At 42.2% G+C, this 144,179-nt stretch overlaps 1 protein-coding gene across 1 annotated transcript; it reads right to left on the bottom strand.

The window, feature by feature from the left end:
- Positions 1–44,210: 44,210 nt before the first annotated feature.
- Positions 44,211–109,960, bottom strand: CFAP58 (cilia and flagella associated protein 58). The gene is made up of 18 exons (XM_063435043.1): positions 109,886–109,960; positions 103,162–103,443; positions 97,091–97,239; positions 95,600–95,756; positions 95,239–95,433; positions 93,625–93,762; positions 92,323–92,482; positions 89,451–89,533; positions 84,106–84,297; positions 81,998–82,159; positions 81,380–81,526; positions 78,467–78,607; positions 77,588–77,811; positions 72,377–72,488; positions 71,568–71,672; positions 51,135–51,254; positions 46,572–46,705; positions 44,211–44,634 (listed from the first exon to the last, which is right to left on the bottom strand). The coding sequence occupies exons 1-18, from the start codon at positions 109,892–109,894 to the stop codon at positions 44,514–44,516; spliced, it is 2,631 nt and encodes an 876-aa protein (XP_063291113.1). The 5' UTR covers positions 109,895–109,960; the 3' UTR covers positions 44,211–44,513.
- Between the last annotated feature and the right edge of the window lie 34,219 nt (positions 109,961–144,179).

Below are 144,179 nucleotides of genomic sequence, written 5' to 3'. Positions count from 1 at the left end.
TATTGTTAATGTTTGTGTTCCTCTAACAAAAGGGATACTTTGTGATTTAAAAAAATAATCTTCTAAATTTATGTATGAAATTATATTCTTTTAAAATAGGGTTTCAGGGTTACCATAAAACCATTTCCTGAAGCACAGCGCCGTTTTTAAGGTGTGGTAGCACATATGAGAAGAGCAGAGTGAGAGTTTTTAACAATAAGAAACCAACACATTTTTGAAGTGTTTTTCTGAGGACATTGTGCGGTCGACAGGAAATGCAAGGTTAAATCCTCTCCCGGTACAAATTGACCTTTTGTAAGTCTGGTTCTTCAGCATTTCCCAGCTCTCCTGAATTAGAATGTCAGGACATCACTGGATTCTAAGATGCTGTGCTTCCGAGCTATCAACATTGATAAACTAGTCGATGTACTGAGCTACATATTTACTCCTACAGCTTAATTCCTGTCCTCCACCCTCATTCCTTGTCCTTGTATCCTCGTATAATAATAATAAGCATGTGTGAACCCCATGTTTAATTCATTTTATAAATAATGCATTATAAAATACAAATATACGTACTGGTCACCAGTCTGCATCTAGTGCTGATCCCCAGGAATTTCAGATTCTGCATGAAGCTTGCCCCGGGCTAGGCAGTGGCTCAGTTTCTTTATTTAATTCTAACCCACCTAGTGAGTTCAAAACAAGTGCTGTATGTATATAACCCTGGTCCAGCAGAGGTTTATAGAGTTAAAGGAATACTCTAAGTACCTGCTGTGTGTATATACAAACTTAGTTCAGCAGAGGTGTATAAGGTCAAAAGAATACCCCAAGCACCTGCTGTTGTGGTAACAGGAGTCAAACTGTTTTGAAAGGTATGACGTCTTGCCTGGGGTCGATCAGACTCTGCTCTCTGCCTCCACTTCTAACCTGGGGTCAGATTCTGCCCCCCCCATCCCTGCATTGCAAGGTTTACTTAGCTTAGAAGAGCTAATGCAGGTTACTGCTTAGAAAACGTTAGTGGAGGTGGAGATTGGCACCTGGCAGACTCTAAGTAAGAAGTCAAACAGTTCATAAACATTGTAATGCCTTACTGAAGTGGTTATGGTGCTTGGAGTGTTCCTTTAAGCACTGGGTTTTAATTTTGCAGTATTTATAAAAAGGAATGAACACATGTAGCATGGCTTCATTTACCTTGCCTAAATGCTCTTTTAATTTTTTTGTTTTTCTGTAAATGGCTTTAGAGAAATCCACAGCACAGGCTCTCCCATAGAAATCTATAAGGGAGACTGTCATTGGAGAGTCTTCCTTTACAATACTGTATGTATTGTAATCCTATGTACGATATCAGGGAAAATGTCATTTAATCTTCAAACACACAATTTCCTCATACATTATAACAGAAATAGTAAGGCAGTACACAGTCCCTGAAATGCTTGGATTTCCCGCTGGGCATACTCTGCAGGCACCTCTGCGGATTAAATTCGGATTTCTTGCGGCGTTGGACACAATTGTTTGAGTTTGATATTATTACCATCGGTTAGAAAATTCCCCCATGCAAGTGAGGAAATAAATTCCATAATTTTTTTAACCATTTCTGTACATATGACATACAAAGAATGTATAGCTTGACTATGGTGATCTGAGATTGGTTCATGGAGAATCTTTGAAGAGGTCTATACCTCCGTGCTGGAGTATGGTAAAAGGAATACATACACCTTATCAGAGTCACTACCTATGGAGGTACAACGTCGAGAAATGAAGAAATACATGGACCATCCAGATATTTTAAAATTGAAAATAGTAATTTATATTGCTATTATCAGGGCAGAAAACACAGGAGGAAAGCCTGGCTTGGTGGTTGGATGTTAGGCAGAAGAAAATTACAATCAGCAGTAGACTTGTGCATTAGGTTGCAGCTACATTGCGATTGGTCCGTATTTAGGCCAATCGATGGCTCAGCCGAATTCCAGATCGCCATAAGAACTTATAGCTGAGCAAATGACTAGTACGATGCACGAGCATGTTTATTTGCTTCGGGATTTGGAGTTCCACCCAAAGCACCCAAAAAAAAGAGATTGATAGGGAAAAAAAGATTATAAATGTTGATTTAATCCAAATATCAAATGAGAAGGGACCAATGAAGGGAGAAAAGGAGGACCAGTAGAAAATATATGATATATATATATATATATATATACACATATATATAGTATTGTGCTGTTTTAATTTGTTTCTGATTTTCTTGTTTTGTTATTATTTTTTTTGCTTGTCTTTTAATTTCTCTGACACGTGCTGCCTTGTTCACATGTCCACCCCCACATTTTATAATTTATTAGGGACATCACCTGCCACACAAAGGTGGAGGCCTCTTGGGGACCCCAGGTCAAACACCCCTTTAATTATTAATATTAGAGCCCCACCTGCCACCCCTTCTTAATTAAAAAAATATAACAACCCCAAAAGATTGGCAAACTAGGTCCTCCCCCATGAATATTTGAAATAGCCCCCTTCCAACTATCTCTACCACCCCATTAATTCACAGGCCCAATTACCATGGGATGGGGTCTTCTCTAGTAAATAAGAAGCCATTGGGCAGCTATTTTTAAACATTGATTATATATGTCCCCACTTGGTGCATGGAGGTGTAATATATCCATTATCGAAATATTGGGGTCTTATTGAAATTTTTTCTTGTTTAATGTTTGTTTTTACTTTTTTTTTAAATCTAATTAACCCACATACGCTGCAGAGGTTTGTTTTTTTACCTATTTGTCCGCTGATTGCTAGCGCTGGCATTGAGCAAACAGTTTTTTGTTTTGTTTTTAAACCTGGACTATATTCATTCGGTCTGGATTTCGGCCATTTAGGTGTGTTCGGTGCAGATCAAAAAAACTTTATTGAAAAGCATGAATTTTGCAGTCCGAATAGACCGGTACAGCAGCAAATGGTTGTGCCCCATTCATTACAGGTCATTCGGGCTTCAGTGAATAACACTGATAAAGACCTCACAGCAAAATGGTTGCATAACAAGAGAGAGAGAGCAGTCGTTAAGAAAGACAAAACAACCATTGTTGTTCCAATAAGAAGTGATAAAGAGTTTGCAGTGCAAAATATAGGACATTCACCACCTTGGGTTTTTTAAAGGACCACTAAAGTCACCCAGTGTACTTCATCTCAATGTGGCCCTGTCCTTTTAATTCTGCAATGTAAAACATTGCAGGTTTTAATAGACTACAATGTTTACCTTGCAGGGTTAAATTCTCCTCCAGACTAGTGGCTGTTATACTGACAACCACTAGGGGCGCTACCATGGCACTGACTAAAGTAAAACTTGCCTTGACTGAGTAAAACTCACCACGCATGCACGTCAAGTCCCCAGTGCTCCTCACTGGGATCGGTGAAGATGGCCATGTGTCCCCCGTGACATTGAGAGGTAAGCAACGCTGAGGGAGCCATTCGGTGATGGAAAACGTAAAAAAAAAAACTTTCATTGTATTAATTTTTTACTGCATATCGGGGGACGGGAATGGAAAATGCATAGGAACCGAGACACTAAGGCATTAGGAATACAGGTCTGTGACCCTAATACTTCAGTGTTCCTTTAAGACTATTATTTTGACCAGAACTGCTGGCAGTTTACGCAATTCACTGCTTAGTGAATTTTCCCCTAGTCATTCTAACTGCTCTCTGTGCTGTCACTTCCCACATACTTCTCTATCTCACAGGGCAATCAGCACCAATTGTATCTTGTTTTCACAGTGTCTACAGCAAGCTGTGTAAAATCAGAACATCCCCGCATTCCAAAATCTAGGAGGCACATGGAATGCATTTAAATGGGAAATTTCAACTTTATTTTCACACAATTTACGTTCTTGGCATTACTTGTTTCCGTTCCCCTTTTTATTGCATTTATTGCTGCGACATTTTTAATGCGAACTGTACATAATACGTATAAAATGTATCTGATATTGTTGGGTTTAAAGGCATTTTTTGTTTTTTAGTGAAACAAAATTGTTAAGCACAGTATTGGAATAAGGTTTAGTGGACACTGGACAGTTCACTAAACAGTTAACTGTATAAATTGAAACACAATTGCAAAACTAAGGTAAAAATAGCTGTTTTGGAAATGGGCACCAAACTAGCTTTAATTGGGACTGACTCATTAAAGGGACACTATTGGCACCTAGACCACTTCATCTCATTGAAGAGGTCTGGGTGTAGTGCCCCTTTCCCCTTAATCCCGCAAAGTAAAACACAGCAGTTTTAGAGGTTAGAGAAACTGCAGTATTTTTATTGCAGGGTTAAGCCTGCCTCTAGTTGCTGTCTACCAGGAAGGCAATACAGGCACTTCCTGCTTTTTAAATGAGCCTGACTTGCTTTGCCTCAGGATATCCAGAATCTTCAAGTCCCTATTGGAAAGAATTGGCTCCCATTGGCTCTAACGTGGAAGGAGGCGGAGACAGAGCTGGCACCAAGGGATCTCAGTGCTGGAAAAGGTTGAGTGTAAAAAGTGTTTTTAACCCTTTATTTGCTGGCGGTGGAGGGCGCGAGGGAGGGGGTGGCAGAGGATCACTTAAGCGCTAGGAATACAACTTTATATTTTTAACACTAAAGTGTTCCTTTAAGCCTAAATTTTGGAACTGGGTTTTCAATTCACCAGGTGAGACTGTTTCTTTTTGAATTGCTGAAAATTGACAGGGGGAATAGCACATTTATAGTCACCCCGAGAGTGGGGACTATGGTCTTTGTTTTAATGTGAGCAAGTCTTGTTTTTGTAGTCCAATAATTACCGTAATTTTATTTTATTACTGGCAGCACAACATTGGGTAGCTCTTCCCCATCCCCAATTGGACAGGAACCTAATTTTAAAAAAAAAAATATATATATATATTAGAAACTCCTCCTCAGTCTTTTTGTTCTTATTCCCTCTAGCACAGATTTTTTTGGTCTTTTGTCTTTTTTTATTTGTCTATTTTTATTTGTGGCTTACCTTAGGGGTTTGACCCCTTACCCTAAGGGTATTAAGCCTCTCTCCTTTGCGAAGTTTCAGCACACAGCCCTGTGCTAACGTGCCCTCATGAAGATACCGTTTTGTGAAAGGAACAGTGATCTATAATCATTGCATCATGACCTGTGATTGATGTGTATTGGGCAACAAACTACATCTACTTACTACATACGCTTATGATTTTTAGTCTATGCCACGGTTCGGTAACCTTTGGCACTCTAAATGTTGTGGACTGCACCTCCCATAATGCTCTAAAAGCCATAATATTGGCAAAGCATTAATAGGGCTGTAGTCCGCAACATCTGTAGTGCCGAAGGTTGCCTACCCCTTTTCTGTGCTATGTGTAGATCTGCTTCCTAGAAAATCTTTTACAAAAACAGCCTTTTATAAACAGATTTTATTTATTTACTAATTTTGTTACACACCAATGGACTCTAGCTAAGTATTTGATTAATTAAGACAGCTGTTCAGAGCATTGCTTATTAGGGGCATCACCGCTAAGGAGTGAATGATTAAGAATTATGTTTATTAAAGGTTTTAAGCCGTTTTGTTTGCAGAAAAAAAAAACATTTGTATACTTTGTTTATGATGTCTTCAAGGACACAACTTCAGAACTAAAAGGGAATCATGACGGAATATTTCCATCATGTGTCCTTAATGGGTTAATGTTATTGAATTGCACAATAATATGTGGATACATCTAAGTAAGATGTGCACTATGCGAAATGTAATCTAGAACCATCTGGAGTGGCACATTAGCCACCAGTAGTTTAACCCCTTAAGGACACATGACGTGTCTGACATGTCACAATTCCCTTTTATTCCAGAAGTTTGGTCCTTAAGGGGTTAAAGGAACACTATAGCGTTAGATATACAAACATGTATTCCTAATCCTATGGTGTTCCCCTACCTATGTAGGTGTCCCAGGTCTCCAAAGGTGTGGGAGGAAAACATTTATTTTACCTAATATCCCACGGTCTGCAGATCTCCTTGCTGTCTCTTAGCATCCTGGTCTAATCTTAGCTAATCCAATGCTTCCTCAATAGGGGAGCATTGGGTGGTTAGCGCGCATGCGCTGCGCCAATCAAATGCTCTCTAGGAGAGTCATGTGATCTGTAACTGAGTTTAACATGTTTATAGCTGCGGATGTGCCTCTTGTGACTGTCAGAAAGACACTCACTACAGGTAGGTTAACCCTGAGAAAACGACACTGTTTTACATTGCAGGGTTAAAAAACAGGGGCACTGCACCCAGACCACGTCATTGACATGAAGTGTTTTGGGTGCGTATAGAGTCCCTTTAAGAGATCGATAAGTATGTGAGGTGCTGTATCTGGTAATTTAAAGGTGCTGAGTGCTGCAAGAGGCAGCTGCCTCATTACCCTTGTAACTCTGCCTCAACCTCTCTGTTTTTAATGACCATAGGGCACGTAGCGAACATGATTCTCAGTAATGTAATATAGTAAGACTGAGCAGCAATCTAATAGATCAATTATGCCAATGTAATGGAGACCATCTTTCTTATTTAACAGAAATGTAATAATGTGTTGGGAATGTAAATGTAGTGAATGGAGCTTGCAGACAGAGCAGGAACAAAATCATCAATTAATTATAAATATCATGTGGCAGCAATAATATCTTGTGCAGTGCCTGCTTTTTTACACTAGAGGGGGCTCCTTGCTCTCCTCCTTCTTACCGAATACTATATAGTGTCAGAATCACTGTCTCGTTTGCCTAAGGATGTCAACCTGGTAAATACGAGAAAGTCAGGTGGTGAATACACACTCATTAAAATACAATCAATTCAGGAAATATTATCCACATTATTATTATTGGTATTTATATTATTATTATTATTATTGGCATTTAAATAGCGCCAACCTATTCCGCAGCACTTTACAGTATTATAAAGTGGGGAATTTAACAATAAATGAAAAAATTACAAAATGTTACAGAAACAACAGGTTGATGAGGACTCTGGTCAAATGAAATTACAATCTAGAGAAGGTAGGTCATTAAAACAAAACAAGAAGGACAACCAGGTGACAAGGTGGGAAGGTATCAGAACTGGAGGTAAGTGTGGAGTGTGGCCCTTTAGAAGAGAACAAGAGTCAAATTTGTAAAATGGAAGCTACTCTAGAAGGCTATAGGATTTTTCTAAAGAGATGGGTTTTAAGGAACTTCTTAAAGGATTGAAGACTAGGGGAGAGCCTGATGGGGGTAGGCAGGATGTTTCAAAGGAAATGAGCCGCCCTTGAAAAGTCCTGCAAGTGTGAATTAGAAGTTTGGGTGCGAGCAGCAGACAGGAGAAGGTCACCGGCAGAGCGGAGAGGCCATATAGCGCCAACTTATTGCGTAAAGCTTTACAATGTTACAAAGGGGGAAATTAACAACAAACGAAACAACCAATCACAAATATTGCAGGTTGATGAAGATCTTGCCTGAAAAATCTGACAATTCACATGGCAAATACTATCCTCTCCAAAAAACTAACCATGAAACAGAAACTATAAAGGCAACATGTACTTTTCTCTCAGCACTATATACCTAACTCCCTGCATTTTACTTTTGGGGAACTTGTCCATCCTCGCTTTTATGAAACTTAACCCATTAAGGACACATGACGGAAATATTCCGTCATGATTCCCTTTTATTCCAGAAGTTGTGTCCTTAAGGGGTTAAAGGATGCTGATTTGCCAGAACTGTGCTTGGCCCAGCCCCGCCTATGTGCCTGAGATCATCAGAATTGGAAATCTCAGCCTATAGGAAAGCATTGGATTGGCTGAGGTCATCAATTCTGATATCAGCCAAGGAGACGGACTTTAGCGGCGCTGGAATAAAGTTAAGTTTGTAACTTATTTAAGGCAGGTTTTTCACACTATAGGGTCAGCAATACACATTTATCTTTCTGACCGTATGGTGTTCCTTTTAATTTTCAGATTCTTGGCAGCATTGCCAGTATGACTGTTTTCCAAGCCTACAGGATGATCAGGCGAGAACAGGATGATCAGGCGAGAACAGGATGATCAGGCGAGAACAGGATGATCAGGCGAGAACAGGATGATCAGATGAGAACAGGATGATCAGGCGAGAACAGGATGATCAGGCGAGAACAGGATGATCAGGCGAGAACAGGATGATCAGGCGAGAACAGGATGATCAGGCGAGAACAGGATGATCAGGCGAGAACAGGATGATCAGGTGAGAACAAATTTGAAACAAAAAATAATAAAGTAAATCTCGCAAGTGTTCTCCATACCCAGTGTGAGACATAAACTATGTACTACGCTATTTCCATAGAAGAAAATCACAAAGCAAAGTATTTTAATGAATGCAAGAAGCATTGGTGTCTGCAGATACCAAACTGTTTTCCCATTGACTCATTAGCTGCTGAAATTGATACATTGCTACTTTAAGAATGTGCGTATTGCCATGGCAACATATCTGGTTTTCACATATACTGCTGACATGATTGCGATATATCTTCATGTTCTAAAGGTTAACCAGCAACATACACCTTGTTTGACTTGGCGCATGTTACCTGAGTGCCCTCGCAACATGTATTTAAATATTGAAACCTTGTATGAGTTTAACTGAATCAGGCGGAATATGGGGCACAGCGAACATTAGTATTTACTATCGCGTTGCTTTCTCGTGTGCTTTAGACATTTAGTAAATGTTTTATATCTCAAACCGGTAATGCTAGAGTGTTGTCGGATTAATAGCACATACATATTTTAAAACAACCATTAACATAAACAAATGGTTTTCTCATTTTATTATGTGTTTGATAATACAACTAAATCCACATTTTTTTTTTGTGTATACACTTTATCATATTGGATACCAACAAGTCTATTTTTGTGTGGAGAAATTCTTTGCAATGTTGTTGAAGTAGTGTGTGCGTGTGTGTGCGTGTGTGTGTTTGTCACAAACCAAGTAAGAAGAAGAAATCACTAGAGGGATAAAGAGGGGCAGTATAGAATCTATATTAAGTACATAATTTATAAATATAGATTTATTTATTTTAATTGCTGCTCCTATTTTTTGCCTCTGTTGGTCACTTTTTACCCAATCTGTGAATCATCTTTATATCCATCAATCGTCTTCTTTTTTGGGGGGTGTTATTGGCAGAACTCTGAATCACGAAACAAACCAAATGGCTACTCCTTTAACCGTGTAATTTGTTTGGTGATTCGTCCATACAGTGTTTTGGAGTTCGGGATTTAAAAAAAAAAAAACACCAATCGCCCAAAATTATGGCATATTTATTTCAAACTGAATGCACAAGTTTAATATGTATACGTACATACAGACATACACATATTAAACCAGAAAGGCTACATTCACTTAAAGGGATCCTGTTCAACCCCCTTCAACCACTTACCTGAATCCAGCACCGATGTCCCTCGACTCTGGGTCAGGCTCCACCATGCTCCTCCACCGCCGACATCAGCCGGCGGGGGAGATCTAATACGCATGTGCGCGCAATGGCCACGCTCCCTTTAGACCTCCTAATAGGAAAGCATTATTCAATGCTTTCCTATGAAGAAAATCTGACGCTGGAGATCCGTGAGGACGTCCAGCGTCAGAGAAGGGACCAAATTTCTGTTTAGATTCCGGAAGCGCCCCCAGTTGCTGTCTGTTAGACAGCCATAGAGGGCAGACTTAGATCTGCGATATTTAACATTGCAGCACTAGGAGCAAAAGGGTCACCGCACCCAAACCACCTCAATTAACTGAAGTGGTCTGGGTGCCTACAGTGTCCCTTAAAACATGCATATATTATAAGGGTGATGCTTGGAACAATTAATACAACATAGAATATCCAATGCACTCACCCACTAAACACCAACTCCAATAGTCTAAAAAAACATACAAAAAGTAAAATGACTTAGGGGATTATCATGGGGGTTTAGTTACAGTATATGATCTTACATTGCATAAGCCTGCCACAAAGCCAATGTACCCCATTATTGGCAGGTCCTCCAGGATTCTATATACACTGCTCAAAAAAATAAAGGGAACACTTAAACAACACAATGTAACTCCAAGTCAATCACACTTCTGTGAAATCAAACTGTCCACTTAGGAAGCAACACTGAGTGACAATCAATTGCACATGCTGTTGTGCAAATGGGATAGACAACAGGTGGAAATTATAGGCAATTAGCAAGACACCACCAATAAAGGAGTGGTTCTGCAGGTGGTGACCACAGACCACTTCTCAGTTCCTATGCTTCCTGGCTGATGTTTTGGTTACTTTTGAATGCTGGCGGTGCTTTCACTCTAGTGGTAGCATGAGACGGAGTCTACAACCCACGCAAGTGGCTCAGGTAGTGCAGCTCATCCAGGATGGCACATCAATGCGAGCTGTGGCAAGAAGGTTTGCTGTGTCTGTCAGCGTAGTGTCCAGAGCATGGAGGCGCTACCAGGAGACAGGTCAGTACATCAGGAGACGTGGAGGAGGCCGTAGGAGGGCAACAACCCAGCAGTAGGACTGCTACCTCACCTTTGTGCAAGGAGGAACAGGAGGAGCACTGCCAGAGCCCTGCAAAATGACCTCCAGCAGGCCACAAATGTGCATGTGTCTGCTCAAACGGTCAGAAACAGACTCCATGAGGGCCCAACGTCCACAGGTGGAGGTTGTGCTTACAGCCCAACACCGTGCAGGACGTTTGGCATTTGCCAGAGAACACCAAGCTTGGCAAATTCGCCACTGGCGCCCTGTGCTCTTCACAGATGAAAGCAGGTTCACACTGAGCACATGTGACAGACGTGACAGAGTCTGGAGACGCCGTGGAGAACGTTCTGCTGCCTGCAACATCCTCAAGCATGACCGGTTTGGCAGTGGGTCGGTTATGGTGGCATTTCTTTGGGGGGCCACACAGCCCTCCATGTGCTCGCCAGAGGTAGCCTGACTGCCATTAGGTACCGAGATGAGATCCTCAGACTCCTTGTGAGACCATATGCTGGTGCGGTTGGCCCTGGGTTCCTCCTAATGCAAGGCAATGTTAGACCTCATGTGGCTGGAGTGTGTCAGCAGTTCCTGCAAGACGAAGGCATTGATGCTATGGACTGGCCCGCCCATTCCCCAGACCTGAATCCAATTGAGCACATCTGGGACATCATGTCTCGCTCCATCCACCAATGTCACGTTGCACCACAGACTGTCCAGGAGTTGGCAGATGCTTTAGTCCAGGTCTGGGAGGAGATCCCTCAGGAGATCATCCGCCACCTCATCAGGAGCATGCACAGGTGTTGTAGGGAGGTCATACAGGCACATGGCGGCCACACACACTACTGAGCCTCATTTTGACTTGTTTTAAGGACATTACATCAAAGTTGGATCAGCCTGTAGTGTGTTTTTCCACTTTAATTTTGAGTGTGACTCCAAATCCAGACCATTTTTTACTTTTTGTGTGATTTTGTTGTCAGCACATTCAACTATGTAAAGAACAAAGAATTTCAGAAGAATATTTAATTCATTCAGATCTAGGATGTGTTATTTTTGTGTTCCCTTTATTTTTTTGAGCAGTTTATATATTATATCCTATACTGGGGCCACACAAATGTAACCATTTCCCTTTAGAATAGGTGATAATTCTGTTTGGGCTCAGACATATTATACTCAGTAAAGGAACCCACATCAGTAACAGAATGTGAATAAGCCCTGGTTTCCTGAGAAGGGAGGGGGGACGTCTTTGAGCTCCAGAGAGCATATGGGGTCGAGCTGGTCGCAGGTATTTTGGATCCTTCAGACGGTAGAGTTTATGTGAGGTCAGCGAATCAGAGTCGATCTAATCGCAGGTGTTTTTGATGGCTGTGCAATGAATACAAATGAAGACACAAATGCTTCAGAGCATCCCTGGTATTTTCAAAAGAAACTTTTCTGTCAGCCTTTGACAAGAATATATGAAACCATTCCAGCTGCATTAGTTTCATGTCACCCAAAATGGAACAAATTCCTAGGTCACAGTCAAGTGGTTCAAGTTAAACTTTTTTCTCTTCACATAGATGATGACTTTTATAGATCGCTCTGAGGACAAACCGAATATCCCCCGTAAGGATGCATTTTGATGCCGCAATCAATTCAATGGAGGCATTATTTTTCCGTTGATATGATTCAGACGTTCACTGTACAATTTGTTACCAAACCCTTTTCTTGCTGGTGTGAGATAAACCAAATACAGCTCAAACTTAAGGTTTGTTTTTTTCTGGAATTAACTAATTTGTGTCTTTTAAGGTCCATCGGAACAGACAAATATTATATCAAACTGAAATCTGGAAGGGAGAAGGGATTTTGTTAAAATGTATCGTGCCGAAATTCCTTTATGTGTAGAGTGAAGAAGAGAGAGGGGGGATATAATAAAACATGTCAGACTGATAACCCTTAATTGGCACAGCTCAAATGGGAGAAGAGAGATATTGTTTTCCTGGCACCATTACTCCCTATCGCGCCCACCTCCCTCCACCCTTCCCCACCCGGCTCGGGTCCTCCTCCACAGCCGACGGGGGAGACCTAATGTGCATGCGCGGTAACGGAATCCCCATAGTAGACATTGTTTGATACTTTCCTATGGGGATTCCAGTGACGCTGGATGTCTTCATATATAGCGTGAGGGCATACAGTGTCAATTAGGTGACCAAAAGTTGGCTAGCAGCCCGGAAGTCCCTCTAGTGGCTGTCTGATAGATAGCCACTAAAGTTTGGGTTAACCCATAAAGGTAATTATTGCAGTTTATAAAAGGGTGCTGGGACACTGAACCCAAGCCACGTCATTGAGCTGAAGTTTTCTGGGTGTCCCTTTAATATGCATAGCTTGGTGGAGAGATGAGAGGGGAAGATACAACATTATACATCAGGTTGAAAGCTCTAGTTATGTAAAGCTTGTAGGAAAAAAGGGAGAGTGACATATAATACAAAGTTTCATACTGATAACCCTTAATATGTATAGCTCAGATGGGAGACAGGAAAGGACTGGTAGCCCGTACTATGTATGGCTTGGAGCAGGGCCGGACTGGGAACTAAAATCAGCCCTGGAAAAAAATTCTATACCAGCCCAATAATGCGTCGCGCCAGAATAGTGTGCTGATATAGAGGGTGAAAAAATTACTTGAAATTGAAAACTCTTACTCCAACGAAGGAACGCATATAGGGCTTCAAAATAAACAAAAGAGCGCCTTTATTTTAAGTAGACGTACATTTGCATATAATCAATGTTTCAGTACAACTACTTTGGCCTATTAAGGACATTTTAGTAATGGTACTGAAATGCTGAATGTCTGCAGTTGCACAACTAAAAAGATGAAGTGATCTGGTTAATTTTGAAGTTCTATGGGTGCGCTCTTCACTTTGAATATGTTATTGTGCATGAGTATGCAACTAGCAACAAGACAGGGCCAATACATGCTCATTACATTTATATATATATATATATATATATATATATATATATATATATATTAATGACATTTATGTGTGTATTATGCATATATAAATGTATATTACTATATGTGTAAATATTATAGGCATAATTATATGTTACTAATACACACATCAATATACATGCATATATATATATATATATATATATATATATGTGTGTGTGTGTGTGTGTGTGTGTGTGTGTATTACTGTCGGGATCAGATACATTTACGACTATTACCTTTACCTCGTTTAATGTATCTTGTCTCCAATTGTCTCCTTTTTTTCCTCTTACAGCGACCCATCTTTTAATTCATCCCAGTCCCTGGGTGTTTCTTTTTACCGTTCTCCAGCCTCTGTATTTCTCTTTCCCCCAGCTCCTTTTGTGTTGTTCTCCCCTTCCAAATCTCATCTGTGTGTCTCTTTCTAACTCCAGACTCTGTGTGCCTCTTTCTCTTCTCCCAGCCACTCTCTGTCTCTTTTCCCCCAGCCCAGCGTTGCCTCCCACAAATCTTGTGTCACTTTGTTCCCCTTCCCTACTGTATGTCTCTTTGTCCCCCAAAAAAACCTTCTGTGTGTCTCTCTTCCCCATCTCCTCCCTGTGTCTCTCTCTTACCCCTCTGTCTCTTTGTACCCCCATCCCCCGTTTCTCTCTATAACCCCATCTGTCTATGTGTCCCCCCTTCTCCTGTGTCTCTCTATTACCCCTCTCTTTGTCCCACCTTCCCTGGTGTCTCTCTATTACCCCTCTCTTTGTCCCCCCCCATCCCCTGTCTCTATATTACCCAATCTGTCTATGTGTCCCCCCTTGCCCTATGTCTCTCTATTACCCCTCTGCCTCTTTGTCCCCCCCAACCTGATGTCTTTCTATTACCCCTCAGTCTCTGTGTCCCCCCTTCCCCTGTGTTTCTATTACCCCTCTATTTGTCTCCCCCCTTCCCCTCTATTTGTCTCCCCCTTCCCCTCTATTTGTTTCCCCCTTCCCCTCTATTTGTCCCCCCTCCCCCTCTATTTGTCCCCCCTCCCCTCTATTTGTCTCCCCCCTCCCCCTCTATTTGTCTCCCCCCTCCCCCTCTATTTGTCTTCCCCCTTCCCCTCTATTTGCCCCCCTTTCCCCTCTATTTGCCTCCCCCTTTCCCCTCTATTTGTCTCCCCCCTTCCCCTCTATTTGACCCTCCTTCCCCTCTATTTGTCTCCCCCCTTCCCCTCTATTTGACCCTCCTTCCCCTCTATTTGTCTCCCCCTTCCCCTCTATTTGACCCTCCTTCCCCTCTATTTGTCTCCCCCTTCCCCTCTATTTGTCTCCCCTTCCCCTCTATTTGTCCCCCCTCCCCCTCTATTTGTCCCCCCTCCCCCTCTATTTGTCTCCCCCCTCCCCCTCTATTTGTCTTCCCCCTTCCCCTCTATTTGCCCCCCCTTTCCCCTCTATTTGCCTCCCCCTTTCCCCTCTATTTGTCTCCCCCTTCCCCTCTATTTGTCTCCCCCCTTCCCCTATATTTGTCTCCCCCCTTCCCCTCTATTTGACCCTCCTTCCCCTCTATTTGTCTCCCCCTTCCCCTCTATTTGTCTCCCCCTCCCCCTCTATTTGTCCCCCTCCTTCCCCTCTATTTGTCTCCCCCCTTCCCCTCTATTTGTCCCCCTCCTTCCCCTCTATTTGTCCCCCTCCTTCCCCTCTATTTGTCCCCCTCCTTCCCCTCTATTTGTCCCCCTCCTTCCCCTCTATTTGCCCCCCTCCTTCCCCTCTATTTGCCCCCCTCCTTCCCCTCTATTTGTCTCCCTCCCTTCCCCTTCTGTGTGCCTGCTGACCTTGTTACAGGAGGACTGAGGAAGGGGGCGGAGCTAACTACCAAGCTCCCTCGCGGTTCCCATAATTCCCAGCATGGACACATCATAGAGTAGTGATTACTCTATGATGTGGCTGAGCTGGGAATTATCGGAACCGCGAAGGAGCTTGGTAGTTAGCTCCGCCCCCTCCCTCAGTCCTCCTGTGCTGACAGCTATGCTGCTGTCAGTATCAGTGAGTGTGCTGCTGGATCGCTTAGGCGGCCGCCCGGCACACTCACTGATACTGACAGCAGCATAGCTGTCAGCAGAGGAGATGGGGCCGCCGGCCGCAAGGTGAGTAATCACCTCAGAGTGTGCCGCCGGACCGGCCACCCGGCGGCACCGACATGCGGCCGGCGGCCGCGATTTTATTAAAATATAGGGAGCAGGGCTCCCTCTCCATCTCCAGCCCCCAGGTGCCGCGGCCCACCGGGAAATTTCCCGGTATCCCGGTGGGCCAGTCCGGCCCTGGCTTGGAGTATAGAAGGTGATATGGTAAAAATGCATCAGGCTGAAATCCCTTAACATGTATAACTCGGAGAGGAGAAGGGAGAGGGGAATTTGGTAAAATATACAGCTAGCCCAGAGGCCAGGATGTGCTGCATTTTCAGCCATTGGCTCGGTGCTACATGTTGTCGTTATCCACCTCGGGAAATCGTTGAGTTACTCTCAGAGTTAGTCACTAAAGTGAGAATTCGAAGTGAATTCGAAGAGAATTTAACATTTCAAACCAAAGCGGAACTGGAAACATAGCTGACTTCCTTGTAATACCACTTATAGCCACTGGAGGTGCATGCAATTAGGTATAGCAAGGTGTCCTGGATCTACCTGCACTGAGGCTTGTAGCCTGATGATTGACAGACTCCCACATATCTTGCTTGGCTTGTGAAGGAAATTATTTGAAGAACATCGAACTAAACCATGCTGTACTATGGGTTCAGAAAGAACACTATCAGCTGCATGGAGCTACAATCTCCCTTTATTATTAACCCTTTAAACTGCTGCTGGGAGCTATGAGAACAGACTGGAGAGGTCTTTTTCCAGATGCCAAAAGCTCATGTTATAACAGAAGATTCCCTTGATGGAGACACAGGAGGCTTTAAATCCGATTTTGTGCTTGGAACTCAGCTGTAATTGGACGGAGCGAGAAATTTGCCTGTGAAATATTTTTTCCCATTTTTTTTTCTCTGGGCATTAGATGTCAGTGAGTGTACAATTCTTAATTCCTCCTACTAACGGCAGCACAACGCACCTTCCAGTTTAAAGGGTTCCGATTTAAAGTGGGCATGGTGCTTATAGTCTGTATGTTCAGCACATATTGAGTTTAACCCCTCTGCTTTTAGACATGTAACTCCATCAACGGCATCGTCATCGGGGCATCATCAGCCAGCCTGGTACAGGAGCTTAATGCTGGCTAATGTCAATTCTGTGCAATCTTTTTTTTTTTTTGCACATTGTGCCACTCATTGGTTGAGAGAGGTCAGCTGATGCTTTCAGTCAATGAATAGTGGCTGGACCACCTTCTGACTTCTGTAGCTCTGCAGAAGATGAAAAGCAAGAAGTCTGGCAGGGACCCAGATAGAGGGCAAACTATTACTACACGGGTTACCCCATTACTGGGGCACCGAGCCAGGATACTCCTGACATCATAATCATAGGGCAAATAGTAAGTCCTCCAAACATACAGATTAGACACTCGCTATTATTACTAATGCCTATGACGTGACAAAAAAAAATATTTCTTCTTCTATGACATTATTGCAGACACTGAGTAACATAATGGATACTGGATGCTGTATAATCTATAAAACACCTTGTCTTCCTATAATTTGTTAACTAAATGGTGAATAAATAAAAAACAATTAAAAATAGACTGTTTCAAATTTGTATAATGTTATTTTGTTGTATCTCTGAACTATAATCCAATCATAGAATTTTGTGTGTATTTTTAGCTACATTTATAATATTTCAAAGAAATGTAACGCTTTTAACGCCTTAAGGACCAAACTTCTGGAATAAAAGGGAATCATGACATGTCACACATGTCATGTGTCCTTAAGAGGTTAAAAACAAAAATGTAAATAAATCTGTTTTGACAACTTACCAGGGTCACCCGGGGGCGCCCCTACACCATCCAGTCTTCCAGCAGGCACCGCCAGTACAGGAACACGCACATTGGCCGAAAGCCCTCAGTTTATAATCCCAGCCAACGAGCGCAGCCTGCTTTGCCTTGCCTAACCCATTGGGGCTGCCGTATTCTCCTTTAAGGAGAATGCAGAACGAGTGACTGCAGAAAAGGCGATACACAGGTAAGTTGTCAAACTGTTCTACAACAGATTTTCAAATTACACTGGGAGGCTGTCAGGGCACTTCTGGCACCAAAACCACTACAGTAGGCTGTATGATACTTGGAGCATTATTATAAAGATTCTGCAAGATTCCACAATGGAATAGTCCACAAACTGCAGATATGGAGAGAGCTACCATTGCTAAAAAGCAGAGCATTCCACGCTGGCATGAGATATATTTAAGGGAGTTTAACTTTTCATAGAAATAGACCTTAATAGGTTATTAAAGTTCTGGAACGTCACCTATGCAATATCTTTAATTCTTCCAGGAAGCTGGCTGCCTCTTTTTTTTATGCCTGGTGTATTGAATTAAGATTTCAGTGTTTGGAAAGGCTACACAGAGATCCATCTCTCTTTATGAAGGTGTTTAAATTAGATTAAATCGAACATCTCACATCGCTAGTTCCTCTCCCCCAGGACAATGCTTAAAGAAGAAGGTAGAGGAATGGCAAACCTTTCCCGCATTATATTTTTTATATATAATATGTAATTATCATTTATCACGGGGGGGGGGGGGACACATCATCAAAAAAGCGACAAGAATATAAGATAAAAGGCTGAGAAATATTGAAGGTTGATGGTATCTATTCCTTGTAAACCAAAGAGAAGGCTCCCAGTCTTCAAGGGTTTAACTGATGCCATAAACAGGCTAATAGTTGTTCCCTTAACCCCTTAAGGACACATGACATGTGTGACATGTCATGATTCCCTTTTATTTCAGAAGTTTGGTCCTTAAGGGGTTAAATCTCCAAATTAAACTTAGAGGCGAGTCCGCTTTTCTCACGAGTGGAACATGGTAAAATCTATTAGCAGATGTGTTAGGGGACGTCTTTAGAAATGACACAATTGAAGCTCTCCTGTAATTTGTGTTAACCCTTTATACATGGAATGACCCACCATCTTTTCTATTTATAGTAGAGATGTAGCGAATGACTTCACAGTTTTGGATAATTGCCCTCCTTTCAGTGTGAGCTGCTGCGTTCCCCGAGTGTTCTGCAGACCGCCGTCAGTCTGTATATCTGTACGAAACACTGGCAGCAGAGAAGGCCACTGACTACAGAGAGCCTGGAGAAGGGAATCAAATCCCCAGAGCTGTTCATCTAAGTGGGGTTCATCTAAACTCTGTGAAACCTGCAGATATTAAGTGTTTCTGGGTATGGAGACAGCAGGAGCTCTAAGCTGTCACTGACGGATCTTAGTGCTACTTAGTATTTTTTTAAGTTTAACTCAGCAGCTCATTCCATCAAAAGCGAATATTTCTGGATCACAAGACAGTCACCAGCTGATGTTTGAGGGCTGTAATACTTGTGTGAAAAGCACAGACCTCTGATTGTCATCGATACCTGGGCTCTCGCTGGGATATCATCAGGCCTAGCTGATTGTGTCTAGAATCTCTTTTTTCCTTCCTACGAGAGATATTGTTCTATCGCTCAGTGTGTCTGCTGCTTAATATCAGCCAAGCTTTTCTCTAACACTTAGTCTCAGGGGGTAAATTAGACCTGGAAAGGTTGTTGCTAAAAATGGGCTATATTCACTAAACTGTGCACTGACTTCGGATGTGATGAGCTGTTAGTAATTAATTCCTATTTCTGAATAATCTGTTATTATTTTGATCATGATAGATTTATTAATCACAAGGGCATGGTATGGTCCATGTCGGCATTCCAAATTCCACCATGTTTTCACAACAACATATCAGTTGGACGTGCTGTTGGGCAGTACACACCAAGAGCTGCCTTGTAGTATGTATCATTCACACGCTGCAAAAAGGAAATCAGTTCATTAATCAAGGCCGAATCCCAGAAGAGATTTGACTAGTTCCTGGATTTAACTCATCCAGCACACATACCTTCCAAGTGTCCCGATTTAGGAGGGACAATCCCTATTTAGGTCCCAAATCCCCCTGTTCCTGTTTTCTATCCTAATGTCTCTCTTTTCTAAGTGCTCTATATTTTTGATGTGTTTTAGTGTACAACAGAGCAATGTGTCTTTACACTGCAATAAATGTTTCGAAATCAGTACATGTAAATAAGATACATTGTTCTTCTTTTAAATTAGACTTTAGTTGCATAAATTGTTATACATAAATGACCTAAAATGTATCAAATCAGTCATACCCCGCTTACCGTCTTAAATTGAAAATGTCCCTCTGTTTGAAATGTTGGGAGTTATGAGTATATGATTGCTGTATATTGCACGTTAGCACTTTTCATGCAATGCCCAACAACATCTGTAATGTATGCTGAAGAAGGCACAGTGAATCTGGCAACCATAAAAACGTTCGCTGTCAAGATTCTGAAAGTTCTTTTAACACTCCACTCAGAACCCTGCAAAATAATTTAATGAAATCTGATAAATACATAGAATTTAATCAGATGGATAGAGGGTTGTTTTATAACGTGAAACTAGATGAATGCTTGGGATTCATCTTCATCAATAATTGCATTGATTTGATATTTTTTAATATGTTTTTCAAAGTATTTAATATTTTGAGAATATATATATATATATATATATATATATATTGATATATATATATATATATATATAATTTCTTCTTATATTGATAAACAATAATTTTAATAAGTTTACCAAAAACTGTTAAATTGTTTGAAAAGCTTATCCAAAAATATTAAATTAAAAGGGGAAAAAAAATTAGATGAAGTCAAAAGACTAAAACTCATAGGTAGAAACATGTAAAAAAAAAAAAATATATATATTGTTAATATCAGTCGAATTTAATGACTGCAATGGGTTAATCTTGCAAGACATTTTCATGGTATAAAATATACATAAGAAGAGCCCAGAAAATCAACCAGGCGTGAAGTTACTAAGTGAGCGCTAGTAGGGATGGGGGGGCAAGGCCCGGCCCCCATATTCTATGGATCAAAGATAATATTTCTATTGAAGTCAGAGGATCCTTTTCTTTGATATTTCTGAATCACGTTCCCCTGTATTTCCTCCCTGGAGGCTTAACTCTCATTTTGTGATGTTTTCTTATTGGTGTCTTCAAGTCGAAGGGTTAAAAGCAAGGATTATTAAGGTTAAAAGAGAAATACAATGACATAACAAGGTGATCCGTCTGATCTGTCGTAGCCCCGACGAGAATTGAGCAGTTTCTTTTACCAGCTGGAAAACCAGCACTTGGAAGAGAATTCGTAATATTTAATCTCAGCGGGTTCGAGAAATTAGACACTCAGGTGGAAGAGGAGATATATTTAGAAAGTCTCCAGAACTACTCTCGACAATTCAAAAACTTGACATTTTCCTTATTTATTTCACATTTAAATAGTTCATTAATTCTTCCCTGTTTAGGCAAAGGCAGAAAGTAATTAGACGTTCTTCTCCTTCCAAACAGTACAGACGCATGTGTTAGCTGAACACAAAGTATTTGCCAAGGAAATAACTGGCCTTATCTTTCAAAATATTAATCTTTAGCAAAACAATCCCTAGAAGGTTATTACCTATTCATGTATGTTAGCCGTGCCGTCTCTGTTTTTTTCGAATTGATAGCATACTCAAAGGGACAATCCACTGCCCAAATATAATCAATTTAAAAAATATATGTTTAGTAGATATACCCTGAATGAAGACATGTATGAATTTAATTATGCATTTTTTTTCATTGGGGGTGTATCAAAGAACAGCTTGCACAACTTGCAGATCTCTATTCCTTGCAAGCCCTCCCCTTCTAACCCCACCCAGACTTTCTGTGTCTGTCCAATCACCGGCTTCCCAATGCAGCTCAATGAGAAGTCTTTGCAAGGCAGGTGTCCTGGGCAATTGCTGCTTCTTGAGTTTAGCTTCACTGAGCTAACCAAACCAGGAAGTAACAGGACCAGTGGTCTGATTCATAGCCATGGGGGTGTAACAAGTTTTATTTATGAAAGTGCCAATTTCTACTGGAAAAAATATAAAGGGTTCAGACACACTCTTCACACATAAAGTACTTCAGCAAGCTTTAGGCGTTTGGAGTGTCCCTTTGAAAAATCTGGTAACTTTTGTGATCCTAATGCAGTCTAAAATAGAATGCAGGCTTCTTGGAAAAGAAGAATCATGTAAGGTATAGGGCAATCATATATCTTAACGTGTACCTGTCATGGTACATACACCTTTAATTTAGTTGTATTACTGTTGTTATTATTATTATTGGTATTATGTATATAGCGCAAACATATTCTGCAGCACTTTACAAAAATATAGAGAGGGGAATTTAACAACAAATGAGACAAGGACTAGTAGGGTGATGTGGACCCTTCTCGAACAGACTTACAATCTAGAGTATTCCTTACAAGGAAAGGTTAAAGGAACTTAACATGTATAGCTTGGAGGAAAGACGAGACAGGGGGGATATGATAGAAACATTTAAATACATAAAGGGAATCAACACAATAAAGGAGGAGACTATGTTTAAAAGAAAAAAAACTACCACAACAAGAGAACATAGTCTTAAATTAGAGGGACAAAGGTTTAAAAATAATATCAGGAAGTATTACTTTACTGAGAGGGTAGTGGATGCATGGAATAGCCTTCCAGCTGAAGTGGTAGAGGTTAACACAGTGAGGGAGTTTAAGCATGTGTGGGATAGGCATAAGGCTATCCTAACTATAAGCTAAGGCCAGGGACTAATGAAAGTATTTAGAAAATTGGGCAGACTAGATGGGCCGAATGGTTCTTATCTGCCGTCACATTCTATGTTTCTATGACAACAAGGACTAAAACCAGAGCATTTACAATCCTCAACTTGCCTTGATAGTGTTGTACTCCAAAAACACTAAAACCAGGGTTTGGCAACCTTCGGCACTCCAGATGTTGTCGACTATATCTCCCCCTAATTCTCTTACAGCCATGATGCAGGCAAAGCATCAAGGGAGATGTAGTCCACATTATCTGGAGTGTCAAAGGTTGCCGAACCCTGCAGTGGTGGTATCTTCATAACCCAACTGCAAAACAAATGTATGGCAAAATTTGTTCAGCCGTCACAATTCCCATTTAGTGAATAGAGGGTGTCAGGTTTCTAAGTTTGCCTTTCTGCTAGCCTACAAATAGCCAGGTCGATCAGCTGCATACTGTGTGCTCAAGCTAAAATAACAGTCTTGACTTAAAATCTTTTCCATTCAGTCTTGTTTTTTTTTTTTACAGAAATTGTTTTTCATCTGTCGGCAATTCCCTGCTACTTATCTAGCTCTTATGTCAAGCCTGAAATCTATTTCTCTTGTCATTGGAGTTAATATAGTCAGAAAGAAAAATGAGAGAGAGCTTTTCAGCAGACAGCAGTTTTCGATGATAGTATTGAGCCTCATTACCTCTCGTAAGAGCGAAGTTTATGATGGTAGCTGGAGTTATACCTGAAGATGATGCTCTTTCTGTCCCTGCAGATGTTTTCATCAAACTTTCCACCTTGTCAGCCTGGTGCTGGGCAAGCCGTGTCACCGAGGAGAGCGATGGAATGAGTTCAGAAAATAAGACAAATGCAGACACGAAAAAATTTATTCTTGAAAAAAACCTTCAAAGTCATAAAATTCAAATCCATTTCACGTTTCTATATCAAGGTTTTATTTTGAGACAGTGATGAATTTTGATTTGCTCAGAATGAGACTTACAGGGGTTATTCGATCTGTGTTTTCCAGAATCACATGGCATTGTCTTGGTTGTATGGTGTTCATAGAGAGGGATTTGTGGGAGTTTGTCTGCACAATGAGGCCCAACAGGACACAGTATATTGTTGTCAACTTTGACCGTTGTGGAGCCAGGGCAAGAGGGGAGTGGGTGAAGTAGAATAGGCACGAGGGCTCGCGAATCTTGCAACTTGTGTCAGTGCAGAAGCACATGGTGGAAACTCCCAAAAAGACCCCGTGACTGAAACTCCCAGAAAGTCTCCATAGATCAAAACAAGAACAACCCATTAACTGGAGTTCCTCTAAATATACAAAATGGCTTACACTGCTTTTGTATTAAATGTTAAGGCTCGTTTTGGTTGTTTAATGGTGCTGGAGTCTTAGGACCATACAATCATTATTGCTTTGATATACTCATCAGGGATTATTCAAAGTCAGTCTTTTCAAGTTAAGAAATTTTAAGTGACTCAGTGTGGACTACCTTATAATCTTTTATATTTAATAATAATCATCATCATTAAATATAATATAAATATGCAAAACATGCAAAATCCAGCGCACTCACTTATCCACTATCCAGCAATTTCAAGTCTCACAGAATGTAATAGTTTTATTTGGGGTTTAGTTACAGTATATGATCATATAATTGCATAAGCCTGCCACAACGTCAATGTACCCCATTTTACATTGTACATAGTATTCGCAAGTGAAATCTGAGGTCGACCGCATCGTCTTGTGAAGTGAAGTAAAAAATTCTATACTCTGTATATAGCAATATATAATAACGTGTGTTTAGATGTAAACGTTTCAATGTGTGGTCTATGTATCCTGATGTTCATCTACGCTTCTGCATCATGACGTGTGATTCTCTTCAATCTAGAGGCCGATGGTAGGCTGGGAGCGCTCTGCGCTAATTCCAGTAACACCGTAACCACTACTCTGAGCTGTAGCGTGTAGTACACCACTTTAACTCACCCATAAGGCACAAAGCTCTTTAAAGCACCTGTGTAGGGCACAATGCTTCCAAGTCTACCTTTGTGAAGCACCCTGCATCATTATTTAGTGCAAGAAGAGAGTAATTGTTATAGCATTTCGTACGACAATATTTGTTAAAAACGCAAACAGCATGGGATAAGGTAGGATTTACTGTGCCTTTAACAATCAATGAAATAATTCCGGTCATGTATTTCTGAGCAGATTACTAAACATTATCCTGACACCCAAGCAGGATTGCTGCTCGCCTCGGTGATAGAGATAGTAAATGATACCTTTACAGGCTGGGTCAGTGAATTCAATAAATGGATTATTTCCATAAACTGATGTCACAGCACTGTCATTACGTGATAAATGGCTTTCCTAATTTATAGCGTGATCTCCGCAGTCCTGTAAGGTCACATTAACTCTCAGTGAAAGGATGAATTGGGAGGTATATATTATCCTCTGTGCAGTATCTGAAGGGTTAATCTGCAGTAGGGACTGATCTATAAAAAGGTGAACAATGAGAGATAGCTTCATAGGTCAGGTGTCAGTTCATGACAGTAATCAATAGCTCTTGGTATTCTGATAGATTGTGTCCACTGCATCCTTTCCCTTCCCTTGTTAATAATTGTGATTGGTTTGATATGAGACGCAGTTTGAAGGTATGTAGGGGTAGTCTGGACGTAGGTGAATCTAGTGCAGTGGTCCTCAAACTCCGGCCCCCCAGATGTTGCTGAACTACAACTCCCATTATTCTCTGGCTATCTATGTAATTCAAATAATCATGGGAGTTGTAGTTCAGCAACATTTGGGGGTCCGGAGTTTGAGGATCCCTGATCTAGTGCATTTTCATGAAATAATTCTAAGGTAATGGAATACATATTGTGATGCATCTCCCCCTATTTAACCACCACCCTGCCAATGGCCTAATCTACAGTAAAAGGCTTCTTTGAAAAAAGAAAGCTGGTTTGATATCTGATGGACACCAGGTACAGGGTGATAAAAGAGTTACCGTAAATTGTTGTGTCGCGTATTTATAGCAGTTGACATAATTTATTATTTTGCACATTATAGCTGATTTAAAAGAAATAAATCCGGGATAATTAGACAGAATTAGACATAGAATGTGATTAAAAGATATATTATTGGGTGGCCCAAAAGTAGGTATACAGTTTATCCAATGAAATTCATCACAACAGATTATACGGGTACACATACACACTGACACACAACAAAGTGGCATTTCAATATTAGCGTGGCCAGTGTGGAAAGGATAGTGGAATGTTGCAAGATTGATGGAAGATATATGCAAATAAACTATTCTTTATACCTACTTTTGGGCCACTTTGTATTTATAGACATACATGGAGCCATGGTGATAAAGATCTACATAGAGAGATTCTGAAATAGACAAACAGGGGAGGACTAAAAGTCAGACAGGGGCCTCAGTGGTCCCTGGGCTGCAGTCAAGAGGCACTTTTCTTCCTCTAACAAAAAGCAGTGGGAGGTGCATTGTATTATGGTTTTTAGGGATAACTTAGGGCAGATCGCAAGTCTTTGCTAGCCCAGCACTGTATGGACTTGTACTTTCAAAAAGTGGCCCGCTATGTAAATGCTATTCAGACCAGGCCTGGTCCACTGGACATTTTAAGGGATCTGTGAATTTTGCACGCAAAAAAAAAAAGATAATTTGCTTGCACTTGACCCCCATGCCAACAGCTGCCTCTTCCCCCCACTAGGCAAACATGGAAAGTCAGATAGTCAGATGTGTGTTGTGTTCACACAGGTACAGCATCTACAATTTAGCAGACAGGCAACGAGAATAGGTAGAGTGTGGTCATGATGATTAGAGAGAAAGCAACATCTAGATTGAAAGATAGATCCAGATTCAGAGACATACTAACAGATTCAGAGTTATATTCTTATTGGGGAATCCACTATTACCAAGTTACACAGGTCCACTGCCTACAATAAAAACACTGTTAGCCCCTTAAGGACAGAGCTTCGGAAGCTTGTCTTTCACTTTGTGACAACGGCATTTTTTGCATTTTTTGCTGTTTGCGTTCAAGTGCAATTTGCATTTGACTAATTTATTGCACCGACGCATATTATATACCGTTTTTTAAAGGACAGAAAGGGCTTTCATTTGATGTAACATATATATATACATGCTTATTTATTATAAAAAAATACAGAAAAATGCAAAAAAAATGAAAAAATTTGATTTTTTTTTACAGTTTTTGCAATAATAATGTGTGCCTAATTAGTGCAGGTTAAGGAAAGTAATTAAAAATAAATTCATTTAGTTGTTCTGATTTACAGAATATATAATGTGTCTGTGATTTTCAGTTTTTTTTTGGTAGTTACAGGTCACAAAGCACAAGGAGTAAAATAAACTTTTAATATGGAGCGATTTTAGAATTTGGTATGTTTGTCTTGTAAGCTTTATAGCCATAAAAGAAAACAAAATTGCCACACAAAAGTATATATTTATATAAAGTAGACACCACAGGCTATTTACCTAAGGTTGTTTTGACACTTTCTACGTAGCCATTTTACCGCCAACCTCTGCTAAATATTGGAGTAAAATTGTGTTTTTGGGGGGTTTTCGCACACAAACTTATAACAAAGAACTTCTCATGTGTATTTTGTAAAGTTGGTGTGTGCGCTATTCCTGTACAAAGTTTTATTATGTGTTCAGTTACTTCTGCTGAGTACAACGGTACCCCCATTGTATGTCTTTGGCACTATTTCGTGAAGCTACAGTGCCATATAGGAGACCTGTCCTTTTCAGTATTCACAGTAGAATTTTGAGAGACGGATTTAATGAGCCTATGCTTCCATTTGGGTTATTATAACAGTTTGACTGTTCAAAAAAAAACCACAAAGGCCTACCATTTGTAAAAGTAGACACCCAGGGTATCTCATAAGGTGCATATTGTGCCTTAACATGCCCCCATTTTTTTACCATTACATGACAAAGTATGTGGTAAAAAATAATTTTGTGCATTTTTTGACATACGGATTGCATTTTTGCTGGGCATTTTGTATATTTCATATGTGCCACTAAGTTCAAACCCCCCAAATTATGCTCAGCTAAGTCTTCTGAGTAAAAGGACACCCCCATTGTATGTCTATGGCACTATTTCGTGAAGCTACAGTGCCATATAGGAGACCAAGCCATATCAGTTTTTACCGAACTTTGAACTTTGACGCCGGGCCTAAGTGCAATTTCCAAGCATCTTCGCAGGTTTTAAATTCAAACTACCCCACAAAGGCCTACCATTTCTTAAAGTAGACACCCCAGGGTATTTCAAAAGGCATATTTTGAACCTTAGCGTGGGATCATTTTTCCGCTAGCGTGTACCAGGTGTAGTGGTAATAAGCGTTTTTTTCTGCCTTTTTGACACACAAAGTGAGTTTGCACAGTATATTTTGCAAACCATATGTGTACTACCACTGTATAATACTTCATATGTTGCTCAGCTATGTCTGCCGAGTACAAAAATACCCCCGTATGTACCTTTGCCAGGTATATGTGGACATCGGAGGGGCACATTTGGGACACAGCCATTCCATTTTTTTTTCCCAACTTTCAATTTTTACGCTGTGCCCATGTCCCATTTTAGAGTATTTTACCAGGCTATATAATCCAAATACCCCATAAAGCCATATCATTTCTTAAAGAAGACATCCCAGGGTATTTCAAAAGGCATATTTTGAACCTTAGCGTGGGATCATTTTTCCGCTAGCTTGTACCAGGTGTAGTGGTAATAAGCGTTTTTTCTGCCTTTTTGACACACAAAGTGAGTTTGCACAGTATATTTTGCAAACCTTATGTGTACTACCACTGTATAATACTTCATATGTTGCTCAGCTATGTCTGCTGAGTACAAAAATACCCCCGTATGTACCTTTGCCAGGTATATGTGGACATCGGAGGGGCACATTTGGGACACAGCCATTCCATTTTTTTCTCCAAACTTTGCATTTTTACGCTGTGCCCATGTCCCATTTTAGAGTATTTTACCAGGCTATATAAACCAAATACCCCATAAAGCCATACCATTTCTTAAAGAAGACATCCCAGGGTATTTTAAAAGGCATATTTTGAACCTTAGCGTGGGATCATTTTTCCGCTAGCTTGTACCAGGTGTAGTGGTATTAAATGTATTTTTTTACTTTTTAAAACTTTTTAAAACTATTTTTTAAACTTTTGTTTTGCTTATTAATTTTTTTAAAGTTTCCTAAACTTTCGTAAAAAACTTTTTTTTACAGATTTAACATTTTTCTAAGCTTTTTTTTACGTTAACCCCTAACTAGCAGTAAGCAGCACTAACAGTAAATTCCCCATTTTCCCATAACTCCCACCCACCCCAGCTAGCAAAATATTTAATTATACAATATTTAAATTAGTTAATTAAATAAATTTAACCCCTGAGGGTTAAAAAATAAATAAAAGTTAATCGTCAGGGGTTAAAAAAAAATTGATCACAGTATAATACTGTGATCTGTATTTTGATCACTGTAGGCAGTGATCGACTGGCAGGGAAGGGGTTAATTTTTATTTGGACTGGGTAAAGGGTTTATTTTTTTACATTTTTTACTTAAACGTTATTAAAACTTTTTTTAACTTAATTTTTTAACTTTTTAAAGCTTATTTTTAATTTTTTTTTAACGTTAACCCCTAGTTAGCCTAATACTAAATCCCCCAATTCCCCACTAACTTCCACCCTCCCCAGCTAGCTAAATTTATAACTTTAAAATTTTTTAATTAATTAATAAAATAAATGTAACTCCTGAGGGTTAAAAAAATAATAATTAACCCTCAGGGGTTAAAAAAAAAAAATCAGATCATAGTAAAATTTAATCCCTGCCAATTGATCACTGTAGTCAGTGATCAATTGGCAGGGAAGGGGTTAATTTTATATTAAAATGGGTAAAGGGGGGGTAAAGGGGGGTGGGATTTTAATTTAACTTTATTGTTTTGTCACCAGGGGGCCGGATCACTGAAGATCCGGCTCCCTGCACTTCACACAGAACCAGGAAGTGCAGGGAGGCGGAGGTGAGTATAGAGAGCACATGTGCCCACTCTGGCATGCTGTCAGAGCGGGCACATGTACTCTGACAGCCCGATCCGGTGCTCCCGGTCTGCCTCTAATGCAGAGGCAGACCGGAGCACCATTAACCCCACGATCGCCGCGATTGCGGCGATCTGGGGTTAATTTTAACGGGTGACGGACGAGGTCCGTCACTCGTCGTTAAGGCAATCCCCTGAGTGACGGACCTCGTCCGTCACTCGTTGTTAAGGGGTTAACATCTTCCTGTTAGAACTTTCTTTTAAATTTTGTGGCAGGATGGCCAGGCTCTTCACAATAAACTTCAAGTGCAACAGTCAGGATAAAATAGTACTGCAGTTTATTGTCACTTTCCACAATATATACAAGGTTGTGCTCTCCCACAAAATAAAACGAAAAGAAAATAAATCCTACTCCAACTTGGAGACTTACTAAACAACAGTATTACTAACTATCCAACTGGCCAGCTAATCTGGTTCCCAGTTTTAAACAAAATGAAATACAGCACTTTTAGCAGGTTTCACACAGTACCTTTTTCTCAGAGTCTCAGGCTTAACTGCCTCCTCTCTCCCAGCTGTTAGACTCCCTGATGTCTTCAGAGGCTAACCTTTTAAAACCCTAGGGCTGGTTAATTACATTCACCTGGTTGATAACATTCAAGGGGTGACTCCCCCCAATTAACCCAATCATGCTGGGAATAGAGATCGCTCCAATCTATTACTCACATAGAAAGCCTCTCTGACCTTGCCACAATTTCTATTGCCTTTCGATAATTCAGGGATCAGTTATATCAGAAGAGTTGCTGTAAACGCATGTTTGGTGTGACAAAGTTAGTAACCAGTATAATTCTATGATTGTCCAGGACTGTGTTACTTGCCAAACCCTCTTCCTGTGATTTAATACTATCATTTGGGTTGGTTTTTTTTATCTCCGTCACCAAATCATGTTTTAGATGCATTGTTAGTGAGGTGATCATTCTGTGACCCTCCTTGAAAAATGACACTAAACATCTCACACTGTTAGAACATAGAATATCACGAGTTCCTACTCCAAGCTAAATTCTCTACAGGTGGCAAATACAAAAGACAACAGAGTGTGCATTAGAGCTTAATCATAGTCTTGAGTCACACTGAGAATACAATGCATTGAGTGTGGGTGATGTTTACCTATCAGTGCAGCTGGTGTACATTGTTTCTTTTAGCTAACAGCCTCAAAGAGGGTATTAAGGCAACCTTTGATGAAGTGACAAAATGGCCTAAAACATGTTTGTCCTTTGATCTAGTTTGTCTGTTTGTTCCAGCCACAGTATGTTTTTTTTATTTTAAAGAGATAACGGTTTTCTATATTTTTACTCACTATCCATGCGGATTGAGACATTTTCTTAGAGTCAAGTTCGGCTTCAAAATTTCCACTGTTTCAAGTTGCTACAGGACCTGCTAATGCCCATCCCAGGATAAGAGGTATATCTCACCATACATGCTTTGAAAAATTGAGTGTTTTGTGTTATCTGAGCTCTGATTTGTTTCTGCACTTTTAAACAACCCCCACTATATGTATGATTTATCCAATCTACTACCATACACTGTCTGCACCTTATATTATCTTGCCCACAAGCTAAAAGTTTCTAAAATTTCAACTTTGTTTATCACTATTCGACAATCTTTAACATTTTATCAGTTCTCAAAATACTTCGATTTCATATAAATAACCTGATATTCGTCAACCTTGTACTTTGCCACAGGAATAGGAACTACTGATTTGTATTGTCTCGTAAATGTATTGAACCTTTGGTTTTACACTTGTACTAATTGTACCCATGGACAAAGCTGTACAAAGTGTTTGTGCTTTATAAATAAATATAATTATTACTAATTTACTTTTTTTGATAAAATGCCAAAACATCCCACAGTGTTGCTCATAGGTACAATTAGTACAAGTAAGAATATAAAGGCACCATACATGAAAAAGTTGGGTTCCATTGAAAAATAAAATCATCCCATAGGGATCTAGTGGTATATGTTGGGCTGGTTAAAAAAGTACCATAACCAGCGCCTGATGGAAGTTATAGAGAGAGAAAAGAGTCTCCCAATAAAATCTACTTCCCCGGAGAGTTCTGGACGCCCAACACTCCAAACTCAGAATGCTCTCAGCAGTGAATATTGCTAAGATATTCTGTAAATTGATGCTACAAAATTCTTACTCTCTAAGCAAATGGACAATAGTCTGAACATTGTAAAGGATTGTCCCATCAAACGACAAATCAAACCATTGAACTGTATGTGAACTTTTCCTTAATCAAATGAAACCAGAGCAGGAAAGAACAATTATAATGGGGAGCGTTTTCTTATTGCTTTGACGGATTGAGTAACATAAATGAAGGCGATGATAGCGCCAGAGAGCACCGGGATGTTTATTATTAGGAGAAGCAATAGCTTTCCATTAGCTTGTGTCATTTTATCCACAAATCAGATGTTTATTACAGAAAAGGGATTAATTCTATTCTTCATTCCCTTAGGGGAAAAAAAACATATCACTTCTTCCAGTGCGTAGAATGGTCAGTAATGCTTCTCTGGAACATTTTAACAACTCAGCATTTTACTGCAAGGGCTCTTAGTTTGGTTGTTATGTGTGACAAGAATTAAGCAAATGTGTGAGTCTGTCAGGATTACTAGTTGATCCAGCACTCAGAACTGTATCACACCTAAGACTAAAGGTAACGTCTTACCAGGCCTCAGAATGGCTGGACTTAATGTACCAGAAAATAGTCAGGATACTTGCCGAGGTAGGGGACACAGAATGAGATAAAACGATGGGGTAGAGCCAAAAGTCAGGGATACCAGAATACAGGGAAGTCAAAACAAAGCCAAAGTCAATAGCCAGAAATAAACGCTCAGAAACAAACTCTCGGACAACCACTAAGGGAAACAATTACTGCAGATACCGCAAGGTGATGGTGAATATGTTACAGAGTCATAACAAAAAATATAAAACAATCTAGCACTGGTACTTTTGTAAGGTGTGTAGCATGATGCCTGGTAAACTTACAATATGAATCTGTAGGATTTGGCATACATAATAACCCTTGCTCCTGTGAATTGTGTTCGTTTTGCAGTTATACCGACTCAAAGAGTAACCAATCAGATTCTGTAATTGGGACTTTTTAATTATCTACCAGAGATATACTGGCTACTACGACGAATGGATTCCAGAGCTGAAAAAAAAGTAAGTTAGTAATTGTACTACAATTACTACACCGGAGAGCATCAGAGTCCGGCGGGTGCCTTATTACTGGGGATCCAGGCCAGGGTGCTCCTAGCATAATAACCACTAGCGGGCTTTAGTAGTTATAATGCTTGGAGTAACCCTTTAAATTTCTGAACACTTTAGGGCCAGAAAAGTATTGGTCTAATTTCTCTCCTTGTACCCTAAATGACTTGACTTGGGCAGACAAAATGTATTTTCAGAAAGCCATAACCTGCCTACTGTGTGAAATCAGCACTTTTATAAACTGTCATTATTATGGGATACTCCTTACCCAGAAAGAACGTCAGCTTTATGGGTGTGGAGTGGCCCTTTAACTCTGAGAAATTGTTTTATAGAGCCGTTTTTAGAGATTGGAAGTAGATACGTAACTAAAATAGCACCTGGATTCACTATGATTAAAAATCATTTATACTAAACTACTCGGCCATGTATGCTGTGGCTCAATTATTATTGGCTTGTCTACTAATCTATTATTAAAGCTATTTTCTCCGGCAATACAGGCTTTTTTTTTCTTCTTATAAATAACTATAAAATAGCCCATACTAATTAATTAGGATTTACAAATTGTGTACATGTCATGAACCATGACTTTGTACAGTCAGGGGCCAGATATGCACAGCAGAGGAGCTTTTTTTGTTGTTTTGTAAATTGCTGCAACTTTAGCAAGCATACTGAAATCGAAGTGTTGTGTTCGAAAACATGACGCAAAAATGTAATATGGGATGGAGTCACCAATTCAATGTTCTTGCTGGTTCCACTGGTTTTCACAGTATTTGCCACATTAGACAGGTTGTGGTAGTAGAGAACTCTATCGTTAAGAGAGTAGATAAGTTAATTTACCACTCTGATCGTCTCAGCCGGATAGTTTGCTGTCTCCCGGGTGTTCAGGTCTGGCATTTTGCGGACAAAGTGGCTCGAGTATTGGTAGGGGCTGGGGATGACCCAGCTGTCATGGTCAATTTTGGTACCAATTAATAAGTCAGAGGAAAAATGGAAGGCCCTAAAGAAAGAGTTCAGGGAATTAGGAAATAAACTAAAGAAAAGGACCCCCAAATAGTATTTTCAGAAATATTACCTGTGCCCCACGCTGCAGTAGGAAAGGCAGCAGTAGATTAGTGAGGCTAATGAGTGGCCAAAGTCATGTTGTTGGAAGGATGGTTTTGTTTTTTAGAGCACAAGCCCAATTTTGCTCGTGGGTACAATCTTTATAGCCGTGCTGGCTTGCACCTAAACGGAAGAGGGTCTGCTGTGCAGGGGGACATGATGGCTAGATGGTTGGAGGAGATTTTAAACTAGTGGTAGGGGGGCTGAGACATATAAATCTACAATATGGAGATAGAACAGAAAGGAGGAGGGCTTTAGCAATGCACAAGGGGGGTAAAGACGGGAAGAGGGGCAAGATCAGAACAGAAGATGTATGTAAAAGTAATACAAATTTGCATAAATTAGAAGTGACCGATAATAATATTAAATGTATGCTTACTTATACAAGGAGCTTAAATAACAAAATAGGGGATCTATAGGCAAAAGCATACACTAAGCAATATGACATTTTTATAGGTAGAGATCAGCTTGGGGCAAAAAAAATGGGAAATCAGTTATTGGTTAGGATATGTTTTAAAACACTAAGTGGTAATATTAATGAGGAAGAACAGCTGTTAGAGCCAATTGGGAAAGCTGCACATCTGGGTAACACGTTCATTATTGGAGATTTAAGTACCATAAATTGGGATAGAGGGACGAGTAGTTCAGCAGGGAATTAGGTTTTTGACCGTGTTAAATTACATCTTCATCAAGAGAAAGGATAAGGGCACTCCAAAGGTTCAATTTTAGGCAATTTATTGATAAAGACCACACTGATCGAAATGTTGTTTTGCACTTTCTGGTGACAATAAATTGCCTGAAATTGAACCTTTGGAGTGTCGTTATCCTTTCTTTTGAAGTATTACATTTGGCATTTGGTGCTGAACCCGGATCTGGTTGCACCCTGGTTCTAAGGTTGGAAGATTGAGTGCAGTTCCTGTGTTACATTGAAAATTACATCTTCATGTCACAACTGGTGCAAGCACCAACTAGAAAGGATCCGTGTCTGGATCTGGTTATAACAAACAACATAGAATATTTTGCCAACATTCAAGTAAGGGAGTACTTGGGAAATAGTTATCATAATATGGTGTCTTTTGAAATAATCTCAAAATAAACAAAAGCACATTGGGTATACGAAAACATGTCATTTTAAAAAGGCCAATTTCAAAAAGATATGGGCAGCTTTACAACATATTGCCTGGCATAAACTCTTTAATGAAAAAAACGATAAAGATAAATGGAATATCTTCAAACATATTAGAAAGGTAGTAATAAATATAAAAGAAACAAATTGAAAGCAATGTAGCTTTGTGGGAAAGTAGACCAAGAAAATTAAAAAATAAGAAAAGGGCGTTTAAATCTGACAAGTGAGAGGCATCCTATAAACGATATAAGGAAGCCAATAATGCATGCAAAAAGGCAACTAGAGTGGCTAAACTAGAAAACAAAAAGTGATAGCCAAGAAGAGAAAAACCAATCCCATCATTTTTTTAAATACACTGAAAAAAAAGATGTGTGTGTGTTAATGAAGACCAGGAAAAAGCAGAAATTTTCAATAAATATTTCTTATCAGTGTATATTAAAGGGACACTATAGTCACCTAAACAACTTTAGCTTAATGAAGCAGTTTTAGTATGTAGATCACGCCTCTCCGGGTTCACTGCTCAATTCACTGTCATTTAGGAGTTAAATCACTATGTTTCTGTTTATGCAGCCCTTGTCACACCTCTCCTGTCTTTGATTGACACAGCCTGCATGAAAAAAAACTGGTTTCACTTTTAATCAAATGTAATTAACCTTAAACATTTTTATCTCTTGCTCTGTAAATTGAACTTTAATCACATACAAGAGGCTCTTGCAGGGCCTAGCAAGCTTTTAACATAGCAGGGGATAAGAAAATCTAAATTAAACAGAACTTGCAATAAAGGAAGGATAAACATTATATGACTCTTTACAGGAAGTGTGTATGAAGGCTGTGCAAGTCACATACAGGGAGGTGTGACTAGGGTTCATAAACAAAGTAATTTAACTCATAAATGGCAGAGAATTGAGCAGTGAGACTGCAGGTGCATGATCTATACACCAAAACTGTTTCATTAAGCTAAAGATGTTTTGGTGACTATAGTGCCCCTTTAAGGAGGGTCCTATGGCAAGAGATGTGTAAATTATTGCTGCACAAAACTTGCAGAAATATTCTGATTGGATCACTCAAGACAAGGTGCTACAGCAGCTAAAGAAAGTTAATGTAAACAACGTTCCGGGGCCTAAAAGTATTCGCCCATAAGTACTTAAGGAGCTAAGTGTGGAAATATGTAAATCTCTGTATTTAACCTTTCAAGATTCTTTTCTTTAAGGAATTGTACAGGAGGATTGGAGGAAGGTAGATGTGGTTCCCATATTCAAAAAGGGTTCAAAATATTTGCCTGGATATTATAGATCTGTGAGCTTAACCCCTTGAGGACACATGACATATTTGACATGTCATGATTGTCTTTTATTCCAGAAGTTTGGTCCTTAAGGGGTTAACTACTGTGGCTGGAAAGTATTTAAAGGGTTGTTAAGGGATAACATTCAGGAACACTGTCATTAGCAATAATCAGCATAGTTTCATGAAACATAAGTCATGTCAAACAAACCTAATTGCATTCTATGAAGAAGTAAGTAGAAGTATAGATCAGGAATTTGCAGTGGATGTAATCTACCTGGATTTTGCCAAGAAGTTTGACACAGTTCCTCACAATAGGTTAGTGTTCAAGCTAATTGAAATTAAGAAATTGGTCTAAATTAAAAATTCTTGTTTTCGGGTAGAACATGGAAGATAGAGTACAGAGAGTTGTCATTAATGGTAAATTTTCAAGATGGTTAAAGGTGATAATTGGTGTCCATCAGGGTTCTGATGTATTCAACATATTTATAAATGATCTTGAAATAGGCATTGGAAGCCATGTTTCAATATTTGCAGATGACACAAAACTCTGTAAAGTAACATTGTGAGCAGGATATTGCTTTGCTGCAGAGGGATTTAGATAGATTGGGGGACTGGGCACTCAAATGGCAGATGAAATTTAATGTAGGAAAATGCAATTAGTTAGGCACTTCGGAGTAAATAATGCACAAGCAACTTACACCCTAAATGGTAGTGAATTAGGGAAAAAAAAAAAAGGATTTGCGAATTGTTATAGACAAAACAAATAAAAAAAAACAGGCAACAATGTGTAATGTCAATTAACAGTTGCAAATAATGTATTGTCATGTATAAATAGGGGCATGAATTCTAGGGATGAAAATATCATTTTGCCTCTTTATAAATCATTGATAAGACCACTTCTTGAATATGCTATGCAATTTTGGGAACCTGTTCTAAAGAAGGATATTATGGCACTAGAAAAAATGCAGAAGCAGGCTACAAAACTGATAAAAGCAACAGAGCATTTTATTTATGAAGAAAGGTTAACACATTTAAATCTCTTTAGTTTGGAAAACAGCACCTCAGAATGGATATGATAGCCTTATACATATATAACCAGGGCCAATACAAGCCACTGTCTGGAAATGTATTCATAAACAGGACTATACACTGGACAAAATGTCACATATTTAAATACAAAGAAAGGAGATTAAGTCTAAGGCAAAGGAAAGATTTTGTTTTTTTACAGTAAGGATGTGGAACTTTCTGCCTGAATAGGTAGTTTTATGGGAGTCTATATAGATGTTTAAACATTAGAGATGTCCCGAATAGTTCGCTGGCGAATAGTTCCTGGCGAACATAGCTTGTTCGCGTTCGCCACGGACGGCAAACATGTGCGATGTTCGGTCCGCCCCTATTCGTCATCATTGAGTAAACTTTGACCCTGTACCTCACAGTCAGCAGACACATTCCAGCCAATCAGCAGCAGACCCTCCCAGACCCTTCCACCTCCTGGAGAGCATCTATTTTAGATTCATTCGGAAGCTGCATTCTTTTTTTTTTTTTAGACAGAAGTGTGTTATATTTGAGCATGCTAGGCTGAACGTGCGTATATCATGGCTAGTTGCACTGAGGGTATGAGTATATAGCAGTACATTACTGTAAAAGATGGCTGTCATGTTTAGGGTGTAGCTTGCACGTTATCAACTGTGTATTTATGAACGGTTAAGGTAAAGGCATGTAAGGAACTACGACAATAAACTCTTTAGGAGGTAAAATAACGACATGGTTAAACGCTTGCTACTTTACGATTAGTTAATGTGCACAGAGCAGTTCATGTGATCAAAGGCATGGTGTGGAGGATCGGCTATAGTGGGACATGCTTGGCAGGCTGCTGTTTACTGCTTGTGCTCATCCGATCCCTTCTGGGCGCCAGGTGCAGACCCTGGGAGTCCCTGATACCTGGAACAACAAAGGCAAGTCTCTGGCTGAGTGCCGGGTTCGCGGCTTGAGGTGGTGGAAGCTTGTTTTGTCGGGTGGTCGGATCTGTCCCGGTGGTGCTTCACGTCCGGTGCGGGATTGTGGTGGCTTAAGGTGGAGGCGAGTGCTTGACGTGGGGCAGGCTCTGCATTTCTGTTAGTGCCTCCAGTCCCGTCTTCAACGCCTTTTGCGTTGGTGGATTTTAATGGGGACTGCTTCACTTAGCTGTGGTGGAGCTTGTTGGGGCTGTGGTGGAGTTTGTTGGGGCTTCCTGCTTGTTATTTGCTTCCAAAATGGATTAAAGAGTCTGTCCAGCTTAGACTCAATATCCTGCCATGCTTTGCTGGTACCAGGAGGACACGCGGCTGCCGCCATATTGGGAGAGTCGCAGATGAGTATGTCAGCCTGGGCGGCTGTGCTCTGTGCATCCATTAGCTCCAGACAGCCTCTCAGGGGTGGACCGGGATAACTCCCACTAGTCCGAGGGGGTGGGTAACGGAGCACCTGCCGGGAAGTAGCTGCTCCTGGGCATCCCAGGATCGGGAGATCGGCCTCCTCTCCCGCCCGGTGAGCACCAGGCCACACTTGCCACGCGGAGGTAAGTAAGACTCTGTCGAGTTGCTGACCGCTATTAAGCATGTCGGGTCGGTCAGGTAGGAGCAACACTGCTGGGTCATCCCCTTTCTGGGGTGAATTTTGCTTGTTGATAGCTGCTTAAAGTGAGATATTGAGGGAGCTCACACGAAGTGCGTCTTTCCTCCATGACAGCTAGGCCCCACCCCCCGGAAGCTGCATTCTTAGTGAGAGGATGGACAGTGTAGCTTGCGCTGATTTAATAGGAAAATCGATAGCTAGGCTAGTGTATTCAGTGTCCACTACAGTCCTGAAGGACTCATCTGATCTCTGCTGTAAGGACAGCTCCCCAAAAAGCCATTTTTAGGGCTAGAACATCAGTCTTTTTTTTTTTTTCTGTGTAATCTAATTGCAGTTGCCTGCCTGCTAGCGTGTGTGTCAGGCTCACAGCGTATACTGTGCCCACTTGCCCAGTGCCACCACTCATATCTGGTGTCACAATAGCTTGCATTTAAAAAAAAACAAAAAACTTTTTTGACTGTAATATAATAGCAGTCAGTTTCCTTCACACATGTGCGTTTCAGGGCCTGCCAGGGCACAGTGTCACACCAGTGCAACTCATATCTGGTGTAACAGTAGTGTACATTTAAAAAAAAATTTTTTTTGACTGTAATAGATTGAATAGCAGTTAGTTGTCTGCAAGCGTGTGTGTCAGGCCTACAGCGTCTACTCTGCCAACTTCTGCCAGTGCACAGTGCCACTCATATCTGTTGTCACAGTAGCTTGCACGCATAGTACCACTAATCGAAAAAAAAATGACAGGCAGAGGCAGGCCACCCCGCAGGGGCCGTCCAGTAACGTGGAAGCAGGGGGAGGTCGTCGCAAGGAGCTAGTGGCACAGACAGCATGCATCGGCACCTGGGGTCAGCCAGACAGCACGCCAATCAACGCATGCTGTTGCCACCACCAGAATGCCGTCATTGCAGACCTCAGCAGTGTGGCATTTTTTTGGTGTGTCTGCCTCTGACAACAGCGATGCCATTTGCAACCTGTGCCAAAAGAAGCTGAGTCATGGGAAGTTCAACACCCACCTAGGTACAACTGCTTTGCGAAGGCACATGATCGCACATCACAAACACCTATGGGATCAACACATGAGTACATGTGATTCCCTTTGGCCCTAGAATAATGCCCAGTGTTCAGAGGCCACGTACCCTGAACTCAAAATGTTCTGAGGACATAGTTGACTGGCTAACACATGACACCCAATCTTCTACAGCTTCCGCTCGGAACCATACAGCACCATCCTCCTCCAGCTTAGCTTCGGGCACCTCCAGGGCCGGTGCAAGGATTTTTGCCGCCCTAGGCAAAAGAAAACTTTGCCGCCCCCCCATGTGTCATCACAATGCCCCACCCATATGATCTGCCATGTTAACTAACGCCAGTGCTGCCATGTTTACATTAAAAGGCCTGCAGGGACAGGCTATAGACACCAGAAACACTACATTAAGCTGGAATGGTTCTGGGGACTATAGTGTTTCTTTAATGTGAGGTAAATTAGAGATTAGTGCCACGGATAATATACTAGATTGTCTACTTACAACCAGATGAGGATGATGATGGGTTCTAACTGCAGTCTGGCTCCACTGGTCTGGTGTAGAACAGGCTCTCTGGAGGCTGTTTGTAACTGTGGTCACAAAAATCAATGTTCTGGGAGAACGGGAAGCAGCTCCATTTTTTGGGGGGCCTTTACACAGCTCAAGGTCTGGGTCCCAGGGTCCACCTTCATGTTCCACCAATGAGTTTGTTCACAGGGGGTGGAGTGTGTAGGGGATGTCCTGATATGTGTGTAAGAATGCATTGTGTGAATCTGTGTTTGTATGTGTAAGGGCTGCAAGGTATGTTTCTGTGTATGTACGGGATGCAGTGTGTGCGTCTGTAAGGCGTGCATTGAGTGTGTGTAAGGAATTCATTGTGTGTTTCTGTGTGTGCAAGGGATGCATTGTGTGTAAGGGTTGCATTGATTGTGTGTGTGTCTGTGTGTGTAATGCATTGTGTGTTTTTCTGTGTGTAAGGGGTGCATTGTGTGTGTGTGTGATGGGTGTTAATCTCTCCCCCCTCCCTTGTCACTCTCTTCTCCCCCCTCTCCCTCCATTGTCCCTCTCTTCTCCCACCCTCCTTTGTCACTATCTTCTCCCCCCTTGTCCCTCTCTTCTCCCACCCTCCTTTGTCACTATCTTCTCCCCCCTTGTCCCTCTCTTCTCCCACCCTCCTTTGTCACTATCTTTTCCCCCCTCCCTACTCTCATCCCCCCTCCTTCCCCCATCAATTCCCCTCCCTGTCAATTTCTCCCCCCCTCCCCTTTCAATTTATCCTCCCATCCTCCCACCCTCCCTGTCAATTTATTCACCCCTTTAAATTCCCCCCTCCCTTTCAATTTATCCCCCCACCCTCCCTGTCAATTTATGCCCCCCCTTCAATTCACCCCCTCTCCCTTTCAATTCTTCCCCCCCTTTAATTTATCCCTCCACTCCCCTTTCAATTCCCCCCCCTCCCTTTCAATTCCCCCCTTTTTCAATTCTTCCCCCCCTTTCAATTTATCCCTCCCCTTTCAATTTATCCCCCCCCCCCCCCTATTTACACATCAGTTGGAAGAAATGAATGATGCGCAACCATTATTGCCAGAGGATGTAGATAACAGGGATATGTCTCAGTCAGGCAGTATTACACACATGGACATACGGTGTGAGGATGATGATGTTGAACCCGCTGCTGCTTCCTTTGCTGAGTTGTCAGATACAAGTGAAGCGGTTGATGATGACGATGCGTCCGTGGATGTCACGTGGGTGCCCGCTAGAAGACAAGAAGAACAGGGGGAAAGTTCAGATGGGGAGAGAGGAGGAGGAGACGAGTTGGAAGCAGGGGGAGGTCGTCGCAAGGAGCTAGTGGCACAGTCAGACAGCATGCATCGGCACCCGGGGTCAGCCAGACAGCACGCCAATCAACGCATGCTGTTGCCACCACCAGAATGCCGTCATTGCAGAGCTCAGCAGTGTGGCATTTTTTTGGTGTGTCTGCCTCTGACAACAGCGATGCCATTTGCAACCTGTGCCAAAAGAAGCTGAGTCATGGGAAGTTCAACACCCACCTAGGTACAACTGCTTTGCGAAGGCATATGATCGCACATCACAAACACCTATGGGATCAACACATGAGTACAAGCAGCACACAAACTCAAAGCCGCCATCCTCCTCCTGGTCCAGCATCTTCAGCCACGTCAACCACTGCTGTCCTCCTTGCCCCCTCTCAACCGTCCGCCACTCCGTCTCTCGCCTTGAGCAGTTCCTGCTCATCTGCCCACAGTCAGGTGTCTGTCAAGGACATGTTTGAACGTAAGAAGCCAATTTCACAAAGTCAGCCCCTTGCCCGGCATCTGACAGCTGGCTTGTCTGAACTCTTAGCCCGCCAGCTTTTACCATACAAGCTGGTGGAGTCTGAGGCGTTCCAAAAATTTTTAGCTATTGGGACACCGCAGTGGAAGGTACCCGGACGAAATTTCTTTGCACAAAAGGCAATCCCCAACCTGTACTCGATTGTGCAAAAGGAAGTAATGGCATGTCTGGCACACAGTGTTGGGGCAAGGGTCCATCTGACCACTGATACCTGGTCTGCAAAGCATGGTCAGGGCAGGTATATCACCTACACTGCGCATTGGGTAAACCTGCTGACGGCTGCCAAGCATGAAATGCGTGGCTCTGCAGAGGAGTTGGTGACACCGCCACGACTTGCAGGCAGGCCTGCTGCCACCTCCTCTACTCCTCCTACTCCATCCTCTTCCATAACCTCCTCGGCTGAGTCCTCTTCTGCTGCTGCGTCTTGCTCCACATCAATGGCACCCCCCCAGCTTCCCAGGTACTATTTCACATCCCGGATACGGCAGTGTCACGCCGTGTTGGGGTTGACTTGCCTGAAAGCAGAGAGTCACACTGGACCAGCACTCCTGTCCGCCCTGAACGCACAGGTGGATCAGTGGCTGACTCTGCACCAACAGGAGATCGGCAAAGTGGTTTGTGACAACGGAAGAAATTTGTTGGCGGCATTGAATTTGGGCAAGTTGACACATGTGCCGTGCATCACTTCATCTGCCTCTCTTCTTACCCAAATGCACCCATCACTCTGGAACAGGGTAAATCTGGACTCATCAGACCACAAGACCTTCTTCCATTTCTCCAGAGTCCAATCTTTATGCTTCCTAGCAAATTGAAGCCTCTTTTTCTGATTAACCTCATTGATTAGTGGTTTTCTTAAGGCTACACAGATGTTGAGTCCCAATCCCTTGAGTTCCTTTTGCATTGTGCGTGTGGAAATGCTCTTATTTTCACTATTAACCCCTTAAGTACACATGACATGTGTGACATGTCATGATTCCCTTTTATTCCAGAAGTTTGGTCCTTAAGGGGTTAAACATAGCTCTGTTGTTTTTCTACGATTTGATTTCACCAAACGTTAAGTGATCGCCGATCACGATCAATCAGGATTTTTTTCCGACCACATTTCTTCCTCGAAGACGATGGTTCCCCACTATCCTTCCAATTTTTAATAATGCATTCTTATCCCAATTTTAGTAGTTTCTGCAATCTCCTTAGATGTTTTCTCTGCTCTATGCATGCCAATGATTTGACCCTTCTCAAACAGACTAACATCTTTTCCACGACCACGGGATGTGTCTTTCGACATGGTTGTTTAAGAAATGAGAAGCTACACATTGCATCAGTTAGGGTTAAATACCTTGTTGCCAGCTGAAAGATAATCGCCCATGCAGTAACTATCCAATAGGAGGCTCTTACCTATTTGCTTAGTTAAATACAGGTGGCGACTTTTTTTTTGGCCAGGCAGTGTATATAGAGATATAATTTTTAATTAGTGGGGTAATAGCTTCTTGATCCAAGAAGATATCTGACTGCCATTCTGGGGTCAAGAATGAATTTTTCCCTAGTTTGTTGCAAAATTAGAAGCACTTCAGATTGTTTTTTCCCCTTCTTTTTGATCAAAAGCAAAAACAGATGTGAGAAAAGTTGAACTTGATGGACCCATGTCTCTTTTAAACTTTTTGTACTTTAGACCACTTTTTACAGCAGAATGCTTTGATAACTCCCACCAATGAATGGATACAGGCACCTACGTATGTTATGGCCTATGCAAAGAGGGAGTGCTTAACGATTCCTTTTAAGTTAAATATTCAGGGAATTTTACATCCTAATCATTTTGAAATCAGTAGCATTGGCATAGTAGTTACATGGAAGATTCTGCTCCATTATCACCTCTTCCCCTGCTATACTGCAGGACTCCTCTTGTGCGGCACCAAGTTTCAGGACATGGACAGCGCAGTGGAATGTGTTGCCACTTTATCAATAATGTATAATAATAATGGTTTACAATAGTTTTATAGAGCTTGTTATTTTGCAAGCTTACTTAGGAGACGTGAAATACAATTAACTTTCATTATAGATAATGAGGCATGCCTGTGAAAGGTTTTTGAAGCCCTACAGCAATTAACTTATTTAGAGAGGTGGTGGACATTTAGACATATGCAATGTCAAATTCAGTATGTGACTTTATATAGTAATAATGGCATTTAAAGTGACAGCAACCACCACCATGAATATAATGAAGGGTGACACAGGAAGCAGTATGCAAACATTATACACAGAATTCTTACAATGCACATATGAAAACATATAGGCAGCCATAACATCTTATGGCTGGAATAAAAACCCTGTACATTTACAAGAAAGATCTGGAGGCCCATTGTGCTGCAGGTGAACTCATGTGAACTTTACAATTACACAAACACATTTCTGATGGAGTTGGCTCTGGGAACTGACACTTTATTAACAGCCTCAAAATAATATTAAAAATGATACAAATCAGCACAATGTGAGATTTAGCTTGTGGTCTTTGTCATATGAGTGAGAGGGAACCCCCCTCCGGCAAAACGAGGGGCATCGATTCTCTGCAGTTGAAACACGGGTACATCAGACTCTGCCATGTTCCTCTGTTTCTCCCTAAAAAGAAAAAAAATTGTGCTAACATCAGTGCTCTAAGTTAGACATGGCTTTTGAACACAGTGACTACAGCTGATCTCTTACTCTGAGTTCTCCAACTCGAGAAGTGAACTATGACTCCCAAGATTCTTTGAATGAAATAGATAGGCAGAGAATCATGGGAGTTGTAGTTCAGCCACATCTGGTGGGCTAGAGTTTGGTGAACCCTGTGACTTAACTAATGCCAAACTAGCTATTTTGAATAAATAACCAAGATGGGTATTTTCACACAAAAAATTCCCAAAAAGGGTAAAACGTCAGAGCCTTTAAGGACTAATAAATCCTTTAGAGACTAGTTGGTTAATAGTTGTGACTGTAGAATCTGAGCTAATTCAGAAAAAGCAACATGTATTGGTTCTGTGGCAAAGCCTATTGTTTTTCCTTTGCAATTACTGTTTTTGTTCTCACATAGTGATCTGTCTGCTCCACAAGGATCATTAATTTCTGCTAATTATCCATCAACTGTTTATTGTAAGTAGATATTTTATTGCCTCAGCTGCTAAAAATTTGCCAATGTAATCATTATTTTAGGTTTTAGTTAAGCTCGATGCTGCCAGCATGACTCTTGTAGTTAGTACTGCCAATCCCAGTCCCAGAGTATAATACAGCTTGTGTACTCACTGTCACTAATCACAGCTTGTGTCTGCAGAACTGCTGATGTACTCAGTGCTAGCAATGTGCAGTTGGTGTACACGGCAGAGCTTATATACTCATTGCACCAATCACAGTGACACAGCTTCTACAATTCAACCAGGTACCGGGCAGCACTTCATTTCAATTTTCAGATCCTTCTCAGCCTAACACATCTGAGCTCCACCCTTACCCCCCTGCTTCTTGCTAGTGTAACCCACATCCATTTCTTTTCCCCAATTGTTATGCTTTCCATTCTGGTTGCATTTAATTACAGAAGGTTTACATGTTTTATTATATTGACCCAATCTGACTGTAACTGATTCTTAGTGAATGGTTAAGTGGTATACTGATCCTTTGTCTTACATCCTCTGTACTTGAATCATAAATGTACTCATTGATGACTGTATGTTACTAAAATGGATAAGAATGCTACAAAGGAAATGTTTGATAGATAAATAAATGAGACAAGTGCTCATCTTGCTCTTTAACTGTCATTGATAAAATGCTATAAGAGTGTATCTAATAAACGGATTTATATGAAAATATAGCAGTATTTTGTCAACCATTGGGATCTCAACAGAGAGAATATGAAAGCTTTGGATTGTTCTTATCCTTTTATAATGATAGTTTTAAGAGATGTTTCTATCCTTTTGTTCCCACACATGAAATAACCTGCCATAAAATATCAAATCTGCCACCGTCTGCATCTATTCACCTTCAATCAAGAAACAATTGCACATTGTTAATTTAGAATTGTGCGTGTAACAATGTATTGATAATTGCATTGTATATGTCTACTATTATCATTGCATAGGGCAATTATGTTTGTCTCATCCATTTCGAAATCCACTAACTTTACTTTACGCCATATTCTTGGGCCTTACTGTACAGATCTGCAGAATATGAGAAATATTTAAAAAATATTGGGGACTATGTTAAGAAAATGGTCAGATAGCGGACATAGATTGAAAGGTTCTTTAGTTTCAATTTATGCATGACAGATTTAGATTGGTGGATTTCATACTGGTGTCTTACATTCTTGAAGGTGGTTCTGTTCCCCCTGGAAATGTGGGGAACCAACAAAGCAGTTCGCTTTTTTAAGCCAAAAATAACTGATCTGGAAAAAGAGCTGCGTTTTGGAATATTTTTGCAACTACCTAGCAACACAAATAAAGTTTTATGGGTTTGAACATGAGAGAAGGGACACTGAATCATTAATTTCACAAGTCACATGTGCCTTGCATGTGACATTACGGGGAACATACTTGGACAGTTGTTCTTTGCGCTTCTGGTTCAGATATTTTTTCTTTATGTCCTGCAGCTCGTTGGCCAATCTCTCGATCTCATGCCTGTATTCCTCTGTCTGGGACTCATACATATGAATTTCTGATGAAAGAGCCTGTAAAGTAGCAATAATATTCAGTAAGGATTTAAAAGGAGGTTTTTACATCTTTGGCGTTAATATGCCCCTTTGAAAAGTAGCCATCGATACATCCATACAACATACCTCTATCAATGTATATGATCAATGTATATGATCCCTGCAGTGGCTCTTCCCTGTAATCCTCAATCAGTCCATCCATCTATCTGTCTACCTGTCTCTCTTGTTTTCTTGAAGAGCCACCTGACTGGTGAAATGTTCGTCAGGGCTCTGTTTTGCCAGTCTCATGCGTTTTTGACAGAGACATTGAAACCCATTTTGATACTAAGCTGGCCGGCTCGTGCTTTTTGACCAGCAGTTAGTATTTCCTTCCTGTTCTTTGTCTCTCTTCTATGAGATCAGTTACTTTGCACAATGTAGGGTGAGTGTATTCAGGATAGAGGAGTTGTCTCCTTGAGGTATATAAAACTAGGTGCCCTCAAAGACAAATATAGGGACACATATAGGGGACAAGCAGTGGTAGAGGGAATATTTTATTAATTATTCTTTGTATTCCTTTTTTCTTTTCTCTGACTGCATTGTTCTGCAATGTGTAAAGTGATCCTGTAGGCACCAAAACAACTTTAGCTTAATTAATCAGTTTTGGTGTATAGATGATGCTACTGCTGTATCACTGCTCAATTCTCTGCCATATAGGAGTTAAATCACTTTGTTTATACAGCCCTAGTCACACCTCCATGCATGTGGCATACAAAGCCTTCCTTAACACTTCCTGTAAAGTAATAGCTAATATTTAAACTTACTTTATTACACAGTCTGTTTAATTTCGAATTTCCTATCTACTGCTCTGTTAATAGCCTGCTAGATCTTGCAGGAGCCTCGTTTGTGTGATTCAAGTACAATCTACACAGCACAAGATAAAAACTTCTAAAGTGAGTTAACATGAAATTGCAACAGGGGTGATGTGGATTAGGCAGGGTAAGCGGAAATAAAAGTGATTTAACTCCAAAATGGCAGAGAATTGTGCAGTGAGACTGCAAAGGCATTATTTAAACACCAAAACTGCTTCATTAAGCGCAAGTTGTTTTGTGCCTATTGTATCCCTTTAACCTCCCTCCTACTCTCATCCTCTCCTATAAGACAATTTTGAGAGTTGTTGTCTTTCTCTATAAATATGTTAGGGTGACCCTTCTGAGTCTTTGATTTTCTCTTGAATAAGCATATATGTTTGCTTTGGAAAGAAAGAATAATGATGGATTTATGATTTACACAGAAGATCAGAACATTCAGGCCAGAAATATGTTTATGTTTCTTCCTATTCAACTCAGTGCGTGTGCTGGTTGTGCCTAGACTGAACTGGTTTGTAATGTCAATTGCTAAATATAATTTAAAAATAAATGGAACATTACATGAAAAAAACAGGTTAAAACAAGTTATAGGTGATTGAGGGACATGGATCTTTTATCTTTTTTTTGCAGAAGGGAAAGAATTATATCTAAAATGAAAGCTAAATACTATTAAAATATATATTTTTTGGGGTTTCTGTTAAACATAGCACTATTGAAAAAATATACATATAAAAGAACCAAAAAAAGGCAAAGGGCAGAGTGTGCAAGTATTAAGTGCTCTTGTATTCAAACCATGTACAAATTATAGGATTTGGAAGATTCACAAAGCTCCTATTTGAACAAATGAATGCATCCGCAAATTATCCTTTACTTGCTTTTTGTAGGTGAATGATAATTTGAATTATTATTTGCCCTCTAGCAGCGTAGGGTTAAAGGACCACTAAAGGCACCCAGACCACTTCAGCTCAATGAATTGGTCTGGGTGCCAGGTCCATCTAGTGTTAACACTGCAGCTGAAAACATAGCAGTTTCAGAGAAACTGCTATGGTTCACTGAGGGTTAATCAAGCCTCTAGTGGCTGACTCATTGAGGCTGCTTCCGCGATTCTCACTGTGAAAATCACAGTGAAAAGATGCTGGACGTCCATAGGAAAGCATTGAGTAATGCTTTCATATGGGCTGTTTTGTCTTGCCATGCATGCGCATTCGGATCTGACGTCGGCAGGGGGTGGAGAGTTCCCCAGCACAGAGGGAGCCCGGCACTGTAGAAAGGTAAGTGGCTGAAGAGGTTTTAATCCTTCAGCCCAGCGGGAGGGGGACCTAATGACCCCTTAGTTCCAGGAAAATAAGTTTGTTTTCCTGGCACTATAGTGCTCCTTTAACTCGGATATGCATAGGTAAACTATGTGGCAGCTGTCAGCGCTTGCTAAATAAAAAAGAATACATAAGACCCTTATATTACTATAATGGAGGTTTTAAACTAGATCTTTTAAACTAGCAACTGAGCAGCCATTGGGTGGGGGCAGGCTGTGGACAGTAATCAGGTGGGGGCATTGGGAAGTTTAAAACTTTCAATATAGCTATATGGGCGCTTCATTAGAGAAGTCTAGCACTTAACTCCTCATTCCCTACAACCTTCCGCTGCAGTCTCCCACGTACTCTGCTCCCTCCTCCCCTCCTATCCTCGGCAGTGCCATCTTAACAACATTATAGGCCCCCGGGCAAAGCAGTGCACTGGGGCCCTGCCTACCCACAACGCACAGGAATAAAAATTTTAATTATAGATAAAATTAACCTTATATTTATTAGTAACTCCAACAAATGCAATACATACATACAATACACACACAGACTGCTGAATATAGTCACAGACTGCTAAACACTTTCACACACCGACTGCTGAATACATACACACAGTCTGCTGAATACATACACACACACACACACACACACACACAGACTGCTGAATACACACACAGTCTGCTGAATACATACAGACTGTTGAATACACACACACTGCATTGAGGCGTGCAGTGTATGGGTTTGTGTGTACGGAGCTGATTGTGTGTGTGAGGGGTGCTGTGTTTGTGTGTGAGGAGAGCTGTGTGTGGGGGGAGGGGTGCTGTGTGTGAGTGTGTGGGGAGGGTGCTGTGTGTAAGGAGTGCTGTGTGTGTGTGTGTGTGTGTGTGTGTGCGCGAGGAGTGCTGTGTTTGTATGTTGCAGAGTTTGAGGGGTGAAGGAAGCAAATGTTTTTTTTTAATAATCCTATACATTAATAAAGTCTTCATCCCCCCCATCCCTTCTTCTTACCTTTGGTGAAGGAGTATAGGACACAGTCAGACCTGGTGGTCCGGTGGTGGTATATTCTATGTAGCCTGCAGCTCGTCTGACTGCATGCCCTCCTGCGCGCGGAATGCTGTGTGGAGCGTTGCCATGGTAACGAGCGGCAGCGGTCCACGCAGCCTGCTTGCGGGAAGAGCCATCTGCTTCCCAGATCCCTTCCCCTGCCTCCGTGTCCTCCCATCCTCTCTCCCCGACTGAAGGGCCTTTGGGCCAGTGAGGGAGAACGTTGATTTCCTCACCAGCCAGAGGCCATAAAACAGGGCCCGCACTCCATGGGCCAGCAGGGGATTTCAAAGGATCTCCCCAGTCGTCCGGGCCCGCTGGGCAGCGCAGTGGGGCCCCCGGGTAACTGCCCAGTGTGCCCATGGGGAAAGACGCCCCTGATCCTCGGGTACATTCTAATCACTGAAATCCCCTACTTTCTTTTCTGTATTTGTCCCTCATCCCTTTAGATTATGAGTTCATTTGGGCAGGACCGTCTTCACCTACTAAGTTTTGTTATAATGAAATGTTTGTATGGTTTCCTTTCGTACAGCGCTGCTCAATATCTAGGCTCAATATAAATAATTATAATTTTGGGTTATTGAGTTGCTTTTTATAATGTGGCAGCTGGATAGCAAGTGCCTGATTAGCCCTCGTAGCTGAGGGTTTTTTACCTATTTGCTCACTGTCTGCTAGTTCTACCTGAGAGCAAACAGTTTAGATTATTTTTTTTAAATCCAGAGCTAGATTCGAAGCATCTGGGGACAGATTTGAAGCATTCAGTTACAGATTTAGCTATCTGGGGATGTTTTGTCCTCCAGACCTAATTTAGGCTCAATTGCAAAATCAAGACATTGTTCGATAGCATGAATTTTGTCTGGATTTTGCAGTCCGAATGAGTCTGTATGCAACTGGATGGTTTTAGAGAATAACCCTGTATGTGTTAGATTCTATTATAAGCAAATTCCAGAGTTACTGGTCCCATATATTTTATGATTTTTCATAAACAAGTCATATTCTTTATCAGGGTTGGCCAAAAGGTAAATCCCCGGCTGCTGAGGAACTACAACTCCCATGAAGCTGTGTTGAGAGCTTCAAGGCTGGCAAAGCATCATGGTAGTCATAATTTTAAAACTGCCAGGGATTCACCTCTTGGCTTCCCCTCCTCTTTATGTATCCCTTATAGTACTGAGAGAGCATGCCGTCTCTTAGAGACAGCTGGCACACACTCCGCAGATCATATAATATCTCGTCATGGCCCTAGAAATCACTCACCTTTAGCTGCTTTGTCTTCTTACGCAAGGTCTGCTGATAGATCTGCAGCTGTTCTGCAGCTTCTGGGCCCGGCTGCCGAGCAAGAATATGCTTCAACTCCACATATAACTTCTCTTTCTCCTGCCAAACAGGGAGCACACAGATCAGGAAGCGGCACAGAACTTGGGAGGGATTTAGTGAGAGAAGGAAATACTCAAAGGACTACCGTAATTTATTCCCCTCTAAGCTGCGTGATGTTAAAAAGAAATGTTTTTAATGACTAAATACCATAAAATAGATACGAGAAACAGCTTTGTAAACGCTCCAGTTCCCTGAATCACTGTCAGATTTAAGGATTTCATTAATTGTGATGTCTTGACTCTAGCCTATTAGGCTTTAGACCCCAGATTAATCTAAATGGGAATGAATCCTGTCTAGTGATGCCACTGAATGTCCAGATCTATATGTGAATTACAAGCATTTTGCATTACTTCTGTCACCTTGGATTAACTGCAGAGAAAATCAGCGATATGGAAGCTGTATTTATTGAATACAAGTCATTCTCATTCTTTATTTTATTTATGATCTCCGCAATGTGAAAGCGGTTTTAATGAACCTTCCAGAGACACATCTAGAGTGAGCCCATGTGAAATAGCTAACACAATAAACATATTATTTCAAATTATGCATTTTCACAGGGAAGCCTAAAATGCTTGGATAGTTCTGTACGATTATCAAGTAAAATCACAGTAAAGGTTTAATACCTTAAGCAATTGCTGAGATTTGAAAAGAGAACTGAACTTTTTAAACACTCTAATTATTTTTTTTATTTTTTTTTTAAAGGTATATTTTAGATGTTTCTTTTTGCATTTTGAGAACAGTCCCACACCCCTTTGAAAAAAAAAAGATCTTAATTCCAAAGCTGGTACAGACTACTCATAGCATGCCAATCTTACAACGGTGAGATCATTAAGACTGATCATCTGTGTCCAATTAAAAGCACTATATATATACAGCACACATTCTAAATCCAATGCATCTCTATCAAAAGCATTGGATGCAAACTAGTTTGGGCCCTTGGGTCTGTATATTTTGCAACTTTAGCTTAATGAAGCAGCTTAGTTGTATAGGTCATGCCTATGAGGTTTCACTGCTCAATTCTCTACCATTTAGGAGTTAAATCACTTTTGTTTCTGTTTATGCACCCATAGCCACACCTCCCCTGGCTGTGACTAACTTTAATTGTTTGTTCTCCTGCTCTGTAAATTGATCTTTAATTACATACGGGAGGCTCCTGCAGGGCCTAGCAAGCTATTAGCAGAGCAGGAGATAATAAATTCTAAATTAAACAGAATTTGCAATAAAGGAAGTGTAAACAATAAATGATGTTTTACAGGAAGTGTTTAGGAAGTCTGTGAAAGTCACACGCAGGGAGGTGTGGCTAGGGCAGCATAAACAAAGTGATTTAACTCCTAAATGGCAGAGAATTGAGCAGTGAGACTGCAGGGGCATGATCAATACACCAAAACTGCTTTATTAAGCTCAAGTTGTTTTGGTAGCTATAGTGTCCCTTAAGCTAAAATAGCCAAGCTTGAAAATAGAATAGATAAGCTGGACAATTATTATACTTCGGCTATTTTCTACTAAAGAGCACAGTTCTTTTTCCGTTTCTTAGTTCTCTATAATTCCTGATTTAGTGAATAAATCCCAAGATGTCAAAAAAAATACAGAACAGCCAGCTATAACCAGAGATAAATTTACTTCAAAGGTTATTTTCCAATCGATTTAATCTGAATATAACCTGCATTTTTAGAAATGTTCATTAAACGCAGAGCAAGACCGGATGAAAGGGACAGGTTGCGCTTACTACTGTGAAAGCAACATAATGGATAAACTGAGACTTCCTCAGGCTATTTCAACTCAAAATAAGAGATTGCTGACAAAAATACTTACAGAGATCATACATTATGCTCTGCACTTCCTGTGTGAGCCAAAGCATTAAAATTATTTGTGAGATGTTTCTATTTTGTGAAAAATTCTGGCACCAGGAGAAGGAGGAATAAATAATGGAAAGACGTTGCTTTCACATACTGGAAATGAATTTTACCTTTGTTTTCGAAAATAACTTTGAACAATGAAGCGGAAATCGTTTGGTTTTAATGCTCTTACTTGTTACAGTCTTCTAAGTGTCCTTCAATATCACCCAGAATGAATTGCGAAGGTAAAAATCCATCAAACAAAACTTATGGTGAAGTATTGGCATCTCATTTGACATTTTTGAGTGTATGTCATGTGTGTCTCTACGTAGATGGACAGTAAAGGGTTTAAAAACGAGGAAAAGTATGAAGTAGATGTATTGGCGGATGAATGTGTTGATTTGATGAGTTCTGAAACTGTTAACTTGGTGCCTTCAGGTTCGCAGTTCCAAGAGCAAATCAAAAATATTGCTACCATTTACTTTCCAGGTGCATCTGGACTTAAGAAGGTAGAACACTGTTGATCGTCCCAGCAGTGCCTTGACTTGGCAGTCTAGTGTGCAGTCACACTGTAAGTGCCCAAGCTCTACCAAAATGATCTCTTGTTGGAGACGTGGGACTGGGTGGAGTGTCCTGTATAGTGCCGTACTGCGAAGCAATTAAAATCAGAGTAGTGGAAATGTTGGGTGACACAACACCCTTGCAGAATGTACTGTTACACTCTATTGTAAAGCACTATGGAATTTGTTGGCGCTATATAAATACAATAATAATAATAATAATGACAGCCCCCATAGCGGCTTATTAGAAGTTGATTCTTCAATATCTCCTTAATGCTACCAAATCTTTGGTGCCTGCTCTCTGGAAGCAGGATAGGGCCCCTGTGATTGAACAACGGATGGCAGAGGCATTGCAAGCACCATTGATAGGGAATACAGCTAAACATGTGGAGCAATGGCAGTCATGACTGGAGATTGTGGTGCTGAGGGATGCTGGACTGGGGGGGCGTGGAGGCTTAGTGAATGGAGGCATGCTTCTAACAATTCTATCTTTTCTACTCATTCCTTGCTCTTCCCTGAATCTTTCTTGTTACTTTCCTTTTGGCTTCTAATACTGTACCTTGTGGTGATGAGTGCAGAGGAATAGCAAAGTGCTGTGAGTCAGGATAAAAGATACGCTCTCTCTATGATACTGCTCTTGGGCTCGCTTGGGGTACGATATCAAGATTTTTGAAAGTCCTGCACCAACGGGACACAGGGGAGTAAGGTCTTGACACCACTTACTACGTAGTACATAGAAGCACAGTATTCAGTATCTCAGAACATGGCTGTTGTAAAGTCTGACTTCTGCAATACTCTGGGACCCCATCCATTGTGAAGAATTGTAACTGCCTTTTTATGTGCTCAACTATAAGGTATGTTCATTGTCAATGCATCGATATCCCTGCTAGAAATGTGTACCTTCTGACATATTGAGATGCTTCATTACAGCAGATTTGTAACTTACATGCCTTGTTGTGACCCTGCGTGGTTTACTAACTTGACAAATGCCTCAGGACCTGTGTGTCCATCACATACTGCAATTGCTTCTCATATTTCTTGTATTATCCTCAATAAAAGCTTTGATTTTCAACAAAATTCTTGATCTGTAAGAAACTGGATAATTGTTTCAAAGCAAATGTAATAAAGGGCTACTCCGAACACCGAAAGGACTTTTTCTCAATGAAGTCATTACGGCGTCTAGAGGTCATGGGCACCATCTTACCTTAAAGGGTTAAACTATTTTTGAACACATCAACCCCTCTCGATGATCCCATTCCTGCAGTCCCTGCCTCACTGCAGAAGCCAGTGATAGCCTGAGAGCATCAGTGAGCCCTTAAAACAACTTCATTGAGATGAAGTTGTTTTAAGGGCAGAAACTGGCTTTAACTCTTCGAAACCCACACTTGATTAAGACTTAGTCTTCAGAATCTTGAGACATCCATAGTAATAACTGTAGCAATATGAACGGCATAATATAGCTTTAAAAAGTAAATCAGTGACTATAGTTGGTTTGGAGGATTTGTTTTGATTCAGTTGGCTACAGTTCAGAGGTTAGTGAATAAACCCCACAGGTTTCTCATACTTCAAAAAAGACAGGGTATTGTTAAAGCACCATAACCACTACTTGCCACTGGGATATTATATATTTTTCTACCCATCCCAAAACCTCAGACCAGCCCCTTCTGCTCAGACTCAGACCCCCCTCAACATTAACCACTACATTCCTGGTAGAGATAGTGGTCGCTGGGTCACTACCTATATCATTTAATATAGCGCGACACAAATGAATAAGTTTTGAATAGGAAAGCAGGGTACTTACTGCAAACTGTAACAAATATAGTTAAACATAATCCACCCTTATGCAAAATACACAATAAACAAATGGATATCAGCTTCCCAGTATGAAAGAGCATCAACGAGAGAGCATTTTGGCAGAGCTTGGGCACTTACAGTGTGATTGCACACTAGACTGCCAATAAACGACCACAAATAAACAAAAGCCCTTTCTCAAGATAAGAGCAATGTGTATTTCATGAAAACCTTAATAATAGTGCCCGCTATCAGCAAAATGGGCAAGGGCACTCCCCGCGGTGACATCCAGTTTGGTGCAGAGGTGGAATAATAGACAATGCTGGCAAGGCGTGAATGCTTTGAAAGGGCATGGGACCTGTGCCAGACTGTTTAAAACAACACTTGCTGGGTGAAATGTGAATAGGGACAGTGAAATACAATGGTACATGTTTACACAGTGAGGGCCCAAAGCAGCTACTTGTTTGCCCCACTACGCTGCTCAAACAAACAGACAGAAAAAAATGACCTGAAAAAACGAAATAAAGCTTTGCTAGAGCTCCCCAGCCAGTGATTCAGCAGAAGCGCGGAGCCCATTTCTCTGTCTGCTGCCACAGCAGAAGCTTGGATGATAACCGCTCAATAGGGCACTGTGGGGTTTCCATTAAATACTTCTTCATAGAATACTGCTTGGCCTAAGCAAATAATCAGCCTCATTCATTGTAAATCTCAGGGAGACAGGGTCACAAGGCTGTTAATAGAAATGTGAAGCATCCTTATCACAATGTATACTATAATTAGAGAATACTGACTCATGTTATAGCCTTAGCGGGAAATGATGATGGGAGTTATAGCACCAGGATAATGAGAATTTCCAATCCTTGTAATATAAGGAGGGTTCAGAATGGACAATGAAAAAGGGAAAAAGTCTATCGAGGTGTAAAGGTTTACTGCTCTAATGAAAACTGAATGAGATATCATATGGACACAAAATGGGATGTGCACACATGTACTGAGCAGAAGAGAGCATAATAGAAGGACAGACAGACAAGTAATGGGAAACACAGACACTTGGGACATTTGGGAATAGAATCGGATAGTTATTAGCCTTCTCAGACAATTTATGGGGGACACCAAAAACTAGAGTGGTGTATGTACAATTATTAGGGTGCAAGGATGTAATGAGGAGAGGCACGGCCTGGATTTGGTTTGATTGAATCAATTTGCCAATTTACAGATAAAATCCATATGCAAGGGAGCTGATACAGGTACGGCCACAGGTTGCAAAGCAGGCATAACTAACCAAAATGAAATGCAAGAACAATTAATGCATTTTCCAAAACCCTACTATTGTTGAAAATACCTTAAAGTTTATATAATAACCAGGGCAGAATCCCACACTATTATTATGAACAAGGGGGTTAAAAGGCTCATATTAAGGGCTATATGTAAAATAAGTAAAACATTATTATGGGAGATTGCCTCTGAATTGTTTAAAATGATGATGATGGTGGTCCATGCAGTTTGCAAGGCGAACGTCAGGAGTGGAAAATTAATGAAAATGCTGCAAATAGCAGACAAATGGTGAATATCTCAAATGAAGATAAACGATATCAATCTGTGGCGGAGAAATGATCAATTCTTGGCTGCAGCTTGGCGGATTTTTTTAGTGGCTGCTGATGAATTCAGTCACTTACATGATAACATGCAATTCCGAATACTGATCTGCTGGGTGTGGGTAGTAATTTGTAAAGTGATCAATACTGCCCATGTCTTGTATGTACAAATTAGAACTATGAAGAATAACTCAGCGCCAAGCTGTAATCCTTGGGGACTTGCAATCTGGTGGATGACGGAAGGTCTCAGCTTAACGACGATTGATTACATTCGCACACAGGTTTCATGGCTGGAATCTACATACCTCATCCCTGTGAAACTCCCACATATTGTTAAAAGAATGGTAAAGAGTGAAGGTAAATTCTTCTCTAATGACTCAAAGTGGTCCTATCCTACACCGTATGCCACTGCTCTAAAAATGATTTGTATTTATTTCCTGTATTTCCTAATAGCATAAATAGTGTTCCCTTAATCAGACGGTTAAACTATTATTTCCTCTTCCCTGCACACTGGTATGCTAAGAATTAAACAGTTCATATCTTTACACCATATGTTCTGATTGGCTGCTGACATCACATGCTCTTTGCAGCCATTTATTTTTTTTTAAAAGAACACCCCAAGCACCATATCCAGTAGTTGTTATTGTGCCAGACGTTCCCTGGTGTTCTCCCAGTGCAAGTAATAAAACTGTTTAGGAATGATTTGCAGACTTGATGCATAATAGGCACCTGCATTGAGATAAGCCCGGCTGTGCATGGCCGCACTCAGAGGATCAGAGATGGACCTCCAGATGAGGTTATTGGAGCTTAGGTAAATTTCTTGCAGAAGTTTCCATCAGTAGAGGAGCTGGTGGTAGGTGCCTGTCAGACCCCAGGTAAGTTGTCAAACCATTCTTAAATGGTTGACTACTTACAGTGAGAGGGTACCAGAGAATTCCCAGGACCATAACTGCTGCTTGTAGTGTTCATTTCATCAGCAATTTTCACTAAAAGCAAATTAAAATCCAACTTCCAAAGTTCAGGATAAAACTGAATCTAAATCTTCCTAATAGAAATGCGACAAAAGAGAGTGAATGAAGAAGTCCCAAAATGTCAACAATATGCATAGGCATGGATCAACACAAATATATTGGAAATTATTAAATAAGCATATATGAGTTTGTGCGGAGATCAGAGTGTGGTTTGGAATCAATACAGAATAATGGTGAATGCTCTTTGGTTCATGTTTGTGATGAGGGATTATTATGTCCTTACTTGTCCTGCGTTCATTTGTGCTGCTATCAGGGCGTGCACTGAGATTGGTCTTTGCATCGTTAGTTTGCTCTGTGTGTGCAGACATGTTTGAGGGTACACAGATCACTGTAAACGTTCACCGTTTGTGTAGAAGGATGTGGGTGCATTCAAAATATCCCTGCCAAAATGGCTTGTTAAAGTGTTTAATGTCGCTTGTCACTGTAAGATGCAGCATTCAGAGGACAACGCCTTTACAGTACTAGTTTAGAATCACTGCTAGGGTTATGGGGTAACAAGTGCTAAAAGGTTTACAGCAATCAGGATACTTGGAGCTGTAACTCCTATTATTTTTTTGGTGCATAACGCTTGGCTGAGAGTAATAGGATTTACATAGCACATCATCTCTACAGGAAGTGTTGTACACTGATGTACCCTATACTGTAACAATGCTCTCCTAGCAGCGATTGTGCTCTATTACAGCATCACTATAATGATGCTCAACATTTGATGTTTTAAAAGGCTGCATTTTAAAACTGAATCTATCCATGTCCGGCGTTTGAAAAGGTCAGTGGGCCTGCACAGATCGATGTATTTGCGGAGACGGTTTGTGTGTACTCACAAGTTGCTGTGATTTAGAGATATTGGTGTATGTGCTGAGATCAATGCATGTGACTGTACAATGACTAATCTAAGATATGTGAAATAAACCTATATTGCCGTGCTTCGGATGCACCCATCTCATCTTTTAAGCTCTGTCGCCACCTAATGCACAGCCTGAGGTTTACACCCATTCAGAATAAATAAAGCAGAACTTCAAAAGGAATTTCTAAATCTCTAAGCAGCAATTACCCGACAAGCAGCAAAAGTGCTGTTCTGGCACTGTGTAGATCAGGCTATTCGGCCTCTGAACAGTTGTTGCACTTTAAACTTTTTCTTTTAACCTTGGTTTTAACCCTGGAGACTAGAGCTTTATTTTAGCCTCATTTGTAGTATATATAAGCATGTAGCATATCTCTCCTAATACAATACACAGCCTATTATACTGTTATTTCAGCTTTTCTATTCCAATTGTGGCCACAGCAAGGAATGTGCAGCCATGGCCCTCCAGATATTGCTGGACTACAATTCTCAAAATTCTGGCCGCAGATCTAGTCATCAACTGCTGGAGGGAAAAGATAGAATGGATGCTGGAATGTAATAAGCAATTATTGTCTCTCCCTACAGACTACAGTCCTACTTTAGCCAGGGTTCATATTTGGTTTCCCATTCCCCTAGGAGTCTTTCCTTGAATCTTCTAAATTATGTGTAACTAGGTCCTTGTTTTTCTCTTTAGCTTGATATAAATCTCACTTCCTTTCTCTGGCTTGATACCTCCATGTGTTATGCTTACCTGATTTGTAGTAGATCCTGTTCATATTTAATAGCCAGGACATAGGCACAGTAATAACCTAACACAGAGAACTGTAATAACTCAGTCAAAGGTCACTGTAATAACCCAGACACAGTTACAGTAACAACCCATCACAGGTAACTGTAATAACCCAGACATGGGTCACTGTAATAACCCAGACACGGGTCACTGAAATAACCCAGACACGGGTCACTGAAATAACCCAGACACGGGTCACTGAAATAACCCAGACACGGGTCACTGAAATAACCCAGACACGGGTCACTGAAATAACCCAGACACGGGTCACTGAAATAACCCAGACACGGGTCACTGAAATAACCCAGACACGGGTCACGGTAATAACCGAGACACAGTTACAGTAACAACCCATCACAGGTAACTGTAATGACCCAGACACGGGTCACTGAAATAACCCAGACACGGGTCACGGTAATAACCCAGACACGGGTCACGGTAATAACCCAGACACGGGTCACGGTAATAACCCAGACACGGGTCACAGTAACAGTAACAACCCATCACAGGTAACTGTAATGACCCAGACACGGGTCACTGAAAAAACCCAGACACGGGTCACTGAAATAACCCAGACACAGGTCACTGAAATAACCCAGACACGGGTCACTGAAATAACCCAGACACGGGTCACTGAAATAACCCAGACACGGGTCACTGTAATAACCCAGACACGGGTCACTGAAATAACCCAGACACGGGTCACTGTAATAACCCAGACACAGTTACAGTAACTGTAATGACCCAGACACGGGTCACTGAAATAACCCAGACACAGTTACAGTAACAACCCATCCCAGGTAACTGTAATGACCCAGACACGGGTCACTGAAATAACCCAGACACGTTTCACTGTAATAACCCAGGTGGGGCAGTATACTACCCTAGGAACAGGACACATTAATAACCCAGACATGGGTCACGGTAATAACCCAGACAGGGGCAGTATAATAACCCATATTGGTCAATAATATAAAAACAAGAGCCAGTGCAATGATACAGACAAGGGATAGTGTAATGATACAGGCATGGGATAGTGTAATGATACAGACAAGGGATAGAGTAATGATACAGACAAGGGATAGTGTAATGATACAGGCATGGGATAGAGTAATGATACAGACAAGGGATAGAGTAATGATACAAACAAGGGATAGTGTAATGATACAGACAAGGGATAGTGTAATGATACAGACAAGGGATAGAGTAATGATACAGACAAGGGATAGTGTAATGATACAGACATGGGATAGTGTAATGATACAGACAAGGGATAGTGTAATGATACAGGCATGGGATAGTGTAATGATACAGACATGGGATAGAGTAATGATACAGACATGGGATAGAGTAATGATACAGACATGGGATAGTGTAATGATACAGACATGGGATAGTGTAATGATACAGACAAGGGATAGTGTAATGATACAGGCATGGGATAGAGTAATGATACAGACAAGGGATAGAGTAATGATACAAACAAGGGATAGTGTAATGATACAGACAAGGGATAGTGTAATGATACAGACATGGGATAGTGTAATGATACAGACAAGGGATAGTGTAATGATACAGGCATGGGCTAGAGTAATGATACAGACAAGGGATAGAGTAATGATACAAACAAGGGATAGTGTAATGATACAGACAAGGGATAGTGTAATGATACAGGCATGGGATAGAGTAATGATACAGACAAGGGATAGTGTAATGATACAGGCATGGGATAGAGTAATGATACAGACAAGGGATAGAGTAATGATACAAACAAGGGATAGTGTAATGATACAGACAAGGGATAGTGTAATGATACAGGCATGGGATAGAGTAATGATACAGACAAGGGATAGTGTAATGATACAGACATGGGATAGTGTAATGATACAGACAAGGGATAGAGTAATGATACAGACAAGGGATAGAGTAATGATACAAACAAGGGATAGTGTAATGATACAGACAAGGGATAGTGTAATGATACAGACAAGGGATAGAGTAATGATACAGACAAGGGATAGTGTAATGATACAGACATGGGATAGTGTAATGATACAGACAAGGGATAGTGTAATGATACAGACAAGGGATAGAGTAATGATACAGACAAGGGATAGAGTAATGATACAGACAAGGGATAGAGTAATGATACAGACAAGGGATAGTGTAATGATACAGACAAGGGATAGAGTAATGATACAGACAAGGGATAGAGTAATGATACAGACATGGGATAGAGTAATGATACAGACATGGGATAGTTTAATGATACAGACATGGGATAGTGAATGATACAGACAAGGGATAGTGTAATGATACAGACATGGGATAGTGTAATGATACAGACAAGGGATAGTGTAATGATACAGACATGGGATAGTTTAATGATACAGACATGGGATAGTGTAATGATACAGGCATGGGATAGTGTAATGATACAGACAAGGGATAGTGTAATGATACAGACAAGGGATAGAGTAATGATACAGACAAGGGATAGTGTAATGATACAGACATGGGATAGAGTAATGATACAGACAAGGGATAGAGTAATGATACAGACAAGGGATAGAGTAATGATACAGACAAGGGATAGTGTAATGATACAGACAAGGGATAGAGTAATGAGACAGACAAGGGATAGTGCAATGATACAGACAAGGGATAGAGTAATGATACAGACATGGGATAGTGTAATGATACAGACAAGGGATAGTGTAATGATACAAACAAGGGATAGTGTAATGATACAGACAAGGGATAGTGTAATGATACAGACATGGGATAGTGTAATGATACAGACAAGGGATAGTGTAATGATACAGACAAGGGATAGAGTAATGATACAGACAAGGGATAGTGTAATGATACAGACATGGGATAGAGTAATGATACAGACAAGGGATAGAGTAATGATACAGACAAGGGGTAGAGTAATGATACAGACAAGGGATAGTGTAATGATACAGACAAGGGATAGAGTAATGAGACAGACAAGGGATAGAGTAATGAGACAGACAAGGGATAGAGTAATGATACAGACATGGGATAGTGTAATGATACAGACAAGGGATAGTGTAATGATACAAACAAGGGATAGTGTAATGATACAGACAAGGGATAGAGTAATGATACAGACATGGGATAGAGTAATGATACAGACATGGGATAGTGTAATTATACAGACATGGGATAGTGTAATGATACAGACAAGGGATAGTGTAATGATACAGACAAGGGATAGTGTAATGATACAGGCAAGGGATAGAGTAATGATACAGACATGGGATAGAGTAATGATACATACATGGGATAGTGTAATGATACAGACAAGGGATAGTGTAATGATACAGACAAGGGATAGTGTAATGATACAGACAAGGGATAGTGTAATGATACAGACAAGGGATAGTGTAATGATACAGACAAGGGATAGTGTAATGATACAGACAAGGGATAGTGTAATGATACAGACAAGGGATAGTGTAATGATACAGACAAGGGATAGTGTAATGATACAGACATGGGATAGAGTAATGATACAGACATGGGATAGTGTAATGATACAGGCATGGGATAGTGTAATGATACAGGCATGGGATAGTGTAATGATACAGGCATGGGATAGTGTAATGATACAGACATGGGATAGTGTAATGATACAGACATGGGATAGTGTAATGATACAGACATGGGATAGTGTAATGATACAGACAAGGGATAGAGTAATGATACAGACAAGGGATAGTGTATGTAGCGGAGAGCTGATTTCTCGCAGCTATTCTCCACTTTAGATCCAAGGGAGGCTCAGGAACAAGTCATTAGTAAATCCACAGCAGAGTTTCCAGCAGGTAAAAAGGTTCAGCGAAATCCCCACAGCACTCCCAATAACTGGACGACACACAGTTTCAGGAGTAGAACTGACAATCGTTTATTCCAAGGTTTCTTATAAAGCCTGCTCCCATGCAAGGGAGGGAACTACAGTAATTATGACAGTAACCAATACTATTCTTGTTACCTCCCACACATCTCCTCCCCTCAGAGTGAGTCATAATCCCCTTAAGTTGTACAGTACTTTACCCCAAACTTGGATGTACCCCTAAACCATCACATATCCTTAATATCAGGGTACCGCTAGGTAGCCCTGATCTGGGTGAATATAATATCCAAAATTCACCCAGATCGGACCAGGGGTTCGGTAGTTACAGGCAGGGGAAGTTTGACCGACCGCACACGAGTTGGTATCCGAAAAGGGTTCCACGAGAATGGGCCCTGCGGTCGGTCTCCGTTCGGCAGTTAAAACAGGCATTTATAATTGCCATCCACATTTACATTCACCTAGATAGTGATTCCCTCATTCGGTACTTTATTACTACCGAATGGGGATTCGTTATGTTTCTCCGTTCGGCAGTTACGGAGCTATGGAGGTCTCAGCGGTGTTTGGTTGTTTGAGTGTCCGATTTGAGTTCCAGGCACTCGACGACCAAACACCGCTGGGATTTTCATGCGTAAGATGGCCGCCGCCACGTGTACGCATGCCGAATGGCGGCCACCCAGATACAATGCTAATGAGCCGGTTAACTTGCGGTTGGAAGGAATGTGAACTTTAATAGCCGGCACACTTCTCTCTGGGGTGGTCCCTCCGTTCGGTAGTTTCCATAAGTATATAGTACGGATGGAAACTACCGAATACCATACAATTCACATAATACACACACGAATAGTAATTTCAACATAGGGAAAACATATACAAACACAGTCACACAGGCATTTTGCAGGACAGGCTCACTGCATTCCGCTACACTGCTCCCCCTTGCCCACAAGCCGGCATACACAGTCTGATCCCACACGGATCGGCTTGGGGATGACCGGGGTGCTCACGGATCATTTCTCCAGATCAGTTTGTCGCGACAACCCGTCGGCGTTTCCATTTTGCTTACCCGGGCGGTATTGAATGTTAAAGTCAAAAGGCTGCAGCGCCAAACTCCAGCGCAGCAGCCTGGCATTGTCCCCAGCCACCCGGTTCAGCCAGACTAACGGGTTGTGATCCGTGAGCAGCGAAAAAGCCTGTCCGTACAAGTAGGGTTGCAATTTCTTCAAGGCCCACACCACAGCCAGGCATTCCTTCTCGATGGCGGCGTAGCTTACTTCCCGGGGTAAAAGTTTGCGACTGATGTAAGCCACGGGATGTTCTCCGCCATCGGCCCCGACTTGGCTCAATACTGCCCCCAATCCAAACATAGAAGCGTCTGTGTGAACAAGAAAACGTTTAGTTGGATTGGGAGCGGCCAAGACAGGGGCATTAACAAGTGCATCTTTCAAGTGTTGGAATGCCTGCTCACACTCCGGGGTCCAGGTTACTTGGCGGGGAAGGTTTTTACGTGTCAGGTCCGTGAGGGGTTTGGCCAGGGCACTATAATTGGGGACAAATTTCCGGTAATACCCTGCAGTCCCTAGGAAGGCTAACACCTGGGTTTTAGTTGTCGGGGTAGGCCACTGTGATACTGCCTCTACTTTGGCGGGTTCCGGCTTCTGCTTACCACAGCCCACTCTGTGGCCCAGGTACTGTACCTCGGCCATCCCAATACTACATTTAGCTGGTTTTAGGGTCAAACCAGCCTCCCGGATCCTGTCTAGAACCGCTCCTATATGGGCCAAGTGTTCCTGCCAGGTATCGCTAAATATGGCAATATCATCGAGATATGCGCAGGTATAGTCTTGGAACCCATCTAGGAGGCGGTCCACCATCCGCTGGAAGGTAGCCGGCGCGTTTTTCATCCCAAACGGCATGACCTTAAATTGGCACAGGCCGAATGGGGTGACAAAGGCGGACTTAGGGATGGCTTCCGGGGCTAAGGGAATCTGCCAATACCCTTTGCACAGATCAATCGTGGTAAGGTATTGTCCCCTGGCCATCCGGTCTAGTAATTCATCGATCCTAGGCATCGGGTATGCGTCGGATACGGTCTTCTCATTCAGTCTCCTGTAGTCCACGCAAAAGCGGGTCGTGCCGTCCCGCTTTGGTACGAGGACCACTGGAGATGCCCAGGGACTATCTGAGGGCTCAATCACTCCTAACTGTATCATCTCCTCAATCTCTTTGCGCATATTCTCCCGGACCGCTTCAGGGATGCGGTATGGGGTCTGGCGCATGGGAAGTTGACCGGGGGTGTCTACTCGGTGGGTGGCCAGAGGGGTGTATCCAGGTACATTAGAAAAGGTCTCCTGCTTTTCCTGCAGGAGTTGTTGTACCTCGATACGCTCCTGTGGGCTCAACCGATCCCCCAATACAACTGCTCCTAAATCCCCAGCCAGCTGTCCATCTTCTAACAGATCGGGGAGGGGTAGGCTGTCGCTCTCTTCAGAGGTGGGGGCGCAGATAGCTGTCACCTCCTCTGAACGCTCCTGGTAAGGTTTCAGCATGTTCACATGGATCATGCGTCGCCCCCCATTCCCTGCGCAGTGGCCAATTATATACGTGGTGTCACATCGTTGTTCTACCACTTTATAAGGGCCTTGCCAGGCGGCCTGTAGCTTATCGTGTCGGACAGGTTTTAAAATTAAAACTTTCTGTCCGACCTGAAAGCTGCGGTCCCTGGCGCCCCTATCGTACCAGGTGCGCTGACGCGTCTGAGCTGCCTGTAGGTTTTCCTTTACCGTCTTGGTGAGTGCTTCCAGGCGATCTCGGAGGGCCAACACATATGGTACAATAGGGGTACCGTCCACGCTACGGTCTCCCTCCCAGTGCTCTCTAATCAAGTCTAGGGGTCCCCTTACCCTCCTCCCAAACAGCAGTTCAAAGGGGGAAAATCCTGTAGATTCCTGCGGCACCTCCCTGTAAGCAAACAGTAAGTGTGGCAGGAATTTTTCCCAGTCTCGGTGAGTCTCGGCGAAGGTTCGGAGCATCTGTTTTAAGGTGCCATTGAACCGTTCGCAGAGCCCATTAGTCTGGGGGTGGTACGGAGCACTAATTATAGGCTTAATTTTGCAGAACTTCCAGAGTTGTTGGGTAACCTCTGCCGTGAACTGAGTGCCCTGATCCGAGATGATCTCCCTGGGTAACCCCATCCGGGAGAAAATCTGCATCAGCGCCTCAGCCACCGTCTCTGCATGTATATTCGTTAAAGCTACCGCCTCGGGGTAGCGAGTGGCATAGTCCACTACGGTCAGGATGTACCGTTTGCCCGAGGGGCTAGGTTTCCGGAAGGGGCCTACAATATCTACGGCAACCCTATGAAAGGGTTCTTCAATTATGGGTAGGGGGTGCAGCCTCGCCTTACGCTTATCCCCCCTCTTTCCCACCCTCTGGCACGTGTCGCAGGTATTACAGTACCTGCGTACCTCCTGGCTAATCCCTGGCCAGAAGAAACTTTGGGTCAATCGATATCTGGTACGGCTGACCCCCAAATGTCCGGATAGCGGAATATCGTGCGCTATCCGGAGTAATTCGGTTCGGTACCTCTGAGGTACCACCAGCTGCCTTGTAGCAATGGGGTCTGACCCATCTATCTGTTTACTTGTTTCCCGGTACAATAGCTGTCTGTCCCATACAAATCTTTCCCCCTCTGCCCCCGGTTGGATAGAGGTGACCTTGTCTCGGTATACCTGTAAGGTAGGGTCAGTGATTACCTCGGCTACAAACTCGTCAGGAGGGGCCCAAGGGATACAGTCTAGGGAAGGGGAGGAATTTCTTACCTGGACCTCCGGCAGTGCGTTGTTTTGTTGGGTGCGGGCCTGTTGCCTGGTGACTACTGGGTGTGCTTCTTCAGTAGTTTGTGGTTCAAATGCGGAGGTGAGTTTGCCCAGATCATTCCCCAGGACCACCTCAGCAGGTAATTGCGGCATTAGTCCCACTTCCACATTCCCGAACCCCGCACCCCAATGCAAATGTACCCTGGCTGTGTCTAGCCGATACACGGCTCCCCCTGCAACCCTGACAGCCACAGTCTTATTCAGCTTGGCCTTGTCCGAAACCAAATGGCTTTGCACCAGGGTGATAGTGGCTCCCGAGTCTCGGAGCCCCTGCATAGGCTTCCCTTCCAGATATACGGTCTGCCTATGGTGCTGGCGGTTATCCGCATGTGCCTGTAAGGGGTTGGCCTCATGCAGCACTTCCCACTGTTCCACAGTCGTGACTGGAACGGCAGAGCTGTAGGGAAGTGGTACCTCGTCCTGGTAATGATGTGCTGCTGCTCTTGGTGGTGGTGGTGGAGGCCCTGGTCGGACCCAGGTGTTGCGTTCCCTGGACTGCGGACAATCTCGCTGGTAATGTCCCCACCTCTGGCATCGGTGGCATTGCACAGAAGCAGGTGTGCGGTATCTCTGCTGCGCTGCTGCTGGTGCTGGTGGAGGAAGGGGTCTTGGTGGGGGTTGAGGGTTAGGAGAAAATGAATTTACCCCTAGTGGCCGCATGGCCGGTTTGGTACCCACTGCCTTGGTTTGTCTGCGAGCATTCATAAAGTCATCTGCCTTTTTGGCAGCCTCGGTGAGGGTGGTGGGGTTACGATCCCTCACCCATTCCTGTAGTTCTGAGGATATACCCTCATAAAACTGCTCCAACAGCAGCATTTGTAACAAGTCCTCCATGGACCTCGCTTTACTCGACTGCATCCACCCAAGAGCTGCCCTTTCTAGTCGGCAAGCCCACTCTGCATGTGAATCTTTGTCCACCTTTTTCAATTCCCTGAAACGTCTCCGGTATGCCTCTGCTGTTATTGCATACCGGGCCAGGATAATCTCTTTCACCCGGTTATAGTTCCTAATTTCCACATCTGGTACAGTGCGGTAGGCTTCCGCTGCCCTTCCTGACAGCCGTCCTGCTAATATGGGTACCCACTCTTCCCTTGGTATGTTATGCAGTGTACACAGTCTCTCAAAGTCCTGGAGGAAGGCATCTATATCCTCCTCTGCTTCCACATACGTTTTAAAAGCTTGATAGGGAATTTTGGGCTTACCCTCTTGTGCCACAGCTCCTGCTGTACTTCTTTCTGGTGTTTGTGGTCTCCTATTTCTCTTCACAAACTCCTGCACCTCTGTCATGGTTTTAGAGATGATCTCTGTGGGTGGGTTTTCCCCATAAAAGGCCAGTCTGTATTGTAACTGCCTTTGGAACTCCTCCTGTTCTGTTTCAGGTCTTTGTTCCGTGGCCTGGACCTCCTCTGCTCTGTATTCTGCCATTACTTCGGTGATAAGCGTTGCTTTGGATTTGCTGCTGGCAGAAACACCTTTCGCTTCCAGAAGGTCTTTCAATGTGGTTCTTTTTAGCGTAGAAAGGTCAATCTCCATTAATCCTTGTTCCTCTGTGAGTCTGGATCCCAGCGCTGCCAACCAATGTAGCGGAGAGCTGATTTCTCGCAGCTATTCTCCACTTTAGATCCAAGGGAGGCTCAGGAACAAGTCATTAGTAAATCCACAGCAGAGTTTCCAGCAGGTAAAAAGGTTCAGCGAAATCCCCACAGCACTCCCAATAACTGGACGACACACAGTTTCAGGAGTAGAACTGACAATCGTTTATTCCAAGGTTTCTTATAAAGCCTGCTCCCATGCAAGGGAGGGAACTACAGTAATTATGACAGTAACCAATACTATTCTTGTTACCTCCCACACATCTCCTCCCCTCAGAGTGAGTCATAATCCCCTTAAGTTGTACAGTACTTTACCCCAAACTTGGATGTACCCCTAAACCATCACATATCCTTAATATCAGGGTACCGCTAGGTAGCCCTGATCTGGGTGAATATAATATCCAAAATTCACCCAGATCGGACCAGGGGTTCGGTAGTTACAGGCAGGGGAAGTTTGACCGACCGCACACGAGTTGGTATCCGAAAAGGGTTCCACGAGAATGGGCCCTGCGGTCGGTCTCCGTTCGGCAGTTAAAACAGGCATTTATAATTGCCATCCACATTTACATTCACCTAGATAGTGATTCCCTCATTCGGTACTTTATTACTACCGAATGGGGATTCGTTATGTTTCTCCGTTCGGCAGTTACGGAGCTATGGAGGTCTCAGCGGTGTTTGGTTGTTTGAGTGTCCGATTTGAGTTCCAGGCACTCGACGACCAAACACCGCTGGGATTTTCATGCGTAAGATGGCCGCCGCCACGTGTACGCATGCCGAATGGCGGCCACCCAGATACAATGCTAATGAGCCGGTTAACTTGCGGTTGGAAGGAATGTGAACTTTAATAGCCGGCACACTTCTCTCTGGGGTGGTCCCTCCGTTCGGTAGTTTCCATAAGTATATAGTACGGATGGAAACTACCGAATACCATACAATTCACATAATACACACACGAATAGTAATTTCAACATAGGGAAAACATATACAAACACAGTCACACAGGCATTTTGCAGGACAGGCTCACTGCATTCCGCTACAGTGTAATGATACAGACAGGGGATAGAGTAATGATACAGACAAGGGATAGAGTAATGATACAGACAAGGGATAGAGTAATGATACAGACAAGGGATAGAGTAATGATACAGACAAGGGATAGTGTAATGATACAGACAAGGGATAGAGTAATGAGACAGACAAGGGATAGAGTAATGATACAGACATGGGATAGTGTAATGATACAGACAAGGGATAGTGTAATGATACAGACATGGGATAGTGTAATGATACAGGCATGGGATAGTGTAATGATACAGGCATGGGATAGTGTAATGATACAGACAAGGCATAGAGTAATGATACAGACATGGGATAGAGTAATGATACAGACAAGGGATAGAGTAATGAGACAGACAAGGGATAGAGTAATGAGACAGACAAGGGATAGAGTAATGAGACAGACAAGGGATAGAGTAATGAGACGGACAAGGGATAGAGTAATGATACAGACATGGGATAGTGTAATGATACAGACAAGGGATAGTGTAATGATACAAACAAGGGATAGAGTAATGATACAAACAAGGGATAGTGTAATGATACAGACAAGGGATAGAGTAATGATACAGACATGGGATAGTGTAATGATACAGACATGGGATAGTGTAATGATACAGACAAGGGATAGTGTAATGATACAGACAAGGGATAGTGTAATGATACAGACAAGGGATAGAGTAATGATACAGACATGGGATAGTGTAATGATACAGACATGGGATAGTGTAATGATACAGACAAGGGATAATGTAATGATACAGACAAGGGATAGTGTAATGATACAGACAAGGGATAGTGTAATGATACAGGCAAGGGATAGAGTAATGATACAGACATGGGATAGAGTAATGATACAGACATGGGATAGAGTAATGATACAGACATGGGATAGTGTAATGATACAGACAAGGGATAGAGTAATGATACAGACATGGGATAGAGTAATGATACAGACAAGGGATAGTGTAATGATACAGGCAAGGGATAGAGTAATGATACAGACATGGGATAGAGTAATGATACAGACATGGGATAGAGTAATGATACAGACAAGGGATAGTGTAATGAGACAGACAAGGGATAGAGTAATGATACAGACAAGGGATAGAGTAATGATACAGACAAGGGATAGAGTAATGATACAGACAAGGGATAGTGTAATGATACAGACATGGGATAGTGTAATGATACAGGCATGGGATAGTGTAATGATACAGACAAGGGATAGTGTAATGATACAGACATGGGATAGTGTAATGATACAGGCATGGGATAGTGTAATGATACAGGCATGGGATAGTGTAATGATACAGGCATGGGATAGTGTAATGATACAGACAAGGGATAGTGTAATGATACAGACATGGGATAGTGTAATGATACAGGCATGGGATAGTGTAATGATACAGACAGGGGATAGAGTAATGATACAGACAAGGGATAGAGTAATGATACAGACAAGGATACCTGCAATAGGAGCTCTTTCTCCACCACTTCCTCTGTCTTGCTGATCAGGCGTTTTTGGAGTGTTTGAATCTTCTGGATCAGTTCATAGGTGCTGGGGTCACTGGCCTGTCAGAGAACACACAGACGGAATGATAAGTAATATGAGAAATTTACCCTTCCATTTACAGGGGGCTGCCAGTATACTATTAAATAGGGTATTGCATGTTCCTGGAGACAAAACACAAATGGAATAATTGCTGCCATAAACTACAGTTTAGCTAACAAAATACACCAAAAGCATCTTAATATTAGACATACTTCGTGGTAGATCCAACAGCTACACTAAATTAAAGTGTTATCTAATGACTTCCTATTCACCATTCATATACACCACTCTACACTAGTTATCAGAAAGCAGATAATAAATAAAAATATTCTACTTTACAGAGGCTGGTCAAAATTCCACTTTAATGGAAGACACTTCTAAAACATGCATTGTCTAGGGCAGTACCATTTCGTTGAATTTGTTGATGCAGGTCTTAATTATCAGTTGGTACATCTGTTAATCATTTGGATATTTCTTTCAATAAAGACTATTCCTTGGTCGAGCAGCCCTAACACACAAATTCTTAACTAGATGGTTAGATACTGTGTTACTTGCTAAACCAAGAACTGAAGGAATACAAAGTGAATTTCAAATTGTAGGCCACAATAGCTGAACTGAAAGCATAGCTGATAACAGCATCACCATTTATGATGAGTTTCTTATAAACATACAAAGTTTAACATTACTTAAGTAATCATTTGCGTTTTAAAAGAAACCGGGTTACCTCTAGCTTCCTCCATCTGTGAACATTCATTGGTTTCTCCAGTTCCTCTTCCAATGCTCTGCACCTCGTGCGTTCCTTCAATAGTTCCCGCTGCATACGATACACCTCTCGCCTACAAAGAATGTCAACGGTGCTCATTAGTCATAATACTGGAGCTTTAATCCCAGCAAATAATGTGCAACAGTCTCCAATAAATAATAACACTAGAGTTTTAATCCTAGCAATACATAATCCACCTGCAAAGAATGGCCAATGGTCTCCAATAGATAATAACACGAGCGCTTTAATCCCAGCAATACACAATCCACCTGCAAAGAATGGCCAATGGTCACCAATAGATAATAACACTAGCGCTTTAATCCCAGCAATACACAATCCACCTGCAAAGAATGGCCAATGGTCACCAATAGATAATAACACTAGCGCTTTAATCCCAGCAATACACAATCCACCTGCAAAGAATGGCCAATGGTCTCCAATAGATAATAACACGAGCGCTTTAATCCCAGCAATACACAATCCACCTGCAAAGAATGGCCAATGGTCACCAATAGATAATAACACTAGAGCTTTAATCCCAGCAATACACAATCCACCTGCAAAGAATGGCCAATGGTCTCCAGTAGATAATAACACTCGAGCTTTAATCCCAGCAATACACAATCCACCTGCAACGAATGGCCAATGGTCTCCAATAGATAATAACACTAGAGCTTTAATTCCAGCAATACACAATCCACCTGCAAAGAATGGCCAATGGTCTCCAATAGATAATAACACTAGCGCTTTAATCCCAGCAATACACAATCCACCTGCAAAGAATGGCCAATGGTCTCCAATAGATAATAACACTAGAGCTTTAATCCCAGCAATACACAATCCACTTGCAAAGAATGGCCAATGGTCTCCAGTAGATAATAACACTAGAGCTTTAATCCCAGCAATACACAATCCACCTGCAAAGAATGGCCAATGGTCTCCAATAGATAATAACACGAGCGCTTTAATCCCAGCAATACACAATCCACCTGCAAAGAATGGCCAATGGTCTCCAATAGATAATAACACTAGCGCTTTAATCCCAGCAATACACAATCTACCTGCAAAGAATGGCCAATGGTTTCCAATAGATAATAACACTAGAGCTTTAATCCCAGCAATACACAATCCCCCTGCAAAGAATGGCCAATGGTCTCCAATAGATAATAACACTAGAGCTTTAATCCCAGCAATAAACAAGCCACCTACAAAGAATGGCCAATGGTCTCTAACAGATAATAACACTAGAACTTTAATCCCAGCAATACACAATAAACCTGTAAAGAATGGCCAATGGTCTCCAATAGATAATAACACTAGAGCTTTAATCCCCGGAACACACAATCCACCTGCAAAGAATGGCCAATGGTCTCAGTAGATAATAGCACTAGAGCTTTAATCCCAGCAATACACAATCCACCTGCAAAGAAAGGCCAATGGTCTCCAATAGATAATAACACTAGAGCTTTAATCCCAGCAATACACAATCCACCTGCAAAGAATGGCCAATGGTCTCCAATAGATAATAACACTAGCGCTTTAATCCCAGCAATACACAATCCACCTGCAAAGAATGGCCAATGGTCTCCAATAGATAATAACACTAGAGCTTTAATCCCAGCAATACACAATCCACTTGCAAAGAATGGCCAATGGTCTCCAGTAGATAATAACACTAGAGCTTTAATCCCAGCAATACACAATCCACCTGCAAAGAATGGCCAATGGTCTCCAATAGATAATAACACGAGCGCTTTAATCCCAGCAATACACAATCCACCTGCAAAGAATGGCCAATGGTCTCCAATAGATAATAACACTAGCGCTTTAATCCCAGCAATACACAATCTACCTGCAAAGAATGGCCAATGGTTTCCAATAGATAATAACACTAGAGCTTTAATCCCAGCAATACACAATCCCCCTGCAAAGAATGGCCAATGGTCTCCAATAGATAATAACACTAGAGCTTTAATCCCAGCAATAAACAAGCCACCTACAAAGAATGGCCAATGGTCTCTAACAGATAATAACACTAGAACTTTAATCCCAGCAATACACAATAAACCTGTAAAGAATGGCCAATGGTCTCCAATAGATAATAACACTAGAGCTTTAATCCCCGGAACACACAATCCACCTGCAAAGAATGGCCAATGGTCTCAGTAGATAATAGCACTAGAGCTTTAATCCCAGCAATACACAATCCACCTGCAAAGAAAGGCCAATGGTCTCCAATAGATAATAACACTAGAGCTTTAATCCCAGCAATACACAATCCACCTGCAAAGAATGGCCAATGGTCTCCAATAGATAATAACACTAGAGCTTTAATCCCAGCAATACACAATCCACCTGCAAAGAATGGCCAATGGTCTCCAATAGATAAGAACACTAGCGCTTTAATCCCAGCAATACACAATCTACCTGCAAAGAATGGCCAATGGTTTCCAATAGATAATAACACTAGAGCTTTAATCCCAGCAATAAACAAGCCACCTACAAAGAATGGCCAATGGTCTCCAACAGATAATAACACTAGAGCTTTAATCCCAGCAATACACAATAAACCTGTAAAGAATGGCCAATGGTCTCCAATAGATAATAACACTAGAGCTTTAATCCCCGGAACACACAATCCACCTGCAAAGAATGGCCAATGGTCTCAGTAGATAATAGCACTAGAGCTTTAATCCCAGCAATACACAATCCACCTGCAAAGAAAGGCCAATGGTCTCCAATAGATAATAACACTAGAGCTTTAATCCCAGCAATACACAATCCACCTGCAAAGAATGGCCAATGGTCTCCAATAGATAATAACACTAGAGCTTTAATCCCAGCAATACACAATCCACCTGCAAAGAATGGCCAATGGTCTCCAATAGATAATAACACTAGCGCTTTAATCCCAGCAATACACAATCTACCTGCAAAGAATGGCCAATGGTTTCCAATAGATAATAACACTAGAGCTTTAATCCCAGCAATAAACAAGCCACCTACAAAGAATGGCCAATGGTCTCCAACAGATAATAACACTAGAGCTTTAATCCCAGCAATACACAATAAACCTGTAAAGAATGGCCAATGGTCTCCAATAGATAATAACACTAGAGCTTTAATCCCCGGAACACACAATCCACCTGCAAATAATGGCCAATGGTCTCAGTAGATAATAGCACTAGAGCTTTAATCGCAGCAATAAACAATCCACCTGCAAAGAATGGCCAATGGTCTCCAATAAATAATAACACTAGAGCTTTAATCCCAGCAATACACAATAAACCTGCAAAGAATGGTGAAGTCTATAATCCACTTGAGGAAGAATATTCCTCCCATGTACGTTATGTTACCCAGATGAATCATTTAAAAGGACAAGCCTTTGACGCTTTTGACTGTGACACATTCCTCAGACTTCCTATAACTCTCAACATAGGCTCTCTGTAAGAATGCTGAACAGAGCTTAAATCGAAGCTTTACGCTTTGCTTTTTACAAGGTGACAGCACAAGGACAGAGAACACGTGGTGTCACAAACAAACTTGCTTCTCTTAAACCATAGAATGGAGGAGATTTATTTAAAACTGAACCTTCTCATACTAAATGTTTTGTATGTGATGACAATAGAAAAGCTATGTATTTAAATCAGTCTTGAGAGATATAGAGATAGAGATGAAGTTAAAATGTGTACATATAAAGTCGAAACATGCATGAAACATTGCATTTTTTACAAAAATAATGTTTCCCTAGCTGTATAGTTGTGTGTTGTGTTGAAAGGATTCATTAAGGACTGTCACTTGAGAGATTTTCTCACATACAAATTGCTAAGTACAATATGTTGCATCACCCAACAGATTGCAGACAACAGGATGCCATGAGCTTTCAAGCATGTGTACACTATTTGTAGGTGGGGGGGGGGGGGGGAGTGTGCTAGTACACTTACAGAATCTCACTTCAATGTCAGTGCCTTTACCTGGAAGCAAAGCACAGGGAAGTGTGTTTTATTCTATAGCTGACTTCAAACCTCTTCCCAAAAAGCTTTGGATTCATGAGAATATAGTTTAAATATAACACTCTTACCAGAGGAAACCAGACGGGGTTTTATGTCTTAAGAGAAAATCCAGGGTAGAATTCAAAAAAATTTGCAACATGATGGAGTCGAAAGCATTCAATGCTTCCTATCTTGGAGGAACACAGTGAATGCATGCACATACCCTATGAGAAGCATCGGATGAGACAAAAGTCATCCGAACTCATGTGTTGATTCAAGGTAGGGTTTATGTTGCTGGTTTTTTTTTTTTGCTTAGTTTAGTTTTTTTACTTTTTTCTTTAAAAAATAATCAAAAATAAATATATTTAAAAGAAGCAATATCTCCAAACACATTTTATTTATTTCTGATGCATGTATGTATGTGCAACTTTGGGCAGAGGAAAGAGGTCACACTACCTACAGCCTTCAATCCTCCTTAAGGACCAAACTTCTGAAATAAAAGGGAATAATGGCATATCACACATGTCATGTGTCCTTAAGGGGTTAAGAAGTGCCTTAAAACCCAACTCTTTAGGAAAATTATGGCCTCCCAGACTAACCTCTACCTCACACACCTGTCTCTTGCTCTCTCCTATAGAGCAGCACTTTACTCTCTCCTCCAGTTTTGCTTCACTCCCACCCTATTTGATTGCTATTTCCTGTCCTAATGTGTTTTATACCCCACCTCCTATAGACTGTAAGCTCGTTTGAGCAGGGTCCTCTTGAACCTATCGTTCCTGTAAGTTTTCTTGTAATTGTCCTATTTATAGTTACATCCCCCTCTCATAATATTGTAAAGCGCTACAGAATATGTTGGCGCTATATAAATGGCAATAATAATAATAATAACTGGCTTTTACATGTTTTCTTTTAAAACAAAGAAAGCCGCCGCCGCCACATTTGGGCTCATTTACTCCCAAAAAGCATCCCAGGAGTGGAGGAATTGGATTCACATGAAACTCTGGTTAAAACATTTCTTATATTGCATGAAGCCCATTGGTTGATATTAAGTACCTTAAAGCCAGATCAGATTTTGGAAATAAAACAAATAATTTGTCCTCTTGCTTTCTGTATGTTTGCACAAATTTACTCCAGTTTTGCTTATACAAATTATATTTAAGAGATCTACTGACATTTTTACCTCAGATCGTCCACGTTTGTGACAGTCTTTGTGAGGATTCCTTTCTCCCGCCTCAGTTTCTTGATTTCCAGCTTAAGAAGCCGAATGTCCTCCACTCTCTGCTTGTACTGACTCTCGCCTTTGTTTAAAATGGACTCGTGGATTTTGATCTTTTCGTAGAGTAAAGCCAGTTCATCATTTCTGCGCACCAGCTGCGTACCCAGAATATCCCTCTCACTTATAACCTAGAAGGGTGCACAACGGTGACAAACATTTAATACAAGACAAGATGGCTCACGGAGACAAAACACAGCAAAAGGATCCATATTAATTAGCTCAGACTGTCTCTTATGGATACAAAACATCTGCATCTTACAAAATGAGCTTTAATTTCAACGATAATGAAATCGTTGTCAGGAGAAGTACCGTAGCTTGTTCAGAACTGTCTGCACATTAAATAAATGAGAGGAAACACATCACTTTTTAAATCCACAAAGGGTTCCTGAATACAAAGCAGTCTCTAAACCTATTTAAGTGCAGCACAAGCCTAAAGTAATGAATACAGTGTATCTGTTGCTTATTAAAAACTAACTACAATTTAGATATAGTTAATAATTTATTTATAATTAGTTATAGATTTATTAATTTATTTATAAGCAGTTGTGCTATTGTGTCTGGTTATTCTGAAAGTCAGTGTTTATTATATTTGGATTTCCATCCAACACAATCTCTTATATTAAAACAACTCAACGCATTCTGACTTATTTATAATTAGGCTTTACTATAACTTTGTTTAGATAAATTAAATTCTTTACAAATTTACAGCTGCTCTTATGTATTAGACTATACTGCTGTTTGAGAAGTAAAAATACTCAGGGTCGAATGCCATTAAATTCTTGCCTGGTCAAGCTCTTTCTTCTGTCTTATTCGGTCTGCGTCCGCCTCGGCGATTATCTTTAACAGTTTCCGTTCTTCAGCTTCCTGATTTTCGATGAACTGTTTTGCCTCAATACTTTGCTGCACCATCCTCTGTAGCTCAGCCTGTAACATTACAGAGGGGACAGTAACAGTATATGCATACAATCACGCAGTACAATGGAGAAATGTTTGCACCATAAAAAAGTTAAAGGAATCTGTATGCTTGGGGTAAAAGAGGGCGATAGGAAGAAGACACATTTATAACAAAGGCTTAATGGCCTGTGAAAAATATCTGCATCAAAGTAGGAAAAGTTCCTGCTGCATTCTAAATATATTAATTCATCATCCTTATTTACTCTTCTGCTTATTATCTCTCTTTCAACTGGTCACAAATAATAATAATAAAGGCAAGGAGAATGGCAATAATACAAAAAAATAATGCTGTATGGCAATGTGTTTAGTCATTAAATCATGAATTACAGAGAATGGACAAATTGGAGGAAAAAATATATTTTTTTCACAATTCACTGGTCTGTTCTTCCCAAATTTCCACTTAAGAAATCTTCAAGTATTTCTCTGGCTGCCAGTTGTGGTTTGCAAAGCATGGCCAGTAGTAGGTTAATGAGATATGTACTGCGGCATCAAGCCGTACCATGATGCTACCTGGAATACAGCTCTGCCAGAAATACAAGAGTATTGCTAAAATAGAGCAATTACCAAAAAGAGCTGACCACCTTGAGGCCAATAATCAACTACTGCTACGTTACCTAACCTTGGCACTCCCCATAGATATGTCGGGCTAGGAATTTAGTTAATAAACAATGACGACATTAATGACAGCCATCAAATCTTTATTGGGTAAGTTAATTCAAAAAGTAAAATATATCACATGCTTTCATATTAAATGGACAACATGTCCATTATCAATGCAGGAGCTGCATGGACATAGAATGACAATTAAATAGAAATTAAATGTTAGATTGTTTGTACAATCAATCTTCTGATTGCACCTGGTTTTAATCTTTGGTAGACAAAGAGTGAATACTTTAAGAACAAATGTAGCATCGTAAGTTCATAATAAGAAGAGTATTTTCAGAGAGTAAAGAATATTATTTAAGCAAGGGACTAACTAGGGTACTCCTGGAACTTCACTATCTGGAGTATTTTATGCGAACTCTGTGGATGTTTCTCTTTCTGAGCTCTCAATAAAATTCCTAATATGTCTGTATAAATATTTGTCAAACCTCCTTGATTTAACCTTTGGATCTCTTTGAGATATACTGTTTATCTCTCACTGGCATTGAAAAGATGAAAGACATTAAACGATCAAGGCCTCAGAGCCGCACACAGCCTGGTTTACAGGATATCTATGCTTAAAAATCGGTTTCAGTTATTAGGCTCACCAACTTTAATCATGGATCTCTAGAAATCCAAACATGTGTGAATCCTTCAAAGACTGCATTTAAGCTTCCCTGGCTTTATAGAGTTTGATGTCATGTGACATAAAAGTAATTTTAAAAGTCTTTTTTCCAAAGCTTGGGAATTTGTATATGTAAAAACTACAAAAAAATAAATAAAAAGTACACAGCATATCACAGACATATAAAAGTGCAAGTCTATGCAATGTTAGGGATCATTGATAAGACCAATGGATAGCAATGCAGTGCACAAGCACCTCTAGAACTCATAGAGTTAAAAGAATAAAGTTTACCTGGCGTCCAGTCTTTGCACCAGTCAATACAGTGCACAGCACTATAATATGCAGATGACAGACTGCAGACCCCTGGGGGTTTGTGACTAATATCCTGCTGAGTCGTGGACATATACCGTGTTAAATAATTGAGCAGTCGAAGCTCTCTTGTCAGTCCGATCGTTGGCAACTTCCAGGATTGTAGACAAAATGAGGAGCTTGTAAAGCAAAGCTGTCTCAGGTTTAAAATTAGGCACGAGTAGAACCTCAGTGAATATGACAAGTGTGCTACGTGACGGAGACATGCGTTTAAAATCATCAATCGTTTCTCTCTCTCATGGATCAATCAGTAATCAGTTATAAGTGCGGTGTATCTCTGACAAGTAACAGCTCAGAGGCAGGAGAGGACAGGCGAGTGAAAAAAGAACACAGAAAAATATGCTACTATTATACTTAACAAAAGTCAGAATTTAGGCCCCCTGTGTGTAGCCTATTAATTTGTGGTTTACTGAATACTGAATAATCCTATGTATCATAAAATAAATGTTGCTGATGAAATAATGTTTACAATAATAAATCCAAATAATATTTCAATGGTATTACCTCATAGAATGAGAGATAAACATATATAAACACAAGCAATGTGTATAAAAAGCACCATAGAAAAGTCACAAAAGTATGAAATCCAAATCTATATTATTCTAAAAAAAAAAAAAAAAAACTAAAACCACATTTTACAATATATTAAACTGTACTTGGAATAAAATAGGATAATAAAGGAAATATATGGTAAATTCCGTTTAAGTGAGATTTCTGCACAATCCATAAACTGGCTTTCATATATATAATGCGACAGACTGTCCTCGATTAGCCAGATCATATGATGGAAATGACTCCAGAGAATTCTGGCAGCGTTCCCCAGGAGCATCATGGGAGGGTCTCTGCACCTAGACCAAGAGGTGCTGTGGCGGTAAGTATGTTTCATACTTACCTCCAATTAACTTCTCACCTCCATGACTGCATTAATATTGGGATGAGGGAATGAAACATTATCGCAGTCAGAAGAGAGACAGTGCCACTTTAATAGCTTTCCTGTGAGGAGCCCCAATTACTCAAAATGTTTGACCTCACACTACGGAAAGTAATTAAGAGAGTAAAAGGCATGGTCACACATTGCAAAGAATTAAGCAATTCATGCCACTCACCTTCAGAGCCTCCTTCTCTTTCTCCAGACGCTGGTGATCGAGCTGCACCTTGACAAGGGAGGCTTCTTTCGAAGAAATCTCTTCCTTCAGCTGGTCAACTTGATGGTTCATGATTTTTAGCTTTCTCTTCATTTCTGTTATTTCATCCTATCGAGTAATCATATAGTTAGCCTGAACTGGAAAATAACAGAAAATGGTCATTTCTGGTAAATGCAATGACATTTGCAATTATTTGGTGAAACAAATAACTAAGTTAGCAACAAAGTAACACGCTAAAGAGTTTGGGGCCAAAGCCTCAGAGGATAGCTAACATCCAATGGAAAGAAAGCTGCTGATAAGATAACCAGGTGAAAAATATTTATAATGAAAATAAATAAATAAAACAATACAAATGGCTGTATTGCACATGAAATAATACAGTGTTGCTAGCACATTGTTCCTTTGGAGAAGCGAGAACTTAGCATAGATTCAGAATCTATGTTCTTAGCAGCTTTTCATATTCCCATCATACTATATAATAGTACCAAAAAAGCAACCATAAACAAAATTCTTACATGTAGTTTGGTGTCTTCAATTTTACAGGAATATGTATTTCCTAATATTGGGCTTGATACCTACCTGAGCCTCTATGAGGTTCTTGCTGTACAGGTTTCTGTCCGATCTCACTGCCTCGTACAGATTCTGCTGTTGTTTTAGCTTTGTCTCAGCCTCGGCAATCTTTTTCTTGTAGTCGAAAATTTGCATTTCCCGCACTTTTATATCCTCCATGTGCTGAAGGACCTGAAATGAAATGTCACAATTGCTCACCATGCTGTTCAGGATAATTTATCATTGTGTCATGCCACTGGATGGTGTCAGCGTGTCTTCTTCATGTGTCCTGTAAATAGGCCTTATCTTCAAATTCTATCATTTGGTCATATGACCAGCTCTTATCACCAGGACTTATCGTCCCTTGCTATCACTAAATCATATGACCAGGTCCTACCATATTATTATTATTATTGCCATTTATATAGCGCCAACAGATTCCATAAGATGCCACCAGCTGGTCATATAACTAGGTTCTCTTATCAAAAGCTGGTAAGCTTGTTTATATCAGTAAGTCCTACCATCAGATGCTATTACTCATTGGTGTGATGGCATCCTGTCTAAGAGTCCTGTTACTTATATCTGTAACTGAGTACCGTTATCAAGCCCTGTCATTAAGTACCATCACCAGATTTTATCAATGCATCTTATCTTAGATTCCTTTCAATAAGTGTGATCATAAATCTGATCACTTTGTCCTATGACAAGATTCTATACATGGGGTCTAGTAACAGTTCATTGACAAATCATGATCACATGATGCTATTATCAAATCACTGTGTCCAGTTCAGGCATTCCTCTAAAGAGCCACATTAGATCCATTCAATGGGTACCATTCCAAGGTCCTAGACCTGGCTGCTATCTCCAGATCACCTTATCACCTGGTCATATCTCTGTGTTCTTTCTCACTGTGTCAGAACTGTAAAAATATTAGTATTATACAACAAAATATTTCATATTGAATCACTGGTTATAAACCTTTTTTTTGTGTAGGACCCAAATTATGTTCATAGCATCATGGTGACTATTTTTTCAGCTGGGAAAATAGTGACCTATTCCTTAGGTGTAATATAATTAATATTAAATAAAATGAAAACACTCTTTGCAGTTTAAGAAGGATCTCAATTCCACGTGGAAAGGCAGAGCATTAACTCTGTGTAGATTTCGAGGGGGGGGGGGGTTGAGGAATAGATGGCAACCACTAAAATGAGATGTTGATCCATTTTTGGTCTTCATTTAGGGATTAAGAACCATTGATATACATAGCCACAACAACTCAGATGGTGCTGAAAATGTTGTAGAATTATTAACCCCTTACAAACTATAACCATTATTAGGCCCCTTATAAACTATATAATCCTTACTGGGCCCCTTTAATACTATATTCTCATATTCAGCTCTCAGGCCTCATAGTTTAAGCTTTACAAGATTCCTTTGTTCGTAGAAACAGCATGTCAGCAGAAAATGCTAGAATCTTCTGGTTAAATGAAACTCTGTAGCAGATAGTCTTGATAGAATGTATAATTGCTAAAGAGGCCTTGAGATGCTAACCTTGAAACGACTAAGGTACCAACTACTCATTATGGATAGCTGCCAAGCCCCCCTCCCATCGAGTAAGCTGTAAGCTCCCTCGTGCCCAGCAAGATGGCGCTGAAACCTGGAGGAGACAGTCATGACGTCAGTTATGACATAAGACGTAACTCCCAACAAGGAGGGCTGACCACTTACACCTTTAACCAATTGACAATGTTTTCTTGCTTATATCTTGATTTTTACAATGATGTAATTTCGCCTTTAAAAGGGCTTGCAAGCCCGCTTTTTAACAGAAGCCAATAAATTTCCTGAAGTTCTTTCATCTAATCTGAACCCTGTGTCAGTGAATTTACTTCTGCGTATACGCAATTTAAACATCTCTAATTTGGACAGGAACAGATAGTCATTCAAACTTCTTTGTTTGCTTAAAAGATTCCCTTATCAAAAATATAGTGTGCATCCCATGGAATAGCACAATTTGCCAGTTTAATACTTTATTAGTTATGTATGTAATTAGCCTCCATCAGTATCTGCTTTGTTCCAGAACAGATGATAGAGATTGTAGACAGTTTGATCAGAGTTTTGCATTGCAATCACCTACTCACTTTCTGTGTGAGGTCGCTGGCCTCATTGATATAGCGATCTCTTTCTTTCTCAAGTTGGTAAATAATTTTACGTTGCTTTTGGGCCTCATCTTTATAATTCTGAATCTCTTCCTCCAGGTTTTTCTTTGACTGTTCGTGGATCTTAACTAGATTGATCTGTTTTTCCGTGGCCCCGGCAGCTTTCAGGAGATTCTGTAATAAAGAGTTAGAAGGTCAATAGTTATATTGTCACTGTCTTTATACCACCAATTTCCCAATTTGTCCTTAGTGGTCTTTTTTTTGTTTTCGCAACAATGATTGGGTGAGATTCAGGATTTAGTTCTACATTGACATTAGATGTTCGTCCATATCTATTTGTTACAGTCTTCCTTGGCAATGTGAATTAATTAAACTGCTTTTTTATTTCTACTTATGTATCTTAATATATCTAATTAATTAAACTGCCTTTTTATTTCTACTTATATATCTATATTTATTCTGCCATAAATCTCTATGCATGGAATAAGTCTAATAGCGCTGCATGTTATGGTCTTGTGAATAAAATAAATATAAAAATTAATAAGAAATCAATATGGCTGCTTGTAGGATAGATAACCCACTACCTATCAATGCTGGTGAAAAAAAACTAAGCTAATATCTATAGTAACCAAGCTGCGCCTAATGCATCACAGTTTCACAGTATAAATGAATCAATTACGGTAATAAATAAAATAAATGGACATCGGTAAAAAAAAATCATAAAACATATAAAGACATATAAAAACATACAAAATATTCAATAAATTAATCTAGATATTAACTTGATTTGGCAGCATCCATTTTCAGTCCATATTAATCAGTGGTCCTTAATTTATGTCAGTAGAAAGTCACATGAAAAGTGGTGCCTTGCAAGCTAAGGTTAGTCTGCAAAAATCAGAATGAAAACACACATGTGCAGACCCCTCTTTATCAATTGCAAAAAGAAGATACTTGTTGCACTTACTTTGCAGTATCTGACAAAGTTGGCCAACTCTGCTCTTGCAGTATTTCAACTTTCATGCACTAGATTTTCCAGCCAGATTCTCTCTGTAGTGGATGCGCTACCCGAAGCTCCAAAACACGGAGGCTTGCCATGTTTAAAATGTTCAGGACAAATTTATATATAGGGAAACTATAGTTTTTAAAACAACTTTAACTTAATAAAGCAGTTTTGGTGTATAGATCATGCCTCTGGGGTTTACTGCTCAACTCACTGCCGCTGTCTATGCATCCCTAGCCACATCTCCCCTGGCTGTGACTGACACAGCCTGCATTTAAACCAAATAGTTTCATTTTCAATCAGATGTAATCTACTTTAAAAGTTTTTATCTCCTGCTCTGTAAATTACATTGTAAAATGCCTTAATTACATACAGGTGACTTTTGCAGGGTCTAGCAAGCTAATAGTAGAGCAGGAGATATGATTTAACGTGCAAGGTAAATTTTAGGTTTAGATCTCGATACTTCCACTCATTTAGGTCCTGAGATATCTACACTACCGGATACATCCATTCTTGAGCTATCTACACTAAGGGATACATCCATTCTTGTACTATCTACACTACTAGCGTTGGCAATTCCTGTTCCAGCTACACTACTGGGGGCATCTATTCCTTGGCTGTCTAACTAATGGAAATGCAGATAGGGGTACAGTTATAAGATATGCAGACAAACAGAATACCAGAGATAGTGGGGTAAAGGAAGATGTAGGAGAATATTACACAAACCGGTTTTGTGACAGCAAACGGTAGGGTGAATATGACAAGATCCGTGAAGGCATAAAGACAAAGAGAAAGCACAGTGGGACACCATAGCTAACAAGGTCTATGGATGGAAATGTTCCTTGAAAAGCAGAGGAGCCCAGAATCAATTTAAACTGAAACTGAAATCACAGGAAACAATGGAGACATCATAGATATTGAGCAAAGGAAATCTATTTGACCTTTTCTTCTTGTCTTATAGTATCTCAGAAATGAACGTTTGCTTCTGTAATGTGACCTCATTATTTCTCCCTGACAATCAGACTATGAATTACATTCTTTCAGCCCAAGTGGAAGAAAAAATCTGGTCACTATATTAGCATACATCCAAAACCGCCGTAACAAATGGCATTTGGAAGCTTATTTATCACACCGAGTCCCTTTCTCACACCCCAATTTATAGCAGCTGTGAAAGGTTCTCTTTCAACCAGGGAAGGAATGACTCCTCACAGCCTTCATGTAGCAACTTAATAGGAAGAGTCACTCCCTTATTTAGCCTACTGTATTATATATAAAATAGGGAGCAGTGGTAAGCTCTGCTTTTAACCTTTGATAATATGCGAGTTGGCTAAATACCAATGCTTTCCATAGTTCATTTCACTGAAAAATATTGTTTGTTTACTCACTGCACTGATTCCTATGATGTCACCATCAGAGGAATATTACCCCAATTTGCATGATTGCGTTTGCTATGATACCTGTATCACATTAGAACGCCATTCTGTTGAAAGGGACAGAACCAGATTTCAACTGGCATTTCTTTTTTAGAAATTGTGCACTAAAAATTGGATAATAATTTCCTTTGGGTAAAAAATCCTAATGCGAGAGTGGAGATGGAGCCAGGCCATTGGAGAGTGGAGATGGAGCCTGAACCAGCGGCGAGGGATATTGGCTCTGGACTCAGGTAAGTGGGTTTTTTAATCCCTTCTGCACCACGGCGAGGGAGGGGGCATCATAGAGAGCTATAGTACCAGGAAAACAACTTAATTTTCCTGGAACTACAGTTTCCCTTTATATCTCAGAATAGGTTACTCTTTTATTAGCTTATTCACTTGCAAAAAACGAAATACTAGGATTCACACCACCCAAGCAATTAAACTATCAATGTTCTACATAGGGTTCCCTCAAATGCCAAATACAAAGCAACCTAACAGAGACAATTACAATTATTTCTATAGCGCCAACAGGTTCCGCAGTGCTGTGCAGCAGGAAAAACAAGACAAAAAAATGTTATTCTAACAAAACCCATTTGACATATAAGAACAGTAACTGAAGAAGTCCATGTCCAAACCAGCTTATCTATAGACTATATAGGCTATATTGGTCTTTGTATATTTCTAATTCGAGTGTATAATTAAGTCTGTAGTTTAATTTGGTGTAGTATGATCTTTGTTAAGTTTATCCATTAAAATGTGAATTGTAACATTCAAAAAATTAGGCCAAAGTATTTGCAAAAAGAAACATTAAATTCAGCTGTTTTTCCAATTTGGATATTTTAGCCTGAATTATGCAATTCAGTTTTAATTTACTACAATGTACTGTTTCATTAATATCCCAGATCTAGTATAATAGCCTAGCTCTTGAGATTAAGGGACACTTCATCCCAATAAAGTGATCTGGAAGCAGTGGTTCTGTCATTTTAATACTGCGATGTACAACGTTGCAGTTTTTTTTAAGAAACTCCAATGTTTCATTGCAGAGATAATTCCAACTCATATTGGCAGAAGCTTCCAATGCACTGTCCAAGTAAAACTCGGTTATGTGACATGGAAGCCTCCTTAGAATTTATTCAATGCTTTCCTATGAAGAAGCTTGGATACGTGCATGGTCTTCATTGAAGAGCATTGGATTGGACCAAAGAAGTACCTCCATGACGTTGCAGGAGGAAGAGAAGTAAGCAGCACAGATAAGTACGGCACTGGAAAAAGGTAAGTAATACCCTTTATTTTATTATTTTTATTGCACATACAGTTGGGTGGGGGACTATATAACCAGGGACAAGGTTACTAAAGCATTAGGAATACAGATTTGTATTTTTAATGTTTAGTGTTTCTTAAAAATACCCCCATTCTCCAGGTTACCTGCAAATATTTCTACAAGGATTGACAACTGGTGTAAAGCTCATGAGAATATAGGCCTTTAGAAAGGAGAAATATTTTCAGAACAGCAGCAGTTGTGCATTAAATTTCAGTCCCAAACATATAGGACAAGGAGTTATGAAACTGGGACAGGAGAGGGCAGGGTCACAATGAAGATGTGTAACTGATGCAGTGTTTTTCACTGGTGATAAGCGGCAGCTGGAAATGTGGAAGGTCAATGCCACTTCCACAAAGGCCAGCAATCCAGCCAGGGCTGCTGATGCACAGTCACATAGGCAGAAATGTCCTGCACTGGGCTTATACTTCCTTTCAGAATGAAATGTCAATGGGACAGTTCCGGGACAGTTGGAAGTTATACAGAGATGGCAAGGTTTTTATTTGAGTAGATCTGAATCCACCTTGATGAAGACAATGCAGGCCGAAACCCGTCATGCTACAGATTTTATGGACTTTTATTGTTCAGTTATCTAATTTGTTTCTATGCAGAATCTGTTTTGGTTATTAAAGTTTTTTTTAAACTATCTACAACTAAATCCTTGCTGAATCCCTGTTACCAGTGGCTGCATTAAAGGTGGAGGAGAGGAGACAACCAGAACAAGTTATTCTGAAAAGCTTATATAGTCAGAGCCTGCTATATGTGGCTCTGCAAATTGTGAGTTGACAATTGTCACCTAAAATAATTTTTAATTGTATATACAGTATTTTGCTGTGGACTGTTTTATACTTTTAGGCTGACCGAATACTCCCTGAGGATCAAGAGTGAATAAATATTGTTTTAATATATATTTTTAGTGCACTAATTTATTATAGATTTGCGCCCCCTGTCTGTATTTTTACTGTTAAGATCTGAATCCATGTTTTCTCTGTGGTTGGCTAATTAAGGGCCACACTTTGTTCTTGGATATCAACAGAATGAAAGAAAGAATGTGATGTGAGATGCAGTAAACCAAAATGTTCACAAATTTACATAGAGAACAGAGAAATGTCCTAGTTTCAAAAGATATCACTTAATCCCCACATATCATTTTCCATCATGGTAAGAAATTCTCTTAAATTTCCACTCTGAGGATCAAGCTTTGCTAGAAGAGGCATTTACTTTCCTTTTGTTTTAGGGACAGGGTTTCAAGTTTTATGTTTTTATCAGGAAGCTAAAGTAGATTGCAGCACACCAAAGCTGATATTACTGTTAACTTTAACTTGTAAAGAATAATGAACTGCAGTTATCGCTTGGGTGCCTGAACTCTCAGGAAATATGTCCCTAATAGCATGTTTCTGTTTTTAATTTCATACATCGGTTTCTTACGCTGTCTCTCACAATTGTTTGTGATTCTAATTTAAAATGTATATTGCTGCAGTTATAACTTTTTTTTGTTTCACCTTAATCTACGATCTAGCCTCTTCCTCCCCTGGGTTCCATCACGTTATACTCCGGCTTTAGGTTTCCAAGGAAACTACATTATGAGGCTCACCTTGTTCAATATGTCTCTCTCTCTCACCAGCTCATCCATGGCCTTCTTATCGAGCTCCGTTTGTTTCTTTGCCAGTTCCAGCTCTAAAGTAATATAAACAATATTGTATGTGGCAGATTGAAACCGCAATACTGGCAAAATGAGCATACCCCTTCAATGTCAGCGCCTAGATTTTCTTTGTCAGTATAATAACAGCCACTTTTCCAGAAAGTAGATTACTGATCTAGATGTATGTATGACTTGGCAGTATCATTCCAGAAAGGATGGATGTTTCTGAGATGCTGATTCCTCTGGCAATGATTGGGTTAACTAATTTCACTTATCAACTGCCTGTCTCTGCATTAAATACTGAAAGGTAATGAGTCCCACACATGAGTCTGTGCCAAGTAAAAGACTGATAAGCGGAGAGGAAGGAACATGTTTACCTGAAGTGGATTGGAACTTGACACTGCAGAGTTTGATCTGCCCTAACATTGTTCTTTCAAACAGAACCCCAAAATATCTGATATCAGCACAGTGTACAGACCTGGCTGCACTTCACACCGATGTGTTTGCAATATTAGTATTATCGTGGCTCTCTTCCTTTTTGCCTTTTATTTTTTTTGTTTCTAATTAAACCCGTTTTGCTTCTTCAACATCCTCACATTTTTATATTTTTTTTAAAAAAAAATATTTGTTTCTTTACTTCCTTAGAAAAAAATAGGGATGTGTTACTTTTTAATAGGGAAATTTACATTTGCCAGTGTCAGGCAAAAGGCAGAGCTTAATGTAGATTCTGCTCTCAGTGCCAGGTAATTTACCCATAATCCATTACTCAAAACTCTTTAGCTGACAGATTATCTTTTCTCTCTTACTGCAGTCCTCTCGTGGTTTTTTTTCTTCTGTCATTTCTACTGGTCAGCTGTGCCCTCTATTTGCTTATGTGTTGTAGTTGGCAATAGCATATGTGCAGTTCAGTATCAATGAGGTGATCAAAAAGAGGAGAAGATAGATGAATGCTGATGTGGAGGCAGGAAAATACCAAACAATACCATACCAAACAATGAGGCAGCCAGAGAGAAGGTGAGGCAAAGAATGAGGCAGCTGCAGAGAAGGAAAGTAATGAGGCAGCCAGGGAGAAGGCAAGGAATGAGGCAGCCGGGAGGAAGGCAAGGAGTGAGGCAGCCGGGGAATGAGGCAGCAGGGGTTAAGGCAAGGAATGAGGCAATGGGGGAATGAGGCAGCCGGGGACAAGGCAAGGAATGAGGCAGCCGGGGAATGAGGCAAGGTAAAGAATGAGGCATCCAGGGAGAAGGCAAGGAATGAGGCAGCCGGGGAGAAGGCAAGGTAAGGAATGAGGCAGCCGGGGAGAAGGCAAGGTAAGGAATGAGGCAGCCAGGGAGAAGGCACGGAATAAGGCAGCCAAGGAATGAGGCAGCTGTGGAGAAGGCAAGGAATGAGGCAGCCAGGGAGAAGGCAAGGAATAAGGCAGCCGGGGAATGAGGCAGCAGGGGTTAAGGCAAGGAATAAGGCAATGGGGGGGATGAGGCAGCCGGAGACAAGGCAAGGAATGAGGCAGCTGGGGAATGAGGCAGCAGCGCAGAAGGCAAGGAATTAGGCAGCTGCGGAGAAGGCAAGGAATGAAGCAGTCAGGTAATGAGGCAGCTGGGGAGAAGGCAAGCAATGAGGCACCCGGGGAGAAGGCAAGGAATGAGACAGCTGCAGAGAAGGCCAGGTAAAGGAATGAGGCATTCAGGGAGAAGGCAAGGAATGAGGCAGCCAGGGAGAAGGCAAGGAATGAGGCAGTCAGGGAGAAAGCAAGCAATGAGTCGTCAGGGAGAAGGCAAAGAATGAGGCAGCCGGGAGAAGGCAAGGTAAAGAATGAGGAAGCCAGGGAAAAGGCACGGAATGAGGCTGCGGGAAGAAGGTAAGGAATGAGGCAGCCGGGGAGAAGGTGAGGTAAAGAATGAGGCAGCCGGGGAGAAGGCAAGGAATGAGGCAGCCGGGGAATGGGGCAGCAGCGCAGAAGGCAAGGAATGAGGCAGCTGCGGAGAAGGCAAGGAATGAAGCAGCCAGGGAATGAGGCAAGGTAAAGAATGAGGCATCCAGGGAGAAGGCAAGGAATGAGGCAGCCGGGGAGAAGGCACGGAATAAGGCAGCCAAGGAATGAGGCAGCGGGGAGAAGGTAAGGAATGAGGCAGCCGGAGAGAAGGCAAGGTAAAGAATGAGGCAGCCAGGGAGAAGGCAAGGAATAAGGCAGCCAGGGAATGAGGCAGCAGGGAGAAGGTAAGGAATCAGGCAGCCGGGGAGAAGGCAAGCAATGAGGCAGCCGGGGAGAAGGCAAGGTAAAGAATGAGGCAGCTGGGGAGAAGGCTAGGAATGAGGCAGCCAGGTAGAAGGCAAGGAATAAGGCAGCTGCGGAGAAGGCAAGGTAAAGAATGAGGCAGCCAGGGAAAAGGTAAGGAATGAGGCAGCCAGGGAGTACAGAGGAATACTGATGACATCTACCCAACCGTGCAGGCATGAAGGAATTCAAGCACATATGCACAGAAGATCAAGCAAAACCCGGAAGAAGGTATCACAGATGGAGCTAGGAAGAAGGTAGTGCAAATTGCAGGGTGCAGAGTGGAGGGAGGTCTATTACAGCACAAATAATCAATGGGGGGAATGGCAAAGTCACTTTAAAGACAGATATATGGTTTCTTAATGGATATAAGAAATAATGGATGTACATATATGAAAGGAATTAGTTGGAGGTATATACCTAAAGGTTGCTTTAAATTCATAAAAGCCATTTAGCAAAGCTATCCTCAAAATCAGGAAAATAAATGGTTGTATTTGTGTGTTTATAAAAAAAAAAACACTTGCCTCTAATGTTTATTTAATACCATACCTCTCTCCACTCCAATGATTTGATTTTTCAACGTTTCGCGCTGCTGTTCCACTTCGTACTTTTGTTGTTCTACTTGGCGGCACTTTCTTTGCAACGCCTCCCTGGCTTTTGTAATTTTAGATATTTCTTGGCGCATCTGGATCCCCTCATCCTCTTTGACCTGGGAATAATAGGAACACAAGGATTATGAAGGCAAAACACAGACAATGCTCAGTTTCACCAAAACTTTAAAAACAAAAATGCATATTCATTTGAATATTTTATCTGAAGAAAAAACATTTAGATTAAGTGATAAAATGTAAAATCTGTGTATAATCAGGGCATTTGGCTGCATCCATCCCTGGTGATGTTGGCCTGCAATTCATATATTTTTCTGCTGATAATGAGTTTACTTTCTTGGAGTTTAAATATGAGCAGCTAATATTAAGAGAAAGATAGGTTCGAGCTGAGAAACATTATGATCTATAAATAAAATAAAGAATGTGTACATTTGTTATTTGAAATATCTTAAAGGCTGATGGAAAATGAAAGCCATTGGGTTTATTGGGAAATAAGTTGCAATGAGATTGGATGTCTGCTGAGTGGAGATGACTAGAGCACCTTTTTTATTCAAAACCCTCGGCTATATGGAGTGTATTTTTTGTGATATTGGTCGCTTTCCTTTCCTTCCTTCTAGCTGTATTGTCATTTTTAACATTGCAGTTTTATTAGAGGTAAATATCAATGGGGAGAAAATTAAGTCTTGTGGATATCAATGAAAATTAATTGCAGAAAACTAGAAAACATGAGATGATAAATGCATATCATCAGGTCAACAAGTGGGGAAAATAATGAGGTTGTTTTTACATTAAAGCGCACTCTAACCACCACTAATTTACTATTCCTATCTTAATATATTTTGTTACTCACCTGGGTTCCCCATGGTCCCTTGCAGTTGGGCCCCTTTTCATAGATACCGCATTTTGTCCTATTAAGTTATATGTCACTGGCTATGTGTGCCAACAGAATCTTTCAGCCTATGAATTCCGTCCAAAGATTAACTGAATTGCTATATTATTTTTGGAAGGGAAACTTCCCCTATAGTGATACCTGTGAGAGTACCAGACCACGGGTGCCACAGGTTCCTAGGTAACTGTCAAACCATTTAAAAACTGCACAGCAGAGCCAATAGTTTACTTGTTCCTCTGGTCTGGCTCTCTGCACTCTGAGTGCAGCAAGGGCAAGAAGGGCATTTTGTTGATGCATTGGTTCCCATACTAACAGAATGCAGTTTAGAGAAACATTAATACTCTATAAATATACCTTTAAATCCACACTCTTCTGCTGGTTCTCCTGCATGATCTGCTCATTTATGACATTGTGCTGTTCGTTTTCTTGCTGAAGTTTAGAATTTTTGACTTGGAACTGTTCCAGTTCTTTCCCAACCCGTTCATTTTGGATCTGTCAGAGATTACAAAAAATGTCACACATGAGACAGAATTTAATAACATTAGCAAGTGAAAACCCATTTTGAGAAATTATTGTAGATGTAGCAGATGGATGGCATGGAAACCAGGGGCACTCTTAAATTCTGTTAGAAGCAAACCCATTATTACCTCCCTTCTAAAACCACGCACAAAAGTGATACCTTGTGCCTAAATTAAAGATTATTTCCTCTACATTTCATAAGTAAAATCAAGTTCCAGAACAGCTGCTGGATAAATATGTAATACCCATTTGGAATCAAAGCGTACATGTCCCTGTAATCAGAGCAAATGAGTGAGAAAGAGCACAGGGTTTTACCAGCTGCAGGGCAGAAAGGAACCTCTCATCGAGTCCTCAACTCGTTTCTTCCACTAACAGTTGCCTACAATTAGTGATCTTTAGTAACGTGTTTGTAATAATTGGTACAATAAATTATAAAAATCCCTTGGCTACATTCATCAAAATAACAGTTTATCTTTCTTAACCCATTACAAGCCAGCAGACCTCTTCACTGAATAATAGGGATATACACTAATGTAACCTATTCACTGACAATATGTTCAAGATATGATCTAAACATATTTATATAATTGTTTACAGTATGTACATTGTTTGGACATGTTACTGGACTATAGAATGGGGAACGGAGACCATATCTAAACTTACAATATTTAGCCAATTAAGTGCTAGTGGGTGCGACAGTACGTTACTAACCACTTTTCAACCATGTTAAATGCATATCTACAATTAGGAGATGCATTAGTGTTCATGAGCTACAAATAAACTAGTTCACAAGCGATGTTCTTTGGACACGTTAAGGATTTATGGGGAACACCAGGCTAAAAAGATATATATGGATAAGGCAGCATTCCTCCGCTTTTTAGAGATTGTGTTGTGGATACTCAGGCAGGGGTTTATAAGATGTGAAGTACGGCACAACCAGCAGTTTCATTCATGAAATTATATGAATGAAACTACTGCCCAAGCAGATAGGAGCTAGCCATGGACTCAATTTGTTTACCCATAGCTCCTTTCATGGTTACCAACTTGAGCTATTGAAGGAATTGCACATGCTGTGGCATTAACACAATTTACGTAACCACCATTGTGACATATGTGAGTGAAGGGTTGGATTTAGAACTATGGGATTTTTTTGGAAATGGCGGCACAGTTAAGAAACTATTTGCATGGGGCAGGGATACATATACTTTGCAAAGGGCACAATTATGACGGTGCTTAGTTAGTCCCTCTAAATAACTATATGTATGCACTTCCTAGCTATAGGCATAGAACAATGTAGAGACAAATTTAGAACAGTCTTTCAACGAGCCTCTGTAATATTTTCCATGTGAAAGCTCCTTTGAATGCCAATAGGTGCCCAGAAAGAAAGCTCTCTGTGTTGCAGTGGCAGGGAGTATATCCTATAGAGAGTGTCAAGCACATATTTCCTACTTTGTGTTCTTTGATTTGCTGTTCCAGCCTTAGGAGTTCATCTTTGTTCTTTTGCAGGGTCTGCTGAAAAGTCTTTAATTCCGTCTGTTTATTCTCCAGATCGATGTTTGCGTTTTTCAAGTCCTTTTCCATCTTCTCCTTCTTACGTGACTCACGTGATGCTTCATTCTGCCGCATCTGGATTTCCTGCTGGAGCTGAAGAAATGCAAAGAAAACAATTGCTTTAACAAATTAAAAAAGATGCAGCGTTTTTAACATTGCAGATACATGATGGCTCTGCAGCACAACAAATGACTGTAGTAAATCCCAAATAATACGTAAATGCTGTATCTCTGATACATGATCCTCGCATATACTGTACCTCTGCAATGTTTTGCTCTGTCTCTTCTTTTGCCTTCTCTGCTTCTTGTTGCTGTTGACTGGCAACCATCAAGTTCTCACGCAGTTGCACCACCTCGGACAGAAGCTGGTCTCGCTCCTTTGTAAGATCTTCCTTCATGTTAAGTAAGTCATTCAAACTAAAAGAGAAGGAGAAGTTTCCCTCCAAAAACTGAATTCATGTTTAAATCTTTCACAAAACTCTAAATCTCAAGATACATGACACATGTGGAACTTATTGGTATATACCAGGCATAGGCAACCTTCGGCACTCCAGATGTTTTGGATTACACCTTCCATGATGCTTTGTGGGTGTAAGATCATTATGGGGGATGTAGTCCACAACATCTGGAGTGCCGAAGGTTGCCTATCCCTGGTATAGACCTTCAGATAGATCTGCAAGCAAGAAATTTTGTTCTCCATCTACATGTGCATGGAACTTTCATAAAACCCTGACAGACCCCAACTTCCAACTAGGTCTGCATGATACTTTCATGGAACCCTAACCAGCCCAGACCTCCAGCTAAATCTGCATCATACTTTCATGTAAACGTAACCAGCCTGATCTTCAGTTAGATCTGCATGATATTTTCACATAACCCTAAACAGCCCTGACCTCCAGCTAGATCTACAAAACCCTTTCATGCAACCCTAACCAGCCCTGACCTCCAGGTAGATCTGCATGATACTTTCATGTAACCCTAACCAGCCCTGACCTCCAGCAAGATCTGCATGATACTTTCATGTAACCCTAACCAGCCCTGACCTCCAGCAAGATCTGCATGATACTTTCATGTAACCCTAACCAGCCCTGACCTCCAGCAAGATCTGCATGGTATTTTCACATTACCCTAACCAGCCCTGACCTCCAGCTAGATCTACTACAAAATACTTTCATGTAACCCTAACCAGCCCTGACCCCCAGCAAGATCTGCATGGTATTTTCACCTAACCCTAACCAGCCCTGACCTCCAGCTAGATCTACTACAAAATACTTTCATGCAACCCTTACCAGCCCTGGCCTCCAGCTAGATCTACTACAAAATACTTTCATGCAACCCTAACCAGCCCTGACCTCCAGCAAGATCTGCATGATACTTTCATGTAACCCTAAACAGCCCTGACCTCCAGCAAGATCTGCATGATACTTTCATGTAACCCTAACCAGCCCTGACTTCCAGCAAGATCTGCATGATACTTTCATGTAACCCTAACCAGCCCTGACCTCCAGCAAGATCTGCATGATACTTTCATGTAACCCTAACCAGCCCTGACCTCAAGCTAGATCTACAAAATACTTTCATGTAACCCTTACCTGCCCTTACCTTCAGCTAGATCTGCATGAACCCTAACAGGCTCTGATCACATGTATTGCTGTAACACTTGCTATAGGTGGCTATAGTATAGAAATGTCAATTAAAATGGCTGCTCTCTGCTACATGAGCACATTGGAAATGTAGCATAAAGAACTTACCTGTGTTCCTGGCCCATCGCAAATCCAGAACCTTGTTCAACTAATTTTGTCAGGTTATTAATTTCCTCTTTCAATAGGCTAATGGTTTCTTTTGCGTTCTGTTCCTTTTCATAAGCTGCATCCACCATCTTCCATGCCTTTTCGATCTCCTAGTGAAGGGGACAGAATACCATGGGTCATTCTAATCCACGTCCAGGGGGCCATAACAGACATTGATCATTTATTCACAAAGTAATAATTAGGAGTAAAATGAAGACAATTAAGAGACATTTTTTATTCCACAAATTACTCAATCACATTTCTAACTAGCTTACACACGTAACATACTTCTTAAAATTTTTATCTTAAAACAAGACTGTGATTTTTTTCTCCAATGAGACAATCCCGCTTAAATATCAAAACAAAATCTAATTACACGCTAGTCTCTGCTATTAAAGTATGGCAAAGTATGGTCACTATCCCTTATGGCACTGCCAAATTAAGGAGTCTGTGTCACTCTTAGACAGCACCGAAAAGATGACAACAATTCATCAAAGTCAAATCATGCTTACACATACAATCTTTTATAGACATAAAGAAAAAGGTAAAACTATTGTGACGGACCGCCTCGCACTCCGGCCGCCTCTCTGCTTCCTAGTACTTGCGAGCACCATAAGCACTGCTCTGGAACACCATAACCACCAAAAAAAAACACAAACTGCCGCAGCTTGGTTGGGGTCTCGCTGTGCTTCACCCACCCTGGACCCAAGACCAGGATCCAGCTTCCAGCAGGTAGACCTCTCCTAGTCCAGAGAGGGAAACATGCTGCTCTTACATGAGCAATCGTTGTGATCCAAGGGGGTATAGGGAATATAGCAATCCCTAGCATGAATATAGCTCTCCAATCCCCCAAACATGAGCCTAGACTTCAGGAAGAGTAAAACAAATCTGTTTAATGGCAGCCACAACTGGCCTTATATGCAGGTCCCCATGCAAGGGGCACTCCCCCCTGAAAATGAGAGTAGACTACAGTAAAAAAAACATATACACGATTACATTGGCTCTCAGGTCCAGAACACTCCCATACAAAATAGGTTAATCCCTCCCCTATGCCTGGTGATAATTAAGTCAAGCACTGTATTAAACTTAATTATCTCCAGGCACAAAAAACACACATTTTTACAAAACCCCCAAAATCCCTACAAAAGTTACATCCCCTGATAGCCCTGATCTGGGTGACCAGCATATGCAAAAATCACACAGATCAGTTGAGGGGTTCAGGAATTTCCTGGAAGTCATAATTTGACCGACCACCCGCATGGACCCATGCACAAAACAGTTCCAGAGAATCAGGCTGTGCGGTTGGTCTAGTTCGGTAGTTTTAAAAAAAAGGAACAAACTACCAAACAGAGTCAAAAGTCTTACCATGGAGCTTGTTTGTGGGAACGTTTCCACTGAACAGCGCCTTTCTAAGTGTTGTAGAACCGAACGCAGGCGATGCTGGAAGTCCTGCGGTGTTTGGGAGTTTCTGTGTCCATTTTCAGTTCCATGAGATTCATGCCCAAAACACTGCTGCCTGCTTTTATGCGAACAAGATGGCCACCACCTCATGGTTGTCCATAGGAATTGCGGCCACCCAGACGAACACTGCAGTGGAAATTGCTACAAAGTAGCAATTAGGCTTAACAAGCTCCAGGGTGGTCTCCGGTTCATGTGGCTATTCGGTTCCCGAACCAAATATAAAATCCTATGAGCCAAGTCTGTTCACATAGTTTTTTTAAAGGGCCCGTAGTCTTTTGGTAAGAGGCTGGCCAGCAGGCCCCTCCAAGAAAATGTGGAGTGGCTCAGTTCGTCACAACTATTTTTGTCACATTCCAAGTAGATTGGTCACTAAAGTCCATGGTATCCTTGGTTTAAACCGCTTGAAACTGATGTTTCCTAGTACTATACCTCCTCCTAGTACTATAACCACCACAGTAAACTATATCATTACAGGGCTTAGGGTGTCCCTTTAATCTGAAAAACTTGAATAAAATATAACTATTCTTAAAGTCTTTTTTGGTTCTTATGTTTACAAGACTTCATGTAGATCAATGTATTATTATTAAATAATAATAAAGCGCCAACAAATCCCATAGCGCGGTACAATAGGTGGAATAACAGACATGGATTTACAAGTCGAGCTGGATGCACAGGAACAGAGGGTGTTGAAGGCCCTGGTCAAATGTACTTACATTCTAGAGGGAGTGGAATAAAGTGGCACAGAGGTAAAGGAAGGATGTATTTATTTATTTGTCAATCTTTATTTTTCGTGCATGAGTTATTATAACAAGCATTCTTGCCATGCCCCAACAGCAGTAGCAATTAAATAAGTAGACAAAGCATAACATATGTGGCATAGAAAATAAATGTACATTTTGTATAAGGGTAAACAAGCGTAATGTAACTGATGAATTACTCCTGTGTAATCTAGCAGGTATGCGAAGTAAGATTGTGTTACAGAAGTATAATACAATTTAGGTCAGGCTAGGTACAGGATAATGTATAGTAACTCGGCTGGCCGTCCTCAAGTATAGACTAACGCACATTAATTATACTTTTCTGCCAAAGTGTAAGCCTGGTGCGTGTAAGTAAAATATATGTAATGAGGGAAGCTGCGTAGGAGAGCCTGTGCGATTCTACTAGCTAGATTAACCCCTGGGGCGCTCCAACATCGTGTAGAATATACTCTGATATAAGCATGCAACCAGAAAGTCAACGATAACATAAAGTTAAGTAAAAGCAGCAGGGGTGTAGAAGGGCATAGTACTGCACTATGGTGGCAGCAGCGGCATATGGATATTTGCCCGTGAGCGATGCGGGCGATGTGCCCTGAGCAGCCTGTCCATGTTAAAATAAAATAAGTGGACAACAGGCCTAAAATAAAACAAACAGAAAATAAAAGCATATCAGATGATGTATAGCGATGTCACTAAGACTCAGCCACTCGTTTTGACACCTTTCAGAAGAGGCCAGGCTGTCATCTGACTGATATATGGCAGTCCCCTCAGGCTTTGTGGTAGTCCAAGCCATGGCTGGTAGGGCACTGCTGTTCTCCCCTCACCCGTCTGACTTCTGCGTCCGTGGGGTGTGGGTGTTAACTCCTGCCGTCGGGATGTGGGTCTGCAAGGTCTCCGTCTTACATGTCTTCGGCCCAAGGCCTTTGTGGGAGCCCATGCCTGTAGTTCATAGATCCCTTCATCAGGGTAGTAGGCCCATGGGTTTTCAAGGTTCTGGTCGGCCCTCTGGGTATATGGACGGCAATGGGGGTTTACCTCCAGTTGAGCCCCCTTTCTCGGAAGAAAATCAGGCGTAGCAGGCCTCAGCGCCCTTTATCCGTACTGCAGGGAGTGTAGGTAAGCTTGGGGGAGGGACATGCTTCTGGGGAATCATTGTGTGCCTGTGGTACCGTGGAGGGTGGTTGCATCTGAGCTCGGTCGTGGAGCTGGCTCCAGAATTTCAGGCATATGTCATCAAATCTACAATTGAACTCATTGAGCCACTCCTGTGCCTTAAACCATAGTTGCGAAATCACTGGGACAGCGGCCATCTTAGGCATGCCTGCAGCTCGATGCTGGAGGGTGAGTTCGCCCCAGTGGGGGGGGACGAGGCAGGCGGCAGACCTCACCTGCTGCAGTGTCGCACGGGGCTGGCGATTGGCCGTTTCACCCATCCGGCAGTGGTGGTAGGTCGCAGTGTGGTCTACGTGGGAGAATCAGGAAGTCTTTTCAAAACTTCCCGGGACAGATAGCGATAAATAGCCGTGTAAGGCGCTAATAGCGGGCTGGCTGTCCTTATTTCAGGCGAAAAGTATGAGTCCAGCTAGGAGTTTAATCAGCAGCCATGCCTCCCAGCCACCGCCCCCCAGGAAGGATGTATTTCATGTACAGGACAAGTAGGTTGCTAGAACAGTAAAGGGTTAGTTTTTTGGATGACACAGTTCCAGGTGAGGAAGCAGGGTGGGTAACCAAGGTGCGTGGAGGGAAAACTATTAACAGTTTAATTGATATGCTTTCCTAAAGAAGTGAGTTTTTTTATAATCTTTTGAAGGAACTGAGATATTGTGAGTTTCTAACAGAGCCTGGAAGGAAGTTCTATAGGAACGGCACAGCCTTAGAGAAGTCTTAAAGGCAGACATCACACGTGCGAGCATAAACAGGTATTAGATGCAGATGTTCGGCCTTGGACGGGACATACTTGTGTATCAGTGAGGATAGGTAGGTTGGAGCAGCCCTATATTTTATGGGAAGCCAGTGTAAGACTGATAGGGGGTGAGGCATGGGAGGTTTGGCAGACAGGAAGATGAGCCTTGCCAATGCATTCATTATGGACTGTAATGGGACCAGCTGGGAACAAGTAAAACCGCTAATAAAAAGATTACAGTAGTCAAGGTGAGAGACGAAAGCGGCTTGGACCAGCACCATATCCGCATACAGCATTAGATAGGGGGAGATGAGAGCTATGTTTTTGAGATTTAATAAATCTAATCTAAATGTAATTTATTTAATCTTCTCCAGTACATCAATGATCTAATGATCTACTTTGTGCAGTTTTGGGGTCTTTGTTGTCCTTGTTTGTTTGTTTGTTTGTTTGTTTTAAATGAAAATGTAAACAGTTTCTCGGGCAGTGAAAATAAATGCAATTTCTTATGCATGATGGATTTTACTACATAAACTTGCAAAGCTAAGCAGAGAGATTATAAAATGAGGAACACACTTTTATGTCAAACTTAATCTGAGGATTACAAGTGATTGATGGCAGAGAAAGGACACTCTAAGATTGAAGAATCAATGCTAACCTCATAAACCCCTAACATGAACCTACCAGCAATGTTCCTATGTTTGACTATGCATCCATCTAGAAGCTGGGACAGTAAAGCAGTGATCAACCAAAAGCATAAAAGCATATCCTACTGTGAAGGTTATGTGCAAGGAAACAAATCTGGGATAGAGTACTCAGTAAAATTATTCCATGAATTTTGTGATGTCCTCACTTTTAGATGATTTATTTACCACCATATATGCATTGCTTCTTAACCATCATCAAATTCATAGTTGTATTTGATTCTATTTTTTTGCAGTTTGAAGTTATATTGTCAGAATGTCAGCAACATTTTACAACTATAGCACCGATGGACGCTGGATGCGCAGACACCCTGCACCCACATTATGCAAATCCCCACCTCTTTATCTCTGAAATAACATGAGAACTAAAGATTTGAATAGCTTGCACATATCTTTGCATAAGTGATATACACCCTAACAACCAATTACATATCTGTAAAGCATCTGCTGGCAGAACAAGGAGAATCTAAAAGTTATTTTGTTTCGTTTTTTTCTTTAGTTCCTGTTTTGGGCACATGTAACTGTTAATCCCGGGACCTAAAGCAAATGCAGGAATTTCCAAAGTGAGTATCTATTTTGGACTTTAATGTATATTATTTTTCTTTTGAATGTTTTTAATGCTTTAACTATGTAATGCATTAGAACAGTTGAGCTAAGCTGCAACCTCTAGTATCCTTTTAAATGTGGTGAGCCTATTGTCAAGCTCAGAGACATGGTCTTTGTCTTAAAGGGACACTCTAGTCACCAGAACTACAGCTTATTGTATTTGTTCTGGTGAGTATAATCATTCCCTTCAGGCTTTTTGCAGTAAACACTGTCTTTTCAGAGAAAAGGCAGTGTTTACATTGCAGCCTATGGATACCGCCACAAGCCACTCCTCATATGGCTACTAGAGGTGCTTCCTGGGGCAGTGCTGCACACTGTGCAGTACTGCCATTCAGTGTCTCCACCCTCTGCATGCAGACACTGAACATTCCTCATAGAGATGCATTGATTCAATGCATCTCTATGAGTAGATGTGTATTGGCCAGGGCTGTGTTTTTCTGGCTCTGGCAGATAAGGGGCAGATAAGGGGCAGAGCCAGCAGCAGCAGACTGGAATAAATATAAGATTTTACTATATTTAGAGATAAGGGTTGGCTAGATGGTGTTTTTGTTCCTGACTGTATAATGTTCCTTTCATTGTTGTTCTTAAATTAAACAAGCATACCTTTTTTAATGAGGCAATAGTTGACTGGTCTTCCTCGGACAGTTTGAGAGCTGTCACTACCTTGGCTGAATTAGCCACAATCTCTGCATTCAATTCCCTGCATTTTGCCATCAGTCGCTTTTCATTTTCATAAGATTTCTTCAGGACCCCATGAAGTTTCTCGTACTCAATTCTAAACCTTTCCAGGCTTTTATCCCCTGTCAGCTCACTGAGCACCTGCTGGAAGTCTTTCTCCAGTGCCTCAAAGGCATTTTCATCAGTTGTGGATTTCTCTGCTTTTTCCTGCAAAAAAAGTAAGAAACGTGAAGATGGGGGCAGGCAGGTTATCTATCTAATCGATTTACAAACACAAACAAGTTCTCACTTGATAATGTCTCCGGTGACTTTTCTCTTTATGCAAAAATATGCATAAATGCTTTAATCTGGATTTCATGACTCTTAATTCAGCCAGTGAAAGAGAAACCAAACACCAGTACTCAATCGCTAGATAGTGTAAAACAGGGGGGGGGGGTGTAAAAAGGTAGGCCCCCAGATGTTGTAGAACTACAACTCCCATGATGCCTTGCATGCCTTTAGAATGGCAAAGCATCATGGAAGCTGAAGTTTTGAAACATCTGAGGATCTGCCTTTTGGGCACCCCTGGTGTAAAAGATGCACTTGCAAAGGGAAACTATTCTTCTGGCTATAAACACCTGTGTCATGTTAATATGCCCCTCTTCATTTTTGCATTTGGCATTTTAGCAGAGTTTTTAAATTGGATTATATGAGCAATGATAAAGTTCAGGTTACACATTTTATGCCACTGCTCTAAAGCATTATCATATACGTCTTTCAGTGCAGGGACTGTTGCACAATTGTAGAGTACCTGGGGTGTCTGTAGAATATATGGTATGTGCATAATATGTGTATATGGTTAGACTATTTGTTCTGTAATAACAGAACTCCATATCAATAAAACTATCAAATTATGTGCTGCAGTATATGACGAGAGCACCACATACATAAAGCTCACAGTAATGTACAGTGTATATTACAATCACACAGCTCCGTGGCAATATTAAAGTAATGTCTAATGTTAATCATGTAGCGCCATATCAATAGAACTCGGCAATATGTAAAATGTATGAGTTTATCTAGCAATTACATTTACAGTAACGCACAATATGTATGGTGTGTCATACAATAGCCCCACAGCAATAAAACATCCAGTAATGTATGGTGTATGTAATCTGCTTCTAGGTTTAACAAGCAAAATAACATAAAATACTTTGTACTGTGTATATCAGAGTGCCACATCAATAAAACGACAGTCCGTATGTGTGTCTCCAGGAGTCACCTATATCAATACAGCTCATAGTAAGTACATATAGGTATATGTTGAATGCATTATGGCTGAATCATACATATGGGGAACATTTACCTTAGCAATGTCTTACAGAAATAACCCAGATGAATATTAAATTATCTTTATACATAAGGGAATTGTTTACACGTATTGTGAGATTTCGTTTTTTCCATATAACCTATTTTCACTTTATTTTTTTACTTTGTGGTGTTTGTAATTCTCTAACTTTCAATCTGCTGTTAATGTACCATTAGAATTTATATTTTGGTGTCAGTTGACTCTGTCTGTTTCAAGGCACAGTGATACTCAGATTAATATTAATAATATCTGCATCAAACCCAGGGCCGGATTAACATAGGGGCTGATGGAGCTGCAGCTCCAGGCCTAGGCCCATGGAATAGGCCCATTGTAAAAAAAAAAAATTACTTTTTTTTTTTTTTTTTTTTTTACAGACGACTCTGTGGTTTACCAACTGACAGGTATTTTAAGGCACAGCAGGTATTTAAGACTGCCTGGCCATGACGGTACTGCTGTACAATACAAATGCAAATATTTTTCTCCGTATAAACGGAGATTATTCTGCAATGCCAGCACCGGCCAGCAGGGGAGAGAGGCAGGGATAGGAAGTTACAGCATCTCCCTGCATCTCCCTGCCTCTCTCTACTCACTGATCCACGGAGGAGCAGCTACACAGCACAGCGAGTCCAGACAGCAGCTCCCAGCCTGCAGAGACAGACTACAGCTCAGGTAAGTGAAGGATGGGGGAAAAGGCAGCAGGGAGACATGGGGACACATGTCTCTCAGTGTCCCCATGTCTCCCAGTGTCCCCATGACTCCCAGCCAGTGTCTCAGTGTCCCCATGTCTCCCAGTGTCCCTATGTCTCCCAGCCAGTGTCTCAGTGTCCCCATGTCTCCCAGTGTCTATGTCCCCATGTCTCTGTGTCCTTAGTGTCCCCATGTCTCCCAGTGTCCCCAAATGTCTATGTCCACAAGTGCCCCATGTGTCCCCAAGTGTCTGTGTCCCCATGCCTCCCAGCCAGTGTCCTTAGTGTCTGTGTCCCTATGTCTCTGTGTCCCTAGTGTCTTAGTTTCCCCAAATGTCTGTGTCACCATGGCTCCCAGTGTCCCCTAGTCTCCCAGTATCTGTGTCCCCATGTCTTTGTGTCCCCATGTCTCTCAATGTTCCCATGATGCCCAGCCAGTGTCCCCATGTCTCCCAGTGTCCCTATGTTTCCCAGCCAGTGTCCCTAGTGTCTCAGTGTTCCCATGTCTCCCAGTGTCTGTGTCCCCATGTCTCCCAGTGTTCCCAAATGTCTCAGTGTCCCCATGTCTATGTCCACAAGTGCTCCATTTCTCCCAGTGTCCCCAAGTGTCTGTGTCCCCATGTCTCTCAATGTTCCCATGTCTCTGTGTCCCCATGACTCCCAGCTAGTGTCTCAGTGTCCCCATGTCTCCAGTGTCCCTATGTCTCCCAGCCAGTGTCCCTAGTGTCTGTGTCCCCATGTCTCCCAGTGTCTGTGTCCCCATGTCTCTATGTCCTTAGTGTCCCCATGTCTCCCAGTGTTCCCAAATGTCTCAGTGTCCCCATGTCTATGTCCACAAGTGACCCATGTCTCTCAGTGTCCCCAAGTGTCTGTGTCCCCATGCCTCCCAGCCAGTGTCCATAGTGTCTGTGTCCCCATGTCTCCTAGTGTCTGTGTCCCTAGTGTCTGTCTCTTCATTTATCCTAGTGTCCCCAAATGTCTGTGTCCTCATGTCTCCCAGTGTCCCCATTTCTGTATTCACAAGTGCCCCCATGTCTCTCAGTGTCCCCATGTCTCTCAGTGTCCCCTAGTATCCTAGTGACACGGGACACACTGAGACATGGGGACACTGGGAGAAATGGGGACACAGACACTGGGAGACTATGGGGACTGGGCGACATGGGGACATTGACACTGTGATACATAGGGACACTGATGCCAGACTGGCCTTCCAATTCTTTCGACAGACATGCCCCCTTTTTGGGCATGTTCGCCCCTTTTGGCAGTTCTGGTCACATGATTCACGTCAGTGGTGCACCCTTTTACCCTGCCCATGGACACTGCGAGATTAGCATAGAGTATGTGTTTTCTTATAGCTGCATCCTTTGAGTTTCCCTCCAACACCAACTCCATCAGATACATGACTCTTGAGAGGTATGACTGTTTTAGTGTTTTTGGTCGATAAGTTTCTGTAATTAGGCCCCATCATAATTGTCAGCACCAGGCCCACTGGGCTCTTAATCTGGCCCTGATCAAACCACAAGGTGTGTGCTGTCTCTCCTACTGGCATGATGACAACCAAAATTTAATTTTCAGTCTCAAAAATCCTTGACAACTCTATAAAATAAACCACACACAGGTCTAGCACTGCCCGCAGAGAGCCAGGCTGAGAGAGGTTTATATTCCACTTAATGAAGCTGGAGTTATTTAAAGAAACCTTCAGGCATAAATCGAAATGGTAATGGGTTACGCAGTAAATGAGGTTATAAAATTAAGCTGCAAATCCATAGGGTTCGGGGTTTAACCATTCTGGCCCTTTTGATACTGTTTAAGCTGTCAAAACTGGATAATTAAAACCCTAAAAAAACCATAAAGGTGTGAAAATATGAAAGACAAGCCAAGTCAAAGAGTGCAATTTGGCAAATAAATACATTTACAAAAAGATGAAAGGACTTAAAGTTGAAGCGTCCAACTGCAAGATGCATCATGCAGATAGTGTAGTATAAACACACAGCCAGTTTAGAAGTACTCCAAAAAATAGTTACCCCTGTCATGGAGGGGCCATCTGATGGACCCCCCAGCGGGCGGTTGTCTACCTGACAGACGCGGCAAGGTAGCTGTGTTCTCCCAGCAATGCTCCCTAGCACGCCGTTTGCTGATGCCGATCAGTAGACAGCCCATGCGGCGCGAGGAGCAGATCAGAGAGAACACAGCTCCCTCACAGCGTCTGACAGGTAGACAGCCATCCGCCTCACTGAAGCCCCACTGGACCCCCAGAGACAGGTCCACGCCAGCTCTCCAGGTAGGGAGGCTGGGTGGACATTTGTAAATGTTAAAAATATGAATAATTTGTGTGTTTCTGTGTGCGTCTGTGAGTGTGTGTGCGTTTGTGAGTGTGTGTGTGTGTGTGTGTGTATGTGTATGTGTGTGAGTGTATGTGTTTTTCTGTGTGTGTGTCTGAGTGTATGTGTCTGAGAGTGTGTTTTTTGCACGCGTTCATATATGCATACGAGTGTATACATTTTTTTGGGGGGGGGATCTTGGGTGAGTTCACACACTTTTTTCCCCAGGACAAGACCCCTGAGGATAACCCTACAATAACAAAACAAAAGAATGACAGAATCCCAACTACTCATCCGCTGAGATCAGAGGGCGGGTAGTGGGATAGAGAGCTCAGACTATAAATTCTAAAAGAGAAAAAAAGTTAACTAGATCATAATTACTGAGACCAAAAAGAACAGAAATCCACCACACGTGTAACGTCTCTGGGGTCTGGCCGAAAAAGGCGAGAGTAGAGGTAAAGCTACAGGAAAAGACTGGGAGGTAGATGGTATCCACCAAACAATTAGGTACAGGACAGAGCTGGATTATCGAGAGGGAACAACTCCCTATAGAAATAACCAAAATACAGGTAAAATACAGGTAATAAAATAAAAGCAGCAAACAAGCATAAAGTATATAAGCTAGCTACTGTCCCTGATAACCTGGGCACCGCACAAGGCTAGTGCCTACATGAAGCAAAGACCCTCAGAGTACCTAAATTACAAAAAAAATAATAAGAATAAGGTGCATAGTGCTACCCTAAAAAGGTGTAGTCAAAAATAGTGACTACACATTATTTTTGACTACACCTTTTAAGGGTAGCACTATGAATTGTATGAATTTGAACACCGTATGAATTTAAATATTTGCCATACTCTGTATAATTTATATTTGGGGGCCACACGCTGTATGAATAATAATATTTGGGGGCCATACATTTTATGAAATATAATATTTTGGGGTCACACACTGTATGCATCATAATAATTTGGGGCCAAACTCTGTATAAATTATAATATTTGGGGGCCATACTCTGTATAAATTATATTTATCTGGACACATACTGTATAAATTATAATATCTGGGGGCCATACTCTGTATAAATTATCATTATCTGGACACACACTGTATAAATTATAATATTTGGGGGGCACACTCTGTATAAATGATCATATTTGGGGGGCACACTCTGTATAAATTATAATTATCTGGACACACTGTATATATTATAATATCAGGGGGGCACACTCTGTATAAATTATAATTATCTGGACACACACTATATAAATTATAATATTTGGGGGCCATACTCTGTATAAATTATAATTATCTGGACACACACTGTATAAATTATATTATTTGGGGGCCATACTCTGTATAAATTATAATTATCTGGACACACACTGTATAAATTATAATATTTGGGGGCCATACTCTGTATAAATTATAATTATCTGGACACACACTGTATAAATGATCATATTTGGGGCCATACTCTATATAAATTATATTATTTGGGGGCACACTCTGTATAAATTATAATTATCTGGACACACACTGTATAAATGATCATATTTGGGGCCATACTCTATATAAATTATATTATTTGGGGGCACACTCTGTATAAATTAAAATTATCTGGACACACACTGTATAAATTATATTATTTGGGGGGCACACTCTGTATAAATTGTAATTATCTGGACACACACTGTATACATTATAATTATCTGGACACATACTGTATACATTATATTATTTGGGGGGCACACTCTGTATAAATTATAATTATCTGGACACACACTGTATAAATTATAATATTTGGGGGCCATACTCTGTATAAATTATAATTATCTGGACACACACTGTATAAATTAGAATTATCTGGACACATACTGTATACATTATATTATTTGGGGGGCACACTCTGTATAAATTATAATTATCTGGACACACACTGTATAAATTAGAATTATCTGGACACATACTGTATACATTATATTATTTGGGGGGCACACTCTGTATAAATTAGAATTATCTGGACACACACTGTATACATTTTAATTATCTGGACACACACTGTATAAATTATACGATTTTGGGGTCTCACACTCTATGGGAGAGATTTAGCAAGACAAAACAGGTGGTATTCCGAGGCAAAATGATATACATAGGGCGCAATCACCATGGAAACCAATACACTGTTTGAACATGTATCACTCTTGCACCCCAATTATCCCCTGTTTTGATATAACTCCACCTCTGAGAGTTCATTTAATATGAGGGGACCCCCTCCCTTACCCCCCAGGCTCACCTCAGACATGGTTTCACCAACTATCGCAAACACCACGACACAAACGCGTCTCTACCGTATCCTAGCAACCACTGCACTCTACACCGCATGCGCCTCAAACATTGTCAGCCCAAATGTTAGTGCGGGGGAAGTCGAGCCCGCCATCCTTGTTACTGGCAGCCTTTTTTGTATTTCAGCACAAGTGCGCGGCGGCCATCTTAACTCCTGGCAGCTTCCTCTGTAGAGATTCCGACAGGTGTGTCACAGCGGCCATCTTAACTCCTGGCAACATGTTTAACCAAACCAAATTTCATTGATCTATATAGGCTCATTTTGTCCTTTTTATTTTGTGATAATTTATTTACCTAGCTTTTTTTTTTTGTTTGTTTTAATGATAATGTCATAATTTAGCTCATTTTATTTTAATATAAGTTTGGTAACTGTGAATTTAGAAAGATGAGACCTCCCATAGGGATTTAAAAAAATAATAATTACAATTATATATACATTGCACCCAGGGAACAGTGACATCGTAAACCCGGTGTCCTCTTAACTTTCCATATGACCAACAAGGATTATGTATGATCTAGTATACAGCCTCAGTATATGTGACCTATATACTCTCCATGTACCAGCTGGTATACAGCCTAAGTATGTGTGACCGATATACTCTCCATGTACGAGCTGGTATACAGCCTCAGTATGTGTGACCGATATACTCTCCATGTACCAGCTGGTATACAGCCTCAGTTTATGTGACCGATATACTCTCCATGTACGAGCTAGTATACAGCCTCAGTATATGTGACCGATATACTCTCCATGTACCAGCTGGTATACAGCCTCAGTATGTGTGACCGATATACTCTCCATGTACCAGCTGGTATACAGCCTCAGTATGTGTAACCGATATACTCTCCGTGTACCAGCTGGTATACAGCCTCAGTTTATGTGACCGATATACTCTCCATGTACCAGCTGGTATACAGCCTCAGTATGTGTGACCGATATACTCTCCGTGTACCAGCTGGTATACAGCCTCAGTATGTGTAACCGATATACTCTCCGTGTACCAGCTGGTATACAGCCTCAGTATGTGTGACCGATATACTCTCCATGTACGAGCTGGTATACAGCCTCAGTATATGTGACCGATATACTCTCCATGTACCAGCTGGTATACAGCCTCAGTATGTGTGACCGATATACTCTCCATGTACCAGCTGGCATACAGCCTCAGTATGTGTGACCGATATAATCTCCATGTACGAGCTGGTATACAGCCTCAGTATGTGTGACCGATATAATCTCCATGTACCAGCTGGTATACAGCCTCAGTATGTGTGACCGATATACTCTCCATGTACCAGCTGGTATACAGCCTCAGTATGTGTGACCGATACACTCTCCATGTACCAGCTGGTATACAGCCTCAGTATATGTGACCGATATACTCTCCATGTACCAGCTGGTATACAGCCTCAGTATGTGTGACCGATATACTCTCCATGTACGAGCTGGTATACAGCCTCAGTATATGTGACCGATATACTCTCCATGTACCAGCTGGTATACAGCCTCAGTATATGTGACCGATATACTCTCCATGTACCAGCTGGTATACAGCCTCAGTATGTGTGACCGATATAATCTCCATGTACGAGCTGGTATACAGCCTCAGTATATGTGACCGATATACTCTCCATGTACGAGCTGGTATACAGCCTCAGTATGTGTGACCGATATACTCTCCATGTACCAGCTGGTATACAGCCTCAGTATATGTGACCGATATACTCTCCATGTACGAGCTGGTATACAGCCTCAGTATATGTGACCGATATACTCCCCATGTACGAGCTGGTATACAGCCTCAGTATGTGTGACCGATATACTCTCCATGTACCAGCTGGTATACAGCCTCAGTTTATGTGACCGATATACTCTCCGTGTACCAGCTGGTATACAGCCTCAGTATATGTGACCGATATACTCTCCATGTACCAGCTGGTATACAGCCTCAGTATGTGTGACCGATATACTCCCCATGTACGAGCTGGTATACAGCCTCAGTATGTGTGACCGATATACTCTCCATGTACCAGCTGGTATACAGCCTCAGTATATGTGACCGATATACTCTCCATGTACCAGCTGGTATACAGCCTCAGTATATGTGACCGATATACTCCCCATGTACGAGCTGGTATACAGCCTCAGTATATGTGACCGATATACTCCCCATGTACGAGCTGGTATACAGCCTCAGTATGTGTGACCGATATACTCTCCATGTACCAGCTGGTATACAGCCTCAGTATATGTGACCGATATACTCTCCATGTACCAGCTGGTATACAGCCTCAGTTTATGTGACCGATATACTCTCCATGTACGAGCTGGTATACAGCCTCAGTATGTGTGACCGATATACTCTCCATGTACCAGCTAGTATACAGCCTCAGTATATGTGACCGATATACTCTCCATGTACCAGCTGGTATACAGCCTCAGTTTATGTGACCGATATACTCTCCATGTACGAGCTGGTATACAGCCTCAGTATATGTGACCGATATACTCTCCATGTACGAGCTGGTATACAGCCTCAGTATGTGTGACCGATATACTCTCCATGTACCAGCTAGTATACAGCCTCAGTATGTGTGACCGATATACTCTCCATGTACCAGCTGGTATACAGCCTCAGTATGTGTGACCGATATACTCTCCATGTACCAGCTGGTATACAGCCTCAGTATGTGTGACCGATATACTCTCCATGTACGAGCTGGTATACAGCCTCAGTTTATGTGACCGATATACTCTCCATGTACCAGCTAGTATACAGCCTCAGTATATGTGACCGATATACTCTCCATGTACCAGCTGGTATACAGCCTCAGTATGTGTGACCGATATACTCTCCATGTACCAGCTGGTATTGTCAGGGACCAGGAACCAGACAGAGACAGAAGTAGATGCAAACACACCTTTATTAATAAATAACAAATAATAAACAAAAGCAAAGTCCAGGAATCAAGCAGGGGTCAGTCACCAGAGCGGGTAGTCAGACAAGCCAGGATCAGGAGCACGGAGAGCAGCGGAGTCAGGAACAAGGCCGGAGTCAGGAACCAGGATCAAACAGGAAACACAGGAACAAGGAGACTTCTGGGAAACAGGAAACCACGCAAGGGCAAGGAGGTTCTGGGCTTAGCTGCTTAAATAGGCAGAACTGATTAGCAGCAGGGTTGATTACTACTCACAGGTGAGTAACCGTGGCAACAAGCAGAAGCAGCTCAAGTAATAGCAGCTGCAAACTCAATCACTGAAACAGAAAGGTTTTGCTGTTTAAAACAGCAAAGAAACCCTGACAGTACCTCCCCCTCAACGATTCCCCCCATCTCTGTTGGTGGGTCCGGGCTTCATGGGGAAGCGGGCGTGATAGGAACGAAGGAGGGATGGTGCATGGACATCAGAGGCTGGAACCCAGGAGCGTTCCTCTGGACCGTATCCTTTCCAGTGCACCAAGTATTGGATCTGTCCTCTGAAGACCCGTGAGTCAATGATGCTGCGTATTTCATATTCCTCATGATTGTCAATCAGAACAGGACGTGGACGTGGCACTGAGTTGGTGTAGCGATTACAAACCAACGGTTTCAAGAGGGAAACATGGAAAACATTTGAGATGCGCATGTTAGCAGGAAGGTCAAGTGCGTAAGCTACAGGGTTAACCCTTCGAAGTATACGAAATGGCCCAATGTATCGGGGTGCCAGTTTTTGTGAGGGAACACGGAGGCGTAGGTTGCGGGAAGACAGCCAGACCCTCTCTCCGACCTGATAGGTAGGTGCAGGAAGGCGTCTGCGGTCGGCCTGGAGTTTGTAGTTCTGCATTGCGCGTTGCAAAGAACTCTGAACCTGCACCCAAGTGGAACGGAGTTCCCTGAGATGTCCCTCCAATGCCGGTATCTCCTGTGGCAAGAACGTATCAGGCAACATGGACGGTTGAAATCCATAGTTTGCCAGGAACGGGGATAGCCGGGAGGAGGCATTAATCGCACTATTGTGGGCAAACTCCGCCCAGGGTAGCAGATCAGACCAGTTGTTCTGGTGGTCAGAAATGTAGCAACGCAGAAACTGTTCCAGTGTTTGGTTTGCTCGTTCCGCTGCACCATTGGATTGCGGGTGGTAGGCCGAGGAGAAGGAAAGCTGAATTCCCATTTGCGTACAAAAAGCTCTCCAAAATCTGGACACGAACTGGCTACCCCTATCTGAGACTATCACTTTGGGTAACCCATGCAAACGAAAGATCTCCCGACCAAAAATTGTTGCAAGTTCCTGGGAAGTTGGTAGTTTTTTCAAGGGAATGCAATGCGACATCTTCGAGAATCGGTCAACAACCATGAGAACGACTGTATTGCCACGAGAGACCGGAAGATCTACGATAAAATCCATGGACAAGTGGGTCCAGGGTCGTTCACCATTAGGTATGGTTTGCAGGAGACCCACTGGAGGGCGTCGTGGGGTTTTGTTTTGAGCGCACACAGGACAGGCAGCTACAAAAGCGGTGACATCCGAACGGAGACTAGGCCACCAAAATTGCCGGGATACGGACCAGATTAACTGGTTTTTGCCTGGATGTCCAGCTGCTTTGGAGTCGTGGTATGTACTCAATAGTTTCGTACGGAGGTTAATAGGTACAAAACAACGGCCATTAGGTTTCTCTGGAGGAGCATTACTTTGTGCAGCCAGAATCTCCTCGCCTAGGGGTGAGGTGAGGTTAGTACGGATGGTTGCCAGTATATGGTCCGGAGGAATCACAGGAGTAGGGGTTATCTCCTCTCTAGATGGAGGGGAGAACTGTCGAGACAAGGCATCAGCCTGGATGTTTTTTGTACCGGGCAAGTAAGAAACCACATAATTGAATCTTGATAGGAAGAGAGCCCATCTAGCTTGCCGGGGGGAAAGTCGCTTAGCTTCAGAAAGATATGTTAGATTCTTGTGGTCTGTGAGTATGAGGATTGGCACTGAAGTACCCTCAAGAAGGTGCCTCCATTCTTTGAGAGCTAAAATTATGGCTAGAAGTTCTCTATCACCAATCTGGTAGTTGCATTCCGCCGGGTTCAATTTCCTCGAGAAATACCCGCACGGATGCCTGGAACTCTCTGGGTTAGGACGTTGAGACAGGAGGGCGCCCACTCCTGTCTCAGACGCATCGACCTCAAGAATGAATGGTAAGGCAGGGTTAGGGTGTGCCAGTATAGGGGCAGCAGCAAAGGCGACTTTGAGAGACTCAAAGGCAGTAATGGCTTCCTGTGACCAATGCTGTGGATCAGCATCTCTCCTGGTCATGTCCGTGAGAGGTTTAACCAAGGAAGAAAAGTTGCGTATGAACTTCCGATAATAATTGGCGAAGCCCAGAAACCGTTGTATAGAGCGAAGACCCGTAGGTCGAGGCCATTTAAGGACAGCCGAAAGTTTCTCCGGATCCATAGAGAATCCAGTATCTGAGATAACATATCCCAAGAATGTAACCTGTTTGCAGTGAAACTCACATTTCTCCAATTTGCAGAACAGACTATTTTCTCTAAGTCTCTGTAGAACACGAGAAACGTCTGCGTGATGGTTCTCGAGAGATGTGGAATGGATCAGAATATCATCAAGATAAACCACCACACATTGCTGCAGCATATCTCGCAGGACGTCATTTATAAATTCTTGGAAAACCGCCGGAGCATTGCAAAGACCAAAGGGCATTACTAGGTATTCGTAATGGCCGCTCCTGGTGTTAAATGCAGTTTTCCATTCGTGGTCCTCTTTTATCCGGACGAGATTATATGCCCCTCTCAGATCAAGTTTGGTGAAGACCGTTGCTCCCTTGAGGCGGTCAAATAATTCCGTGATTAATGGAATGGGGTAGGCATTCTTAATAGTAATGCGATTGAGACCCCTATAGTCGATACAGGGTCTCAACTCGCCATCTTTTTTCTTTACAAAGAAAAAGCCGGCCCCGGCAGGAGAAGATGACTTCCGAATAAAACCCTTAGACAGTGCATCGGTAACATACTCCTCCATGGCTCGATTTTCTGCTACAGACAGTGGGTAAATCCGGCCCCGGGGAGGATTGGTACCCGGTTGGAGTTCGATACCACAGTCATACGGACGGTGTGGTGGCAGAACGCTGGCTTGACCCTTGTCAAATACATCTTGGAATTCTTGGTACTCAGCGGGTAAGGAAGAGGCAGAACATGCGCCCAAAACTTTGACCGGTTTCTGGAGACAGGACAATGTGCATTGCTGGGACCATGATAATATCTCAGCTTTGCGCCAATCAATTGTGGGGTTATGCTTCTGTAACCAAGGGTATCCCAAAACAACCTGGTAATATGGAGAGGAAATTACCTGGAATTGTGTCGTCTCATGATGTAGAGCCCCTACAGCCAGAGATATGGGCACGGTTTCTTGGGTCACGTGGGTTGGCTGTATTGGTCTGCCATCGATGGCTTCGAAGGCTAGTGGGGAGTTGCGAGACTGTAAGGGTATAGAGTGCTTTGCTGCAAATGCACAATCTATAAACAAGCCTGCGGCCCCAGAATCAAGTAACGCCCGGGTTTCAATGGATGAATCAGACCAGGAGAGGATAACGGGCACCAAGGGTTTGTGCACACATATCTCTGGGTCTGCAGAAAGACCACCCAAGATCTGCCCCTGACAGTATCTTGGGTACGGACCCTTTGCCGGACGGATCGGGCAAAACTTTAACATGTGACCGTGGTGTCCGCAGTATAGGCACAGGCCCTCCCTCCTCCTAAAGGCTCTCTCCTCGGCCGAGAGGCGTGAGAAGCCTAACCGCCTTGGCTCCACACAGACAGAGGACTCAGGACCAGGAGGCAAGGGAGGTGAGGGAGGTTCGGGTGGGCAAGAAAAGCTCGGTGTCAAATTTACAAGAGGCCTCCGCAGGCGCTCCTTGGATGAGGATCTCTCTCGGAGTCTGATGTCAATGAGGGTGACAAATGATATCAGTTCCTCGAGATCTTTAGGTAATTCTCTGGCTGCAATCTCATTTTTAAACACATCGGAGAGACCTTGTGCAAAGGCAGCCACAAGAGTCTCGTTGTTCCAGCCACCCTCTGCTGCCATGGTACGGAATTCACTGGCATACTCGACAATAGTTTTTGTGCCCTGAGAATTAGACATGAGTAGTTCGGCAGTAGGGGTGGAGCGAGCTGGAATATCAAAAACCCTATTGAAGGATGCAACAAATTCAGGGTAATTGTAAATAATAGGCTTCTCCGCCTCCCAGAGAGGTTTTGCCCAAGCTAGGGACTTTTCAGACAGCAAAGAAATCATGAAGTGAACTTTGTCACTGTCTGTAGGAAATGCCTGGGGCAGGGTTTCAAGGTATCCTTTAACCTGATTTATAAATTCTCTGCACTGTGCTGGGTCGCCCCCAAAATGCTGAGGGAGCAGGACAGACCCAGTCATTTCTCTAGCCGCTACAGGTTTGGAGGTTACAACCGGTGCTAGAACAGGAAGTGAGGCAGAGGCGGCCGCAATCGCAGGCTGGCCGGGTACTGGATCCAGATGGGCATACTGGTCCAAATGGTGGTTCTGCTGGTCCCACTGGGTAAGCAGGTTAGGTATAGGTGTCTTGCCTGTACCATCTGTATTCATGGCCCTTGCGTAATGTCAGGGACCAGGAACCAGACAGAGACAGAAGTAGATGCAAACACACCTTTATTAATAAATAACAAATAATAAACAAAAGCAAAGTCCAGGAATCAAGCAGGGGTCAGTCACCAGAGCGGGTAGTCAGACAAGCCAGGATCAGGAGCACGGAGAGCAGCGGAGTCAGGAACAAGGCCGGAGTCAGGAACCAGGATCAAACAGGAAACACAGGAACAAGGAGACTTCTGGGAAACAGGAAACCACGCAAGGGCAAGGAGGTTCTGGGCTTAGCTGCTTAAATAGGCAGAACTGATTAGCAGCAGGGTTGATTACTACTCACAGGTGAGTAACCGTGGCAACAAGCAGAAGCAGCTCAAGTAATAGCAGCTGCAAACTCAATCACTGAAACAGAAAGGTTTTGCTGTTTAAAACAGCAAAGAAACCCTGACAGGTATACAGCCTCAGTATGTGTGACCGATATACTCTCCATGTACGAGCTGGTATACAGCCTCAGTATGTGTGACCGATATACTCTCCGTGTACCAGCTGGTATACAGCCTCAGTTTATGTGACCGATATACTCTCTATGTACCAGCTAGTATACAGCCTCAGTATATGTGACCGATATACTCTCCATGTACCAGCTGGTATACAGCCTCAGTATGTGTGACCGATATACTCTCCATGTACCAGCTGGTATACAGCCTCAGTATGTGTGACCGATATAATCTCCATGTACGAGCTGGTATACAGCCTCAGTATGTGTGACCGATATAATCTCCATGTACCAGCTGGTATACAGCCTCAGTATGTGTGACCGATATACTCTCTGTAACGGACCGTTTCACACACACGAGGATAAAACCCAGTTTAGGCGATAATCCCCTTTCCAGATGCACAGGCAGCTACTGCAAACACCACTCTCCCGACTGGAGACACACGAACACTGAATCCAAGAAACCTTTTAAATTCTCCCAAGCATATGAATGCTGTAGACCGTTGAATAGGAACCATACGAATAGGCTTGTACTCCTAGCAGTCAACTGGAACAGCATGCAATAAATCCTTCCCCCCAATAATGAGACGACACATCACTTTGAGGGTAAAACAGGAACTCTGGACTGGCTCATCCAGCCTGGCTTTTATTTCCACTCACACATACAGGCCACACCCAGGGGGAGGCATAAAAGAACCAATGACATAGATGTTACCTCCCACACATCCCCTCCCCTTAGTGTGACACATAATCCCATTATGCATACAGTGTAAAATATACTTTTACACAACTTTCATAACTTTAAAACCATACATCACATTCACATAAAAAATACATATCCACAATCAATCCATTCAGGGGAACAACATATTAAAAAATGGCATGAATCCGACCAGGGGTTCAAAAGTTACTAAAAGTATCTTTTGTTCCTTTCTGGCTGGCAGAAAAACATCCCCACAATGCACCCTGGTTTCCTCCCTTCTGCCCTGGAGTTAATTGGAGAAGTAATCCAATTATCCAGGACTAGAGGCAGACTCCATTAACCACATGGTTGCAAAACGACATAAAACACTTTAAAATACATAAAGTCACATTTACACATAACACACAGACATTTCACCTATCCCCAGAAAGCTGGGATCTGCACGCACAAAACTATCCGAATAGCGCGCAGATCCTACTCACACAGTACAATTGCCATGGAGCTAAAGTCTTTCCCATAGTCTTTCATTATATGAATAGGCTCCATGGTATGGCTATCTGGGGTATCACATTCCCATAAAGTCTGGTCCATAGTCCAAAGGCAAGAGGCGGGCAATCAGCCCCCTCCAAGGACACGTGGCGAGGTCGGTTTCGCCACACTCTCCATGTACCAGCTGGTATACAGCCTCAGTATGTGTGACCGATATACTCTCCATGTACCAGCTGGTATACAGCCTCAGTATGTGTGACCGATATACTCTCCATGTACCAGCTGGTATACAGCCTCAGTATGTGTGACCGATATACTCTCCATGTACCAGCTGGTATACAGCCTCAGTATGTGTGACCGATATACTCTCCATGTACCAGCTGGTATACAGCCTCAGTATGTGTGACCGATATACTCTCCATGTACCAGCTGGTATACAGCCTCAGTATGTGTGACCGATATACTCTCCATGTACGAGCTGGTATACAGCCTCAGTATGTGTGACCGATATACTCTCCATGTACGAGCTGGTATACAGCCTCAGTATGTGTGACCGATATACTCTCCATGTACCAGCTAGTATACAGCCTCAGTATATGTGACCGATATACTCTCCATGTACCAGCTAGTATACAGCCTCAGTATATGTGACCGATATACTCTCCATGTACCAGCTGGTATACAGCCTCAGTATGTGTGACCGATATACTCTCCATGTACCAGCTAGTATACAGCCTCAGTATATGTGACCGATATACTCTCCGTGTACCAGCTGGTATACAGCCTCAGTATGTGTGACCGATATAATCTCCATGTACGAGCTGGTATACAGCCTCAGTTTATGTGACCGATATACTCTCCGTGTACCAGCTGGTATACAGCCTCAGTATATGTGACCGATATAATCTCCATGTACGAGCTGGTATACAGCCTCAGTATGTGTGACCGATATACTCTCCATGTACCAGCTGGTATACAGCCTCAGTATGTGTGACCGATATACTCTCCATGTACCAGCTGGTATACAGCCTCAGTATGTGTGACCGATATACTCTCCATGTACCAGCTGGTATACAGCCTCAGTATGTGTGACCGATATACTCTCCATGTACCAGCTGGTATACAGCCTCAGTATGTGTGACCGATATACTCTCCATGTACCAGCTGGTATACAGCCTCAGTATGTGTGACCGATATACTCTCCATGTACCAGCTGGTATACAGCCTCAGTATATGTGACCGATATACTCTCCATGTACCAGCTGGTATACAGCCTCAGTATGTGTGACCGATATACTCTCCATGTACCAGCTGGTATACAGCCTCAGTATGTGTGACCGATATACTCTCCATGTACCAGCTGGTATACAGCCTCAGTTTATGTGACCGATATACTCTCCATGTACCAGCTAGTATACAGCCTCAGTATATGTGACCGATATACTCTCCATGTACCAGCTGGTATACAGCCTCAGTATGTGTGACCGATATACTCTCCATGTACGAGCTGGTATACAGCCTCAGTATGTGTGACCGATATACTCTCCATGTACGAGCTGGTATACAGCCTCAGTATGTGTGACCGATATACTCTCCATGTACGAGCTGGTATACAGCCTCAGTATATGTGACCGATATACTCTCCATGTACCAGCTGGTATACAGCCTCAGTATGTGTGACCGATATACTCTCCATGTACGAGCTGGTATACAGCCTCAGTATGTGTGACCGATATACTCTCCATGTACGAGCTGGTATACAGCCTCAGTATGTGTGACCGATATACTCTCCATGTACCAGCTAGTATACAGCCTCAGTATATGTGACCGATATACTCTCCATGTACCAGCCGGTATACAGCCTCAGTATGTGTGACCGATATACTCTCCATGTACGAGCTGGTATACAGCCTCAGTATGTGTGACCGATATACTCTCCATGTACGAGCTGGTATACAGCCTCAGTATGTGTGACCGATATACTCTCCATGTACCAGCTAGTATACAGCCTCAGTATATGTGACCGATATACTCTCCATGTACCAGCTGGTATACAGCCTCAGTATATGTGACCGATATACTCTCCATGTACCAGCTGGTATACAGCCTCAGTATGTGTGACCGATATACTCTCCATGTACCAGCTGGTATACAGCCTCAGTATGTGTGACCGATATACTCTCCATGTACCAGCTGGTATACAGCCTCAGTATGTGTGACCGATATACTCTCCATGTACGAGCTGGTATACAGCCTCAGTATGTGTGACCGATATACTCTCCATGTACGAGCTGGTATACAGCCTCAGTATGTGTGACCGATATACTCTCCATGTACCAGCTGGTATACAGCCTCAGTTTATGTGACCGATATACTCTCCATGTACCAGCTGGTATACAGCCTCAGTTTATGTGACCGATATACTCTCCATGTACCAGCTGGTATACAACCTCAGTATATGTGACCGATATACTCTCTATGTACCAGCTGGTATACAGCCTCAGTATGTGTAACCGATATACTCTCCATGTACCAGCTGGTATACAGCCTCAGTATGTGTAAACAATATACTCTCCAGTATTTGAGACAGATATCATGGCAGACAGCCACGAGAGGAGGAGTTAACCCTGCAATATAATAATTGAAGATTCTCAGTGTTGGCATTTTTATTATTTTGGGTAGGCTAACCGGGTAAATAAGAATAACCTTATATAAAATGGAGGAAAAAATCACACAGGTCCTTCTTGCTTCTGTGTCTTTATTTAACTAACACTGCTTCTGCTTCCTATTTGGAGTAACAGCAAACCTTATTTACTCTCCTTTTAACCATACAATGTATAACATAAGTTACAGCACTTTTAGTTTATATTTCTCAACACTCAGAAACTCTAATAATTAACATTACAGGGATAAAAGGACAGGGGCACTGTACCCGGAACACTTCATCAAGATGAAGTAGTCTGGGTGCCTACAGTGTCCCTTTAAGCCGTGGAGTCCCTTTAAAGAGGACCCATAACATTTCTAAGATTGTAGTTGGTTTGCAAAAAGCTTTTGTTTTCATCCCCTTGGGCCTTTCTTAAATGACTTATTTACAGTTGTGCCCAAAAGTTTGCATAACCTGGCGGAAATTGTGACATTTTTGCCTTGGTTTTGAAAATATGACTGATCATGCAAAAAAATGCCTTTTAATGAAGGATAGCAATCATATTAAGATATTTATTATCACACATTTGTTTGGCTCCTTTTTAAATCAGAATGATAACAGAAATCACCCAAATGTCCCTTATCAAAAGTTTACATACGGGGGGCGGGGCCGGACCGCCATGCTGAGCGGACGCACAGTGGAGTAGCTCCGGAAAACTCCTCCAGTTTTCGGCCCTAAACACCGGCTAAATACTCACTAACCGACCAATAACAGCACCCCAGTGCAAGAGGCAACCCTGGTCCCGGGGAGAGGCTTGCCGCGAGGTTCTAGTCCCTCGGGGAGGCGATCTTAGCTGTAAGCGATGAAGACCGCTCGGGCAGTGAGCAGGGTGGACGGCCGCTGCCCAGCTATCCTGCCCACCAGCGGTAAGGCAAAACCGCAAAGCTAGGTGGGTCTGGCCCTGTTCTCCCCCCCTCTGGGCCGGTGGGGGTGATCCCGGTCCCCATCCTATGACCCATCGGAGTGCCGCGGCACCGGCGAGAGCCCGCTCCCAAAATGGCGGCGACCGCATGGCAACTAAGGTGCGAGAGATGCCGGACGCACTCTCCTCTCCTGATACCACACAGCCGGACTACCGACCACGAAGGAGAGAGAACCGGCAAATAAGAGCCGAGTCCCCACAAGCCAAGGAGGAGCAGAACCAAAACCCAAAGTGCCGGTGGATACAGACCCCGAGGAGGTAAAATGATACAAGGCCTGGGACTTACCTGCCGCAGCGCTCAGCTTCCCGCAAGGGGGCCATAACAGGTCTGCCCATCTATAGCCACCATACAGGGACTCTCCTCCCGCCCACAACAGGCACTAGGCTGGACGGCAACTGACCCAAGAAGGGAACCTTGCACCATTATAGTGACACCATACGGGACTCTGAGTATTGCTGCAGTCACCAAGCATATCGCCTTATTAAAGTAACCTACACTGCATACAGACGGAACGCCTAGCATGCCATCACGGACTCTCGCCTGGCTGGCATGGGGCCACCATGGGGTGGTTATTTTAAGCTTTGAAACGCAATCTTTTTTGTTACCGCTTCTTATATGCTTTTTTTTTTTTTCCCGCTTCAGTCTCCAAGCCACCCACACCTTAGCTTACAGCTAGAATAACGTGTAACCATTTAACCACACACAAACAGGGGAGATGTAACCAGTCTAGCAAGAGTGGAATAGTCTAATAGTCTAATCTTGTTCCTATAATCTATGCATAAGCCATGTATTCTCCTTTGTCTCTCCTCCACCTATCTTTCCATGACGCACGCTTTTTGCTAATTTATCTGCACCAAAGCGGATGTTGGGCAAAATGTGCTAGCCTGCCTCTACAGTTTCTCCCTATAGCTTGATCACTAGCATGTACAGCAACTACTAGGCAGCAACTATTACAACAACACACATGCTAGTCGCACAATTCACCTGTTTGTTACTTGTTTGTTAATTTTCTAACGTACACGCGCAAATTACACTAGCATGTTTTAATTCTTGTATAATTAAGCGAACATTGTGATGTAATTCCAGTAAAATACAAGTTTAGCAGGCTAAGATTGCCACAAGGCATATGTATGTATATGTGTTTGTAGTATCAGTTAGTTAATTACACGTAGCTAAGATACTGTTATCACTGTACTGACCAGGTGCAGGAATGTAAGAACTGGAATTACGCGTCCCTCTCCTTTGTATCAGATGAGCCACGTGGTTAGACCGGATGGATGAGTTTAGACTCTATTCATTAAATAGGTTAAGGGTATGTGTGGGTGTAGTTAATTGTGGGAGGAGCTACAGTGCTATATAAGGAATGTACTCTATGTATTCAGTACTCAGACTTTGCTGTATTTTGGTGACGCTAGTCCCTCTGAGTCCCGATCGGTGATCCAATAAAGAATCTCTTCCTTCCTGAAGAAACCTGTGTCCATCTCTCTGTGCTTGGCTTCCGTCAGTTTCTCCGGTATCATTTGGTGCATTGGCCGGGAAGCTCATCGTTCAACGGTAGCTGAGAGGCAGAGGCGTGAGACGGTCTATCTTTGCCCACGTTCTCTACGGCTGCACCCCTGAACTTCTGCGTGGACCTCCCTTCGTCTCGGCGCCACTGGTCTGTTGTCCAGGAGATCATCGGCCTCTACGTGAGAAGTGCTGGGGTGTCCCCGTCGATGAGTGTGAACTCAGGTTCAGGAACGAGGAGGTAAGACAACTGCTGTTTTAGACGGCAGGACCCACTAGGGGTATACCGATTGTGCGGTAGGCCCAAAGGGGTTTTGAATCTGTGTATCTGCCCCCTCTGTCGGAGGGAAGGAGCGAAGGCGCACCGCTCGATCGAACGCTCTTTAGTCAGACCGTTTGATTTGGTTAGTCAGGCGGGGTCCTGGTGTAAATAGCCCTAGCCGGACACCGGTGTCTTGTCTAGACTAGCGTTCTAGGGTGTATATTACGTTCGCTAGGTCGGAGGGACCGGGAGACTAAGCGGCGCCTGTGTAAATTCGGTTCGCTAGTTCTCATCCTATCTGGGCTAAGTGGGAAGGCGTGTAAATTTGGAACCCACTAGACTTTTGATAGTGCGACTAAGAGGCGCCTGTGTAAATTCGGTTCTCTAGCTCGCTATATATGTGGTGATTGGGCAGTGTGGCTAACCAAAACGGGTGTATATAGTTTTAGGTAGTCCATTCAAGGTACTGGCCAATAGTTTAGTTGGGAATTGTAAATGTGTTAACGATTGTTTTAGTAAAGTGTATATCTTGTTAGATAGCGCGAGCTCAGCCGTCTAGCGAGAGTGTTAATAGTGTGTTGCTGTATTATAGTGCACGGTACCATAACCCTGTATATTTACTGACATTATATAATAAGTACTAATCATTGTCGTCCATTGCATGTTTAACACCATAACCACTAATAATTGTATTGTGACCTTAACTTGTGCTTTGACCTATGCTAACCGTACTGTAACCGCTATTTGTAAAAGACGATGTTACTGGGGTGTGTTATAGACGGGTAATTCGTATATAGAGAATTATAGCGTGGGTGACTGTATAGTTACGCCAAAGGGCATAATATTGATTATATAGTGACTGGTGTAACAGCTGTGTGTGTACGGGAATTCCCTGAGTGTTTATTGTTATTGTGTACGTTTCACTTGGTAACCGTACCACGTGGTGCTGTTGCCAGAGGAAACGGGTGTGACTGTTGAATAGTACGCGTGTATAGTATTCGTTGTCGACGACGTTCCATTGTTAAGTATGGGTGCGTCGCAGTCAACGATTCCGGATCCCTTAGGATGTATGGTTAAGAATTTTAAAAAGGGATTCAAAGTTTGTGATTTTGGGGTAAAGATGTCTCCTGTACGTTTGGTCACTTTGTGTACTAGGGAGTGGCCTACTTTGGTTGCGGCATGGCCGCCACGTGGCAGTTTGGATCCAACTCTGGTACAGCGCTTACACGTGGCTGTATCGGGTAGGCCTGAACTTTACGGCCAGTTTCCTTATATTGACTGTTGGAGACAGGCCGTAAATGACTCGCCAAAATGGCTCCAGACATGCCACGAGGAGCAGTGTCGCCTCATGGTAGCTAGGACTTGCTCGTCCACTAGGACTGGTGTTAGGCCCATTTTGGACACGCCCCCTGAGTCCGAGATCCCTTTGCCGCCCCCTTACTTTCCGTTAAGAAGAAGTGACGCAAACGCAGGAAGTCCTGCACCCCTCCCCTCATTACCCTCATCCACTTCCGCTTCCTCCTCCAGTACAGGATCCACCCCCCCTCGTACTAAATCTCCCCTTCCGGAACCAGAATCCACCCCCATTAGAAACGAATATCCTGATTTGGCGCCACTTCAGACTTCCGGTCAAGCTTCATCTAGCTCGGCTCGAAGTGTTTTATTTACGACCTTTTCCCAAAACCGACCTCCCACATCCCCATACCCTATCTCTCCCCGACCGGAACCCATGACTGACGCCTCTCTACGTAGCCCCATCCAAACCCGACAGTTGACTGGTGCCCAACAATTAAAGCACTATCAGATGCCTCTTCGTCTGAATCCCGGGTCAGCTTATATCGATGCCGCAGGTCAAATGGCACACGCTGACCCAGTCTTCGTATATGTCCCATTTACCACAACCGATCTTTTAAACTGGAAGACCCATAATTCCTCGTATACTGAGAAACCACAAGCTATGACTGATCTGTTCACCTCAATAGTACAGACGCATAATCCGACATGGGCTGATTGCCAGCAGTTACTAATGACTTTATTTAACAATGAGGAAAGGACAAGAATAAATCAAGCAGCCATTAAAGCATTAGAGGATAGAGCCCGTGCTTTGAACCAAGCCAATCCAGCAGCATGGGCCGCGACACACTATCCCAACACCGATCCCGATTGGAACGTAAATGGTGCTGATATGGTTCAACTCAGAGCCTATAGAGACGCTATAATTGCTGGCATGAAAGCCGGAGGAAAGAAAGCCATTAACATGTCGAAGACAGTTGAGGTGATTCAGAAAAGCGATGAAGCGCCCAGTGTCTTTTATGACCGATTATTGGAGGCGTACCGCTTGTACACCCCCTTTAATCCGGAAGACGCAGACAATTCCCGAATGGTGAACTCCGCCTTTGTCAGCCAAGCTTACGGAGATATTAAGCGCAAGCTACAAAAGCTAGAAGGGTTTGCAGGTATGTCAATCACCCAACTAATGGAGGTAGCAAATAAGGTGTATATGAATAGGGAAACAGAAAGCAAGAAAGAGGAGGAGCGCAAGATGCGTAGAAAGGCTGATATGCTAGCGGTAGCAATCGCAGGCGTAGATAAACGGGGCCCAGATAGAGGCGATAGTAGATGGAATAGGGAGCCTTTGAGTAGGGATCAATGCGCGTATTGCAAGGAAGAAGGGCATTGGAGGAACGAATGTCCGCAAAGAGAGCAGTACGAGAGAGACCAACCCAGGGCAGGCTACGGAAACTTTAGAGGTAGAGCGAGAGGTAGAGGAGGCCCCGGAGGGAGTAATGGTTATAGAGGGAGTAATGGGAACAGAGGAAGTGTTAGGGAAGACAGGTATATTCCAGCAGCGCAAAGGTCCCGCGATAGAGAAGGTAGGGACTTTGTAGGATTGGCTGACACTGTCATGGAGGACTATTGATACCGACCGGGCTCCATCCCCCTTGGTCGAGCGGAGCCTATGGTCGATGTATCAATAGGGGGGAAAAGGAGTGCGTTCATGATCGACACTGGTGCTGAACATTCAGTGGTGACTAATCTAGTTGCTCCTCCATCTGGAAGGACTATTACTGTGATAGGAGCAACTGGAAGAAGTGCTGAAAAACCGGTTCTTAAAAGTCGACTCTGTACATTGGGAGGCCACGTAGTAAAACACCAATTCCTTTATATGCCTGAATGTCCAGTCCAATTGCTGGGACGTGATATGCTATCAAAATTACAAGCGCAGATTACGTTCCTACCAAATGGAACAACATCCTTAAAGTTTAATGGACCTTCAGGTATTATGACTTTATCCGTACCAAAGGAAGAAGAGTGGCGACTTTATACAGTGTTGACTAGCCAAAACCCTAGGAGTGATGAGACATTGTTTAACATACCAGGAGTTTGGGCAGAGAACAACCCACCAGGACTGGCCCGCAATATTCCACCAATAAAAATTGAACTGAAACATGGGGTTTATCCAGTGAGCCTAAGACAATATCACATTCCGCAGAAGGCTAAGAAGAACATCCAATCCTATCTGGATAAGTTCATACGGTATGGTATCCTAAAATTCTGTACTTCCCCCTGGAACACCCCATTGCTGCCTGTTCAAAAGCCCGGTACAGATGAGTATCGACCTGTACAGGACTTAAGAGCAGTCAATGATGCGGTTGTTAGCATACATCCAGTTGTACCCAATCCATATAACCTGCTTGCTTTAATTCCGGGCGGGGCTACTTACTTCACAGTCTTAGATCTCAAAGATGCCTTCTTTTGCCTCCGAATTGCCGCAGAAAGCCAATGTATTTTCGCTTTCCAATGGGAGAACGCTGTAACGGGCTCAAAACGCCAAATGACTTGGACAAGACTGCCCCAAGGGTTTAAAAATTCACCTACCCTATTTGGTTCAGCTCTAAGTCAAGATCTACTGGATTTCGAGTCTATCCCAGGAGAATGTGTATTGTTACAATATGTAGATGACTTGTTGATAGCAGCAGTTACAAAAGAAAAATGTCAGCAAGCAACGCACGATCTACTACATATTCTCTGGAAGGCAGGATACAAGGTGTCCAGGAAGAAGGCTCAGTTGTGTTTGCCAACTGTCAAGTATCTGGGATTCCATATCTCTGAAGGTCAAAGGATTATGGGGCCAGAGAGAAAAGAAGCTGTCTGCCAAATACCAATACCCAAGAATAGAAGACAAGTGCGAGAATTCTTGGGGGCAGCAGGCTTCTGTAGGATATGGATTCCCAGCTATGCGATACTGGCAAAACCTCTGTACGCAGCCATCAAAGGTACAGAGCATGACCCCTTCTTATGGACCCAAGAACAGCAAACGGCATTTGAAGATGTGAAGAAGGCTTTGATGAGTGCCCCAGCATTAGGTCTACCTGATCACACACGACCATTCTACTTATACGTACATGAGCAAAGAAGAATGGCTGTGGGAGTATTGACACAGTACTTGGGATCATGGCAAAGACCTGTTGCCTACATGTCTAAGCAACTGGATGCAGTGGCCAGCGGACTTCCACCTTGTCTAAGAGCAGTAGCTGCAGCCGCCCTGCTAGTAGCTGAAGCCGATAAACTCACTCTGGGTCAAGAACTTTATGTACGAGTCCCACATGCAGTACAGACGTTGTTGGATTACAAAGGAAATCATTGGTTTAGTAACAGCCGTATGACCAAGTATCAAGCAATGTTGTGTGAAAACCCAAGAGTGCATTTAGAGACTGTAAACACCTTAAATCCAGCTACCCTTTTGCCGCAACCTACTGAAAGTCAACATGATTGTTTGGAAGTAATGGATGAAGTATTTTCAAGTAGACCAGATCTTCGTGATTTTCCCATCCAGAACCCCGATGTTCAATATTACACCGACGGCAGTAGTTATGTGAAAGAAGGGATCCGCTATGCAGGATATGCAGTGACAACAATAGACAAGGTGATAGAAGCTCGGCCACTGGCGAAAGGAACATCAGCACAAAAGGCAGAATTAATAGCACTAACACGAGCGTTACAATTGGCTGAAGGTTTAAGAGTAAATATCTATACGGACTCTAAGTATGCGTTTTTAACCACTCATGCCCACGGAGCTTTGTATAAAGAAAGAGGACTACTGAATTCAGAAGGCAAAGAAATCAAGTACGCAGCTGAAATCCTACAACTATTGGAAGCAGTGTGGGAGCCGAAAGAAGTCGGTATCATACATTGTCGAGCGCATCTGAGAGGAGATGGTGATGTAACCAAGGGAAATCGGATGGCAGATAGTGCAGCTAAGCGTGCTGCTGAATCAGGAAGACAGGAGTATGTGGGGCATATAGCTGCTCTTATACCAACTCCACTGTCCCAATGGACTCCAGTTTATACAGCTCAAGAAGAGGAGTGGTTAAAGACTGAACCGGGAAAGTATTTGGAGAACAAGTGGTATCAGCTAGAAGATGGAAGAATAGTCATACCAGCATCACTAGCGGTAGAAATTGTCCAAAATTATCACAACGGGACACATTCTGGGAGAGACAGTACTGAAGAATCTCTCAGGAAACATTTCTACATACCAAGATTGTCCAACTTGACTCAGGCCATTGTACGCAGATGTGTAACGTGTGCTAAGAATAATGCAAGACAAGGACCAGTAAAGCCACCAGGAGTCCAGTTTATGGGGGGACTCCCCATGTCCGATCTACAAATAGACTTTACAGTAATGCCTAAATCGGGTGGACATCGTTACCTGTTGGTAATTGTGTGCACCTATTCAGGCTGGGTAGAAGCATGTCCTACTCGTACAGAGAAAGCAGGAGAAGTTGTAAGATTCCTGCTACGAGAAATAATACCCCGATATGGACTACCCTGTTCTATAGGATCGGACAATGGTCCAGCTTTTGTTCACCAGTGCCTACAACAACTGACTCATATGCTTGGTATAAAGTGGAGGCTTCATACTGCATATAGACCCCAGAGTTCTGGTAAGGTAGAGAGAATGAATAGAACTATAAAGAACCAGTTGGCTAAAATGTGTCAGGAAACCCAACTTAAGTGGAACGTTCTCTTACCCATAGCTTTATTGCGAATCCGCAGTACCCCTACCAGAAGGATGGGCCTCTCTCCTTTTGAAATCATGTATGGGCGACCACCTCCCGTACTTGGTAACTTAAGGGGGGACTTGAGTCAGTTGGGAGAAGGAATTACCCGGCAGCAGGTTGTAGAGTTGGGTAAGACTATGGAGGAGGTACAGAAATGGGTACAAGATAGATTACCTGTGAATATTTATCCCCCTGTTCATAGTTATCATCCAGGAGACCAAGTGTGGATTAAAGAGTGGAATAATGTACCGTTAGGGCCCAAGTGGAGAGGTCCTTATGTTGTTCTTTTGTCTACCCCTACAGCGATAAAAGTAGCCGAAGTAACTCCGTGGATACATCACTCCAGGGTTAAACCAGCAGCAGTCGATTCTTGGCAAATTACAGCAGATCCAGAGAATCCCTGCAAGATCCGGTTGAAACGCACTACTCAGTCGGAGTAACGAGGAATTATTGTGGATTACAAATTTTATTGTTACAGGTGTGAGTGAGAAGGCCATAATAAAGCCTGTCCGCTTACCAACACATAGTGTATAAGCCAGGAAAGTCTCGAAGGGACACCTGTGAAGACGAGCAGAACTCCATTCCCTGCAGCCCTCACATCCTGGAAGCTGAGGTTCCATCGCACGGACGAAGACTGAGGATGACGGCGAAAGATGTGCTTTTGATTGTGTTTATTTATATGTGTTTTTATATTCAGGAAGGTAGAGGTACCGACACTCCTAGCTGTGAGGTATGCATTAAGACTACGAGAACAGGTAACCATATTTCCCAAACCCTAATTTGGCATTCACAATACGAATGTAAAGGAGAGGTATCAAGATGTAGATACCTAAATATAGACTATAGTGTGTGCCATTTAGGAGTAGGAGAACCTAAGTGCTTCAGTCCAGAGTATCAACCTCGTACAATTTGGTTGACTCTCAGGAATGGAGATCCTCAGGGGACCCTAATTAATAAGACGGTGTTAGAATCCGTACATTCTTCGGGTGTTCTGCTATTTGATGCATGTAAGGCGATATCAAGTGGTAGAAAACCGTGGAATGTATGTGGGGATCTTAGATGGGAGAGGACGTATGGGTCTAATGATAAATATATTTGTCCCAGTAGTAAAAATAAATATGTGAGTCCTAGATGCCCAAATAAAGACTATAACTTTTGTCCATATTGGTCTTGTGTGGGGTGGGCGACTTGGGGACAGACAGTAGATAAAGACATGATAGTGACTAAGTTGCCGACTAGCCCTTATTGTAAGTCTATGGAATGCAACCCAGTCCATATACTTATTAATAACCCCGACAAGTTCCTAGATAAGTATGGAAATTTATTTGGGTTTCAGATATACGGGACGGGTTTAGATCCTGGGACATTATTGTTTATAGGAATAGAGACTGATACGGTATCCTCCCAGACTCATCAAGTATACCATTCCTTTTATGAAGAGATGAGTATAGATAATAAGATCCCCCATAACGCTAAAAACCTGTTCATTGACCTAGCTGAAAGTATTGCCGGTAGTCTTAATGTTACCAACTGCTATGTGTGTGGAGGTACTAACATGGGAGACCAATGGCCTTGGGAAGCAAAGGAGGTAATGTCCGGTTCTGAGGCAGTTGACCAACTAATATCTACACAAGCCGATTATCATTTGAGTGTTAGAGGTAAATCTGAGTGGAGATTAAAGACCTCCATCATAGGTTATGTTTGCATAGCAAGGAAAGGAATAATGTATAATACTTCTGTAGGAGAATTAACTTGTCTAGGGCAAAAAGCTTATGATGATGATACTAAAAATACAACTTGGTGGTCGGCTTCAAATGTCTCAGAACCATCTAACCCGTTTGCTAGATATGCCAGTTTAAAGGATGTGTGGTTTGATTTATCCATCACATCTACCTGGAGAGCCCCAGCAAATTTGTACTGGATCTGTGGTAAGAAAGCCTATTCGGAGTTGCCACAGGACTGGGAAGGGGCATGTGTGTTGGGTATGCTCAAACCATCCTTCTTCTTGTTACCGATTGAAACAGGTGAGACTTTAGGTGTTAAAGTGTATGATGTGAATCATAGGAAGAAAAGGGGACCCTTAGAGATAGGCACCTGGGAAGATAATGAATGGCCTCCCCAGCGTATCATAGATTATTATGGGCCAGCCACGTGGGCAGAAGATGGTACCTTTGGTTATAGAACCCCAATTTATATGCTCAACCGTATTATAAGATTACAGGCGGTGGTTGAGATTATTACTAATGAGACCTCACAAGCACTCAATCTTCTAGCGAAGCATAATACCAGGATGAGGACAGCAGTGTACCAAAATAGATTAGCCTTGGATTACCTTTTGGCAGTAGAGGGAGGTGTATGTGGGAAGTTTAACCTGAGCAATTGCTGTCTTCAAATAGATGACGAAGGGCAAGCAATAGCTGAGCTTACTAGCCATATGGTTAAACTAGTGCATGTGCCTACTCAGGTATGGAAAGGGTACAATCCAAGTAGTTGGTTTGGTAGCTGGTATGAGTGGTTTGGAGGGCTTAAGGCAGTGGTAGGTGGAGTCCTACTGATTTTACTGTTGTGTCTACTCCTACCGTGTCTTATACCCTTAGTAGTTAGGTCTGTGCAAAGCCTGATAGGAAGTATAGCAGAGAGGAAGGCTGCTGCACAGATAATGGCGATATATAAGTATAAGGCTCTAGATCAAGGAGAACCAATGCAGGAAGATGAGTGTTAAAAGATTCACATCATAAGATAAGTCTGGTCTGGTTCATGGTAACCTGAGGTATATGCAAACCAAGGTTAAGTGATGCCTCAAGTAATTGTGAAATATCAGAGGCATCAAAGGGGGGAATGTGATGTAATTCCAGTAAAATACAAGTTTAGCAGGCTAAGATTGCCACAAGGCATATGTATGTATATGTGTTTGTAGTATCAGTTAGTTAATTACACGTAGCTAAGATACTGTTATCACTGTACTGACCAGGTGCAGGAATGTAAGAACTGGAATTACGCGTCCCTCTCCTTTGTATCAGATGAGCCACGTGGTTAGACCGGATGGATGAGTTTAGACTCTATTCATTAAATAGGTTAAGGGTATGTGTGGGTGTAGTTAATTGTGGGAGGAGCTACAGTGCTATATAAGGAATGTACTCTATGTATTCAGTACTCAGACTTTGCTGTATTTTGGTGACGCTAGTCCCTCTGAGTCCCGATCGGTGATCCAATAAAGAATCTCTTCCTTCCTGAAGAAACCTGTGTCCATCTCTCTGTGCTTGGCTTCCGTCAGTTTCTCCGGTATCAACATGACCTCCTTGTAAAGCCAACTCTTACATATCCAAGAAGCAACATACATTTATTGTCTCAAGCTTGCGGTCCTTAACGCGACCCACCACATTGGTCATACTTACTTAGCTTGAATTATAAAACTCTAAAAAATTGTGCTTTCTCCTTAAATGCCACACAACTGTTTAACTATGCTTGTATTCAAATAACCTGTAACTGCTGTTGTGGCATTACAAGTATGCATGTTATCGCTCGCACATCAAAAATAAAGAATGTAAAAAAAAAAAAAAAAGTTTACATACCCTTGAATGTTAGGCCCTGTTACAAACACACAAGGTGACACACTCCGGTTAAAATGACAATTAAAGGTTAATTTCCCACACCCGTGGCTTTTTAAATTGCAATTAGTGTCTGTGTATAAATAGTCAATGAGTTTGTTAGCTCTCGTGTGGATGCACTGAGAAGGCTAGATACGCAGCCACGGGGAGCAGAAAAGAACTGTCAAAGGACCTGCATAACAAGGTAATGGAACTTTATAAAGATGGAAAAGGATATAACAAGATATCCAAAGCCTTGAAAATGCTAGTAAGTACTGTTCAATCACTTATTAAGAAGTGAACAATTCAGGGATCTCTTGATACCAAGCCAAAGTCAGGTAGACCAAGAAAGATTTCAAGAATTGTTTGGGATACAAAGAAAAACCCGCAGGTAACCTCAGTAGAAATACAGGCTGCACTTGGAAAAGACAGTGTGGTTGTTTCAAGGAGCACAATGTGATGATACTTGAACAAAAATGAGCTGCATAGTTGAGTACCCAGAAAGAAGCCTTTGCTGTGCCAATGCTACAAACAAGCCCAGTTACAGTATGCCTGACAACACCTTGACATGCCTCACAGTGTCTGGTACACTGCAATTTGGACCAAAATAGAGCTTTATGGTCACAACCATAAGCACTATGTTTGGAGAGGGGTCAACAAGGCCTATAGTGAAAAGAATACCATCCCCACTGTGCGGCATGGTGGTGGCTCACTGATGTATTGGAGTGGAGGTGAGTTCCAAAGGCACTGGGAATCTTGTGAAAATTAATGGCAAGATGAATGTAGCATGTTATCAGAAAATACTGGCAGACAATTTGCATTCTTCTGCACGAAGGCTGCACATGGGACCCTCTTGGACTTTCCAGCATGACAATGACCCTAAGCACAAGGCCAAGTTGACCCTTCAGTGGCTACAGCAGAAAAAGGTGAAGGTTTTGGAGTGGCCATCACAGTCTCCTGATCTTAATATCAGCGAGCCACTCTAAAGGGATCTCAAACGTGCTGCTTTTAATGCAAGACGGCCAAAGACTTTGCATAACCTGGAGGCATTTTGCCAAGATGAATGGGCAGCTATACCACCTGCAAGAATTAGGAGCCTCGTAGACAACTATTACAAAAGACTGCACGCTGTCATTGATGCTAAAGGGGGCAATACAAAATATTAAGAACTCGGGGTATGCAGACTTTTGTACAGGGGTCATTTCCTTTTTTTCTTTGTTGCCATGTTTTGTTTTGTGATTGTGCCATTCTGTTAAATCCTACAGCTGAATATGTATCCCGTAAGAAATAAAGAAATGTGTTTTGCCTGCTCACTGGTGTTTTCTTTAAAAATGGTACACATATCACCAATTCTCCAAGGGTATGCAAAATTTTGAGCACAACTGTACATGTTTTACATTAGAGGTTTTTAATGAGAATGTCAGTATACAAATTCTTTAGCGTAAAGGTATCTTGTTAAAGGATCACTATAGGGTCAGGAACACAAACATGTATTCCTAACGCTATAGTGTTTGACCCACAATTTAGGTGGCTTGCCTCCCCTTATCCCCCTATAAAGGTTTAAAATTCACCTTATTTCCAGCACCGTGAACGGCCTTGAGCCAGGAAGCCCCTCCAGTGCTCATCTAAGGAGTGGCCACTTGGACATGTCCCGAGGGCCTATGTAAACACTGCCTTTTCTCAGAAAAGGCAGTGTTTACATGAAAATGCCTGAAGGGAGCTATTATACTCACCAGAACAACTAGGTTAAGCTGTAGTTGTTCTGGTGACCATAGTGTCCCTTTAATTTAAAATCAGTATCTGCTGTCGGCTGCCATCATGTCATTGTTGACATTTTTCACACTGTCAATATGTCTTGATCCATAAAGGTGATGTTTATTCCTGCCATGTGCATCATTTAATTTTTGCTTTATATCTTTGCAGATGAAACAGGTTGGAAAAGAACTAAGTATGTGAACATTTTACTCTAATAAAGAGCAACTTAATACACTGATTGGTTCTGCTTAATTTAGTGTTTATTGCAATACTGTATCTTATGTCACTGGTTACCATATTTTCATTGGTGCGCTTCCCAAAGCAGATTATATATTTATAGAAATCTTGTAATCAACGGTTTTGTTTTGCTGTATCGTCTCATGTCACTTACAGTATTTTTATCTCTGGTTGCATGTTTTTTTCTGTATTCCAGATGTTCTCTTTTTATTCCCTGCATTGCTCACTCATTATTATTATATAATTAGATATTAGAGTCATCCTCAGAAGATGACTCTGATACAGCGAGGGCACACTTGCAATGGGAAAACTGGTATGCAGGTCTGCAATCAGTCTTTTATCTTAAAAAAAGTTACAATTGCTCCTTCCCTCATGGGTCATAATCCCACCTGAACCCTCCGGGCTTCCTTCTCACGCAGTACCAGGTATTTAGGTGGAGGACTGGAACTGGAGAGTGTTATATGAAATAATGTTTACTTATTTTTTATATATTGAATAAATTATTATCTCAGGATGGGATGGACTAACCACTAATATGGACAAAAGTAATGATAATAATAAAGAAAGAGCACTCCCAGGGGCTTCCCTAGTTCCCTAGTTTTCCAATAGAAGCAAAGAGAGGGTAAGTGCAGGTTATAAACTCAATATTAATAAAACGCTTTTTAAGACGCTAAAACTATCAACAAAAAAAATCCTAAAATGCAGAGTACAAAAAGACCACTAGGTGCCAGTACAGTTCACAGTAACTGATACACCATACGGACAAAAGAATTGGGACACACCTTCTAAATATTGAATTCATTGACAAAGCAATGAGTTTGGTGTGGAAGAACAGAACGCTGCAGTCAACCCCATCGAACACCTTTGGGATGAATTGAAACAGAGATTGCGAGCCAGGCTTTCTCGTCCAACATCAGTGCCTGACCTCACAAATGCTCTTCTGGATGGATGTTATAGCTGCAAAAGTTGGGCCAACTACATTATAATGCCTATGTATTTAGAATGCAATGTCATAAAAGTCACTGTTGGTGTATTGGTCAGGTGGTCCAACTCTTTTGTCGATATAGTGTATTTGTGAAATAGTAATTGCGTGAATTAGCACTATTAAAATCTCAATTTAAATCTAAATTTTATATCTCCATGATTTTCTTTAATGCTGCTATTGTGATGTAATTCCAGTAAAATACAAGTTTAGCAGGCTAAGATTGCCACAAGGCATATGTATGTATATGTGTTTGTAGTATCAGTTAGTTAATAACACGTAGCTAAGATACTGTCATCACTGTACTGACCAGGTGCAGGAATGTAAGAACTGGAATTACGCGTCCCTCTCCTTTGTATCAGATGAGCCACGTGGTTAGACCGGATGGATGAGTTTAGACTCTATTCATTAAATAGGTTAAGGGTATGTGTGGGTGTAGTTAATTGTGGGAGGAGCTACAGTGCTATATAAGGAATGTACTCTATGTATTCAGTACTCAGACTTTGCTGTATTTTGGTGACGCTAGTCCCTCTGAGTCCCGATCGGTGATCCAATAAAGAATCTCTTCCTTCCTGAAGAAACCTGTGTCCATCTCTCTGTGCTTGGCTTCCGTCAGTTTCTCCGGTATCATTTGGTGCATTGGCCGGGAAGCTCATCGTTCAACGGTAGCTGAGAGGCAGAGGCGTGAGACGGTCTATCTTTGCCCACGTTCTCTACGGCTGCACCCCTGAACTTCTGCGTGGACCTCCCTTCGTCTCGGCGCCACTGGTCTGTTGTCCAGGAGATCATCGGCCTCTACGTGAGAAGTGCTGGGGTGTCCCCGTCGATGAGTGTGAACTCAGGTTCAGGAACGAGGAGGTAAGATAACTGCTGTTTTAGACGGCAGGACCCGCTAGGGGTATACCGATTGTGCGGTAGGCCCAAAGGGGTTTTGAATCTGTATCTGCCCCCTCTGTCGGAGGGAAGGAGCGAAGGCGCACCGCTCGATCGAACGCTCTTTAGTCAGACCGTTTGATTTGGTTAGTCAGGCGGGGTCCTGGTGTAAATAGCCCTAGCCGGACACCGGTGTCTTGTCTAGACTAGCGTTCTAGGGTGTATATTACGTTCGCTAGGTCGGAGGGACCGGGAGACTAAGCGGCGCCTGTGTAAATTCGGTTCGCTAGTTCTCATCCTATCTGGGCTAAGTGGGAAGGCGTGTAAATTTGGAACCCACTAGACTTTTGATAGTGCGACTAAGAGGCGCCTGTGTAAATTCGGTTCTCTAGCTCGCTATATATGTGGTGATTGGGCAGTGTGGCTAACCAAAACGGGTGTATATAGTTTTAGGTAGTCCATTCAAGGTACTGGCCAATAGTTTAGTTGGGAATTGTAAATGTGTTAACGATTGTTTTAGTAAAGTGTATATCTTGTTAGATAGCGCGAGCTCAGCCGTCTAGCGAGAGTGTTAATAGTGTGTTGCTGTATTATAGTGCACGGTACCATAACCCTGTATATTTACTGACATTATATAATAAGTACTAATCATTGTCGTCCATTGCATGTTTAACACCATAACCACTAATAATTGTATTGTGACCTTAACTTGTGCTTTGACCTATGCTAACCGTACTGTAACCGCTATTTGTAAAAGACGATGTTACTGGGGTGTGTTATAGACGGGTAATTCGTATATAGAGAATTATAGCGTGGGTGACTGTGTAGTTACGCCAAAGGGCATAATATTGATTATATAGTGACTGGTGTAGCAGCTGTGTGTGTACGGGAATTCCCTGAGTGTTTATTGTTATTGTGTACGTTTCACTTGATAACCGTACCACGTGGTGCTGTTGCCAGAGGAAACGGGTGTGACTGTTGAATAGTACGCGTGTATAGTAATCGTTGTCGACAACGTTCCACTGTTAAATATGGGTGCGTCGCAGTCAACGATTCCGGATCCCTTAGGATGTATGGTTAAGAATTTTAAAAAGGGATTCAAAGTTTGTGATTTTGGGGTAAAGATGTCTCCTGTACGTTTGGTCACTTTGTGTACTAGGGAGTGGCCTACTTTGGTTGCGGCATGGCCGCCACGTGGCAGTTTGGATCCAACTCTGGTACAGCGCTTACACGTGGCTGTATCGGGTAGGCCTGAACTTTACGGCCAGTTTCCTTATATTGACTGTTGGAGACAGGCCGTAAATGACTCGCCAAAATGGCTCCAGACATGCCACGAGGAGCAGTGTCGCCTCATGGTAGCTAGGACTTGCTCGTCCACTAGGACTGGTGTTAGGCCCATTTTGGACACGCCCCCTGAGTCCGAGATCCCTTTGCCGCCCCCTTACTTTCCGTTAAGAAGAAGTGACGCAAACGCAGGAAGTCCTGCACCCCTCCCCTCATTACCCTCATCCACTTCCGCTTCCTCCTCCAGTACAGGATCCACCCCCCCTCGTACTAAATCTCCCCTTCCGGAACCAGAACCCACCCCCATTAGAAACGAATATCCTGATTTGGCGCCACTTCAGACTTCCGGTCAAGCTTCATCTAGCTCGGCTCGAAGTGTTTTATTTACGACCTTTTCCCAAAACCGACCTCCCACATCCCCATACCCTATCTCTCCCCGACCGGAACCCATGACTGACGCCTCTCTACGTAGCCCCATCCAAACCCGACAGTTGACTGGTGCCCAACAATTAAAGCACTATCAGATGCCTCTTCGTCTGAATCCCGGGTCAGCTTATATCGATGCCGCAGGTCAAATGGCACACGCTGACCCAGTCTTCGTATATGTCCCATTTACCACAACCGATCTTTTAAACTGGAAGACCCATAATTCCTCGTATACTGAGAAACCACAAGCTATGACTGATCTGTTCACCTCAATAGTACAGACGCATAATCCGACATGGGCTGATTGCCAGCAGTTACTAATGACTTTATTTAACAATGAGGAAAGGACAAGAATAAATCAAGCAGCCATTAAAGCATTAGAGGATAGAGCCCGTGCTTTGAACCAAGCCAATCCAGCAGCATGGGCCGCGACACACTATCCCAACACCGATCCCGATTGGAACGTAAATGGTGCTGATATGGTTCAACTCAGAGCCTATAGAGACGCTATAATTGCTGGCATGAAAGCCGGAGGAAAGAAAGCCATTAACATGTCGAAGACAGTTGAGGTGATCCAGAAAAGCGATGAAGCGCCCAGTGTCTTTTATGACCGATTATTGGAGGCGTACCGCTTGTACACCCCCTTTAATCCGGAAGACGCAGACAATTCCCGAATGGTGAACTCCGCCTTTGTCAGCCAAGCATACGGAGATATTAAGCGCAAGCTACAAAAGTTAGAAGGGTTTGCAGGTATGTCCATCACCCAACTAATGGAGGTAGCAAATAAGGTCTATATGAACAGGGATACAGAAAGTAAGAAAGAGGAAGAGCGCAAGATGCGTAAAAAGGCTGATATGCTAGCGGTAGCGATCGCAGGCGTAGATAAACGGGGCCCAGATAGAGGCAATAATAGATGGAGTAGGGAGCCTTTGAGTAGGGATCAGTGTGCGTATTGCAAGGAAGAAGGGCATTGGAGGAACGAATGTCCGCAAAGAGAGCAGTACGAGAGGGTCCTACCCAGGGCAGGCTACGGAAACTTTAGAGGCAGAGCGAGAGGTAGAGGAGGCCCCGGAGGGAGTAATGGTTATAGAGGGAGTAATGGGAACAGAGGAAGTGTTAGGGAAGACAGGTATATTCCAGCAGCGCAAAGGTCCCGCGATAGAGAAGGTAGGGACTTTGTAGGATTGGCTGACACGGTCATGGAGGACTATTGATACCGACCGGGCTCCATCCCCCTTGGTCGAGCGGAGCCTATGGTCGATGTATCAATAGGGGGGAAAAGGAGTGCGTTCATGATCGACACTGGTGCTGAACATTCAGTGGTGACTAATCTAGTTGCTCCTCCATCTGGAAGGACTATTACTGTGATAGGAGCAACTGGAAGAAGTGCTGAAAGACCGGTTCTTAAAAGTCGACTCTGTACATTGGGAGGCCACGTAGTAAAACACCAATTCCTTTATATGCCTGAATGTCCAGTCCAATTGCTGGGACGTGATATGCTATCCAAATTACAAGCGCAGATTACGTTCCTACCAGATGGAACAACATCTTTAAAGTTTAATGGACCTTCAGGTATTATGACTTTATCCGTACCAAAGGAAGAAGAGTGGCGACTTTATACAGTGTTGACTAGCCAAAACCCTAGGAGTGATGAGACATTGTTTAACATACCAGGAGTTTGGGCAGAGAACAACCCACCAGGACTGGCCCGCAATATTCCACCAATAAAAATTGAACTGAAACATGGGGTTTATCCAGTGAGCCTAAGACAATATCACATTCCGCAGAAGGCTAAGAAGAACATCCAATCCTATCTGGATAAGTTCATACGGTATGGTATCCTAAAATTCTGTACTTCCCCCTGGAACACCCCATTGCTGCCTGTTCAAAAGCCCGGTACAGATGAGTATCGACCTGTACAGGACTTAAGAGCAGTCAATGATGCGGTTGTTAGTATACATCCAGTTGTACCCAATCCATATAACCTGCTTGCTTTAATTCCGGGCGGGGCTACTTACTTCACAGTCTTAGATCTCAAAGATGCCTTCTTTTGCCTCCGAATTGCCGCAGAAAGCCAATGTATTTTCGCTTTCCAATGGGAGAACGCTGTAACGGGCTCAAAACGCCAAATGACTTGGACAAGACTGCCCCAAGGGTTTAAAAATTCACCTACCCTATTTGGTTCAGCTCTAAGTCAAGATCTACTGGATTTCGAGTCTATCCCAGGAGAATGTGTATTGTTACAATATGTAGATGACTTGTTGATAGCAGCAGTTACAAAAGAAAAATGTCAGCAAGCAACGCACGATCTACTACATATTCTCTGGAAGGCAGGATACAAGGTGTCCAGGAAGAAGGCTCAGTTGTGTTTGCCAACTGTCAAGTATCTGGGATTCCATATCTCTGAAGGTCAAAGGATTATGGGGCCAGAGAGAAAAGAAGCTGTCTGCCAAATACCAATACCCAAGAATAGAAGACAAGTGCGAGAATTCTTGGGGGCAGCAGGCTTCTGTAGGATATGGATTCCCAGCTATGCGATACTGGCAAAACCTCTGTACGCAGCCATCAAAGGTACAGAGCACGACCCCTTCTTATGGACCCAAGAACAGCAAACGGCATTTGAAGATGTGAAGAAGGCTTTGATGAGTGCCCCAGCATTAGGTCTACCTGATCACACACGACCATTCTACTTATATGTACACGAGCAAAGAAGAATGGCTGTGGGAGTATTGACACAGTACTTGGGATCATGGCAAAGACCTGTTGCCTACATGTCTAAGCAACTGGATGCAGTGGCCAGCGGACTTCCACCTTGTCTAAGAGCCGTAGCTGCAGCCGCCCTGCTAGTAGCTGAAGCCGATAAACTCACTCTGGGTCAAGAACTTTATGTACGAGTCCCACATGCAGTACAGACGTTGTTGGATTACAAAGGAAATCATTGGTTTAGTAACAGCCGTATGACCAAGTATCAAGCAATGTTGTGTGAAAACCCAAGAGTGCATTTAGAGACTGTAAACACCTTAAATCCAGCTACCCTTTTGCCACAACCTACTGAAAGTCAACATGATTGTTTGGAAGTAATGGATGAAGTATTCTCAAGTAGACCAGATCTTCGTGATTTTCCCATCCAGAACCCCGATGTTCAATATTACACCGACGGCAGTAGTTATGTGAAAGAAGGGATCCGCTATGCAGGATATGCAGTAACAACCATAGACAAGGTGATAGAAGCTCGGCCACTGGCGAAAGGAACATCAGCACAAAAGGCAGAATTAATAGCACTAACACGAGCGTTACAATTGGCTGAAGGTTTAAGAGTAAATATCTATACGGACTCTAAGTATGCGTTTTTAACCACTCATGCCCACGGAGCTTTGTATAAAGAAAGAGGACTACTGAATTCAGAGGGCAAAGAAATCAAGTACGCAGCTGAAATCCTACAACTATTGGAAGCAGTGTGGGAGCCGAAAGAAGTCGGTATTATTCATTGTCGAGCACATCTGAGAGGTGATGGTGATGTAACCAAGGGAAATCGGATGGCAGATAGTGCAGCTAAGCGTGCTGCTGAATCAGGAAGACAGGAGTATGTGGGGCATATAGCTGCTCTTATACCAACTCCACTGTCCCAATGGACTCCAGTTTATACAGCTCAAGAAGAGGAGTGGTTAAAGACTGAACCGGGAAAGTATTTGGAGAACAAGTGGTATCAGCTAGAAGATGGAAGAATAGTCATACCAGCATCACTAGCGGTAGAAATTGTCCAAAATTATCACAACGGGACACATTCTGGGAGAGACAGTACTGAAGAATCTCTCAGGAAACATTTCTACATACCAAGATTGTCCAACTTGACTCAGGCCATTGTACGCAGATGTGTAACGTGTGCTAAGAATAATGCAAGACAAGGACCAGTAAAGCCACCAGGAGTCCAGTTTATGGGGGGACTCCCCATGTCCGATCTACAAATAGACTTTACAGTAATGCCTAAATCGGGTGGACATCGTTACCTGTTGGTAATTGTGTGCACCTATTCAGGCTGGGTAGAAGCATGTCCTACTCGTACAGAGAAAGCAGGAGAAGTTGTAAGATTCCTGCTACGAGAAATAATACCCCGATATGGACTACCCTGTTCTATAGGATCGGACAATGGTCCAGCTTTTGTTCATCAGTGCCTACAACAACTGACTCATATGCTTGGTATAAAGTGGAGGCTTCATACTGCATATAGACCCCAGAGTTCTGGTAAGGTAGAGAGAATGAATAGAACTATAAAGAACCAGTTGGCTAAAATGTGTCAGGAAACCCAACTTAAGTGGAACGTTCTCTTACCCATAGCTTTATTGCGAATCCGCAGT

The sequence above is a fragment of the Pelobates fuscus genome, chromosome 10 (genome assembly GCF_036172605.1).
Source record: "Pelobates fuscus isolate aPelFus1 chromosome 10, aPelFus1.pri, whole genome shotgun sequence".
Taxonomy (NCBI): domain Eukaryota; kingdom Metazoa; phylum Chordata; class Amphibia; order Anura; family Pelobatidae; genus Pelobates; species Pelobates fuscus.
This window is presented reverse-complemented; position numbering and strand designations above follow the sequence as displayed.

Coding starts and splice junctions, on each gene's coding strand:
- CFAP58 (XM_063435043.1), bottom strand. Junction 89,534..92,322: donor AATCATTGGAGTGGAGAGAG/GTATGGTATTAA, acceptor ATATTACTTTAG/AGCTGGAACTGGCAAAGAAA. Junction 44,635..46,571: donor CGCAAAGAACAACTGTCCAA/GTATGTTCCCCG, acceptor TTTTCTTTTTAG/GGAGAAACAGAGGAACATGG.